General features: G+C 39.2%; 9 protein-coding genes and 1 long non-coding RNA gene across 16 annotated transcripts; 5 read left to right on the top strand and 5 right to left on the bottom strand.

Moving 5' to 3' along the window:
• Positions 1-3,977: 3,977 nt before the first annotated feature.
• LOC115751252 (calmodulin-binding protein 60 B-like) lies at positions 3,978-7,241 on the bottom strand. The gene is made up of 8 exons (XM_030689039.2): positions 6,891-7,241; positions 6,714-6,789; positions 6,489-6,541; positions 5,794-6,287; positions 5,529-5,689; positions 5,213-5,419; positions 4,966-5,137; positions 3,978-4,767 (listed from the first exon to the last, which is right to left on the bottom strand). Exons 1-8 carry the CDS (start codon positions 6,974-6,976, stop codon positions 4,334-4,336), a joined length of 1,683 nt encoding a protein of 560 aa, XP_030544899.1. The 5' UTR covers positions 6,977-7,241; the 3' UTR covers positions 3,978-4,333.
• Positions 7,242-13,994: 6,753 nt separating this feature from the next.
• LOC115751253 lies at positions 13,995-20,598 on the top strand. 3 transcript variants are annotated; one of them, XM_030689042.2, is made up of 11 exons: positions 13,995-14,020; positions 14,477-14,628; positions 15,113-15,791; positions 15,933-16,017; positions 16,595-16,682; positions 17,596-17,783; positions 18,689-18,821; positions 19,135-19,271; positions 19,450-19,524; positions 20,127-20,243; positions 20,360-20,598. In XM_030689042.2, the coding sequence occupies exons 1-11, from the start codon at positions 14,010-14,012 to the stop codon at positions 20,435-20,437; spliced, it is 1,743 nt and encodes a 580-aa protein (XP_030544902.1). In that variant the 5' UTR covers positions 13,995-14,009; the 3' UTR covers positions 20,438-20,598. The 3 variants fall into 3 exon arrangements, with proteins under 3 accessions (XP_030544902.1, XP_048136387.1, XP_048136388.1); XM_048280430.1 differs by having other exon boundaries at positions 15,891-16,017; XM_048280431.1 differs by lacking the exon at positions 13,995-14,020 and having other exon boundaries at positions 14,491-14,628; positions 15,113-15,247; positions 15,364-15,791; positions 15,891-16,017.
• An 18,474-nt stretch (positions 20,599-39,072) lies between these two features.
• LOC115751247 (disease resistance protein L6-like) lies at positions 39,073-45,519 on the bottom strand. Of its 2 annotated transcripts, XM_030689023.2 has the most exons (5): positions 44,017-45,519; positions 41,827-42,141; positions 40,002-41,731; positions 39,784-39,926; positions 39,073-39,451 (listed from the first exon to the last, which is right to left on the bottom strand). In XM_030689023.2, exons 1-3 carry the CDS (start codon positions 45,259-45,261, stop codon positions 40,067-40,069), a joined length of 3,225 nt encoding a protein of 1,074 aa, XP_030544883.2. In that variant the 5' UTR covers positions 45,262-45,519; the 3' UTR covers positions 39,073-39,451; positions 39,784-39,926; positions 40,002-40,066. The 2 variants fall into 2 exon arrangements, with proteins under 2 accessions (XP_030544883.2, XP_048136379.1); XM_048280422.1 differs by lacking the exon at positions 39,073-39,451 and having other exon boundaries at positions 39,827-39,929.
• LOC125315451 lies at positions 39,343-39,726 on the top strand. Its single transcript, XR_007198717.1, has 2 exons — positions 39,343-39,471; positions 39,584-39,726. It is a non-coding gene; the product is annotated as an uncharacterized LOC125315451 (long non-coding RNA).
• A 33-nt stretch (positions 45,520-45,552) lies between the features above and the next one.
• Positions 45,553-47,612, bottom strand: LOC115751234 (toll/interleukin-1 receptor-like protein). The gene is made up of 2 exons (XM_048280463.1): positions 47,287-47,612; positions 45,553-46,205 (listed from the first exon to the last, which is right to left on the bottom strand). Exons 1-2 carry the CDS (start codon positions 47,468-47,470, stop codon positions 45,652-45,654), a joined length of 738 nt encoding a protein of 245 aa, XP_048136420.1. The 5' UTR covers positions 47,471-47,612; the 3' UTR covers positions 45,553-45,651.
• A 16,937-nt stretch (positions 47,613-64,549) lies between these two features.
• LOC115751236 (disease resistance protein RPV1-like) lies at positions 64,550-68,823 on the bottom strand. Its single transcript, XM_048280957.1, has 4 exons — positions 68,247-68,823; positions 66,777-67,884; positions 66,375-66,656; positions 64,550-66,272 (listed from the first exon to the last, which is right to left on the bottom strand). The coding sequence occupies exons 1-4, from the start codon at positions 68,750-68,752 to the stop codon at positions 65,199-65,201; spliced, it is 2,970 nt and encodes a 989-aa protein (XP_048136914.1). The 5' UTR covers positions 68,753-68,823; the 3' UTR covers positions 64,550-65,198.
• LOC115732015 (disease resistance protein RPV1-like) lies at positions 64,550-81,061 on the bottom strand. Of its 2 annotated transcripts, XR_007198807.1 has the most exons (7): positions 80,507-81,061; positions 79,957-80,129; positions 79,022-79,878; positions 78,620-78,901; positions 77,926-78,517; positions 77,292-77,709; positions 64,550-65,047 (listed from the first exon to the last, which is right to left on the bottom strand). XR_007198807.1 is itself a non-coding variant. In XM_048280958.1 (6 exons), exons 1-6 carry the CDS (start codon positions 81,010-81,012, stop codon positions 77,444-77,446), a joined length of 2,676 nt encoding a protein of 891 aa, XP_048136915.1. In that variant the 5' UTR covers positions 81,013-81,061; the 3' UTR covers positions 77,269-77,443. The 2 variants fall into 2 exon arrangements, 1 of the variants encoding a protein (XP_048136915.1); XM_048280958.1 differs by lacking the exon at positions 64,550-65,047 and having other exon boundaries at positions 77,269-77,709.
• An 8,373-nt stretch (positions 81,062-89,434) lies between these two features.
• LOC115751248 (ATP-dependent DNA helicase Q-like 1) lies at positions 89,435-96,068 on the top strand. Its single transcript, XM_030689024.2, has 10 exons — positions 89,435-89,664; positions 90,177-90,568; positions 91,643-91,903; positions 92,803-92,966; positions 93,345-93,441; positions 93,520-93,563; positions 94,232-94,346; positions 94,423-94,776; positions 95,171-95,395; positions 95,666-96,068. Exons 1-10 carry the CDS (start codon positions 89,550-89,552, stop codon positions 95,774-95,776), a joined length of 1,878 nt encoding a protein of 625 aa, XP_030544884.1. The 5' UTR covers positions 89,435-89,549; the 3' UTR covers positions 95,777-96,068.
• A 5,610-nt stretch (positions 96,069-101,678) lies between these two features.
• Positions 101,679-106,857, top strand: LOC115751220. 2 transcript variants are annotated; one of them, XM_030688997.2, is made up of 6 exons: positions 101,679-101,870; positions 102,360-102,479; positions 102,609-102,667; positions 102,763-104,523; positions 105,384-105,537; positions 105,891-106,857. In XM_030688997.2, the coding sequence occupies exons 2-6, from the start codon at positions 102,377-102,379 to the stop codon at positions 106,550-106,552; spliced, it is 2,739 nt and encodes a 912-aa protein (XP_030544857.1). In that variant the 5' UTR covers positions 101,679-101,870; positions 102,360-102,376; the 3' UTR covers positions 106,553-106,857. The 2 variants fall into 2 exon arrangements, with proteins under 2 accessions (XP_030544857.1, XP_030544856.1); XM_030688996.2 differs by having other exon boundaries at positions 102,360-102,485.
• A 7,426-nt stretch (positions 106,858-114,283) lies between these two features.
• LOC115751270 lies at positions 114,284-116,277 on the top strand. 2 transcript variants are annotated; one of them, XM_048281381.1, is made up of 2 exons: positions 114,284-115,626; positions 116,052-116,277. In XM_048281381.1, the coding sequence occupies exons 1-2, from the start codon at positions 114,389-114,391 to the stop codon at positions 116,110-116,112; spliced, it is 1,299 nt and encodes a 432-aa protein (XP_048137338.1). In that variant the 5' UTR covers positions 114,284-114,388; the 3' UTR covers positions 116,113-116,277. The 2 variants fall into 2 exon arrangements, with proteins under 2 accessions (XP_048137338.1, XP_030544941.1); XM_030689081.2 differs by lacking the exon at positions 116,052-116,277 and adding an exon at positions 115,815-115,877 and having other exon boundaries at positions 114,285-115,626.
• Positions 116,278-118,026: the final 1,749 nt, after the last annotated feature.

The following is a 118,026-nucleotide window of genomic DNA, read 5'->3' as shown; positions in this document are numbered from 1 at the left end:
GTTTTCGGACATGAAGAGTTATGTTCAAATTTAACAGTTTCAGATATGAAAAGTTGCATTCTTTTCAGAGGTGAAAAGTTGTGATATTTTCGAAATAACATGTTTGTTCACAAAGGTTTTCGCTAATATCTATATTACAATTCTGCTTATTGTTCAGAACTTCAACTTCTAGAATTTCGTTTCCTTTCAAATGAGATATAGCCTTCTTTTCTAATTGTTTCCCTTGAGAATTCTTAGAGAAATATTATAATTGCTATCTAATATTCTCTGAGACTCTCATTGTATCCTAGAGGGTCTTTGTCGGTAATTATTAGCAATGTTGTGGGGACAAATAATTCCTTCAAAAGAATATTATCACGCCTTAAAGTCTGATTTCATTTGTTCCCATTGTTGCACATTAATTCCCAATTATTTCAAGTGTGGAATCTTGGTTGAAAGTTTTAAATTCTTGTTGCCATGCATATCACAGTTGGTTGTGTGGCGTCACTTCGAAAAAGTGACGGGACCGTCGTCTTAGCTTTTTTTCTAAGGCAAATACCGGGATCTTAGCATGTGTGCAACGACGAAGATCTATGAGCAATATGAGTAATCGACATAGATTTTCTGATTTTGAAGTGAACAAAATATAGCGGACGGAAACTTTGATTTGCAAATGGAAAAGCAAATAAGAAGAGAAAGGAAAAGGACTGAAAAGAAAGAAAAAGAAAGGAAAAGGATAGAGAGAGGTCGATCACTTGGCATCCATGGAGAAGCTACATTGAACTTATCTGTGTGTATTTACGTACGTATTTAGATGGCATGCATGCATGTATGTATGTATGTAAACTTGTATGTATATGTGTATATGTATGCATGTGTGTGTGTCCAATGTGCAGTTGGATACACGAACCCTAGTTTCAGAACAGAGTATTCTTAACACTGTTTGATCATGCTACAATCCGAGTAACATCACAAGGCCTGCGCTATTTCCCTGTTCGAATCATTAGCCAAAGACGATTTTCCGGGAAAATTCGAGGGTTGTGGAAGAACTTTCTGGGAAAATCTTCTTCAGCTTATTATCCACATGTTCCCTCGGTCTGCATCAGAACTTCAACCCTTTCGAATTTCATGTTCTTGGTGGACCGTGGGTTAATTTTGAATTGAAGGGAAGGACCCAATTTGCTTCGCTGTAGAGATGGAAGAATGCGAAATTTCAATGGAATTCAGACAGTTTCTGGGTTATTGCCTCTAAAGTTGGTTGACCTAGAATTATATTAATCTTGACCTTTGTTTTCTTGAAAAAAAAAAAAAGGCAGAAGGACACTAGAAGTGTCAAAATTTGTATACGGTGTTCACTTTGATGCCAATTTATGCCACGTAATAAGAAATTAAAACACTACAAAATAAGCTAAAACTTTTAAAAAAATCAAAAAAAGAAAGAAAAAGAAAATAAAAGAGTTGCAGCAAGGAGGACTTACATAGCTTGGTTGCCGCTGCCGCCCCACCATCGCCCACAATGGCTGAAAGGGGTTGCCGAGCTCCGGCCAGTGGCTGGCGACCCCGCCGACGACAGGTGAGGCCTCGCTTGCCTAGCCCCGGTCAGGCCTCGCCCTTGCCAGGGTCTGCGTGTTAGAATATATAAATATTAAACCACACCTTCTTCTATAAGCTTAAACTTTTAGAATAGTTGGCTGTGATTCTTAAAATCTTTATTGGTATCGAGCGGGGAGGTCCCGAGTTCAAACCTTTTTAGGCCCCTATTTGCCTCCCCAATGAATATGTTCACGCAGAATGCGAGTTGAACATTTGGAGATCTTTTTTCTAATTGTCTTCTTCTATCGGCTTAAACTTTTAGAAGTCCTATAAAATCTTTCTTTATTTTTTTACAAATCATGAAGATCATGAAGACAGCACATTAAGTAGAATATCCGCGAGTTGAATATTTGGAGATCTTTTTCTGATTTGCTATTTATTTATCATGTAGATCAAGTTGTTATCTTTTTCTGATTTGTTATTGTGTAAATCATATAATTATCTTTTATTTCCACCATAGTTATAGGTGACAATACCCCTATTTATATTGTACAATGTATCAATGAAAAATATGCTTCAGCGACTCAATTTCTTGTTTTCTTCATTGCGAGGCCTCACCGTCGCAGGTACACAATTTCTAGTATACATGCATCGTAACTTATCAGACAACATGGCATCATATAAATGATGTAATATGCACATGAGCGCCTTACTCATACTAAATAATCAAGAAAGTTTGGTCGCTGTTAAAAATACAAGCATCATTGAAAATTTCAAGTTGTCACGACATTGTTGGTTGGAAAATTTTTTGGACCCTTTTGGATTACCCTGCTAACCAACATGAACATTAAAACGTAGCAATGTCTCCCCTCAAAGACTTTGAAATCGTCGACCATTTTGCCGTCGGAGCTTCCGTCCACGTGCTTGTCACATGGCTAATTTGCTCTCTCGTGGAGAGCATATCTGTATAATCACAAATGGCAAATTATATTTCACCCCCTCGAGTTTCGTGTGGTAGGTCGGCCCCAAATTTTTTTCATTTTCTTTTTCGATGTCCTCCCCGGCGTATTGAAACGAGTTTCCAAAGTCACATTGTCTTTGACAAAATTTTCAATCTAATCTCCATCGGACATTGGCTTAGGCTACCTAAGCGAGGGTTGTTCTCGCTTTGCCCGGTACAAAAATTGTTGTTTGCATTGCTTATAGAAATGAACGAAAGAAATATATCTATTATCCACGAAGATATATAAAGGTAAATGATTGTATATCATAAAGATGTATCTGTTGACTAATCCTTTCAAACGTTATAAGCGGTCGTCTTTTGACGAATATTTCCTAAATTACTCATTTGCTGCAAAAAAACAAAGCCCCGGACCTCTAATTAGATCTGAGAAATACCAAAAAAAAAAAAAATCATGAGGTACTCAAATATGATTTGGTTTTCGGTTCGTATCTGATTTGACGTTTTCACTTGACTTGTCTGCGTAGAGAAGCAAGCAAGAAGCTTCAGGAGAGCAGAAAACAGGAGGAAATATCTGCAGAAATTTACTGGTTGACCTGAACTGTGCGTCGCATGGCGTCCCGACAAACGTGGAAATCTGAATCAACAATGCCTTTCGAGCCAATAAGCTATTCTAACCTCACAAGTCAAAGCTAAAAAAAAAAAGTTGTTTTGAGACCAAGTGGAGCTTTTCTTTTCATTCCCTTTTGATGCCATCCTGCCTGACCCTCTTTTAATATGTTTGGTGACATAACTATACGTGCCAAAATTTAAAAAAAAATATGCAAAACCCAATAATTGGACTGGTTTCGAGGAGAAGATAATAACATTGCGTGGTCTACGGACAATATAAGCTTATATCATATGATGTATCGATTATTATTGATTATAAATATTCATAACCCTAGCACCTTCCCATTTTGGACGGAATCCATTGCCTAACAAGGGTTGAGCCCTGGGATTTGACAATCGATCACGACCAAGTAAAGCTAAAGTTCCATTAAAGAGCGTTTTTCAAAGGGTAGAACCTCCTCGGTTTGCCAGATTGTCTCTTGCTCGCTCATGAATTTTGAAGCAATTCAAAAGGTTGATTTATTTGGAATTTTCGGGAGAATGATCAAGGTAGACCCAAACTATTCCTCATCACCTATGACTCGAAGGTCTAAAGTTAATGAGCCCATCACCAGTGTCCTATTAAAATGCTAGCAGTCAAAAAAAGTGTCTCCATATAAGGTATGATGCAAATAGGTATCTTAGCACGAGCAGTTCAGAAGTTTGCTCACGACGTGAATCAAACTCATAAACTCATGGAAGACAAATGATGCATTTTACCACGAGACCACTTACCTTGACGGTTGATTCACATTTCGTTAATCCGCCTGTAAAGCGAAGACAAGTCTGCTAAGTATATCAGGGCAATAAACTCACAAATCAAGAGACTGAAGGGTTGGGACAAGCAAAGTGCCAAGCAATTCTTGAACAACGCTTGTAGTGAGGTACTTCATAAGATCAGCTTGCATGATGTATACAAAGAAGACACATTCTATTAGCACTTGTCCTTAGATGCTTAGTCATAAAACGAAATCGATGCATCTAAGGCAGCTTATCCTCAAATGCTTTGAGAGAAATTTGGTGCTTCCTGAACATGATATTCTCATCCATCGAAACCAGTCATCGCCTGTCAAATACTATGAATTTCCTTTTCTTTTCCTGTAAAATGATCGTACTTTGCACGCGGTGATTGGATCGTGTGGACGAGAGCTTCGTGCTCCTGAAGCACCTAAAATTCTCTTGAGAGGTATGACTTTCCATGTGTACAGCTTAATAATGTGCACAACCGAACATTGCGGTTCTCTTTGCAGCCACGAGGCGCCGGACTGATCCCCACTTCACCACGGCACGGATCATGCACCATGCAGCCCTGGGCCTTGAAATCCTAGACTTGTGGACTCCGTAGCCCGAGCACGATGAACAGATCCCGAAATCTGCCCCGCTGCTCGATTCACTGACTATATTATGCTCCAGTGTCCACATCAAATCACCAGGGATCGGAGATGGCACTTTGAAAAGTTCCTCAGGAGATAGATGGATGTTTGGTGCATACCGTCCTCCTGAGTAACCGGCATGATGACTGCTTTCACCGGCTCTAAAACTGGACGAGAAGACCTGCCTTGCTGAGCTGTTTGCTATGGTCGGATTAAAGATTTTCTCAGTGATATGACTCTGTGCCCCCAGACAATCTAATTGTCTGCTCTCTGTGACATTGCAGCAGTGTGATGTTGAAGCCAATGGGTAATTAAATTCAGGAGTCACTTCTGGTCTATCTGAATAAAGATGCGGTTCGATTTCACCTACCACAGATGTGCCCATAAAGAAAGAGGAACCCTAAACTACGAAAGATGAAGAAGGTCAAGAAGGAAAAGATGGATAGAAGTGACGTAACATCATTATACCTTGGTTTAGGATTGTGTAATCTAGATGATGAAGAGGCGGGCTCAAACCGATTATCGGCTCTGTAGGCAAAGTTGTCAGGGCTCTCGGAGGAGTGATGCTGGGTAGGGCATCGAGCGCCACCCATTGATTCTTGTCATTGTAAGCTAGCCGTTTCAAGTTCTGCACCAAAATCTGTCGACGGAGCAGCAGATTCAATCAAGTCCAAAATCAAATGGATAGAAAAGTTTCAGGTTACGATTTATGTACCTTCTGAGAGTGGGTCAATTTGTCTGGCGACTGATAAGTTTGGCCGTCGAGCGTTGCTTGAGCAACTTTCATTACCGAATTGAACAGTATACTGGCCTTGTTCAAAGCTTGGTAGTAAGCATACATCTTGTTATCGTCGACCACACAGGTGCTGGCATGTCCGACAATCGTCTCCCATATCCGCTTGGGGATCCCAGTGCCAAGCATCTGAAATAAACCCGCACACAAAAAGAAGTAGCACGATTGGATTGTTAGCAACCCTTAGAATAACATGTACAGGAAAAGGGAACTTAGCGCGAAGAGAAATGGTCACTACGTTTCTTAGGGTAACCGCATCGGCTTCGTACAACTGTAGGAAATCTTGGACAGTGTTGATTCCTCTTGAAGTCATGCGCTTGTGTATAGCGCCGCCTTTGGATATTTTCTCTAAACGCCACACTTCATCACGCAGAGATGGAGGGTGGTGCTTCTTGTTCACTGCACATAACAGAGAAATCTTGTTTGAAGGTCCACAAATAGAATCAAGATTGATGGTTGAAAATTAAATTGGTATCGTCAAATGAAAGGCACTGCGAACTTACGCTCTCCTCGATGATCTTTAACGACGAAAGTTTCACTTCTCGCTTCTCTTATTCTTATTTCTGCAGAAACCTTTTGAACAGCTCGAGCTCCTAACCTGAATTTCCGACTTCTCGTCCAGCTCGAGTTGTCGGTGATGGTTAAATTACGGAGGCAACCGATTCCTCCTTGCAACACCACAGTCAGCTCCCCAGTTATCAATGGCCTTTTCCCTTCCCTTGCGCGAGTGATATTGCAATTGAATTCCTTCTCGGTCCAATCCTCCCCCTCGTCCGACCCGAAATCACCATCAAGGACAACGATTTCGATCTTAATCGAAGATAGGGGGCCACTTGTAACCCTCTCATTTGTCCTGCCATCGAATAGTTCGATCCTGAGAGGAGTACCGTCCTCGGCTCCTATCTGACTGCTGGTGAAGATGGTGGCCGGCAATTTGCTCACAAATTGCAGTCGCAGACTGCTTGCTTCAGAAGTTCCAACAGGATTAGATGGCGCTCTGCAACATAGACAAGAAAAACATAAATTCTCCTGCGCATAAGGTATGTTAAAGTGTCGATATGATGTCAGAAAACAACTTGTCTTGAAACCGGATTACTGTGTCTAGTGTGAAAGTACTAATACGAATGCAGATCAATATGGCTTCATCTGATTCGCAAACAACGTTGGAGGTTGATGGATGAACACAAGGAGCACTGACCTTAAGGACGGATCATATAACTGCGAGAATGCACGTTCCACTTCCTCACTAACCTGTTTGATGCAGAATTTAAATCGGATTCGAACATCCACGAGAAAACTTCTTAATAGAAATCCAAACTACATCCACGACATGCTGACCGAACTTTCACTAAGCCAGATGAAATAAATAGTGTAGTTGTCCTATAGAAAAAGACCAAAGAGTCACATACTAAACATAGCATACCACTTTCCGAAAGAGAGGCTCGAGAAGAGACGCAAATTCATCCGGGGAAAGCCCTCCCGTCACATTTCTCCGACAACTGCAAAGTAATCAAGAATCTGAATCAGGTCTGTTATTGTAATAAACAGTCACAAACACTAAAACTGGAATACAGATGGTCCCTAGGGAAGCAAACTCTACTTGATGTTAGGCCTCCTTCTTGATCCTTGAGCCGAAAACCCAGAACCACCTTCCTTATCCTCTTCCTGAAGCTGCCTCTTCAACATCACCAGAGGATCAAAAGCTGCTAAAATTCATGTAAAAAGTTTCTAAAACTTGCAGTGTGTATATATACAGCAGCCAGTACTCTGGTTGGCCCACCAGAATGGAAGGTACAAAGAAGCTTCGACTTAGAAACCATTGGCAAACTCCACGACATTCAGTAAAGTCAAACAAATAGATTCTGTTCGGGCTCCAAAAAGCAAGAAAACCAACCAGAAAACTGGTCAGATCTCTAACTACACTCTTGCGTGTGCCAAAATAATAATTGCATTTCGGACACATCCAAGCGCCAAGAACTCGTCCTTTGGACTCATCAACTGAACGTAGGACTGACACCCAAGAAGATTGGGCTAAAACTACCCAACAAAAACCAAGATCAATTAACTAACCAACCGCGTCAAATGATTGACAGCTACATTAATAGCACAATCTAGGGGATACCCAGATAAAAAAAAAAAAAATATACTTTTCTATGTTTTCTTGACGTGGGGTTTGAGAGAGAGAGCGTGAAAATCTACGGAGACCCACGGTGGCATCGATGTGTATCTGAGTAGATGGTGAACAATGTGATCAAGAAAGCTTGTGGAAGTTACAGGCAGAGTTTCAAAGCAACCGCGTTCAGCAGAACGGTGTTGTACTCCAGAGGAATGGGCGATCAAGATTTGAACTTGACTGTTGCCCATTCTCGGCAGTTGAATTCCTGTTGTCTTGCGTGATAAGCAATCAAGGGGCATTACCTATGTTTTCTTGGCTTGTCGGAATAGGGTTTCCACCAGGCAGAGTTTGTCACCAAAATAAACGAGAGATACTACCATGACAGTCTGACAATAACTTTAATTATTTCTGATCACATGATTTCTCATTAATGAGCTCTTCATGTAAAATATGCGGTTGTAGTGTGTGGATTTACGGTCGATATTGTACCGTCCCGACAGTCTTGTCAAGAACGCATTTTCCAAAATTAAGATATAGTTATGCATGAAGTGGGACTTCACTTTCCATGCTAGATTACGCAATCCCCACGGGAATAGGGATATTCCAAAGGAAAGAAAAAAAGGAGACAAGAATGACTGTGTCTTGAGCTGAGTGTTTGAACAGCAAAGTAAAAACCTTAAGCTACTGAGCCAAGCTCGGGGAGACCAATTTGACCCCATTAAAGAATGCAAGGGAGGATAGAATATGAGGAATAAACCCGATGTCTCTTGCTCCAAAAACGATTCTGACCTAACTTTGAAATCGTCTTCTTCGTCAATGGAAAACAATAGAAAAAAAAACCCCATCTTCACCAACAATGCTTGGGATGTCAACACGTGTTGAATGATGGAGAGTTATACATAATGGATAAAAAATTTCTGATTTTGAAGATACTCATCTCATAAGAACTATACATGATCATTAGAGCAAAATTTAAATGGATAGTAACGTACACATACGCGGATGTGTTTTTTTCTTTACCAAATACACATTTAGTGTAAACTCATACTGGTAGGGTTATCGAGAATTGAGTCATACCGTTGCCGTGGCGCGGTGCGATGCGACGCCACTTCCTTATGAAAATTGTCAAGTGCAAAAATCTAAGCTGTCTGTTTCGATTTACAAGATGCAAGCGGAATATGAGACAAAAGAAGAAAAAGGGCAAAGGAGTGAAAAGGGAAGGAAGGAGAGGGACAAGGTAAAAAAAAGGAAAGGAAGAGGAGGATGGCGAGAGGTCGTCACTTGGCATCCACGGAGAATCTACTTTGAACGTAGAGATTGACACTTGGCATCGAGGTTGACACCTGGTCCAATGATTAGCGAAGATGATTGTTTTTGTTTCCGGGAAAATCCGAGGGTTGTGGGAAGAACATTCTGGGAAAAAATCTTCTGCAGCTTCTCATTAACACGTTTTCCTCAAGACTGCACAAGAATTTCAACCCCTTTGAATTTCACGTTCTTTTGCTTGGATTTCGAGGTGGGGAGAGTGAAATTTCAATCGAATTGCGACCCAGTTTCTGTGTTATTGTCCCTAATGTACGCTGACCTAGAAGAATTCGATCAATCTTGACCTTTACTTTCTTGACCAAAAAAAAAAAACCAGGTCTCGTTTGTCCATTCAAAAAGGCTTGTTCATATACAGAACTTGAAAGACTCTATCAGTCAAGCTGAACATACTAGAAAAACATAGAAATCCAACTGACTTTGGACTACATCAAGTTTCACAAAACCCTAAATTTTTTCGTGGAAGTTGCCTTATTTATGTAATGTGTATACGTCCTCCATGTTCCTGCACTATAAAATGTCCAAGAACGGATTGAACCAAAGGGACAAAATGACTCGAGCGACAGGAGAAGGAAGGAATAGCCCAAAAAGAAGAAAAAAAAAACACTATAATTAACGAGGCGGAAGGCTTTTTCCGAAATTTGCGAATGTTTTCGCGTAATATAAGATGAATGGGAAGTTCAGTTAGCCGCTCGTCTTCCCGTGACATGGCTAGGACGTTAGCATTGCGAAATTGCCGAATATCTTGCTCTGTGTAGTAAGTTAGACCGGTCTGATTTCAAATTCAAAGTCTTGTTTCTTGAAAAATGGAATAGGACCTCCTACCTCTTAGAGATCTCAAATATTTTTCCTTACATTCTCGAATGCCCTCAAAGACTTACGTGATAATTATCCTACCCACGAGCAAATGTATTCATTAATGATCCGATGACAACCTTTGTACATTTCCCACATACACAATTTCTTTGGAATTGTCTTACCAATGATTTTCTTTCCACATTAACCAGTTTCTTAAATATTTCATCACAATATATTTTGCCAATCTTGATAATATCATTTTTTCACACGCACGCGACACGTGTGCACATTTGTCAGTAAATACGTATCATAACCTATAAGACCACATCAGGGTACATCACATCTTGTCTAGTTAGCGTAATTTATTAAGTTCAGCGAGTTACTATATAAGGCTTCATTCATCTTGGGAAAAATAAATAATTTAAAAAAATTCATAAAATTAATTGCTTGTATTGCTCGAAATTTTATGGATCAATAAAAATATTTTCATTACCGACAATAATTTATATCTACATAATTTTATAGATGATGAAAGTATTTTTCGTTCATTTATTTTTGAAGGGATAAAAGCGGTCATTCTTAGGAAAATGTTATTCTTTTTTTTTTAGTTGAATAAGAAAATATTATTCAACTCATTCATTTTTCGCGAAACAAATAAAACCTAAACCTCATCATAAGGTTGCAAGCACAAGAGAAGGAGATAAGTCATGACAAAGATCCCATAAAAAGAAAGAGATGCTCATTTAGGCACGTAAAAGTTGTGCACAATAGTATATAACCGAACCGATATAGTACACATATGAGAGCCTTACTCATAGTAATATAAGCTTGATATGAAGTTTTTGGGAAAATTATCAAAAAAAGCACAAACTTGTTGCACTTATGCCAATTCGGTCGTAAACCTTTTAATTTGGCTAAGTTAGTCTTAAATCTTTTGACAATTTACCAATATAATCTATTTGGCCAATTTTGGCTGGAATGATGACGTGGATGACAGCAATCCTCTATAGCACAGTCAACGCAGAAATGAAAATTTTTTTGAATTTTTTTTTTAAATTTCCTGAATTTGTTATTATTATTTTTTTGTTTTTTTATTGTTAAGGGCCATGTACGGTGCCACCAGCACCAGGTGAGGCCCGGTGAACTCCGCCAACCACTGGGTGAGGTCTCGCTACCCTCGCATGTAGTAGGGCATGGCCGCGAGCCCTCGCTTGTTGCCCGACGAGGGTCGTTGAGCCTCATCCGTTGGCCGACGGCCCGGGCCGCTGCTAACAATACAGAAAAAGAAAAGGAAAAAAAATAAAAAATTTCACGTCGGCATCGATGGTGCCGTGTAGGACAGTTGGCCCCGACATGACCAATTTCCCACCAAAATTGAGTTGATGAACTACATTGACAAATTGCCAAAAAGTTTAGAATTAAATTGTCTAGATTAAAAAGTTTAGAACTGCGCAATAAGCATAAGATTTCTTTCGGTAATTTTCCCAATGTCGTTTCAATACCACGTGCCCTCACTTTGAATAAAATTTCCTACTCCAATTAGTCCAACCAAAAACCCTCATCAAATAACTTTCTTTTTATCGGTTAGTGATCAAATTAACTTTAAGTCAAGATGAAACTTTACAACCATAAATAATTTTGTCAAATGCCCAGACTTATATATCACAACCAATGCGCATAAGAGCGCCCAAAAACCACACGCAACTCATATGTGATTTGGTTAGGGTTCGTTTCGACCTTCCAACTGAACTTTCTTTACTTAAGAGAAGCAAGCAAGAAGCTTCGGGAGGGCAGAAAACAGGAGGAAAGATCTGCAGAAATTTACTTATTGACCAAAAACAAAGTCAAGCTTAAAAAAAATGAAGAAAAAAAAATTGGTCTTTGAGATCAATTAAGCCAATCCTGCCTCACCCCTCGAAGCTCAAGCTTTGAATATATCCGCAGCGCGACCATACGTGTCAAGAAGCGGAAGATATAAGGGGAACCCCCGATCGACAGACGGGTCAAGAGGAGAAAGTCTCGACCATTAATTGTGCGGGTTCTCTCGTGCGGCCCACGTGATCAGCGGTTGAGATGGGCTTCGTCTGTCCGGGTGGGAAGCCATCGGGGCCTATGGAGATTCCGAGGCCCATGATCGAGGTAGGCCCAAATTCACATACGGCTTGGGCATCATTCTACTATTCATTGCATGATGCGGATAGCCCAGTCGGGTTGGGCCCTCTCATGTAGACCCCCCCTAAGCCCACACATATCAATTTTAGATGCGTTTGGCGTCCAAAAAATTTCACCTGGTCAAGTAATCCCCACATCACGCAGTCAGTGAAGATAACGGCTCGATTTCGCAAATCAAACACACGCGCGCGCGTATAAAAACATATATGCACACATACATACATTCTATACGTGCGTACATGTACATATATTCAATGCAAAAGGGCGACCAATACTAGCCACTCCTCTAGACGTTAATAGAATTGTTATACCCGTTACGGCGGAAAATTACCACAAAAGGTCATAAGCTTATTGGATTTGTGCTAATTCAATTCCAAGTATTTTGCTTTGACCAATTTGATCCTAAACATTTGAACGATTTGTCCATTTACTCTTTTCACCCCAAGTTTGGCATGGAATTGATGATGCGGAGGTCGGTCGTCCTACGTAACATAACCAACACTAATGTGAAAAAAAATTTAAATTTAATTATTTTTTAATTATGTTTTATTTTTTTTTATTATTGTTAAGGCCTTGCAGACCACTAGGCGAGGAACATGACCCTTGCTCAATGACCGGCGAGGGCTTGCTGCCCTCGTTAGCCATGTGGAAGGGCAAATAACCCTTGCTCACCGCCGGGCGGAGGATTGCGAATCTCGCTGCGGCTAATGAGGACCCACAGGCCTCGTCTAATGGCCCTCACTAAGATCCGGGCGAGGGCTCAATGGCGGGCAAACCCCGCCAACCTTAACAAGGAAAAAAGAAAAGAAAAGAAAAAAGTTATAAGCAATTTTTACTTTAGCATCTATCATGCCATCTAGAAAGACCAGCATTAATGCAATCAATTTTTCATAAAATAAATTGGCCGGATGGACTACATTGGCAAACTATCATAAGATTTTACGATAAAATTGGTTAGATCGAAAGGTTTATAACTGAATTGACATAGATATAATGGATTTAAAATCGATTTGGTAATTTTTTTCTCTCGTTACGAAATATTCGAATCGAGCCATAATTTTTTCGCATCGGCAGTGACACATGAAGGTCCATAATTAACAAGCCCTTCACCACAATCCTACCCAAATTGTTAACGGACAGAAAATCTCTCCATACAATTAAGTTGCGAATGAAACTCGTATTCCCGTAAAAGACAAATAATCTCTCGGTCATTACACTAATTACTTGTAAAATTTGAATTTCGAAGATATCCAAGGGGAAGGTGAGAAGTTCGATTCCCCACTTGAGGAGTTGGGAACGAGGAAGAGTGAGTGAGGGAGCAATATTTTATAATTTGCATGTTTGTATAATAGAATATGATAAGATAGAATAAAAAAAAAATTTGGATAAGGTTGCCACGTGTGCAGCAGTGGAGATAAAGAGGCGGCTGAAAAGGGTATATGCCATTTTGGGAAAGATCAAGTGAGGCCCCTCGAGTCCTTTGCTTTATCAAGTGCCCATTTGATTAGGGTTTCTTTTCGACTTAAGTACGCTACAAGTGTCAAAAATTGTGTACGGCACTCATTTTAGTGTCAAAACTTTCAAAACGATCACTTGAGTGCCAAAATTTTTGAAAAGGGATTACTACGATGCCAAAACTTTCAAAACGATCACTTAAGTGTCAATTTTTTTAAAAAAAATTATTTAAGTGTCAATTTTTTTAAAAAAATGATCACTTTAGTATCAACTCCACCGGGTCACGTCGGTTCAAATATTAATAAAAAAAGCACGTGTCGGATTTCTGATAAGCCACGTCAGCTAAAATTGGAGTTGGCAGTCAAGTACTCATTTTTAAAAGAAGTTGGTACTTAAATAAATATATTTTTTAAAAAAGTTAGTATTTAAATGACCGTTTTGAAAGTTTTGGCACTTAGCCGTTTCTTTTCTGTCTTCACTTTCCCCATCCAAAGTCGACTCGAAGCTCGCTGATCAGGAGCTCGCTCCATTTTCTGTTCTGGTGAGTCGTATTTCCGCCCGTAGCCACTTGCTTGTGCTCTTCCGGTTCGTCGTTCGCGTCTCTTTCGTCCTTCGGCTGCAGCGTCATTCTGCTCGTTTGTTCCTCTTTACTGCTACATTGGTCGAACTTGCAATCTGTTGCTTGATTGCGTTTTAGGTTGTGGAGTTGAATTTACCTAGATTGTAATGATGATTTGCAGTTTAGGTGCATTTTCCGTCGATGATCAAAAAGTTTCATTGGGTAGATAGGGGAAAACGAGGGTATGATCTGATTTGCCTGAATTGGTGAGTTGCAGGGAATTTTGAGATGGTGGAATGAGATTGAGGTGAGCTCACACACGGAGTGACTTTTTAAGTTGTGGTGCGAGAATAGGAGTGGCAATATTCAGATTGAGCAACTTAAAAAATGTGAAAGTCATTCTCGGCATGCCCTAAGCTTGGACAGGTTTTATGGCTTTTTCTCCTAGTTCTGCCTAATTTCCTCGAAGCCTGCTTGAACTTCCCCCCACCTTTGTTCGAATGTAGAGGACGTCCAATCCAATTGCTAAATTGGGTTCTTTGCTTTTCTCTCTGTTGAACTTGGTGCATAGAAATGAGCCTTCAGGATGAAGTCTCTTTTTTTTGAAGATTTGAGAGCAACCTTTTTTGGCGTATGGTTCTGAGAGTACTTGCAGCGTGTCATTTTTGCTTCTGGCTGCTTTGTCATTCTGTATGGATGATGAACAGGATTCTGTATGATGCTTGTCATCTCTAATGTAATGTTTTTATTCTTTGTGGGACAGTGCTGCTTCCATGGGATGGGACGATAAAATCGTCGAACGGCCGGAAGAGGAAACTCATGAATCGTGGACCCTATCTCTTCACTCTTTGTCTGATTTATCCCACATTTCGCCCATTGTGTTCTTGTACCTCATTAAAGAATGTTATACTTCTGGTATAATAATGCCTTTCCCTTTCAAAAGTCTCTTTCCACTTCTACTTTCCATTTTCCTTTAATGATTTTTCACATCATTCGCATTATATGCTAGCAAATAAGTTTTCTGGTGTTATTATATGAATCGATCTACTTGCCTGCATCTTCTGGTTATATGTCAACTTTTTCTTTAACTTCTCTTCGAAAGATGAGGCTCTTCTTTAGATGCTCTTTTATTCTAAGAACAAAATGAAGTTTTGAGCCATGTAAGACATTCGTCCTCAAATCTTAGCACCTAGAGGACACACGTGTAGTACATTGAGGATCTTAGTATTTACAGCTGCTGTCATGCTGCACAGAACATTACACCTTTTAATGAGGAATAATTGGTCATTTACTGGATGTTGCTATCCTTCAAGTCTTTCATAGATGCTTGGAATCCACTTGGTTTATGGCTATCTGGACTTCCTTTCTTATGCATATTTCCTTTTGTTCTCTTGCATAGGTACCTTGAAGGCAACTAGAAAGTTCGGCGTACTTCAACATCAAGTTCATCAAGTATTAAATAATGGGCCTCGACCTGGACCCGCTACTTTTGTCATACACTGTCTCTACGCACTACCCATATTTGACATTCACTGTGAGGGGTTCAGTCACTTGATAATATCTTCTCTCCGTCGATTTTTGAAAGCTAACCTTGCAGACTCCTTGCAAGCAAAGGACTTAGCTGCGCATTTATTTATTGACATGGTTCAGGGATATGTAAATTATGATGAGAGGATACTTGTGAAGGTAGTGGAAGTGTTTGACGTGAGACTGACAAACCTTGAGAATGTCATATGCCAACTTAAAGCCATAAACGTTAACTTTAGACCGGTCACTGCACTAACATTTCTTGAGCGATATATTTTCAAGTTGATAGAGTCCCAGTCCTATATGACAGCAGTCACTCTATTGGAACACTTTTCTATTCGTCAATCTGGGAAATCTTTCCTTCTTGCTATGATGGAAAAGAAAGAATTTAGGGCTGCAGAGAAGTGGGCCACATTCATGGGCAAGCCAATGTTATGTGTACTTGTCCATGAATACTTAGACAGAAAAATGCTGAAGTATGCTTATGTGACAATCAAGAAAAACAATCTCCGGCAAGAATTTGCTGATGTATATCATCAATGTAGAGAAAGGTACTTCTTTGCTATCAAAATTGTTTGGAAGTAACTTTTGCTAAAGATTTCTTTATTATTTTGCTGATAGTGCATGAAAATCCAAATTTCTTACTGCAGCCATCGTATCACGAACAGCAAGACTAATTTATTGTTTTGTAGTTCAATGAAGCAGCTAGCAGAAAAAGGATGCTGGGATGTTGCTGAGTCAAAGGCAAAGGGTGATAAACTGCTCATTGAATTCCTGGTATTAGTCTAAAATGCTTTGTTTCAACTGTGGCACCTTTCTTTAGATGAACTTGAATTTGAACGCTTTTAAGTTGCAACCTTAGTAGGTTTGTATCAATCTTTTGAGGTTGGCAGTTTGGCCTTCTACAGGGGTTCCTCAAATAGTTTTAGCAGTCCTGTTATTCTTAATGAGGGATATTGGCAGAACTTTTTCAGTAATTGCACGTTTTATCTCCTGCTATTGGACTTCGGTGCAATGTCTAATGGTTCTTGGTTCTTTCATAGAGAAATGTGATTAATTTTATAGGCATAAGAATGTCTTCTGATGTAACTAGATCATTTGAGCTGCATACGTAAATGACATACTGTGGCTTGAGCAAGAAATTCCTGTGGTGCCACCTCCTCCTTTGTGATGAACGTTTGTCCTTTTACTATTGTTTTTTCGTCCTCTCCTTTGCTTTTCCCCCGAAGGTGGTGTTTAAGCTTCAAAATAACAAATTACCAGCTTGTAGTTGTTGTGCTTCCAGACATGTAAAGAAGGGAGACTTTGCATGTTTTTGTTCGTTCTATTAAGATTTTACTCTTCCACTTTAAAGGTCTATTTGGCAATGGAAGCTGGTTACATGGAAAAAGTTGATGAATTGTGTGATCGATACTCTCTTCAAGGTTTTCCAAAAGCCAAAGGTGTGCCAACTTCTATTTTGTTCATTGATATATTAGGATAACATATTGCTGTAATTTCTCTTCTCCAACGTATTAGTTTAGAAAACTATGTTGTTGCACTAGTCTTGTTGAAACAGTTAACCTTTTGTCAGTCACTACTGTGATTGGAACCTCTATTGTGCTACTAAAAATCCAACTAGAAGCCTCAAGTAGGTTATGGGAACTTTAGACAAGGATTCTTCCTGCTTTGTTTGCATAAGGTACATGGACTATGCATAAGATACTATTGGCACAGTTAATGAGGTGTTGGCATTCTTGTCTAGTGAGTTAAGTGTGGGGCAATTGCATTGCTCAGCGTAGATGGCTATCTTCATTTGAGTATTCCTTCTCATTTGCATATCTTTTTCAGTATATTGCTTGGATTTTGTCAGAGAATGTGGCAAACTGATTGGGATTCTTATGGCCAGTATGTTGTTTTTCGGTTTACCGAATGGATGTTTTGCGGACGTTCTTTTGTTGCTATAACTTGTAAATCTTGGTTTGAGTTATATCTGGGGAAGAGCTTAAATCATTTTGTCTTGAAAATTGCTGAATTATTTGTGTCTTGAAACTGACAGTTGCATCTGCAATTAGGTCTCTACTTCTCTGTGATTGAGGAAAAGAATAGTTCTGCTCGTGCCTGATGATCTAGAATTAATTGCTTGTCATATTATGTGGACCTTAAAAAGTTTATTAGACCTTCATATGCGTTGGTATTGAACTTCTCTGATAAACCTGTATTCTGTTGCACTATCATCAGTATGGTGTGAGTACGCTACGCGTAGATATTTAGTCCTTGGTGATCTCATGTCGTGGAGTATAATAATAGGATCTTTGTACTAATATTGCTTTTTTTTTTTCTAAGAATACTAATTATAACTGTTGGCTTGTTTAGACATTGATGCAAGTCTTCTGCATCACAAGCACTATTTGTGCCTCAAAGAACTGGGCATTGAAGAAGTTTGTTGGGTTGATGGAGTGGATAGTTTGCATACGGCAACATGCTATATTGAAGAATCTAAAGTTGTTGGTGTGGACTGTGAATGGAAACCCAATTATGTAAAGGGCAGCAAGCCTAACAAGGTACTTGCTAGGTCCTGTTTGTCCTCATCTTCCAATGCATAATTTCTTGGAAGTTTTATGTAATCCCTGAAAATTGTTTTTGTGCCTTTTCGTTTCAAAATTCATTGTTGCCATAAAAGAAAGTAAATGGTTTGACAATCAAGAGTTATCATAAGCTTTTGGTGATCGCCACTGTCTTTCTTACATTTCAACGGCCATGAAAACAACAATGAAGCATGATTTTCAACAATGGCATGCTGAGAACAAAACTTTCAAGATGATTTCAGATGTGCTCTACTTGTCATATAGTATGCTTCCTTTCTGGAAATTTGATGAGGGATATGCTTGGCCAGAAGTAGGACCTGTTTGAAGGTTGCATTTGGAAGATCCATGTAAAATTCTGGAGAGTTTCTATATCCGATTTGAATATGGTGACCACTGTCAGATTGGATCAAATCAGATAAAGGCAGATGTAGATCATATAGGACTACAGAGAGGAGGTGGCAATCAAGAAGAAGATGGTTTTGTCACCGCTTCTCACCATCTTATATGTGGTTGCCATTGGCATGACTAGTCTCACCAATCAATGTCCAACTGTTGTCGACTTAGCTGTGTGTGTGTGATTGGACCAAGTGTGTAATTTGGCTCAAAGCAGTGACTTGGTCTTTTTAGCCAAATTACAGCAGCTGCTTGCTCTGCTGAGGTGATTCAGACATTTTGGTTGAGCAAGTTGTAGCTGCAATTTGGTGGAGAAGATCAAGGCACCTTCAAGCTCAGGTTGGCAACTTTGTGTCAATTGTCATGACTTATTGTCACCTTTGCGATTGGCTGGTGCCACTCTCACCTCTCTGTCAGCACGAACATCTTAAAAGGTCATCCACTAATCTCAGAAATCAATTAAGTTTGATGTTTATGTTGATTTTCAGGTATCCATCATGCAGCTTGCTTCCAGCAGAAGTGTTTTCATCTTTGATCTCATAAAATTGTCAGGGGATGTGCCACATATTCTGGATAACTGCCTGAGTCGTATTTTACAGTCTCCAAGTATTCTAAAGCTTGGTATGAGGAATTATTTAGCGTAATTGTATTCTCTACTTTGCTTCTTGGTCCAAGCATTAGCCTTAATCCGGTATCACCAATATGTGTCTACTAATTTAGGGAAAGGAAAATCATTGTACTGACATAAGAATGTGGAATTTCTGGTACCAGACATACATCGGGCATCACAAAGCAAGAGTTTAGATAAGGAATAATTGTTTGTGCATTTTTGGTACCAATATGGCTAAGACTGACCGGGATTGATTGTTTCAGTATGTTTGTTTTGCTGAAGCATGTTTCCCACAGAATTTCCTGATGTCCCTGCTCTATGCAGGCTATAATTTTCAATGCGATATGAAGCAACTCACGAGCTCCTACGAAACACTGAGGTGTTTTAACCATTTTGAAATGCTGTTGGACATTCAGAATGTATTTAAAGAATCCAGTGGTGGTCTCTCAGGGATTGCTGAGGTAAAATGGACTTCCGTCTCATATCTGGTATTGCTGTCTTGCTTTCTAATAGGGGGTGAAAAGGGGAACACGATTTCTTCTTGCTTAGAACTCATGTTGGGATTTATGATGCATGCCTTTGAGATCGCCTTTTGCTCTGAAGTAATTAGTTTTACCTTTATTTCTTGGCTCTATCTAGGAAATACTTGGTGCTGGTTTGAACAAGACAAGAAGGAATAGCGACTGGGAGCAACGACCTTTGAGTCAAAATCAGGTTATTATACATATTCTTTTCCGATTTATTCTTATATTAATGCCTCAGAGCGGAAATTGCAGGAAGAATCATACGATTTAACATTAAAACTGAAATGGTTCAGACGCCAATTCGATCAAATTCAGCAACGTGAGCGGTGGATGTGCTAAAGTATGATGTTAATATGCAGATGCCCAAATCAACATGTGTGAAGAGAATTAGACAACGTAGACAGCATCTAAGTATGATGTGGATAAAATTTAGTGCTTGTGGGCACCACATCGACAGAAAAATTCTATCCTTGTCATGACGTCAGCTGGACTTAATTGGATTTGATGTCGGTAGGATTTGATTCGCAAATTTGTGAAAGTAGGACTTAATTAGACAAATAAAAGTACAGGGCCTTGATTGGAAAAAGTGTGAAAGTACATGTAAGAAGAGTAGAATTTTCCTTTTTTTGTTTTTACAAACACCATCCCCTCTTTCAACCTCAAGATATAAACATATACTACAGAGCAAACAGAGTGTATAGAAGAAAGGAGAAGAGTAACCGTTGATGTTTCCAGAAATATGATTACAGCAGAAGTCCTTTGATTTAACCTGAGCAATTGCAATGTTTGCAGCTGGAATATGCCGCTCTTGATGCTGCTGTTCTTGTGCACATATTTCATCATATACGGGATCGATCTCTGCAGGCTACTGCGGATGGTAATGACAAAATCGAATGGAAGTCTTCTCTAGTAAGTGAATAGCACCTATTAGTTTCCTTAGGTCTCCAATAAGAAAAGCTGAAGCGAAACGTATGAAGTTCTTTTAAGTTTTGTGCAGCTTGTTTGACCATTTAGAGTTGTTGCAGATTTCGCACATGGATAATGCCAAGACGAGCAGAAAGAATGTTCGGAATAGAACGAAGTGCAGAGTGGAGACTGACTAGCTTGACGATCAATTTGTGAACCGCCGGAGCCATTTGTCGTCGGGCTTTTTTTTCTTCTGTATATATAGCTTTCGAAGAAATCACTACTTAGTGATCCAATTGACAATTGTGATGCGCATATGGGAAAAATTCATTGCCAATGAGAGCTTCAGTTCTGTCTTCTTGTGCTGGGTCGACATTTTCTTAAGAGAATTTCGGTGCTTCGGAAAGCTAGTTGGTCGGAACCCGACCATGGCCATACTCTATGCTTTTGAGTTCTGCTTTCCCACGGTTGCCCAACATGAAGTTACTCTTGAATTTCCTTGCTCTCCTAAAACCCTACCCATCGTAACTTGGGATTTAGCTAACATGCAAGATTCAATTCATGTAGGAGTGGTCACAAATCCTTTTTTGGTAGGTTGATGAGGCATACAAGTAGCTCGCTTTACTTTTGTGAACCATAGATTATAACACCCTTTCGGTACACACTCTTTCTATTTTAAAAAATATTTATGCAGGCAGCTTGGATTGATTTTAAATTATATCACTAAAATGCAAAGGTGACCATGCGAGCGCCCAATCAATGAAATTAACACATAACAAACAAAAACAATAAATTGCAAAAAAGGGAATATGACTGATCAAAAGCAATTATTTTTGTGGCTTTCGCTCTATTAATGAAATAATTATGCTATATGTGACGCATTTGATACAATCTAAAGTTCTAATTATGGTCTAATTCTAAGAGCATCCAAAAACAAAAATATCATCCTAACTTATCGTGGAAAATTATATCCTCTAAATGTTACCTAAATATGCAAGATATCATCTGAATATGAAAATATTATCAAAATTATCCTGACCTATTAAGGAAAGGTAAGCTATATCTAGAATCTATCATAATTTAACTTAGAATATATAATCTAATATAAATATGAGATGCTATCTAGAATAACCTATTATATCTACATGCAAATTTTTTGAAGTTTTTCGGATAAGGAAAGCAAATAAACAAGATAGACATTCAATAGATGTGTCAAATGGGTTGGTAGGTCGGTTTGGGTCAGATTGAATATGGTCCGATCTATATTGACCGATTTTAATACAAGATAAATTTAACGATTCATACTGAATCCAAATCTGACTCGGCTTATATTACTTTTTATTTTTCTGGATCTGTATTACTTAAATACTTCTATATTATACCAAATCATCAAATATATTTTATAAAAATAATTTTTAATTATTACGAGCCTCCTGCCGTTCGCTGCCCACCACCTCCACGCGCCGCCGCCGTAGGCCACCGGCGACCGTCGCCCCCACTACCCCCGCCTGCCTCCTGCCACCAATGGCATCTCCCAGTGGGACATCTTCAGGGTCGTCCTTGGCTGTGGTGGCTGTGGTGGACCAGATTCGAGCCGCGAGTCGGCGTGGCGGTCCTGGATGAGGAAGCAGAAGCACGTGGACGATCTGAGGGCACAGGTGGCTCAGATAAGCAAGGAGAAGCACCAGATCGGGACCAACATCAACATCACCACGCAGCATTACTCGGGCATTCAGGCTGAGAACTCGGTGCCGAGAGCCCTGGTGGGCGAGCTCGGCCACAGGCTGGAGTCGCTGAACGAGATCATCAATTTCTTGAACGCAAGCAACGGAGTCTTTGGATCTGGGGTTGCCCACAATTGCCCAATCGAGCCTGTTGAATGAGTTCTCGAACTTGAACCCACTTGGTCATGGCTTTAGCAATCAAGCTATCATGGCTTCTTCAGAGATGTTTCAGTGCTGATTTTGTCTGTGTGCAGGAAGGAAATGAGCGATTCTTGGGGGGTTATTTTTGGTTTTGGGCAGTAGCGGACGGAGGTGGGCGGAGGCGGCGGCAGTGGGCGGAGGTGGCGCGCGGAGATGCGGCGGTGGCTGGCAGTGACTGCGGTGGATGGTTATGAGCTGTTTTTATGTTTTTTAATTTTATTTTTTTTCTTTCTTTTACTTATGAAAAAATAAAAAATATAAATTAATATGATTGGCGACCCTTTACAAGTTATGCTTAGAAAGCTGCTGGGCACGAGTAAAAAATAGATTGAGTTAAAACTCATATCTGAATAGGTTTTATAAGTCTAAACTCATATTTGACCCATTTTTTAAATCTGTTGTATCCATATGTGATCCAAGTAAATAAAAGTAGGTTAAAAAATGACTCAAAGACCCATATTGACACCTCTAACTTTCAGTCACCAAAGATATCATCCATATCAAATCAAAGGAGAGCCTCAAGCCAGGCACGACGCTAGACTTGTCGCAGCTGGTCAGACTCTATTGAGTTCACGGATGCAAGGAGCGCTCGGATCAACGAGGGTGGACAGCGGCTGGCAGCGTCCCTCGGTCGGCAGGGCGCCCGGCGTCGTCCAAGGGGTTGACCGCATGAAGTCGGCGTCCACGGCTACTATAAAGACTGCAGCAAATCAGCAACCGCGGTGAAGGAATTGTCCGTACAGTAGCGACTTCAAGCACCTCCACCTTATTTGTGAGGCATCACAATGTGATATATATTTAGTGTTAACCGAGGTCCAATCCCGGGCTTAATTTAAGCGTATTACCAAGTGATGTACTCCAAGACCGACGGCCTAATTAATTCCAAATGCTGAATTATACTCAATTAGGCTCAATAAGGGACCCATCACCCCACCCCCCACGCAAACCACCCACCCCCCACAAAAAAAAAACCTCGCTGATCCATTCAATTAGGCTCAAAATCGCCCGCGGTCGGTTCGATCGAATGCAATTAATTGAAATATACTCCTAATGACTATACATGCTATTTTTGTTACGGTCCGGGGTTGGTCCCTAGTTTTCTACGCAATAAATTTCTTAATGAGATGCCAAAATTTAGATGTCAACGGATATACTACTCGATAAGAGTTAAATAGTCTTGGTGAGGCATTCACCTAAATGAGGGGCCATTCTACGCAGACATTGTAATGTTCTACCTTGCTCTGTAAGTTGCCTTCGTCATGCCTATCTTTCGCGCTGCACATCTTTTGGTGACTTTTAGGGAAGCAAAGCGTGCTATGGTTGCTTTTGGTTCGGCTTTGGAAATGAGTCTTGAGAAAATGCAAAGGCTAAGGGCCTAAAGGGACTTTGGAAAAAATGCAAATTGCATTTGGTATGGTAAAAAACCCATTGTAAAACAATTTTGAGTTAAGTGATGTTTGGCAAAAAAAAAAAAAAAATTGTTACAAAGAGCTTTGCCTACTATTTTTCCTTTTTTTATTGAAACATAAATCAAACCCTTCGCTGGATCCCGCAAAGGGCTTAGGCCGCTAGTGTCAAGGTCGCACAACGTCAGGTGACCCCCGACGAGGGTCGCAAGACCCAAGCGATGGTCGCAAGACCCGAGCTAGGGCCGCCTAGAGTAGGGGTGTGCAAACCGGACCGGACCGGCCCGGACCAACCCGGGACCGGCCCGGACCGGCCGGGTTGGTCCGGTCCTTGAGGTGGATGGTCCGGTCCCCGGTCCCAATAAATGGGACCGGTGGTCGGGCGGTCCGGTCCTCGGGTTTCTTGCATTGGGACCGGACCGGCCCGTCCCGGACCGGACCGCCAATAATATATAATTATTTATATATAAATATATACAATTGCAAAAAAAAAAATTGAAAACAAAACAGAATAATAAAAGTCCACTGCCCATTTTTTTCCCAACCTTGCACGGTCGCACTTTCTTCCTCAAGACTCTTTTTTTAGTCTTATTTTCCATCTTGTTTTTGGTCATCTTTTCTCCCCGCAGGCTTTTTTGAGTGCGGTTGGTGATGTTTTTATCATGTAATGGCTGGATTTGGTATTGAATTCGAACATTTTGGTCAAGTTCGTCGATCATAAAAGTCATAGCGAGTCGCTATATTTTTACCATGGCATAATTTATTAAGTTGACTAGATTTTCAATAGTTAGCGGTCCTACTGGGCCGGGACCGAGACCGGACCGGGACCGGCCCGGACCAGGACCGGCGGTCCCGGTCCGGTCCTTGGTCCCGAAAATATGGGGACCGGGACTACGGTCCGGTCCCCGGTTCCATGTCGGGACCGGACCGGCCCGGACCATGCACACCCCTAGCCTAGAGTCAATCGACCTCAAGCGGCCATTGCCTACGTCGCGCGCTAACAAGGGTCGCCAAAGTCACCCGACTTCAAGCGATGGTTGCTTGGGTCACATGACCTCACCAGGTTTGGCCTAGTCGGCCCTCACCGGCCGACCGCGCTCATGCAAAGAACAATAACAACAAGGGGCAAACAAAGTGTAGATCTAGGGTTCTACTTTTTAAAATGGGTAAAATTGGACTTTTAGTTAGACTTTGAGGGCAAAATAAGCAACTAACAACTATTTTCATTAATTGAGGCTTTCAGGTATTCGAAAATGCTAAAAGCTCAAGGCTAGTGGAGGCTTGCCTTGAGCTTTCAACTTTCCCAATACTACCTTTTGGCCTAAAGCCCCTTGGAAATGATTGTCAAACACCCTAAATTTTCCTCGAGAAGCTTTCAAAAAATGCTGAACCAAACCAACTCTATTAATTTGACAATGACAAGAACCCAAAAAAGGGCTACACGAAACATTAAAATAACTGCAATTTTAGTATGTGCATAATCACATTTATTTCCTTTTGGATTTGGTCTAGGTCTTGTATTATATAATGATTGATTTAAGATGAGGATTTAAGAAGCCTTCGTTGCATGTAACCTTTAACTTCACTTGACAAAAGAAAAGTGTTAGGATGCGGATGTGAGTTGTATTAGAGAAGTTTCATATCAAATAATTGATATGTTATGAAGCAGTTAATATATCTTAATTGGCCCATAACTAATTGACATAAGCTTTTGAGTGAATGTAGATCCAACTGGATGTGTTAACTGGCTCAGACTTGGGCTCCCTCTTGGCGATCTTCCTAGTGAAGTATCGGATGTCCGTTGCGCGCTCCTAACAAAAAGCATCATCATAATTTCGAAAGAAAGAGAAAAAATTCCATGTACTTACATCCCAATGTTAAAAATAGGAGGTCCAAATCCTGGTCGCCTCTCTCTCTCTCTTACATGAAAGTCTGTCCCCAACAGAAAAAACCACCTGTGTTTGTGGTCATCTCCATCTCATAACATTAGAAAGACTCCTTCTCTCTCTCTCTCTCTCTCTGAGAAAAGAATTCTTCCCATCCGAGAGAGGGGAGAGGCCACGAGGGCGGCCGGGAGAGAGAGATTGAGGACACGGATGGACCCGTGGTCACCAAGCTACCGATCCCATGGAGTTGGTCCGAAACTGGAGATCATGACGATCCAAACTCTTAGCCGGAACCAGATGTACGCACCCAAATCCCGGCCTTGCATGCTCGAACCTGCTTCGCCCCCGCATGAAGTGTACAAAGTGGAGAAGTCGATAAAACCGTCGTGGTGGAACGACCCGGAGAAGAAGAGGAAGAGGAGGGTGGCCAAATACAAGCTTTATTCCGTCGAAGGCAAGTTCAAGGCTTCTTTCAAGCAAGGGTTCCGATGGTTGAAGCGCAAATGCTCGAGCTTCGTGCGTCGGCTTTAACACGTAGGAATCACGGAACATCATGCTCATTGTCATCAAGAGAGAAAAGGGTGAGATCAGTCGAGAGGAAACGGAGAGTTTTGTTTTGTTTTTTGGGTTATCATCTTAATATGTGTCTAATGGTGATTAAGTATTCAGAAGAGCCCCACAATGTTCGATCTTTCCGGTGTAATGTTCGTTCAAATCGTCGTTTCATTCATCGTTCTCCGGCATTCAAAACAAAGGAAAATGAGACTACTCGTGTGTGATATTCATATATGTACTTACATTTGCCAAAGTTTTTTTTTTTTTGGGTTGAATTTCCTTAACTTTTGATTTATCTGCAACATGATTCTGCATGGATCCATGCATTCCAATGCAAACTAAAAATTGTCCGACCTGCTAATTGCTCTACTTTTCAGTAAGCTCTTACCTCAAGAACATGATGCAGATTGCAAAATAAGAAGACTGCTTTCATTTGGAGGATCTGACGTTTAGATCTGCTTCGCCGTCGATTTCGTTATTTAGACCTTTTTGTTTTTTTGCCAAATGTTCGTTACGAGTCCGTTTTGGGGTTCTTTTGGTCCTGATAATTTCCTCAATTTGTCTATTTTTTATTCCTCTTCGTCATATGATTCATCATGTGGCAAACTACCGAAGCTATTTATTCTAGCATGAAGTTCGCAGGTGTTAAATAAAAACCGAAAGGCCTTTCGTAGTTCCATTCCGATTTTAGGACAGTTTTCATATTTCTAGTACCGTCCTGTCGAGCTTGGACTTACAAAAAATGAGGAAAACCGAAGAGCCCCAAGCAAACCTTCTCTCTGTCCTTTCGAAACCTGCGTAGTTATGGTTCGAATGGCTGTCAATTTATAGGATCTTGAAGTCAAATGTGATAGAACTTCCAGAAACAGGCTCGAAGGAGATCGGTAGCATGAAACCAAAGTAGAAGATTAAAGGGGGAAAACCCATGAACAGAACCCAACCGGTTCAATCGGTTTAACACGTTCACACCACTATCAGGTCGATTCACGTTCCAACTTCAAATCAATTTGGTCGATAAGGTTGGGACTACTGTCGTATAAGCAGCTGAACACACAGTCATTTGCCTTTGGATTGAATGCCTAGGCACTGGTTGAGAAATTAAGTAACAAATTATGCAGTCCATACATCGACTTTACTTGCCACTTTTCTTGTGTTATGTTAAAATGATATACTAAAGATGAGATTATTTCATGTTAAGTATGTTTAATTAGTGTTTTGACCAGTTAACGTGGCCCGCATTATATATGATTTAGTACACTAAATGAGTATAAATTGTGGGAGGGGGCTATTTTTCACCTTCCAAAAATTATTCTGAGCTGTTAGTTTTTGGGGAAGCGTAAATTGATATTTGGTGAGGGTGTATTATTTTGGCTATTTGCGGCAAGGAGGCAAGATCAGTAGACAAGGAAACATTTTTTATTGAGTGGAAAATAATTACAAAGCTATTGGGTGTTTGACTAGTTTTTTTTCTCTTCATATATTCTTACAAGAGCACCATCAAACCTATTTATAGGCAGATTTCACCGACATGCCCCACGTGTCTTTATTGCTAACCATGAACACTTTGACTTGTCAACCAAGATTTTTCTACATACTCTAGATAATTCTATACTATTCCTCTGCCGTATGAGGGCTAGATATTTTAGGATTATTCTGGATTTTTCTGGTAAATGGATCAATTCTTAACACTCTACCTCGATCCATTTACTTGATACTCCAAGCATACTTCACGGGGCCTCGAACCTTGCTGGCGGCAGTGCTTTAGTAAATATGTCCGCAACTTGATCTTCGGTCCTACAATATTTGATCTTGATTTCTTCGTTATTCTGCACTTCTCGTATGAAGTAACATTTGACGTCAATATGTTTGGTTCTTCCATGGAAGACAGGATTCTTGGACATAGCAATCGTGGACTTGTTGTCACACAATATTGGAGTTGATTCCGTCTGTTTTTCTCCAATATCTTCTAGAATTCTTCAAATCCATATTGCTTGACCGGCGGTTGTAGTATCGGCGACGTATTCGGCTTCTACGGTAGATCGCGCTACCGACTCTTGTTTTTTGGATGCCCATGAGAATATTCCAAAGCCCAATGTGAATGCATAGCCGGTAGTGCTTTTCCTATCATCAGCTGATCCCGCCCAATCGCCGTCGGTGTACCCTATGAGCTTAGTTATTGGACTTGGCTAATACCAAATGCCATAATCTGCAGTTCCTTGTAAGTGTCTTAGAATTCTTTTGGCAGCTCTAAAGTGATTCTGACTTGGACCCCGCATGAACCGTGATAGTAGACTCGTCGCGTACATGATGTCCGGTCGTGTGGCGGTGAGATACAATATACTGCCAATTAGACTTCTATAGAGTGAGGCATCAACCTTTTTTGATCCGTCTTCCTTTAGTAGTTTTTCATTTGTCACGAGCGGTGTTGTAACCGCTTTGCAATAATCCATCTTAAATTTCTTCAAGAGGTTCTCGGCATGTTTCTTTTGTGAAATGAAAATCCCTTTATTTTGATCAACTTCGATGCTGAGGAAGTACTGCATCAAGCCCAAGTCCATCATCTCGAAAGTCTTCATCATTTCTTCTTTGAATTCTTGAATCATTTTTTCATTATTTCCTGTGTATATGAGATCATCCACATACACAGAGATGATGAGAGTGTCGGACTTACCTTGGGTCTTGATGTAGAGCATCAGCTCGCTCATGCTCCTCCCGAATCCTTGCTTGATGAAGTGTTCGTCAATTCTACTATACCATGCTCGTGGTGCTTGCTTTAACCCATAAAGTGCCTTTTTGAGCTTCAAAACTTTTTCTTCTTGGTCTTTAATGACAAAGCCTTGTGGTTGTTCCTCATAAATTTCTTCTTGAAGATATCCATTTAGGAATGCTGATTTCACATCTAATTGATGGATCTTCCATTCTTTTTGTGCTGCTAGTGTTATAAGAGCACGAACAGTATCAAGACGAGCAACGGGAGCGAAAGTTTCAGTATAGTTGATACCTGGTTGTTGCAAAAATCATTTCACTACAAGCCTCGCCTTATGCTTCTGGATTGATCCATCTACATTGAGCTTCGTCTTGTAGACCCACTTGACGCCAATGATTTCTTTGTCTTCGGGGCGATCGACGTGCTCCCAAGTTTCATTTTTCTCGATCATTTTGATCTCTTCCTCCATGGCTTTTATCCAAACTTCTTCTTTGGATGCCTCTTCATAGTTTTCTGGTTCTAAGGTAGCAAAGTTGCATTTGTCATAGATTTTTCTAAGGGCTTTTACCCTTAGTATTGGAGACTCTGGAGTAGATTCTCCTTCTATTGCTCTCGGAGAGGATGGGGGTGTTACGTCATGAGTAGTGGAGTCTGATGCTTCACCTTCTTCTTGTGTTATTGATTCCTCACGAACAGGTGGTATGTCGGGCAAAGTGACATACTTCTTTTTGATTTTCTCGTTACGCCAATTCCAAGCAGCATTCTCGTCAAACTTGACGTCTCGACCGATCATGAGTTTCTTAGTTCTTAGGTTGTAGACGCAATACCCTTTTGATTGGTCGCTGCAGCCAAGGAATATTCCCTTTTCTGTCTTTTCATCTAGCTTCCTTCTTTTCCGAGCGGGGATGTGGATGTAGCGTATGTAGCCAAACACTTTAAAATGTTTAGCTGAAGGCTTCCGTCCGCTCCATGCTTCAACTGGAGTTTTGTTTTGAATAGCTCTAGTTGGACATCCGTTTAAGATGTATACCGCCATATAGACTGCTTCGCCCGAGAATGAGTTTGGAAGGCCTTTTTCCTTTAGCATAGACCTTGCCATCTCCATGACAGTTCTATTCTTTATTTCGCTTACTCCATTTTGCTCCGGTGCATAGCCAACAGTTAGTTGATGATGAACTCCTTCATCTACATAGAACTTGTTGAACTCCCTTGAGTTATATTCCGTGCCTCTGTCGCTCCTTAAGACTTTGATCTTGCGGCTACTTTGATTTTCGACGTGGTTCTTGAATTTCCTAAAAATAGAGAAAACCTCGGATCTTTCTCGAAGAAAGTAAACCTACGTCATTCTTGTGTAGTCGTCAATGAATAGGATAAAATATTTATTTTGACTGGAGTAGGAGTTTTCATTGGACCACAAACGTCCGTATGGACTAGTTCCAATGGCATTTTAGCTCTCCACGCGCCTCTAAATGAGAATGACTGCCTTTGTTGTTTTCCAATGAGACAGCCTTCACAAATATCTGAAATTTCCAATATGGCTGGAAAATCTCTCGTCATATTTTTCTGATGGAGAATTTTCAACCCAGCAAAGTTGAAGTGGCCAAATCTTCGATGCCATAGCCGTGATTCATCAAGTTGAGTTTTCATGGCCATATCTCTAACATAGTTGCATCGAATAGGAAAATTTCTATTTTCCATCTTAACAGAGGCAATAATATTGTTTTCTTTGTCGTAGATAATGCAGGCATCTCCATTAAAGTATAGAGAATACCCACATTGTATCATTTGACCCACGCTAAGCAAATTTTGTGCAAGACTAGGCACCAGATATACATCATGAATATATTTTGGGCCTTTATTTGTTTCAACGGCGATAGTGCCTTTTCCTTTCGCATCGACTAATACGCCGTTGCCCAATTTTATTTGGTTTTTCACCGATCTATCAATATTGGTGAATATAGATTCATCCCCCGTCATACGATTGCTACACGCACTATCAATATACCACGTATCATTTTTCTTATCATTTGTCGCTTGGCCAGCATAACATGTGTTGTCTTCTTTTTTTTTTCCTTTTCTTCAACATAATTGGCACGAGAATTTATTTTCAAGCGACAATCTTTTTCTACGTGGCCATATCTTTTACAAAATTGGCATTGTTGTTTATTTTTAAACCAACTATCTTTCTCCAAATGATTATTTTTCTTGCAAATACCACATGGTGGATATTTCTCCTTTTGTGAAATTTCTCCCCGTCTTTTATTTTTCCACAAGCTCTTTCCACCATTTTTAAATTGATGAGACCGTATGTTTATTTTAGACTGAAAGGCACTTTCAACTGAATCTTCATCTTGTGCCATTAGTCTTTTCTCATGTGCCTCTAGAGAGCCAATCAATTCACTTATTGAAAAGGTCGATAAGTCCTTAGTTGCTTCTATCGTTGAGACAATCAGATTGTATTTTTGGGTAAGTGAAACTAATATTTTCTCTACGACCCTCCGATCAGTAATTCCATCTCCATAAGCTCTCATTTGATTAACTAGTTCCTTTAGTTTTCCACAGTATTCTTGAACGGTCTCATTTACTTTCATTTTAGAATTCTCAAAATCTCTCCTAAGAGTCCGAAGCCGAATAATGCGTACTTTATATGATCCTTGAAATTCTTCTCATAGTATCTCCCAAGCTTTCTTTGCCATATTTGCTCCAATTATTCTCGGAAAAACTGTTTCCGAGAGCGTTTGTCGGATAATGCATAACGCCCTTGCATCCTTTTGTAGTTGATCCTTCGGAACTATTGCACCTTCTTGCGGAACCTCATAGCCTTTCTCCACGATGTCCCATAAATCTTGGGCCATCAGAAACGTAGTCATTTTGATGCTCTAGTAGTGGTAGTTGTTCCCATCAAAAATGGGAATTGGAAATGAGGATGACGCAACGTTGGCCATGGGGTGGTTTTAGAAGAGGGTGATTTGGACAAATGTCCAAAATCAACCGAACGTGGCTCTGATACCACTGTTAGTTTTTGGGGAAGCGTAACTTGATATTTGGTGAGGGTGTATTATTTTGGCTATTTATGGCAAGGAGGCCAGATCAATAGACAAGGAAACACTTTTTATTGAGTGGAAAATAATTATAAGGCTATTGGGTGTTTGACTAGTTTTTTTCTCTTCATCTATTCTTACAAGAGCACTATCAAGCCTATTTATAGGCAGATTTCACCAACATTGCCATCTACATACGGTGAATACATGCCCCACGTGTCTTTATTGCTAACCATGTACACTTTGACTTGTCAACCAAGATTTTTCTTCATACTGTAGATAATTCTATACTATTCCTCTGCCGAATGAGGACTAGATATTTTAGGATTATTCTGGATATTTCTGGTAAATGGATCAATTCTTAACATAAACACTTTTTTATCAGTCTTTAACTGTAGCCAATGTCAAAGAAAATTTGGTTTCAGGTATGAAAATGAATGGCAGTGTTTCCTCTGCTTCATAGATTCATGCGTAAAGGAATCAAGTTTGAGATTATGCGATTGAAGTGATGGCAGAATGCCAATTTATGGACTTTCCAAGGTCCGCGAGATGATTATACACTCACGAACACTTTTGTCTTTGTGCTCAAATCTTGGGTTTATAGAGAGGGAAACAGGAAATCACCAGGTCATTCTTGTTTGCCTATGTTAATATTCTCATTGGTTGCCTCACAAGCTGCTAATCTGTTTGCAGCCAGCAAAAGCTGCCGATGGAAGGATGAATCTAAAAAACATGGCTCTAATGCAGTCAGCAGCAAGTATAAGTAGGCAAATCCAGAGTATCTACAATCAATCAAATAGATACACAGTGCAAAAGCAAATCATTTTTCAAAAACATAGCTTCCAGAAAATTATTACTCTATTCGCTCTTGCTGGCCACTAAAGGATGTAGAATCTTACTAGATGACCAATGCCTTCTATCGACATTTAGGTCTACATTTTTGTCTTGGCGGAAGCATCGGGTCGGCTTCCATGATCAACTCCCCCACTCCTTCAATTGTGTAAGACCAGGAATTTACGAAAGTACTGAGCTCTGTCATGGGAAACCTTCTTGTCAACAGAAGATAGTGATGAAAAGTAGGTCTGAATCTCAGAAGAAGAATGATACTTTACTGCTTATTTACCTCTGTTGAGGAAACATGACTCATCTCAATGTTGTATTATCATTATAAGATCCATCACATCAGTATCACTGCATTGCGATATTTCGGTAGTTAGATTCATTTAGCTCAATGTCATCACTAAGAACCCTTGTTCTAGGTAATTTCAGTAACGTTTCTAATGAGCCGCACCCATGAATATCCAAGCACGTTAAATCCAACTCTTCAAGTTCCCGAAGTTGTGTCAGTTTCTTGCAGTCTCGTACCATCACGGATTGTAACTTCTTTCAGTAACGATTCGTGCCCTGAGATATTAATATGAGTTAGGGATATGTCTATGCTTCGGTAAGACAAGAATTTCTCAAGGATCTCAACGCCATGTAGATTGCGACAGCTGCTGATGTGCAGCCGTTTCCGGGTCACCAAGCATGATAGGTGAGGAAATCTTTCAATGGACGCACAATGAGGCAAATCCAACTCCTCTAAAAACTTTTCCCTATCAAGACCTTGAATTTCGACAAGATTCTGGCAAGAGCTAGCTTGTAATTTCTTCAAACACTGTAACTCTGGAAGGATCAACCTTTCAATGTACCGGCAGACTTTTATAACTACCTGAACCAGGAACTCCAAAGTACCATGGCCCTGAATTTCAACTAGGTTATCACAATTCCCAACGTGTAATTGTTTCAGACGATTCAATTGGGAAAGGTGCGATCCTTCAATGGAACTGCAATACTTTATTGAAACTCTTCGAAGTACTTGAATCGGTCAAGCTTAGGCTATATCACCTTATTACAGTCCTCAACACCAAGATGCAAAAGTCTTGAGGGAAGCTCGGGGATGTATTCAAGTAGATTGCGTTTAGAAAGACCAAGTACTTCTAGGTGGATTAGGCTAGAAAGCCATGGCAACCTGGGACTGGGACAAGAGACCTTCAGATGTGTTAAGCCGGAAGGAAGCTCCAATAGTGATCGAAGTTTGCGACAGCAATCTAGGTTAAGGGGTTGGAGAGAAGAAAGATTCCACAGTCTTTCTGCAAGTCAGATATCCATGCGAAAGTGATTTTGAGAATCTCGAGTAGACAAGTCACCAATTTTCGCTTGGAATTTCCCCTTTCAGATTCTTGCAGAATTTGATAATTAGCATCCGCAGTTTTTTCAACCTTCCAATAGCATTGGGTAACTTTTCAATGGCAAAGTCACTCTTGTCCATCTGCAAATCCCTAATTGAGGTAGGGATTTTGCTCAATTCTTTACAACCTTCTAGGTCAAGGTTTTGGAGAGAAGAAAGATTTCCAATTGAGCCAGAAATTTTGCTCAACACTTTACAACCTTCTAGGTCAAGGTGTTGGAGAAAAGAAAGAGTCCCAATTGAGCTAGGGATTTCTCTCAAAACCGATGGACGAAGGAATCTCGCTAACACCAGCGAAATCTAAAATAAGTTCTTTGAGTTCTTCTAATTCGCCCACTTCTCCTGGTAGGTCCTTGAGTCTGCCACAATCGATCAAGTCCAAGGAAATGTGGCTCTTGAGTTTGCCAATGGAAAGATGGACCGGCTCTAATCTGTGACAATATGTCGAGATGAGAATCTCCAGCTCTGCGAAACCCAAGAGATTAGGACGTATATCTTAGAGACGTGTCACGGACTGAAGTGACATAGAAGTTCTCACGTATCCTTTTGAGTGGAGCTTGTGGTGTGGGGTGAAGAGTGGGTGATGCAGAAGGGAAGATACAATTGGTTTGTAGAAGAGGAGTCAAGGTGGTTTGTCTTGGGAGTCTTAGGTTAGAATGATTATTCCTTTAGGAGCTCTAAAGGTGAGGTTGGCCTCCTGTGCATAAATTGGTTGAGAACCGATGCCGCTCTCTTAATGAGGCCATGGCAGGCTGAAACTAGTAATTATGTCTAGAGTGTTCTGCGTGTCTCACTCAATCCGATACGATGATGCTATTCTCTGTCTTGTTCTTAAAAATAACTATAAAAGGAAGGCTGTCATGATGTTCTCGGCTCGACAGGCACCGCACGGGCTAATTCCGTGGCAAAATCTGTTGGGCCATGACAATGGTATTAGAGTATGATCCCTCCATAAGGTAGGTGTTCGGGGAAGCCTGTGGTCAACTAGGTCCTATGAGAGCAAAGAGTGATCGCCGATGCTTAGAGGGCTCGGACAAGGTACGACTCTTGTCTAAGCTTATGGGATGGAAATGAGGGGGGCATGAAGGAATTGAATTGCTCATTGAATAGGAATAATGTTTCTGGATCAATAGGCAAATCTCAAGAGCAATCTACTGTCACGTTTTCAACAAGGGGAAAAAAATCTCCATTGGTCTATTGAGATCGGGAGAAGCCTAAGAGGCGAAAGAAGGTGCTGCTAAGGAAGCGCAATTGGCTAGGGATGCCACACTTGCTAGGGTGAGTACAAGTGACTGGAGATTCGCAAAGAGCTTTGATCGGGGGAGACTACTAATGGAGTGGAGTTGTTTTGTTGGGTTGTACGACCGTTGCCATTCATGTAAGTCCTAGGGAGCGGCTTTAATGGTTGAGAAAAGCAGGGAAGAGACAAAGCAGCCTACCACAAGGGTGTTGCGGTATTGAGTGGTGGAGAATGTCATGAACCGAAGTGATCGTTGACGCCTAAATTTTGACTAATTTATTTTTTGCATAAAAATTATAAAAATCATCTCACATATTTATTTTTAGCGTACATTGCATTGGCATATAATAGGGCAAGCAGAGCACTTAATTTAGCATGCGTCTAGACTTGGCACGGGATGGAAAAATACACCGAGAAGATTTGAAACTTTAGGGACTGTATTGCAAATACTTAAAATTTCGTGGACTGTATTGCAAATACTTGAAACTTCAGGGACTGCATTGCAAATACCAAAAGAAGATGGAGAAAGGAAGATGGTGAAGAGAAGATAATGAAATGAAGATGGTGAAGAGAAGATAAAGAAGAGAAGATAATGAAAGGAAGATGGTGAAGGGAAGATGAAGAAGAGAAGATGAATATGAAGAAGGGAAGATGAAAATGGAAGGTGAAGAAATGAAGATGAAGAAGAGAAGATGAAAATGGAAGGTGAAGAAGTGAAGATGAAGAATGAAGGATGGAGAACTTTGCCTATAAAAGAGGAGGAGAATTGAGAGAGTTTTAGGGGGGGAGTGGAAGAGAATTGAGAGAGTTTTGAGAGAGTTTTTGAGAGGAATTTTTAGAGAGGAAAAAGAGAGTTCTTGAGAAAAATTAGAAGAGAAAATTCGAGAGTGAAGAAAAGAGTTTTAGTCGAGCATCATCTTCGACGAGTCCCGACACATATTTCGCCTCTCGCCACCCAACAACGCCATTGCTTGCCATTTTCGACGACAGCCGCGTTCTTCCAGCTCCGAGATCTTGAAGGGAACTATAACCGTATGTGAGTAAGATTTTGTGTAATAGAAGGTAATCATTTCCATCTCGATCTACAAAAATGTAATCGTTTGGTTTGAACGTTTGTTTGTTTATTTTAGACATGCCACGTGTTCCAAATTTTAGCATTATTACATGTTAATTTATTTTTATAAATACTCGTGGATCGGCTGCGTTTTCTTTCTTTCTAAATCACCCATGGTGTATATCGTACAAAGTTCAATGTTTTACATCCCCATAAAAAAGAAGAAAAAACCAAAAAAATTGCATCTTTGAATTTCAAGTAAAATCCATCAAAATTGCCAAATCAAATATTTTTCATGAAAATGGTACCGAAAGGGCGTTAGAGTAATCTAGCGTAACCAAATCCCCGAATTCAAAATCTCCGGTTCGCGGAAATAAGATAGTTTTCTCCCGCTATTTTATTTAGGTTTCTAATCAACCTACCGAAAATGATTAGTGGCGACTCCAAATTCAAAACACGTTGCATGTTAATTATTTGAAGCTTAAGTTGCGATTTGGTATGGACTCGGGAGAGTCCGAGTTAGGTTAGTTAATTAATTAACCCGATAATCCATTAGCCCGAAAATTAACTCGTTTATTTTTTGAAGGTCGCGACAATGACATAGGAGCTCTTTTGTACTCGTATACTCTTGTGAGTGGAGCTTATGGCATCAGGGTGAAGAGCGAGTGATGCATAAGGGAAGATACAACCAGCTCGTAGGAATGGCATCAGGGTGATTTGTATCTTCTTCAAAAGCTCGCTCTCTCTCTCTCTCTCTCTCTCTCTCTCTCAAGTCTCTTCACCACCCTTGCCAGCCGATCGCGGACCCTATTCCGACGGTCCACCACCACGCCAACCATCCTTAGGCTACTCTCGAGTCCTTCGCAACCGATGCCTCATCGGATCACCGCTGGTCATGGACAAAACCGATCAGTTCTCTCTCATGGTTCCAAGCCAATCTCCACGCTGGTAATTCTTCCAGCAACTTCCGACGCTAATTCCGGCCATCTCGCGACGTTCCATGGTGATCTGATCATTTTGACGACAAACCTCAGCCTGTCCTTGAAGTCCTCGTGGCCGGAGTTTTCTCAACCGCTGGACCTCTATCGTTTGATTGACTTCCATTGATTGTTTCAGTTGAGTTCATTAAATCGATCATCACTTTGATTTTTACTTCGTCAATTAAGATTGTGGCGAGCTTTTGTCGGCCAATCCGTGAAGTTCATTAAGGTTGTACGGTGGCCAATTAGCTCGATTGAGCATTGAGAAGTTCATCAACAAGTTTAGTACCTCTTGAACCTCGTTAGGATGAACTTCACGTGGCCAATCTCATGTAGGGAATTGATAATGGCTAATTGAGATGCCGAGTTGTTGAATGTAGGCTTAGAATGATGTATGTTCAACAAATCATCCGCGGAAATTGATAGGCGATTGATTTGATGATTGTTTGTTGCATGTTAATATGTTCTGGAAATTCGGAGGAGGATGAGTCAGTAACCTTAATTTGATGAATCGACCTAGTAAACACCGAAATTAGGAAAAGCAATTAATCATAGAAATAATTTCGATGTCCTAAGCTTCAATTTGATAGGTCATGAGTTGAAATTAAAGTTTATTTGCTAGGTCAATGTCACCTTGAAATCTAACATCAGAATCTGGAAATCTAGATTTGTATTCTGAAATCCTCTGTTCTGACCTAACCTTATTCTGTTCTCAAACTTTCATTATCTCGCGTTCAAAATTTGAAAATGCGTTTTTCATAAAAGTTGTAGCCAACATTTTAGGATTCACAATCATATAAATTTTTCAACTGAAAAAAACCATATTAATATCCTAATATTTGGACGTCATTTGATTGGTACAATGGACGCTCAATTAAGACGGTCGGATTCTACATCTGACTCGTTTTTTCTGATCAGTTTTATCTGCAAATTTCACAAAGTCAGTCTCCCTTTTTACAAAAACTAAAAAATGGTAAACTTCAGAGTTTGAGGGCCTGCGATAATCTTGTTGACAAATTTGCTGTTATGCTTAACTTCACATACAGAGCCACCTGCACGCGCGGTCTCCCCGCAAGCATTTTGCGATTCGGCCTTTCCTAATGGATAGCATGATGTCAAAGCTTGCAATAAAAGACTGCTGCCCCACATGAGAAGAGGTCCACTTTATATCAAGAATCCAATGAAAACGCCAACAGTGAAGAACTTTGAAACGCCTTTCCATAATTCCTCATGACATAGTTTGTTCCTGCCCACATCGCCATCCCGTGGTGTTTGGGGACTTCCTCCAAATCTAGTGCATGCAGCTTGAGTCTAAACAACAAGAAGGATAGGATTCACTAATTATCAATAAAAGAATATTTCTGAGACCGTAGCATCACAATTTACGAGGTACAAAATGCATGACAAATAATTAAAAAATTATTATGGGGTCTACTCCTTCAAGAATTTGTGACCCCCGACATGTTGTTATTCTCAGTCACCCGAATACTCTCTTATGCTAGCAAAGTCCAAAAGAAAACCATAGGCTTGGGAGAAGATAGCAATTAGCATCACTTTATGGTGAAACATGAATCCTAGTATTACAGATTTTCAGGTGAAGTTCCACAGGCCATATAGTATAAATACACAAGTTAGTCTTTCATAGTTATGATACTGGCAATGCATACCTCCCTCTGCAGATCCTCATCGATTTCATTAGAACGCGACGGCGATAGACAATTCTGCATCAGGGTAACATACGAAAAAATCAGTTGGCACGTAGTGGATTAACAGAGGTAGAACCTAATGAGGATACAGAAAGCATTTAGGTTTGTACTGTTGAGACCAGATCAAGTCTTTGGATCTTCACAGGCATCAAAAACTTCCTCAGGACAGTCCAATTGGCCCGCAAGCCTCTTCAAGGTTGGCATGCAACATGTTCCTCAGCTGTTGCTGATGCTACCTCTGCTAAAATCCCTCTTCTTCATTTTGATCGGTCTCCGATATGGCAATTTGAAGTTCCTCAGCCGGTTAGGCAAGCCCATATCAATCATGTGATAAATTGATCCCATGACAGCAATAGGATCAAACGGGATCCATTGAGCTCCTTGCCCCAGCTTGTTTCAAGAACGGTAAAAGGCCATCGATACAGCTCACTGAACCGAAGTCCAAAAGTAAGCCTCAGATAATTACATAGACCAACCAGACCTGTAAGAAAAGCAGCACCGGTTTACCTCACTACATAATCTTTCAAAATGACAGCCTGACTACTTGTTATGGAAAGCTGGACTACAATCATGCATGACAGAGTAGCCAAAACTACTTGTTATGGAAAGCAAGTGAACTAATTTGTCTGCAAAAGCTGCCAATGGAAGGATGACCGAGAAAAACATTGCCATAATGCAATCAACAACAAGGATATTTAGGCAATCCATATCAAGTAGATACGCAGTGTGAGCAAATGCTAAAAAAAACCATAGCTTCGAAAAGAGTATTACTCTATTCCCTCAGTTTTGTCATTAAATGATGAAGAATCTTACCAGATGACCAACACCTTCAATTGACATTCGGGTCTACATTTTTATCTTGGCTGAAGCATCAGGTCAGCTTCTACGACCAACTCCCCCACTCCTTCGATTATGTAGGAATAGCAAGCTTAGGAAAGTACCCTGTCAAGTACAACCTTCTCGTCAAAAGATGATAGTGATAAAAAGTCGGTTACGAATCTAAGAAGAAAAATGGTAGTTTACTTGCTCGCCTCTGTTAAGGAAACATGACTCATTTCATTGCTGTTACAAGGGTATAAGAGTTCTGACATCATCGTTACCGCAAGATAATCTTTTCGTGGAGACTTATCTTGTCATGGAAAAGCCCATATGCCCGTCCTTGATAATGTCTAAAGACGCTTGCTCCAGGTAATTTTGGTATCCGTTCCAATGAGTCGCACCCAGATATATCCAAATAAATTAAACCCAACTTTTCAAGTCCCAGAAGCTGAGTAAGTTTCTTGCAGTCTCGTACCACTAGAGATTGTAACTTCTCACATCCCGACAAATCTGGTAATGTCTCGATTGATTCGCATCCTGTGATATCTATGTGGGTTAGGGATCTTGATTCCTCAACCCCAAGAATCTCTGTAACACGAAGCGAATACCTCATTGTGAAACTCTCTAAATTTTCAAATTTCGACAGGTTTGGTAGCTTTTCTAGGGATGTGCATCCGGTTATGTATATGCTTCGGCAACTCAAGAAACTCTCTAGGCTCTCAACACCATGCATATTGCGACAGTCATTGATGCTCAACTCTTTCAGGGTCGTGAACAATGACAAGTCAGGCAATCCTTTAATGGACCCACAATCAGAGATATCCAATGCCTCCAAGAACATCGCCCTATCCAAACCTTGAATTTCGACTAGATTGTGACAGTAGTTAGCCTTTAGTCGCTTCAAAGATGGTAATTCTGGAAGGATCAGCCTTTGAATGGACTTGCAGCAATCTATAACTATCTCCTCCAACAACTCCAAATTATCAAGGCCCCGAATTTCAACTAGATCATAGCAATACTCAACGTGTAATCGTTTCAGAGAATTTAATTGTGAAAGGTGCAATATTTCAATGGAATTGCAGTACATTATTGACAAATCTGCCAAGTACTTGAATCCAACAAGCTTCGGCATTATCAGCTTATGACAGGAGGCAACACAAAGTTTCAAGGGTGTTGGGGGAAGCTCTGGGATGTCTTCAAGTAGATCGCATCCATAAAGACCCAGTTCTTCTAGGCCGATTAGGTAAGAAAGACTTGACACCCAACGACTTTGACAAGAGACCGTCAGATGTGTTAAGCCGGAAGGAAGCTGCTCTGGCAATGATTGGAGCTCATCACAGCCTTTAAGGCTAAGGTGTTGGAGAGAACAAAGACACCGAATGCTTTCTGGCAGATTAGATATTGGTGCTCTAGTGATTTGAAGGATCTCAAGAGAAGACAAGCAACAGATTTCAATTGGAATTTCCCCTTGTAGATTCCGGCAAGATTCGAGACATAGCGTCCGCAGCATTTTCAACATTCCAATAGTACTAGGTAACTTTTCAATCGCAGATTCACTAAAGTCCAGATGTCGCAATTCCCATAAATACCCAATTGTGTTAGGGATTTCTCTCAAAGACCGACAACCTTTGGCACTCAATTTCTCTAGATGCATTAGAGAACCGATTGACGTAGGAATCTCTGTAATACTGGTAGAATCTAAAATAAGCTCTTTCAGGTGTCTTAATTTTCCCACTTCCTGTGGTAGCTCCTTGAGACTGCCACAGTTACTTAAGTCCAAGGAAACGAGGCGCTTGACTTTGCCAATGGAAGGATCAACTTCCTCTAGTCCGTCACAGTGTTTCAAGATGAGAATCTCCAACTTTGTGAAAGCTGAGAGATCAGGAGTACGCCTTAAATAATTGCAAAAGGAAAGGTCAAGAACAGTGAGGCACTCCGATGCCTATGCAAAGGAGAATAAGCTTTGTCACTAAATGAATTGACCGACAAGACAAAACAAACAAAAAGTCACGGGGAATAAACATTTTTCCATCTTACCTTAATTGAACTCCATCCACTCCAATGCTCTGTGATTTGGTTGTATGACAGTTCCAGCACCAATAATTTCGGTAGATGCAAATTGGTTGCCGAAAAAGATAGATTGGGATCAATGTCAGACCATTGAAGCCATCTTAATTCAGAAAACAGTTCTTTGAAGTCTCCACTTAAAGCTGCCCTCCTCAACTGAAGGAACCTTAAGTCCTGTAAACCTCTAAACTGTTCACTTGTGTATGTCCGGAGATGGCCAGCGGGCCTCCATGGGTGGTGGTCATAGTATTTGTCGAGACAAATTGCCCGGATCATATTAGTTCCCTGCATATCAGATAAATCAACTTGAGTGTTCGGATTGGCCTTTAATTTTTTAATTTTTTTTTAATATAGTGTTTGCACAGTTTGCTGTCTTTGTACCCTTGCCGTAACACCTAAATGTACATTTTTTTTTTTGGGTATGATCTATTTGGAATTTGAATATTATTTTAAATCTTAACGTGAAAATAAAGAGAAACATACTTCTTGCTTTAACGAAATCTAAGACGAAAGCACCTTTGTCCTTTGCTTTCTTCAAATTTTGTTGTGCATGAAATTTAACTTTTATTTAAGGCAGAATACATGAAACCTCCCAAAACATACAAATTGTTGACTTGTGCATTTTTATATAAATTTTTCATGATATTTTAAAGGAATCTGTTAAATAGTGCCCATGAATCACTTCATAAATAGTTGAGGGAGCACCCAGTTTTCAATTCATTGACTAACTGTTTTGTGAAGTATTTAATCACTGCTATGAAAACTGACAATATTCTTGTCAAGTATGTTTAAAAAGTGACGTGGTGACATTCATTAGCAATACACTCTTTAATTTCTGAATATCATTTTAGATTTTGGCGGATTGGAAAACAGTTGCTTTCAGAACAACTAAAAAAGAATAAATTAACTTCCTTTCATGGTGCTTTGGTTAGATTGAGGTTCTAATATATGAAAGTTCCTTTCATGGTGTTTTGGTTGTCGATGCCGGGCAATATCTCTCAAGCAAACTCTGCCATATGAAAGTTTCGGGCGATACATACATATTTGTAGTTGCCCAAAAGAATAAAATAAAATTGAAGATACATTTGTTCGTTTGCATAAGATTGGCACCGTTTCTTTTTGCGTCTTATAAGTCAAAACATACTGTTTACTTCCTGCTAAATCAGATCACGTCATTAGTAGAAGCTGGCGAAAAAAGAAAAAAACCATATGGCTTTTAGCATCGATACAAATATTTTCTACCAAAAGGTTTGTTGATTAGGGACACGACTTGAGTGAGGTCGATGGAGTAAACTTTATTAAGAAAAAACAGAGACAAAGCAAGAGAAATAAGAGAATTCGCTCTTTATCATACATCTAACCTAACCCAAGAGATGAGCAAGGTCAACCTGATAAAACTTTAAAAGAAATAAACATTAATATTTTCGTAATTTCTCAAGGGAATATTGCTATCGCATCTAGTAAGACGAAAGAAGAATCAATAAAGATAGATATAACTAGTAGAGGGACGGACAAGTATCTTCAAAATCGAAATGAAGAAAGAACACATCAGACGTTGGTTTCGTAGATAGCAGAAGCACCGCAATAAATTCGGACATACTAGAAAGCAAGCACACGTGAAAGGGTGAATTTGACACCTTGTTTTCAATGTCGATGTTTTGTTTGACTATTAGTTGTTATAATTGGCACCCACTATTTATCATTATTATGGACCAAGCTATATTTATTCTTATGATCCGCGATGTTCATACTTCATCTCCATTTCTAAATGCAGTCTCTCAGATTATCAATAGTTTCAACTCATCATGAAAATATACTTTTAAGTAGATGAGATGTTCAGTGTAGAATCATAGTTAAGTGATTATAAATTTGCTGCACATGAAACTTGTGCAAATAAGATTACATCAACAAACTTGAAATTTTGAATATTTGGAATTATTCTATCAGGTAACTATCACGAGAAAATATAATTTTCTTTAATCCTTGGAATGTTTATGTTTCCATTAGCTGTCACAATTACTCTACGATGTATATGGATCATAAATGGGATATTTTCCTTGGAAATAGGAGCATATGTGCATACTACATAAAAAAAAAAAAAAGATTACGTGTATGAAAATATGAGGGAGAGGAAAAGGAAGAAGGAGTCCCATAGGTTACCTTTTTTTCCAGTAGCACTCTGGAGGCTTCCTCATAATCCCATAATCTAGTACGCGTCTCGGGCAGTCTTTCTTGGTCAACAATGGTCCTTCCAAGATCTCTTAATTGATCATGCATCCTTAATTCACCATTATGTCCGGTTTTTATTAAGCACCTCAGCTTCAACTCTTCAATTTCTTCACTTGCATTAAACCCACTGTCCTTCCAGATGTACATGGCAAATTTGCTCTTTTTGCCAATAAAAGAACAAGCAATATCGAGAAAAATCTCTCGTTGTTTGCGTTCTAATACATCATAGCTTAACTTCAATACCTTTTGGACATCTATATGTGGTTCTATTTTTAATTTCCTCAGCATAACTCGCCATACTTCTTGATCTGTTTTTCCATATAAGTACGAACCTACAACCTCGAGGGCCAAGGGAAGTCCACCCATACGTGCTACGATATCACGAGAGATGCTCTCAAAGCCCATCGAAGAATGGTCCGTTCTAAATGCATGCCTGTTAAATAAAAGCAAAGACTGCACCTTATTCAGTTCACCGAGTCCACATTTGTGGTCTACCCAAAATTCAGGTTCATCAAGAAGAGCTTCATTTCTAGTTGTAACAATGATGATACTTCCGGAAGTAAACCAATCACGTTCTCTAGCCAAAGCATTTAGTTGATCCTTGTGATCTATATCATCCAGAAGAATGAGAACCTTCTTTCTTTTCAATCTAGATTTGATCAAATTGATTCCATCATCAACATTGCAAACTTGATTTTCTATTTTCTGCATTGCCTTAATTAGTTGATTTTGTACATAAAGAATACCATTGCAGCGAGCCGTTTCTCGAATATCCGAAAGGAAGCAACGATGCCCAAACTCATTCAGTAGTTCGTTGTAGATGACCTTGGCAAAAGTAGTTTTACCGATCCCACCCATGCCATAGATGCCAATCATTCGAGCATGAGTGGCGGGAGTGTCTGCCCACTTCCTAATTTCTTTCACACGATCACCAGCTTCGACGAAGTGCTTAGTGACAGGAAGCTGAGAATCGAGTCCCAACCTGCTCAGAACAGCTCTGGTAACGTGATCTACTAAATCTGCGTCATCCCCGTCAAACAAGAAAACTCGCTTCTTGGTTATACTGATTCTCATCAAAAGACACCAACGTATATCTGAAGGATTGACGGGGCCAATTAACATGGAAGATGGTTTGGTTTTACAAATAACAATGGAGGATGATGGTGTAGCAGTCATTTCATTTTTTTCCCCCTTCCTTTAGAGTATTTAGAAGTAATAATGTTTGTCTTAAGGCTTAAGGTTATTGCTAGTTGAAGGATAGGAGGTCGGGGAGGTTACCCCACTCCAAGGCCAGGGTATCTCGTAGGCCTACATTGAGGACTTATAGTTGACTTACAGATCTCGCCTATCAATTGGTGGGTTAATTAATGGCAGCAAGAATCGAACCTAGACATGGTAAATGTGACGTCTCTGATCCTATTGACTGAGCCAAACCTCATTATGGCAATAGGAGGTCAATTTTGTTTGGGGATGTTTCGCGAGCTTGTACTGGGGTTAGTTCATCCACATTTCATCGGTTTTGCGTCAGTAAGAGAACTCATCAGGAGAAAAAACAAAATAAAAAGTTCAGGTGGAAAAGAAGTACCCGTCAGCCCTAGCTTCCCATCCGTTTAAGTCAGTCACATCTCTAAGTGCTTGTTCCCCTTCCTGGATAAGCTCGTCATGAAGACGGTGCTTACGCGAATTGAAGGCCTGCCCAAAATTTCCTCGTAGATTCCGCACATCTGATGGTTTCACACGGTAAAAAATGGGCAACACTATGCGTGACATGCTTCCCTTGCAGTCCATGATACGAATGAGCTCGAGGAGGCACCATGTGCTCCAAGCGTAATTTTCAGAGATGATGGGGATCAAAATCTTGGACCGTGTGATCGCATCGAAAATCCGTGGACCAATTTCTTCTCCAGCAGTAATGCTCTTAGTGCCCATAAACACGGAAATCCCAACATTGATCAGACTGGTGTAGAGGTAATCGGCGAATCCGAAGCGGGTGTCCGAGCCTCTGCAGCTCAAGAATACGTCGTATTGATCGCTGCCACCTCCTGTGGCAGTGGGTATGGGAGATATGAGCGAAGGAGCAGAAGATGGTCCATCAGTGCACTCTTTTTCTGCACTCCTTTTCTTCTTAGTGACAGGAAGCTGAGAATCGAGTCCCAACCTGCTCAGAACAGCCCGGGTAACGTGATCTACTAATTCTGGGTCATCCCTGTCAAACAAGAAAACTCGCTTCTTGGTTATACTGATTCTCATCAAAAGACACCAACGTATATCTGAAGGATTGACGGGGCCAATTAACATGGAAGATGGTTTGGTTTTACAAATAACAATGGAGGATGATGGTGTAGCAGTCATTTCATTTTTTTTCCCCCTTCCTTTAGAGTATTTAGAAGTAATAATGTTTGTCTTAAGGCTTAAGGTTATTGCTAGTTGAAGGATAGGAGGTCGGGGAGGTTACCCCACTCCAAGGCCAGGGTATCTCGTAGGCCTACATTGAGGACTTATAGTTGACTTACAGATCTCGCCTATCAATTGGTGGGTTAATTAATGGCAGCAAGAATCGAACCTAGACATGGTAAATGTGACGTCTCTGATCCTATTGACTGAGCCAAACCTCGTTATGGCAATAGGAGGTCAATTTTGTTTGGGGATGTTTCGCGAGCTTGTACTGGGGTTAGTTCATCCACATTTCATCGGTTTTGCGTCGGTAAGAGAACTCATCAGGAGAAAAAATAAAATAAAAAGTTCAGGTGGAAAAGAAGTACCCGTCAGCCCTAGCTTCCCATCCGTTTAAGTCAGTCACATCTCTAAGTGCTTGTTCCCCTTCCTGGATAAGCTCGTCATGAAGACGGTGCTTACGCGAATTGAAGGCCTGCCCAAAATTTCCTCGTAGATTCCGCACATCTGATGGTTTCACACGGTAAAAAATGGGAAACACTATGCCTGACATGCTTTTCTTGTGTTTTATGATATGAATGAGCTCACGGAGGCACCTTTCGCTCGAAGCATAATTTTCGGAGAAGATGACGATCGAAATCTTGGACCGTGTGATCACATCGAGAATCTGTGGACCAAGTTCTTCGCCAGCAGTAATGCTCTCCATAAACGCGGAAATCCCAGCATTAATCAGACTGTGGTAGAGGTGATCCACGAACGGATGGCGGGTGTCCGAGCCTCTGAAGTTCAAGAATACGTCGTATTGATCGTTACCACCTCCTGTGGCTGTGGGTATGGGAGAGATGAGCGAAGGAGCAGACGATGGTCCCTCGGTGCTCTCTTTTTCTGCACTCTTTCCCTTCTTCTTCTTGAGACGATAGAATACAAGCACAGATAGAAGGATCGGCGCTATAAGCACCGCAAGGGACCGACCTGAAACCAAACGGTGCATCGTTTTCTTTTCTTTCCTCTGAATCTGCCCTTTGTCCCAGGCAATCTGAGGGGGAAGAGTTGAAGGGAAAGATGTTTTTTTTTTTTTTTTCCTGCTGCACAAAAGGATCGAGAGCAAGTAACGAAAGATGCTTTGCTGCAGATGCTTGTAGTTTTAGTCCTCCTCGCCTCGTCTTCTTCCCTACCTCACCCTCTGGTCAAAAGTCAAACTTGTCGGCTCGTTTCACTCACCGATACGTTCATATCTTAATAGGCTATAAGAAAATCAGAATCTGCATACAAGAATATCGAACACGGTTAAAAATATAAGCATAGATTCCGTTTCTTCTTTATTTGTAATTTGATAAATCATTTGAAAGATGATAACTGAGTTGACATGGAATTGGAAATAAAGGGAAGACATGAAAAAAAAGGACCATAGCTAGTGATTACGAACCTGCCTTTTGTATTTTAATTTCGTTCATTTATAAGTGTTGTATTTTTAATGAAGCTTGGCAATGTGAGGTCGAGATGAATAAATGGTTCGTTGTTATTTCTTTTTTATCTATTCCGCACTAACTCCATGTGCTAACAATTCCATGTAAAATGAATTTATTTTAAACTGGTACGATTTCACCAAGTTTCAAATCTAAAAATTTGATTGATATACTCTCCGGAAATGGAGTTATGATTTGTTATAGGGTTAATACCATAATAAATTCCATGATGGTGTATATATGATAAATTTACTCTAAATTATTTTTTTCACAATAAAAAATTTCAAACTAGTACACATGTAACAAATTTACGCCGAACTAATTTTTTAACTACTAAAAATCCAAAACTTGTACGTCTATAACAAATTTACCCTCCATTAGTTTTCATTAAATTTTATCATCAAATTGTTAAAGTAGATGACACGTAGTCGTTGACGGAGCGTACCAATTCAAGTTTTTCACCCTCTATTTATCACACGTGTATCGATTTGGATTTTTTCGTAGTATTAACTCAGTTTAACATATATTAATATAGGGTAAATTTATCGCAGTTGTATCTATTTAAGATTTTGAGCAGTCAAAAAATTAATTTGAAATAAATTTATCATTAGTGTATCAGTCTGGTGGTCATAGATGTGCGAGTGCGAATTTTTATAGTAACAAAAAATAATTTAAAGCAAATTCATCATAAATATATTAATTTAAGATTTTCCTCGAGACTATGTACTTATTACATGACCCCAAAAGAAGGAGCGGATGCTCGCGGAGTGCTCTGCTCTCTCTTTTTTTTTTTCTGCCCCTCTTTTTCTTCTCGAGAGATGAATCGGCGCAAACCCTGCTCCTTCGAAGGAACGATGAGCCCATGCTTTCTGAACGACTCCAGATCCACAATATTTTTAATAAATGATTGCAGCGAAGATGCCCTCCAGCCGCACAAAAAGGTCTAAACATAAACAAAATGCAAAAGCTGGACGGAGAGCATATGTGTTTTGGCTGCACAACATTAAGAATTTATCAGCATGGAGCAGTGCGATGCACTTCTTTACTTTGCAATGGACCTCGCCCCCGGATGGAGCATGATTTCAGGATAAAATGAAAAATTTGTAATCTAAATCTATGGAAACTAATCCGATTGCAGGTTTTAAGATATGTATCTCAAGTTTAAGATTTTAAAAATTAAGGAATCGGTTCTAACCGGTAGGTTTTAAGTTCTACTATCTAGAACTTGGAACCCGAACTCCGGATCTTGAAATAAATTTTTATATCTTTTTTGGTATATGCCTTCGCGTGATCCTACAATATTCTATGATATCTTATGATGAGTGTATATTCTAGAGCCAAATAAATTTTTAGATTTCAGATTCTAAAAAATGAGGATCTTATTCCAATTGATTGGTTTCAAGTTCCGAATATAATATGTACGGAATCTGAAATCGCTCATCTTTACTTTCCCTTAGCGGCTATAGTGTTCACTCTCATTTTGCTTAACTAAAAATGAAAAAGAAAAGAAAATAAATTGGCAAGGTCTCGGCTATCCCGGAATCGATCTTAGAACCTGTGACAAAGTAGGTTCTAGGTACCAAGATATGACGGGTAGGTTCCAGGTTCCAAAAAATAAGGAACATTTTCAAACAGATAAATTTCAGGTAGAACCTATAAGGAATTAGAAATCACACACCCTATTTCTTATGTGTTCAATTCCCCAATTGGCAGAAATTCTCGTCAACCTTGTCCTTGATTGGTGAGCTACGAATTATTAAAAAAAAAATCGCTAAGATGTGAAATTGATTGAAGTTACAACCGGCGATGGCTATGTTTTGTGACACATTCTTGGGTGCATATGAGCTACATACATCGCAATCTTTAGATCGTGCGAATTTCACATTGACCCATCAGTACTAATGGTTCAGATTAATTATCCTTACTCATACGTATACAAATCATCATAAAAAAATTCCACATTTTTGTTCCAACCGTGCCTTTGGGTCCGACTCTGCCCTTTCTCCCCAGCAACCGGAGGAGGAAAGTTGAAACGAAATAAGCTTTTCTGCTTCGTAAAAGGATTGGAGATAAATACACCGTGAGTGTTATAATTTATGTACGGTATTCACTTGAGAGTCATAACTTTCAAAATGTTCACTTAAGTGCCATAACTTTCAAAAATCGTTCATTTGAGTGCCATGTCGGAACAAAATCGTTCACTTGAGTGCTACATTAACTTTTTCGGGATGCCACGTCAGCTTTCCGGCGAGTCACGTCAGCTTTCCGGCTATCACGTCAGGTTTTTCGATATCCACGTCAACATGACATTCAAATGAACGATTTTTAAAAGTTATGGCACTTAAATGAACGTTTGGAAAGTTATGCCACTCAAATAAACGTTGTACAAAAGTTATACCACTTTTAACGTAATTTTCCCAAAATGATTGATAACTGGTCTCCATGAACAAGTATCAACATGAAATATGTTACCTAGCAAGAAAAAATTAATAAGGAATCTCCAATTAATTAGTAATTGATTGACCAGGAGCAGTTGCAGATGCATTAAAGTCCTTGTCTTATTCGACCAAACAAAAACAGCCTTATCTTCTTCTCGACCTCGCTCTCTAGTCAATTCACATTCGTCAGCTTGGTCATTCATGAATAACGGGTACGTCTATTTCTTGATTTCTTAATTGATTAATAGGACATGCACATTGCATCCATCCTAAATTGTCATATTCTTAATCAAGTTGGAAATGCAAGACAGTGATAAGCAAATGGTTGTTGTCATTGCTCTTTTATTTATTCCACGCTGGTCCCACAAGCCAATAATTTCATGTTCAATAAACCTACTCTGTTTTGTTGTGTATCTTATCTTTAACTCTCCTCCCTCTGACTTTCGTGCAAGAAAGTCCAACCCCGCACCTACGACACTGTCGTCCCTACCTTGTAGTGCCTTTACCAACAGGGTCGTATATAACGAATGTACTTTGAAGAGAGATATAGTTTGTCAGATGGCACCAAATGAGAATAACTCATTGTTACCCAATTATCAGTGGTATATGAAATACCTGTGTACCCTCCTTTGATACACAAGATATTCTCAACAGATGAAAATTAAATAAGTTTCGGATGTTGTCCATAACACATATTTGACAAGTCGTAACATTATTTGACATTCATATTTCTAATCCGATGTTACGATTAGAATATCATAGTGCAAAGGATATTAAACAGATTTTGGGTAGTCGTTTTTTTTTTTAGATCAAATTTGAGCATTAGTTGTTTTTCTTTTTGGTCGGAAATTTGGGTTTTTTTTTTTGGTCGAAATATGCTTTATTAGATTCAAAAGTACTTAAACATGAGAGCCCATTGTTGGAGCATAAAGACGAAGTAAATCTCAAAGGGGTTGAGGGGGATGGGTGACCCAATTTAAAGAAAGAGTATTTAATCTATGGGTCTTACAAAGGGTGTTAGTTTGAAAGGAGGTTTTCCGTTTGTAATTTTGTTAGATAAATGATGTCCCATGTAATTTCTACCTTTAAGCTAAGAAACTTTTTAGAGTTCGAAATCAGGCTTTGCTTTGATGTCAAACCTCTCAAATTTTTAAAACTATGAGAGGAAAATTCAAGGGTGGCGTTTCAGTTTGATTTAAGCAAGAAAAATTGATTTGAGAAATCTGAGATTGTTGTACGAGGGAAAACGAGACAACATGGTCTTCCTCCTATGCAGCACTGCCGGATTATTTGATTTGGTGGTTGAATGTGGAAAAAAGGTAATGATCTTCATAAATAAAGAAGGAAGATTTGAATTGATGAAGATGATGGCACGCGGTTACGAAATTGTTTAGGAAATTGCGGTCCATTGTTAAAAGATGTGCCAAAAAGTAGAACGCGGTTCATGAGATTTTTTAATAATTCCAAAAGATTAATTTTCTAATTCAGGAAACGACAAGTAGATGTTAATCCCCCAAAAAGTCAAACGATTCTCGTCCGTCTTCTTCTAAGTTGTATTAAAAATTTCATCGAATATGCGAATATTCTTTAGACTTGCTTTTTTTTTTTTTTTTTGGTGGTTGAAATTCTTTACACTTGTTGAAAAACGAGTTTATTGCAATCAATCGGAAGCCCCGATAAGACACATCTCCATGTAGACCCACCTACTCATTGGGGATATCGCCAGACGTCGCATCAAGTATATTATTAAGGAGCACGGAGCAGGAGCGCGATACTTTTTCATCAAGAGAAAGATCAAGTTCGAACCTTTTAAGATATTCATATAGACATATTTTCACTTAAAAGTCTAAGCTAATGAGTTATAAGCCGAATAAGATAATTAATTGCTATACACCACACTAATTCATCGATATGAGATTTAGCTAACACATCTCACACGTGCATCATAAAAATCCCCTCCTCTCGTGTAGGCTCAATGTTATGTCTGCTTTCCTTAATCCAAGTACCTTTCCGCATCAATATATGAAGACTACCACCAAGCCTGCATTGTTACACCACATTAACCCTTGCCCAAAAATTATGCCTAACTTCATCCACCAAATATAAAAAATATGAAAGTTCTTCATTGAGCTTGCATTGTTACACCACAATACCCATTGCCCGAAAATTACACACAACTTCATTCACCAAACACCGAAACAAAGTTAAAGCAATTCCAACAAAACAACTTTTCAATTATGTTCGGAGTAACAATTTCAAGGTAAAAGAAGGAGAGTCTTTTTCATCTTCAATTCTTGCATTTAATTGAGAAACGTTACAAATTGAGTTAAACAACTTTTCAATTATGTTCGAAGTAACAATTTCATGGTAAAAGAAAGAGTCTTTTTCATCATCAATTATTGCATTAAATTGAGAAAAGTTACAATTGATTGTGTGCAAAACCGCTACAAAACGGTCATAAGAGCGTTACAAAACTAATATAGATTAATGGCGAGCAAACACCATTTCAAATTGGCGACGGTAAAAAATCATTACAAAAGTAATATTTTTGAATATTTGAAAACTTATTGAAATATACACAATTTTCCTTTAGATGATCGCAAATGCAAAATAAATGGTTCTTCACTCTAGTTACAAAAGTAATTCACTTCAAAATAGTGCTAAATTTTTCATTTTGAATCGTACAAGTATTTGTCCATGGGTTTGCGGATTTTATTTTGGCATTTTCATGTGAAAAGCATTCTGCGCTTTGAATTGAAATGATGGAGACATTAGATGGGAAAAGTACCAAAAAAGTCCTGAACTTCTTGTATTGATACCAATGTAAAAATATTTAGTACTAAATTGGTCTAATTAAAAAGTTTAGGACTGAATTGATACCAATATAATATGCTTAAGACTTTTTTATTACTTTTTCCGGAAATTATATTGTAGGGAGTAACATTTGAGTAAACCAAAGCGTAAGGAGATGTTAGGTTCAAGGACATGTAGATGCTGGCAAGTAAATTAAACAAACTAAATGAAATTGCATGAAACGTAGAGTGTCAATAGACCCTCAAATGAAAACACTAAACAAAACAAGAAATTCATAATCAGAAGACACATAGTGAACCGATTGTTTGTACGTGTGAAAATGAGACAACATAGTCTTCCTCTTATGTAGCACTACCGGGTAATTTGATTTGGTGGTTGAATGTGGAAAAAAAGTAATGATCTTCATGAATAAAGAAAGAAGATTTGAATTGATGATGGCACGCGATTACGAAGTTGTTTAGGAAATTGTGGTTCATTATTAAAAGATGTACAAAAAAGTAGAACGCGGTTCACAAGATTTTTTAATAATTCCAAAAATTAATTTTCTAATTCAGGAAACGACAAATAGATGCTAATCCCCCAAAAGATCAAATGATTCTCGTCTGTCTTCTTCTAAGTTGTATTGAAAAATTCATCGAATATGCAAATATTCTTTAGACTTGTTTTTTTTTTTTTTTTTTTGGGTCGAAATTCTTTAGACTTGTTGAAAAGTGAGTTTATTGCAATCAAATGAAAGTCCGATAAGACACATCTCTAGACCCACCTTGAGGCCTAATTTCAAGTTTTAAGGTATGTAGAGTAAGTTTCAGGTTTCAAAAATCGAGGAATCAATTCTAAGGGGTAGGTTTTAAGTTCTACTATCTGTAATTTGGAACCTAAACTCCGGATCTTGAAAGAAATTTTCATATCTTTCTTGATATATGCCTTCGTGTGATCCTACAATACTCTATGGTATCTAATGATAAGTGTATATTCTAGAGCCAAATAAATTTTTAGATTTCATATTCCAAAAAATAAGGATTTTGTTCTAATGGATTGGTTTCAAGTTCCGAATATAATCTGTACGGAATCTGAAATCGCTCATCTCTACTTCCCCTTAGTGGATATAGTGTTCACTCTTATTTTGCTTAACGAAAAATTAAAAAAGAAAAGAGAATAAATTGGCAAGGTCTCGGCTATCCCGAAATTGACCTTAGAACCTGTGACAGAGTAGGTTTTAGGTACCAAAATATGACGAGTAGGTTCCAGGTTCCAAAAAATAAAGAACATTTTCAAACGGATAGGTTCCAGGTAGAACCTGTAAGAAATTAGGAATCACACACCCTATTTCTGATGTGTTCAATTCCCCAATTGGCAGAAATTCTCATCAACTTTGTCCTTGATTGGTGAGCTATGAATTAATAATAAAAAAAATCGCTAAGATGTGAAATTGATTGAAGTTACAACCGGCCATGGCTATGTTTTGTGACACATTCTTAGGTGCATATGAGCTACATACATCGCAAATCATTAGATCGTGTGAATTTCACATTGACCCATCAATACTAAAGGTTCAGATTAATTATGCTCACTCACACGTATACAAATCATCAGAAAAAAATTCCACATTTTTGCTCCAACCGTGCCTTTGGGTCCGACTCTGGCCTTTATCCCCGGCAACCGGAGGAGGAAAGTTGAAACGAAATAAGCTTTTCTGCTTCGTAAAAGGATTGATAACGGGTCTCCATGAACAATTATCAACATGAAATATGTTACCTAGCAAGAAAAAACTAATAAGGAATCTCCAATTAATTAGTAATTGATTGACTAGGAGCAGTTGCAGATGCATTATAAAGTCCTTGTCTTATTCGACCGAACAAAAACGGCCTTATCTTCTTCTCGACCTCGCTCACTAGTCAATTCAAATTCGTCAGCTTGGTCATTAATGAATAACGTGTACGTTTATTTCTTGATTTCTTAATTGATTAATAGGACATGCACATTGCATCCATCCTAAATTGTCATATTCTTAATCAAGTTGGAAATGCAAGGCCGTGATGACCAAATGGTTGTTGTTATTGCTGTTTTATTTATTCCACGTTGGTCCCACAAGTCAATAATTTCATGCGATAAACCTACTCTGTTTTGTTATGTATCTTATCTTTAACTCTCATCCCTCCGACTTTCGTGCGAGGGAGTCCAACCCCGCACCTGCGACACTATCGTCCCTACCCTTTAGTGCCTTTACCAGCATGGTTGCATACAACGAACGTACTTTGAAGGGATATCATATCACCAAATTATTCTCTTCAAAATTTTAAATATGAAAATTGATTTGACATGTTAGCTGTACAATAGAGATATAGTTTGTCGGATGGCACCAAATGAGAATAACTCGCTGTTACCCAATTATCAATGGTATATGAAAAACCTGTGTACCTTCCTGTGATATCTTTCTGCATCGAAATTTTATCACAACTTTGTTGGCATGTCGTTCGACTCTTGAAAACTTAGTAACCCAATTGAAAAAAAAAAAGTTTCGACAAAGTTTTTTATGTCTCGTCGTCAATAATTTTCGAATGCCGTCTATAACATATATTTGACAAGTCGTAACATTATTTGACATTCATGTTTCTAATCCGATGTTATGATTAGAATATCATAGTGCAAAAGATATTAAACAGGTTTTGGGCATTCGTTTTTTTTTTTTTAGATCAAATTCGAGCGTTACTTTTTTTCTTTTTGGTCAGAAATTTGGGTTTAGTTTTTTTTTTTTTTTTTTGGTTGAAATATGCTTTATTAGATTCAAAAGTACTTAAACATGAGAGCCCAATGTCGGAGCATCAAGACGAAGTAAATTTCAAAGGGGTTGAGGGAGATGGGTGACCCATTTCAAAGAAAGAGTATTTAATCTATGGATCTTACAAAGGGCGTTAGTTTGAAAGGAGGTTTTCAGTTTGTAATTTTGTTAGATAAATGATGTCCCATGCAATTTTTACCTTTAAGCTAAGAAATGTTTTAGAGTCCGAAATCAGGCTTTGCTTTGATGTCAAACCTCTCAAATTTTTAAAGCTACGAGAGGAAAATTCAAGGGTGGCGTTTCAATTTGATTTATAGCAAGAAAAATTGACTTGACAAATCTGCTATTGTTGTACGTGTGAAAACGAGACCACGTGGTCTTCCTCTTATGCAGCACGGCTGGGTCATTTTGATTTGGTGGCTGAACGTGGAAAAAAGGTAATGATCTTCATAAATAAAGAAGGAAGATTTGAATTGATGAAGATGATGGCACGCGGTTACGAAATTGTTTAGGAAATTGCGGTCCATTATTAAAAGATGTGCCAAAAAGTAGAACGCGGCTTATGAGATTTTTTAATAATTCCAAAAATTTAATTTTCTAATTCAGGAAACGACAAATTGATGCTAATCCCCCAAAAGGTCAATCGATTCTCGTCCGTCTTCTTCTAAGTTGTATTAAAAATTTCATCGACTATGCGAATATTCTTTAGACTTGCTTTTTTTTTTTTTTTTTTGTGGTTGAAATTCTTTAGACTTGTTGAAAAGTGAGTTTATTGCAATCAATCGAAAGCCACGATAAGACACATCTCTATGTAGACCCACCTGCTCATTGGGGAGATCGCCAGACGTCACATCAAGTATATTATTAAGGAGCACGGAACAGGAGCGCGATACTTTTTATCAAGAGAAAGATCAAGTTCGAACCTGTTAAGATATCCATATAGGCACATTTTCACTCAAAAATCTAAGCTAATGAGTTATGAGCCAAATAAGATAATTAATTGCTCCACACCACACTAATTCATCGATATGAGATTTAATTAACACATCTTACACGTGCATCATAACAATCCCCTCCTCTCATGTAGGCTCAATGTTATGTCCGCTTCCCTTAATCCAAGTACCCTTCCGCATCAATATATGAAGACTACCACCAGGTCTGCATTGTTATTCCACATTAACCCTTGCCCGAAAATTATGCCTAACTTCATCCACCAAATATAAAAAATATGAAAGTATGTCATTGAGCCTGCATTGTTACACCACAATGCCCACTACCCGAAAATTACACCCAACTTCATTCACCAAACACTGAAACAGAGTTAAAGCAATTCCAAGAAAACAACTTTTCAATTATGTTCGGAGTAACAATTTCAAGGTAAAAGGAGGAGAGTCTTTTTCATCATCAATTCTTGCATTTAATTGAGAAACGTTGCAAATTGAGTTAAACAACTTTTCAATTATGTTCGAAGTAACAATTTCATGGTAAAAGAAAGAGAGTCTTTTTCGTCATCAATTATTGCATTAAATTGAGAAAAGTTACAAATTGATTGTGTGCAAGACCACTACAAAACGGTCATAAGAACGTTACAAAACTGATATGGATTAATGGCAAACAAACACCATTTTAAATTGGTGACGGTAAAAAATCGTTACAAAAGTAATATTTTTGAATATTTGAAAACTTATTGAAACATACACAATTTTCCTTTAGACGATCGCAAATGCAAAATAAATGGTTCTTCACTCTGGTTACAAAAGTAATTCACTTCAAAATAGTGCTAAACTTTACATTTTGAATCGTACAAGTATTTGTCCATGGGTTTGTGGATTTTATTTTGGCATTTTCATGTGAAAAGCATTCTACGCTTTGAATTGAAATGATGGAGAAATTAGATGGGAAAGTACCAAAAAGGTCCCGAACTTCTTGTATTGATACTGATGCAAAAAGATTTAGTACTAAATTGGTCTAATTAAAAATTTTAGGATTGAATCGGTACCAATACAATAGACTTAAGCCTTTTTTATTACTTTTTTCCGAAATTATACTATAGGGAGTAACATTTGAGTAAACCAAAGCGTAAGGAGATGTTAGGTTCAAGGACATGTAGATGCTGGAAAGTAAATTAAACGAACTTAATGAAATTGCATGAAACGTAGAGTGTTTATAGACCCCAAAATGAAAACACTAAACAAAACAAGAAATTCATAATCAGAAGACACATAGTGAACCGATTGTATGTACGTGTGAAAATGAGACAACATAGTCTTCCTCTTATGTAGCACTACCGGGTAATTTGATTTGGTGGTTGAATGTGGAAAAAAAGTAATGATCTTCATGAATAAAGAAAGAAGATTTGAATTGATGATGGCACGCGATTACGAAGTTGTTTAGGAAATTGTGGTTCATTATTAAAAGATGTGCCAAAAAGTAGAACGCGGTTCACAGGATTTTTTAATAATTCCAAAAAATTAATTTTCTAATTCAGGAAACGACAAATAGATGCTAATCCCCCAAAGGATCAAATGATTCTCGTCTTTCTTCTAAGTTGTATTGAAAATTTCATCGAATATGTGAATATTCTTTAGACTTGTTTTTTTTTTTTTGGGTCGAAATTCTTTAGACTTGTTGAAAAGTGAGTTTATTGCAATCAAATGAAAGTCCGATAAGACACATCTCAAGACCCACCTTGAGGCCCAATTTCAAGTTTTAAGGTATGTAGAGTAAGTTTCAGGTTTCAAAAATCGAGGAATCAATTCTAACGGGTAGGTTTTAAGTTTTACTATCTGTAACTAGGGGTGATCGGTTTCCAGTCCGGTCCGGTTCCCCTCAAGAACCGAGAACCGTAACCACTCACCGGTGGTTCCGGTTCTCAATTTTCCGAAATCGGGAACCGGACCACTAGTCCGGTCCGGTTCCCGGGCGGTTCCATTGGATTGAACACATGCCAAAAAAAAAAATTGTACCATTCCCGGACGGTCCGGATCTAGAAAATATAGAGACTGGACATTAAAAAATTTCAAGTTCATTTCCTAAAACGGGTCTTTCAAGGCAAAGTTGAGAACTTTTGCAAGATTGTTTCCAAAATGCATATGAGATTCTAGCAAAAACGATCTTCCTTTGGGTCAAAAACGACCCAGGAACCAACCGAGGCAATATCGAGATGAGGATTTTGTTTGGGGACTAAAAAGGCAAGATCGAAAAAACTCCATGCGCATGGAGTTTTCTTGATAAAAAAAAAAATTCGATCGGTTCGGTCCGGGCGGTCCGGTCCTGGCGGACACTAGAACCGGGAACCGGACCGCTCCCTCTAAAACTGGGAATCGGACCACCGGTCCCGGTCCGGTCCGAGCGGTCCCGGTTCGGGCGGTCCGATTTGCTCACCCCTATATGTAACTTAGAACCTAAACTTTGGATCTTGAAAGAAATTTTTATATCTTTCTTGGTATATGCCTTCGTGTGATCCTACAATACTCTATGGTATCTAATGATAATTGTATATTCTAGAGCCAAATAAATTTTTAGATTTCAGATTCCAAAAAATGAGGATTTTTTTCTAATGGATTGGTTTCAAGTTCCGAATATAATCCGTACGGAATCTGAAATCACTCATCTCTACTTCCCCTTAGTGGATATAGTGTTCACTCTTATTTTGCTTAACGAAAAATTAAAAAAGAAAAGAAAATAAATTGGCAAGGTCTCGGCTATCTCGGAATTGACCTTAGCACTTGTGACAGAGCAGGTTCTAGGTACCAAGATATGACGGGTAGGTTCTAGGTTCCAAAAAATAAGGAACATTTTCAAACGGATAGGTTTCAGGTAGAACCCGTAAGAAATTAGGAATCACACACCCTATTTCCGAAGTGTTCAATTCCCCAATTGGCAGAAATTCTCATCAACTTTGTCCTTGATTGGTGAGCTATGAATTAATAAAAAAAAATTCGCTAAGATGAGCAATTGATTGAAGTTACAACCGGCCATGGCTATGTTTTGTGACACATTCTTGGGTGCATATGAGCTACATACATCGCAATCTTTAGATCGTGTGAATTTCACATTGACCCATCAATACTAAAGGTTCAGATTAATTATGCTCACTCACACGTATACAAATCATCAGAAAAAAAATTCCACATTTTTGCTCCTACCGTGCCTTTGGGTCCGACTCCGCCCTTTATCCCCGGCAACCGGAGGGGGAAAGTTGAAACGAAATAAGCTTTTCTGCTTCGTAGAAGGATTGATAACTGGTCTCCATGAACAAGCATCGACATGAAATATGTTACCAAGCAAGAAAAAATTAGTAAGGAATCTCCAATTAATTAGTAATTGATTGACTAGGAGCAGTTGCAGATGCATTAAAGTCCTTGTCTTATTCGACCAAACAAAAACAGCCTTATCTTCTTCTCGAACTCACTCTCTAGTCAATTCAAATTCGTCGGCTTGGTCTTTCACGAATAACGTGTACGTTTATTTCTTGATTTCTTAATTGATTAATAGGACATGCACATTGAATCCATCCTTAATTATCGTATTCTTAATCAAGTTGGAAATGCAAGGCAGTGATGAGCAAATGGTTGTTGTTATTGCTCTTTTATTTATTCCACGTTGGTCCCCCCAAGCCAATGATTTCATGTTCGATAAACCTACTCTGTTTTGTTGTGTATCTTATCATTAACTCTCATCCCTCTAACTTTCGTGTGCGGGAGTCCAACTCCGCACCTGCGACACTGTCGTCCCCACCCTTTAGTGCATTTACCAGTAAGATCGCATATAACGAATGTACTTTGAAGGGATATCATATCACCAAATTATTCTCTTCAAAATTTTAAATTTGAAAATTGATTTGACATGTTAGCTGTAGAATAAAGATATAGTTTGTCAGATGGCACCAAATGAGAATAACTCATTATTACCAAATTATCAACGGTATATGAAATACCTGTGTACCCTCCTCTAATATCTTTCTGCATCAAAATTTTATCACAACTTTGTTGGCATATCATTCGACTCTTGAAACCTTAGTAACCCAATTGAAAAAAAAAAAAAGTTTCGACAAAGTGTTTTATGTCTCGTCGTCAATAATTTTCAGATGCTATCCATAACATATATTTGACAAGTCGTAACATTATTTGACATTCATTTTCTAATCCGATGTTACAATTAGAATATCATAGTGCAAAGGATATTAAATAGATTTTGGGCATTCGTTTTTTTTTTTTTTAGATCAAATTTGAGCGTTAGTTTTTTTCTTTTTGGTCGGAAATTTGGGGTTTTTTTTTTGGGGGTCGAAATATGCTTTATTAGATTCAAAAGTACTTAAACATGAGAGCCCATTGTCGGAGCATCAAGACGAAGTAAATCTCAAAGGGATTGAGGGGGATGGGTAACCCAATTCAAAGAAAGAGTATTTAATCTATGGATCTTACAAAGGGTGTTAGTTTGAAAGGAGTTTTTCAGTTTGTAATTTTGTTAGATAAATGATGGTCCCATGCAATTTTTACCTTTAAGCTAAGAAACTTTTTAGAGTTTGAAATCAGGCTTTGCTTTGATGTCAAACCTCTCAAATTTTTAAAACTATGAAGAGGAAAATTCAAGGGTGGCGTTTCAGTTTGATTTATAGCAAGAAAAATTGATTTGAGAAATCTGCGATTGTTGTACGTGTGAAAACGAGACAACATGGGCTTCCTCTTATGCAGCACTGCCGGGTTATTTGATTCGGTGGTTGAATGTGGAAAAAAGGTAATGATCTTCATAAATAAAGGAAGGTTTGAATTGATGAAGATGATGGCACGCGATTACGAAATTGTTTAGGAAATTGCGGTCCATTATTAAAAGATGTGCCAAAAAGTAGAACGAGGTTCACGAGATTTTTTAATAACTTCAAAAAATTAATTTTCTAATTCAGGAAACGACAAACAGATGCTAATCCCCCAAAAGTCAAATGATTCTCGTCCGTCTTCTTCTAAGTTGTATTAAAAATTTCATCGAATATGCGAATATTCTTTAGACTTATTTTCTTTTCTTTTTTTGTCGAAATTCTTTAGACTTGTTGAAAAGTGAGTTTATTGCAATCAATCGAAAGCCCAATAAGACACATCTCCATGTAAACCCACCATTTCATTGGGGAGATCGCCGAGCGTCGCATCAAGTATATTATTAAGGAGCACGGAAGAGAAGTGAGATACCTTTTTATCAAGAGGAAGATCAAGTTCGAGCCTGTGAAGATATCCACATAGATCCACCTTCTCTAAAAAACTTAGGTCAATGAGTTATAGACTAATTAAGATATATTAATTGCTCTACACCACATTAATTCATCGATATGGAATTTAACTAACACAGCTCATGAGTGCATCATAACAATTCCATCCTCTCGTGTGGGTTCAATGTTATGTCTGCTTCCCTTAATCCAAGTATACTTCTGCATCAAGATATGAAGACTACCACCAGGCCTGAATTGTTACACCACATTGACCCTTGCCCGAAAATTATGCCCAACTTCATCCACCAAATACTAGAAATACGAAAGTTCACCATTGAGCTTGCATTATTACACCACATTGCCCACCACCTGAAAATTACACCCAACTTCATTCACCAAACACCGAAACAGAGTTAGAGCAATTCCAACAAAACAACTTTTCCATTATGTTTGGAGTAACAATTTCTAGGTAAAAGAAAGAGAGTCTTTTTCATCATCAATTCTTGCATTTAATTGAGAAACGTTACAAATTGAGCTAAACAACTTTTCAATTATGTTCGAAGTAACAATTTCATGGTAAAAGAAAGAGAGTCTTTTTCATCATCAATTATTGCATTAAATTGAGAAAAGTTACAAATTGATTGTGTGCAAGACCGATACAAAACGGTCATAAGAACGTTACAAAATTGGTATAGATTAATGGCAAACAAACACCATTTTAAATTGGTGACGGTAAAAAATCGTTCCAAATTAACAATTTTGAATATTTGAAAACTTATCCAAACATATACAATTGTTCGAGCCTGTTAAGATATCCATGTAGATCCACCTTCATTCAAAAGCCTAAGCTAATGAGTTATGGGCCAACTAAGATATATTAATTGTTTTACACCACACTAATTCATCAATATGGGATTTAGCTAACACATCTCACACGTGCATTATAACAATCCTCTCCTCTCGTGTGGGCTCAATGTTATGTATGCTTCCCTTAATCCAAGCATTTGTTTGCATCAAGATATGAAGACTACCACCAGGCCTGCATTATTACAACACATTGACCCTTGCCCGAAAATTATGCTCAACTTCATCCACCAAATACCAGAAATATGAAAGTTCGCTATTGAGCCTGCATTGTTACACCACAACGCCCTTGGCCCAAAAATTACACCCAACTTCATTCACCAAGCATTGAAACAGATTTAGAGCAATCCAGCGAAACAACTTTTCAATTATGTTCAGAGTAACAATTTTAAGGTAAAAGAAAGAGAGTCCTTTTCATCATCAATTCTTGCATTTGATTGAGAAACGTTACAAATTGATTGTGTGCAAGACCGCTACAAAACGGCCATAAGAACATTACAAAACCAGTGTAGATTAATGGCAAACAAACACCGTTATAAATTGATGACGATAAAAAATTGTTACAATAGGAATAGTTTTGAATATTTGAAAACTTATTGAAACATACACAATTTTCCTTTAGATAATCCCAAATGCAAAATAAATGGTTCTTCACTTTGGTTATAAAAGTAATTCAACTCCAAAATAGTGCTAAACTTTTCAATATGAATTGTACTTGTATTTATCCATGGGTTTGCGGATTTTGTTTGGGCATTTTCATGTGAAAAGCATTTTGGGCTTTGAATTGAAATGATGGAGAAATTAGACAGGCAAATTACCAAAAAAGCCATTGCATTGGTACCAATTCAGTCTTAAACCCTTCCAATTAGATCAAATTAGTCCTAAACCTTATTATATCGGTACCAATTTAATCAATCTTGCTAATTTTGGTTGAAAATTGCTGACGTCGATGCCAGCGGCGCCACGTAGGCTAGCCGGTGATAATGTTGACATTTTTTAATAGGATTTATTATTATTTTTCCTATTTTTTAGACTTGGCTTTGGACGACAACCCTCGTCGGCCTTGGCGAGGACCGTAACCCTCGTTGGCGGCCATCGAGGGCTAGCTAGCCCTTGCTAGGGGCCAGCGACCAAGTCTAAGGGAAAAAAAAGAAAAAATAATCAAAAATATTTTTTAAAAAAAATATCCACGTCATTGCCGGCCATCTACATGGCATTGTTGACGTCCATATTATTTTAACGATTTCTGGTCAAAATTGACGGGATTGACCAAATTGGTACCAATGTAAAAAGGTTTAGGACTAAATGGTCCAACTAAAAGGTTTAGGAATGAATTGGGACCAATGCAATATGTTTAAGACTTTTTCATTACTTTTTCCCGAAATTAGACTATAAGGAGTAACATTCGAGTAAACCAAAGCGTAAGGAGATGATAGGTTCATGGACATGTAGATGCTGGAAAGTAAATTAAACAAACTTAACGAAATTGCATGAAATGTGGAGTGTCTACAGACCCTCAAATTGAAACACTAAACAAAACAAGAAATTCATAATCAGAAGACACATAGTGAACCGAACTCTTAAACTTGAGACAAATACCGAAGTTGAAAGACATTGAAATTGAAAGACCTTCATTGTCAGAAACTAGGTGCAAAAGCTGATCAAAGTTCGACAAAGCTTTGGCATTATTTGAGCGGTTGCCTCCTCCTTCTTCCGCCATCAATATTTTCATAGCCTAATCCGCAGCAGAAGACAATTAATTGCTCCTAGGTTGGCTCCACGTGCTTGCACTGCTCCTCAGTCCTCACGTCTCTTTTCCCCTTCGACATTTCTAAGATGTTGCTTATCTCCCTTCTCCATGGCTCCCGTCTCCGTGAAACTCGCACTGCTCTGTGACCGTTTCTGAGCTTGAGCTTCATGGGCGAATCAAATTTCCAGGACGAAGTCATTCTCGGTCAAGGTCATGTGCTGAGCTTTTCCACATACTACTCTTTATCAGGAGGACCTCAAACTCCGTATCAAATGTATCAGAGAAATCCGACGCCAAACCATTATAGAATCGCAAGATTAACAAGGTTTTCAAATTGGAAAAATCAGGTGATTGCGCACTTTTGCAGGACAATATAAGTGCTTTCAGCTAAGATAGGGCACCGATGCTAGTGGGAAGAGCAGTGATACTCTCCAGCACATATGCCATGTCTATTAGTGGCACCTCTCAGACAAGTCAAATTTCGGGGAAGCTCTGGCAACTTTTCAAGCTCAAGACATAGTTCCAAATTAAGTGTTTGGAGATTAGAGAGGCCACTCACAGTGGTGGGTAATCCAGATATACGAGTGTCTGACAAGTCTAGGATCCTCAAATAGGATAATTTACCAATTTCTTCAGGGATTTCGCCAGTCAAGTTGCGACATCCTCTAGCATCTAACTCTTCAAGCTTCTCCGCTAGCCCGATTGCCTTTGGTAACCTTGTTATCCCCCTCATGTGGCTTATCCTAAGTACTTTCAGTTGCTTTAGGCTGCCGATTGAATTAGGTAATCCAGATATACGTGTATCCGACAAGTTTAGGATCCTCAAATAGGATAGGCTTCCAATTTCTTCAGGGACTTCACCGATCAAATTCCAACAATTGCTAGCATCTAACTCTTCAAGCTTCTCCACCTTCCCAATCACACTTGGTAATTTTGTCATCCCAGATATGTGGCTCATCCGAAGTACTTTCAATTGCTTTAGATTGCCGATGGAATCAGGTAGGTGGAAAATACTTGTCCATGACAAATCCAACTCGACTAGCGATTTTAGTTTTCCAACCGATTCTGGAAGTTCCTTTATCTTTGTACATTGATATAAACTCAACCGTCTAAGTTCATCCAGCCCTCCAATTGAGTATGGCAATTTGCTGATCTGCCTATGTGATACATCCAAGGTCAACAATGACTTCAAATTACCAAACGTCTCCGGAAGTCTAAATTTATCCGGCGTATCGGGCATGACAATCTCTGTCAAAGCTTTTAGACATCCTATTACTTCAGGCAACTCTTGAAGAGATTGACATCCATTCAAGTTCAAAGCAGTTAGGCACTGTAATTTACCAATGGATGGGTCAATTTCAATTAAGTTGTGACAGCCTTCAAGATTCAATCTCTCCAAGGACTCCAACGTAGATAAATCAGGCATTCTCGTCAAGTATTTGCACTTGCTGAGATCTAGTGCTTTCAGTTTACTTGCCGCCTGCAAAACAATTTGACAAAATATATATTGGTAAACGACCTATGCAAAAAGAATGACAAAGGAAATGATATACGTATACATGGAGTTGGACTCCTATCATACTTTGATTTGGCTCCAGCCAACCCATTCATCTGTAATATCGCTGCATGAAAGGTCAAGAACGAGTAACTCAGTCCAAGGAAAGTTTGCCACAAACTCCTCAGACTTGCAAGGGCAATTTTGCCAGGAAAGCCATCTTAAACTGGGGAGAAGATTATTGAAATCTCCAACAAGGAACACCCCATCACCTTGAAAGAACCTCAGGTCTGGGTAATTATCAAATTCATCACGTGTTAGTTTGTCTTCATGATGTCCCAGTGACAATGCTTTCATTGTACTACTCCCCTGACAACGAAAACACCAAGAAGTCCACATGTGAAGGTCATAAGCAAACAATTACAAGCGCTAATAGCGATTAGTCTATAATGATTCACAGGAAAATAAATTGTTCTTCACTTTGTATACCTCTTTCCGCTTCAGGATTCTTATGGCTTCCTCGTGTTTCCACACTCTGCTACGCTTGTAGGGATGTTCGGTATCCTCTCGACGGACGATTCCCCTTCCGAGGTCCCGCACTTGATCGTGCATCCAAAAAGTATTGTCATCTTTGACTTTTACAAAGGACATGAGAAAGAGGACTTCAATGGCATTATGTGGGTAGTATTCACAGTCATCCCACATGTAGAGTGGGTATGTTTTATCCATGTTAACAAAAAAACAAGCTATATCCAGAAATACATGCCTTTGTTCAGTATCTAACATTTCATAAGTTATCATCAATGTATCTTGAACTTCCTTGGGAGGAGCAATTTGTAGCTTCTTCAATGTGTCTCCCCATATTTTTTGTGATTTACCATTAAGGGACGAACCAGTTACCTCAAGAGCTAAAGGAAGCATTCCCAAAATATGGACAATTGTTTCTGACCAGGAGACACGATGACTCGGCGGAAAGTCACTTCTAAAGGCATGCCTACTGAAAAGCTTGAGAGCATGATCAAATTTCATCTCCCGTACTTCGTATGTCGAAAATTCTGTTGCTTCTTCCTCAATCTTTAGGAGACTTTGGTCCCTAATAGTTATGATAATCCTACTACCGGAACCAAACCAATCACCTTTCTCTGCTAGATTTCTTAGTTGCTTTTTCTCATCCACGTTATCGAGAACTATGAGAAATTTTTTATTTCTGAGTACTCCTCTCTCCATCATGTTGATTGCATCATTTTCGCCAAGAATTTGGCTGACAGAACGAGAACCAAGGAGCTTGGATAACAATTGCTTTTGCAAATGTACCACACCATTGCGTCGTGATGATTCACCAACGTCTGCGAGGAAACAACATCCGTGAAAGCTAGAAAGTAGTCGGTTGAAAACAACCTTGGCAAGTGTTGTTTTCCCGACACCTCCTATTCCGTGGATTCCCAGAAACCGTACTTTATCAGATTTCAGATCCAACTCTTGGATTATAGCTTCTACACGATCTTCAACTCCAACTAGATCTTTGGTCACTTTTTCATACAAGACCTTGAGCTCAACCAAAACAGTGTGAAAAACTGATCGTATCAGAACTCCTTGGCTGCCATGACGTAACCAAAGTGTTAGGGGTAACTTTTATATAGTAAAATTACTCCGTAAGTGACTCAATTGCCCTCACGTGCTGAGGAAATTACGCAAGAAAAAAAAAAGGAAGAAGAAGAAGACCAGACACCAAAACAGTCCTCATTCCCCATCTGCCTCCGCTACCGCCAGTGAGAATTCCATTCTCGCCACAATAGTAACCAATAGCAGCGGCGGCGGTGGCCGTGAGCAACCGCTAGTTGAACTATATAGAAGCCACCGGATGAATAAACTATACTCTCACCAACAATACAGCAATTAAACTGAATCAAGAGGAAAAGTAAATCTACATATGACTGTTGAAAAGTTTCAGAAATTTACCCTTCATGCTCCTGCCAGTTCCATCCCCTTATCTTGCCCACCTCAATGAGAGCCTTTTCCCATGACTCTACTTCAGTGCTGAACTTCTCCTGCTTCTGGTGCTCCAAAAGTGCTTGGATGTATAAGTTTGGTTTGAGTTCGTTTGGCCTGAGCTTGACGTCATCAGGTTCCACATCCAAGAAAATGGGTAGAATCTTCTTGTTCTCATTCGATTTCAAGGTGCAGTCGACCATGTGTGCGAGCTCCCGGAGGCACCAGGGACTTGAAGCATAAGTTGTGGAGAATATGGGAATGTAGATCTTGGAATTCTCAATTGCTGGTAGAAGCGCGCTAATTTTTTCACCCACAGGGAGGGATTCAGTGTCCCTATAGACGAGGATCCCGGCCTCCGTCATATCGTGGTAAAGACAATCAGTGAATTTGTGACGAGTGTCTGGCCCTCGAAAACTTAGGAAAACATCGTATGAATGTCCGGAGGATGCCCGTGAATTCGCCCCTTTCTCCATTGTAGGATCTCTCTAAACACCAGAGATGTCAAATCCTCTCTTTCTCTCAGGAGAGTTTGCTTTGGGTGTGCTTGCATCTGAGGGAGGGCTCTCAATATAGTAAACTCTCTCGGTCTCTGCTGTCACGTGGGTAGGGAACAAGGCACGTGACTTCGAATATTCCTCGAGTCAATCCAATAATGATTTTCTTTTTCTTTTTTTTTCCTTTCGATGCACTATCGTCTTTTAATTAATTTGTTTGGTCTTCCTGTATAGTTTGTCTAGTTCCATAGGGTTGGCCACCAAAAAAGGAGAAAAAAAAAGAAATAAAAAATAAGAAAGAGATTTTCGGTTCGATTTGGTTAACCGAAAAAAAAAGAATGTTTATTTTTCAATTAACCAAACTGAAAATTGAACTAAACAAAATGCACAAAATTTTTGTTTGGTCAAGTTCAGTCGGTGGTTCAATTCAATTTTTCAGTTCAATTTTGACACCCCTACTTTTGACTATAAGAAATAACAGTGTTTTCAAGATTAGAAAGAAAAAAAATGCATAAAGAGACGATCAATGAGATCACCAACATAATCAACATTAGAGAAGACATTCACTAATCTAATCCTAAACTTTTTAATTTTGTTAATTCAGTCCTAAATCTTTTCAGTTTTGCTAATTGAGTCAATTCGGCCAATATTATATTGAAATCGCTGAAGTGGACATCGGTCGTCCTCGTGGCACGACCGATGCTAACATAGACAATTCTAATAATATTTTTTACTATTTTTATTTTTTTTTTTTTTTATTTTTCTTTGTTTCTTTTCTTCTCTTTTCCTTTTCTCATCTTTTCTTTTCTCTTTTTCCCATTCTCCGTCCATCAACCGTCGTCAGGCCTCATTGGCTAGCAAAGGTTGCCAGCCTCAGACGAACACCCAGGCCATCACCGGCCCTTACCGGAGGCCAATTTTGCCGATCCTCGCCTGAGGCTAGTGGATAAAAAAATGGAAAGGGAAAAAGGAAAAAAAATGAGAAAAGGAAAAAAAATGAGAAAAGGAAAAAAGGAAAAATAAATAAATAAATAATATAAAAATATATATTATAATATTATTAAAAATTTCATGTCAAGATCGGCCGTCCCGTGCGATTAGTAATATCCGGTCAAAATTGGCCAGATGGACTCAATTGACGAAATTAAAAGGTTTAGGATTAAATTGGCAAAAGTTCAAGCAGAGCGTTGCATGTAAGGTTGAAATTTAGGAAGTAATAATTTCAGATTTAAAAAACTTCGTGATTCTTCTCGGTCGGAGTAAAAAATTTTGGACCAGTTGATAAGTGAGATTCCTCTAAAGATGAATCAATGGGCTGTCATCCTAGAAGTTTTCTTGTCCCGCTCATTTAGTAACAAAATTTTAAAATATGAAGCCTAGTAAAAGCTACAAAAGTGACGGCACAAAATCATAAATGCGTAGCTTTGAAGTTAGAGGATATAGAGTGAAATCAAAATGACTTTGATATCATAATGGTTTTATGGTGATTATGAGAATAACAGTATATTGTGAGTTACAAATTCTTAAAAGTGTGGACCTCACAATAATTTTTAGTTAATTGTTATTTATTTTTTGGGACCCAAAACACGCTGTTAACATAAAAGTCACTCAAAAACTATCATAAAATCAATTTCCAAATCGAATGGAACATGAGGATGTTTCTTGAGCTTTTCCTAATTCTAATCATATGAGAGAAAATTTCCTAACTTTCTATCTATATCAAATGCACTTCTTACTTTTTGAAATTTGCAGCAATGTTCATTTTTAAATAAAGATCATCAACTAAAAGATTAAGTAGCCCCTCTACTACGTAGGTGTATTTTATGGGAAAAAGTACCCAAAAAAAAAAACTTAAACGTATTGCATTAGTACTAATTCAGTCATAAACCTTTCGATTGGATTAAATTTAGTTCTACATATTTTCACATTAGTACCAATTCAATCCATTCAGCCAATATAAGTCGAACACTTCTAAGGTAGACGCCGGACATCTTACATGGCATGGCTCACGGCGACGTGAATGTTTAATAATTTTTAAATACTTTTTTCTTTTCTTCTCTTTTCCTTTTTTACTTTCCTTTCTATCTTTTTTCTTTTCTCCTTATTCCCTTTGCCAATCGCCATGGCTGGCGGAGGTCGCTGGCCGTCGGCGAGGGCCGGGCAAGGGTCCCCTTGCCGGATCTGGCGAGGGTGGCCACATCCAGCCCTCACCTATGGCCAGCGAGGGCGGCCGACAACCTTTGGCATGTTTGATTACATTTATGGGAATTGGATTAGTGCTCATGGTTGAATTAAGTCTTGAGATATGATATATGTTCACAAGCCTATTTCCTTTTGGGCTTAATAACGTCCGATGTGATTTTCGAGCTTAACGATAGCCGATGTAGTTTTCAAACCTTATCACTTGGTAAAGCGTAACTAGGACTGTGCACCGGGGCATGCCCGGGCCGGCATGACCTAGGCATAGTTGGCGTGGTTAATTGATGCTAACATTATCTTCCTAAGAACGATGCAAGGTCGTACAATGACAAATTTACCCTCTGTTAGTTTTTATTAAATTTTGCCATCAAATTGATAAGTTGAATGACACATGATAGTTGTCAGGTGTATCGGTTCGGAATTTTTACCCTCGGTTTATCACACATGTATCAGCTCTAAGGGTTTTCGTGGTATTAACCCAATTTAACGTAAACTAAATGATGATAAATTTGTTGCGGATGTATTAGTTTTTTAATTTTCGGTGGTATTAACCCTTTCATAAATCATTATTTTTTATCCGATGTTACAATTGAACAGATTTGGGGTGTTAATTTGAAGGCGGCTTTTCGGCTTGTAGTTTTGTCGGATAAACGAGTGCCTCGTATGATTTTTACTCTTAAAGTTAGGTTTTTCTATTTATTTATTTTTTAAAATTTTTAGATTTTGAAATCGGGTTTTGATGTAATGATAAACATCTCAAATTTTTAAAACTTGGATACAGAAATTCTAAGCTGGCGTTTTAATTCGGTTCAATGCAAGAAAAGTTTCTTGTTAAATATCTATGGGTTGTTGTAAGCATGAAAATGAGAAGATATGGTCTTCGTCTTCTGTAGTATGGCTTGGTAATTGGATTTGGTTGTTGAATGTGGAAACAAAGAAATTATGTTCATCCTCAATAGCAGAAGAAGAAGACGATGATGATGACGACGACGACGATGATGATTTTGCTGGCCAATCATAATCAAATTTCGTCGCACTTTCATTTTTTTATCTATCTAGGCCGAGGACAGCTAATAAGTCTGATTAGACCGAAAAAAAAAAAAAGTAAGTCTGCCTCACTAGTCACTAATTATTTGTCTTGGTCTTCTATTATAGTGTGAGTCTTGGTCTTTGTTTTTTTTTTTCTCAGCTAGTACGAGTCTTGGTCTTTGTTATATCTTCCAGCTAGGCAACATGGATGGAACCTTAGATAATTAGAATCTCCCTAAGGTTAAGTATCAATAATTGCCTTTTAAAATTTGGTTGTGGGTAATGATAGAGAAATATACTATTATTAAATTAATTAATGTATGGTAAAAGCACAACAACTATAATATTATCTCAAATTTAAAAATCAGAATTAGGTGGGAAGACTACTTTTGTTTATGGATGTACTTACACAATACCATCATTAGATTATTGTTGTTATTGATTGTAACATGATTCAATATTTCCTGACCTTTCATGTGTATCTTTACGAATGCAGCCAACACTCGAAAGACTCTGGAAATTTCTTGGGATTGTATAAGGAAATAATTAAATGTTTGAATCTTGGAAATGTCGTATTGTTTGACAAACGTTACTCCTCAACTTGGTTGCGGGAAGAGAACGATAAGTAGATGCTAATCCCAAATTTGTTAAGTGATTCTTGTCTATCTTCTTCTAAGTTATAAACGTCATCGGGCATGCAAGTATATTTCAGACCAGTTTAAGGTATAATTACAAACAATGAAGAGTTCAAAAATGCAGCCATATATAATTATAAATAATAAAAAGTTTAAACACGCGACATAAATCATAAATTATAAAACTACGTTCCCAATTCATCAACATAAATTTTTAAACTCCATTCTCCATTCATCCATAAAAATAATGCTCCAAAAAATAGAGAGAGAGGCAACAAAGAGTGGACAAGAAACAAATGAGGCGAGACAAAGTTAGGCTCAACTTAGAGAAATTATGTTATTTTTACCATAGGTAAGAACCAATTCCAAAATTGATCCGGTTCTCCAGTGGGTCTTAACTTGGAACGAGGAATTGGACCTGTTCAAACCGGTTCCAAAAATTTGGAATTAGAACAGGGAGCCGAACTTGTTCTCGTTGGAACCGGGAACTGAACTTGTTTTTCGGGCGGTCCAGTCTGATTTTCGGTTCTACCTGTCCGTTGTACACCCTTATTCACGTCGGCAATTTCCAGCCATAATTTACTGGATTGACTCTATTAGTACAAATTCATAAGATTTAGGACTAAATTGGCACTAATGTAAAAAGGTTTAAGAATTTTTAGACACTTTTCTTTACCACAAGGTGTAGAGCTTTTTACCTGATCTTTTTTTGGTTTTTGTGTTCTGCATCTACCGACTCCTTTATATAGCCATTAATTTCCGAAATTCCTTACCTATTTTTCCTATTATTTGCAATTAATTGTATCATATCATAAGGTTGCACGTACTTTAGTCTTTAGCTTAACATGGACATTTAGATTTCCCCGCTATCTGTAAAACATAGAAGGACTAACAAAAATATTGTACAAACACTCCATTGCAAAAGTTATTCGGTGACTGGAGCTCTTCCTGAAATTCTGAAAACTTTAGGATGACCTGGTTAGAGAGATTGAGGTAATCGCTCTGAGTTTTTGGCCTTTGTGATAAACAAATGCAAAAGCGGGGGATTGCGAGAAGGGCGACGATGCTTTATTATACCTGTAGAGGATGATTAGGATTTTGGATGAACCCTTTGCGCCACCGTCGTTGACACGATCGATCCGATGAATTCGAAGGGAATGACTCCCGACGTTTCTAGCCTCAACATTTTGATGAATTGCCTCTGCCAATTGAAAAGATCCAATCTTGGACTTGAACACGCAACCGTGACCTTTAACACTTTGATCAATGGGCTTGTTGGAGAAGATGAAATTGCTGAAGCCATGGCTGAGAGCTAGATGTTGTCATATAGACCTAGGGGTAATTGATTTCCGGTCTGGTCCGGTCCGGTCCGGTCCGATCCTACTTAGGAACCGAGAACCGGATCGATATGACTAGTTCCCGATTTCTAAGACTGGGTACCGGACCGATCCTCAAAATTGGTATACATGTGGCAAATTTACCCTACATTAGTTTTGATTAAATTTTATCGTAAAATAGCTAATTTAGATAATATTTAATGATTAATAGGTGTACTAGTTTGAGTTTTTTTTCCTTTATTTATCATAGGTGTAATAGTTTGAGATTTTTCATGGTCAAAAAATTAGTTTGGAATAACTTTGGAATCAGTTTACCAGTATAGGATTTATTGTGATTGAAAAATAGTTTGAAATAAGTTTATTAGGTGTTTAAATTAATTTGAAATTTTTCTGGATATTAATTACTTATTACATGACACCAAAACGAGGAGCGGATGCTCCCGAAGTGCGCTGTTTTTTTTTTTTTTTTTTTTGCCATCTTTGTATTCTTCTTGAGATGATAGAATACACACGAGTATCGAGAGACGAATCCGGGCAACCTGCTCCTTTGAATGAACGATGAGCACATGCTTTCTGAACGATTCTAGATCCACGACATTTTTAATAAATGAGTGCGGAGAAGATGCCTTCCAGCTGCACAATGTTAAGAATTTATCGGCATGGAGCAGTGCGATGCACTTCTTTACTTTGCAGAGGACCGAATGAGCATGATTTGAAGATAAAATCGAAAATCTAAAGTCCAAAATTAATAAAAACTAATTCTATTCAGATCTCACGATATGTAGAGTATATTCCAAATTTTAAAAATTAAGAAGTTTATTCTAACGAGTAGGTTTCAAGTTCTATTATCTAGAACTTGAAACCGGGATCATGAAATAAATTTTTATATCTTTCTTGGTATATGTCTTCGCATGATCTATGGTGTCCAATGATGATTACAAATTCTGAAGCCAAACAAAACTTTTAGGTTTCAGATTTCAAAAAATGAAGAACCTGTTCAGTAGCGTTGACTTTATATTCTAAATGCATCATGTATGGGACTTGAAAATACTCATCTCTACCTCCGATTAGTGGTCGTAGCATTTACTCTTATTTTGCTTAACTAAAAATGAAAAAAAGAAAAGAAAAGAAAAGAAATTGGCATGATTCCCCCGAAACCGACCTCTAAAACCCGTGGCGGGGTAAGTTTCAAGTTTCAAGATATGACAGATAGATTTTAGGTTTTAAAAAATGAGGAACATGTTTCAACGGGTAAGTTATAGGTGAAATCCGTAAGAAATCAGGATCCGCTCACCCCTATTCCTGATGTGTACAATTCTCCAATTGGCAAAAATTCTCATCAACCCTGTCCTTGATTGGTGAGCTACAAATTATTACAAAAAAAATCGCTCAAATGTGAAATTAATTGAAGTTATAACGGGCGATGCCTATGTTTTGTGACAAATTCTTGGGTGCATATGACCTACATACATCGCAAATCTGTAGGTCGTGTGAATTTCTCATTGACCCGTCAATACTGTTGGTTCAGATTGATTATGCTCGCTCACATGTCTACAAATCATCGAAAAGGAATTCCACATTTTTGCTCCAACCATGCCTTTGGGTCCGACTCTGCCCTTCATCCCGGCAATCGGAGGAGGGATGTCGAAACGAAATGTGATGGCGCGTAGGCGCATGACTCGCCAAATTTATTTACTTTTCCAGGAATTCTTTAAGTCCTTAAGTTGTGTTAACGTTATCTTCCTAGGATGGATTAACATCGGATAACGGCAGAAGCTCGCACAAATAAAAAGGGGTCAATAAGATAAATTTAATTTAAATTATTTTTTTATCACAAAAAAAAATTTTAAACTGATATATCTGTGATAAATTTGCCACAAACTTATTTTTTTAATGATCAAAATTCTTAAACTGATATATATGTGATAATTTTACCGACTGTTAATTTTCGTCAAATTGAAATTAATATTACGAAAATCGATGAACTTGACGTAATCATGACAAATAGAGGGTAAAAATATCAAACCGGCATACCCGTCAATCGCCACGTGTCATCCAACTCAGCGATTTGACGAAAAAATTTAATGAAAATTAACAGCGGATAAATTTGTTACAGCCATATCGGATTGGGATTAATTAGTTTATGATAAAGTTATTGTAGATGCATCGGTTTGGAGTTTTATCGACACAATAAAAAAAGATTGGGGGCACATGAACTAGGTCAAGTTCATGGTCTTGACCGACATGCTACATCTGGTAGCGGTTTGAGTCGTGAAGTCCAGTGTTCGACACGCGGAGGACAATTACTTGTCTAATGGGTGGTTCGTTAAGAAATAAGGGCCAAAGGGAGGTGTGCTACGAAGGCACATATTTGGATGAGTTTGTGTTGCTTAGACCTCTCAAATGGGTGAGTCAGATCACTATTGCAATACAAATGTACGTACTCATGCCCTACTTATATTTATAAAATAATTCGATATTTAATCAAATCAAGAAAAAACCTTACCCAAATTTAGGTGAGAGTGCGGAGTGAGTGAGCACAAAGAGGGAGTCAATCTTTTTAAAAATATTCACGTCATTGCCAGCCATCTACATAGCACCGCCAGCGTCCGTGTTATTTTAACAATTTCTGGCTAAAATTGGCTGGATTGACTAAATTGGTACTAATGCAAAAAGGATTAGGACTAAATGATTCAACTAAAAGGTTTAGAAATGAATTGGGACCAATGTAATAAGTTTAAGACCTTTTCGTTACTTTTTCCCAAAATTAGACAATAAGGAGTAAACCAAAGCGTAAGGAGATGTTAGGTTCAAGAACATGTGGATGTTGGAAAGCAAATTAAACAAACTTAACGAAATTGCATGAAATGTAGAGTGTTTATAGACCCTCAAATTGAAACACTAAACAAAACAAGAAATTCATAATCAGAAGACACATAGTGAACCGAACTCTTAAACTTGAGACAAATACCGAAGTTGAAAGACATCGAAATTGAAAGACCTGACAGAAACTAGGTGCAAAAGCTGATCAAAGTTCGACAAAGCTTTGGCATTATCTGAGCGGTTGCCTCCTTCTTCTTCCGCCATCAATATTTTCATAGCCTAATCCGCAGCAGAAGACAATTAATTGCTCTTCGTTTGGCTCCACGTGCTTGCATTACTCCTCACGTCTCTTTTCCCCTTCGACATGTCTGAGATGTTGCTAAACTCCCTTCTCCATGGCTCACGTCTCCGAGAAACTCGCACTGCTCTGTGACCGTTTCTGAGCTTGAGCTTCACGGCTGAGCTTTTCCACATACTACTCTTTATCATGACGACCTCCAACTCCGCATCAAATATATCAAAGAATTCAGACATCGAACCATTATAGAATGGCAATACTAACAAGGTTTTGAAATTGGAAAAATCAGGTGATTCCACATTTTTGCAGGACAATATAAGTGCTTTCAGCTCAGATAGGGGCACCGATGCTAGTGGGAAGAGCAGTGATACTCTCCAGCGCATATGCCATGTCTATTAGTGGCGCCTCTCGAACAAGTCAAACTTGGGGGAAGCTCCGGCAACTTTTTAAGCTCAAGACATAGTTCCAGATTAAGCGTTTGGAGATTAGAGAGGCGACTCACAGTGGTGGGTAATCCGGATATACGTGTGTCTGACAAGTCTAGGATCCTCAAACAGGATAATCCACCAATTTCTTCAGGGATTTCGCCAGTCAAGTTGCGACATCCTCTAGCATGTAACTCTTCAAGATTCTCCGCTAGCCCGATTGTCTCAGGTAATCTTGTTATCCCTCTCATGTGGCTTATCCTAAGTTCTTTCAGTTGCTTTAGGTTGCCAATTGAATTAGGTAATCCAGATATACGTGTATCCGACAAGTTTAGGATCCTCAAATAGGATAGCATTCCAATTTCTTTAGGGACTTCACCGATCAAATTCCGACAATTGCTAGCATCTAACTCTTCAAGCTTCTCCACCTTCCCGATCACACTTGGTAATTTTGTCATCCCCGATATGTGGCTCATCCGAAGTACTTTCAATTGCTTTAGATCGCCGATGGAATCAGGTAGGTGGAAAACACTTGTCCATGATAAATCCAACTCAACTAGCGATTGTAGTTTTCCAACCGATTCTGGAAGTTCCTTTATCTTTGTACACTGATATAAACTCAACCGTGTAAGTTCCACCAGTCCTCCAATTGAGTATGGCAGTTTGCTGATCTGCCTATGTGATACATCCAAGGTCAACAATGACTTCAAATTACCAAACGTCTCCGGAAGTCTAAATTTATCTGGCGTATCGGGCATGACAATCTCTGTCAAAGCTTTTAGACATCCTATTACTTCAGGCAACTCTTGAAGAGACTGACATCCATTCAAGTTCAAAGCAGCTAGGCACTGTAATTTACCAATCGATGGGTCAATTTCAATTAAGTTGTGACAGCCTTCAAGATTCAATCTCTCCAAGGACTTGAACGTAGATAAATCAGGCGTTCTCGTCAAGTTTTTGCACTTGCTGAGATCTAGTGCTTTCAGTTTACTTGCCGCCTGCAAAACAATTTGACAAAATATATATTGGTAAACGACCTATGCAAAAAGAATGACAAAAGAAATGATATACGTATACATGGAGTTGGGCTCCTATCATACTTTGATTTGGCTCCAGCCAACCCATTCATCTGTAATATCGCTGCATGAAAGGTCAAGAACGAGTAATTCAGTCCAAGGAAAGTTTGCCACAAACTCCTCAGACTTGCAAGGGCAATTTTGCCAGGAAAGCCATCTTAAACTGGGGAGAAGATTATTGAAATCTCCAACAAGGAACACCCCATCACCTTGAAAGAACCTCAGGTCTGGGTAATTGTCAAATTCATCACGTGTTAGTTTGTCTTCATGATGTCCCAGTGACAATGCTTTCATTGTACTACTCCCCTGACAACGAAAACACCAAGAAGTCCACATGTGAAGGTCATAAGCAAACAATTACAAGCGCTAATAGCGATTAGTCTATAATGATTCACAGGAAAATAAATTGTTCTTCACTTTGTATACCTCTTTCCGCTTCAGGATTCTTATGGCTTCCTCGTGTTTCCACACTCTGCTACGCTTGTAGGGATGTTCGGTATCCTCTCGACGGACGATTCCCCTTCCGAGGTCCCGCACTTGATCGTGCATCCAAAAAGTATTGTCGTCTTTGACTTTTACAAAGGACATGAGAAAGAGGACTTCAATGGCATTATGTGGGGAGTATTCACAGTCATCCCACATGTAGAGTGGGTATGTTTTATCCATGTTAACAAAAAAACAAGCTATATCCAAAAATACATGCCTTTGTTCAGTATCTAACATTTCATAAGTTATCATCAATGTATCTTGAACTTCCTTGGGAGGAGAAATTTGTAGCTTCTTCAATGTGTCTCCCCATATTTTTTGTGATTTACCGTTAAGGGACGAACCAGTTACCTCGAGAGCTAAAGGAAGCATTCCCAAAATATGAACAATTGTTTCTGACCAGGAGACACGATGATTCGGTGGAAAGTCACTTCTAAAGGCATGCCTACTGAAAAGCTTGAGAGCATGATCAAATTTCATCTCCCGTACTTCGTATGTCAAAAATTCTGTTGCTTCTTCCTCAATCTTTAGGAGACTTTGGTCCCTAATAGTTATGATAATCCTACTACCGGAACCAAACCAATCACCTTTCTCTGCTAGATTTCTTAGTTGCTTTTTCTCATCCACGTTATCGAGAACTATGAGAAATTTTTTATTTCTGAGTACTCCTCTCTCCATCATGTTGATTGCATCATTTTTGCCATAAATTTGGCTGACAGAACGAGAACCAAGGAGCTTGGATAACAATTGCTTTTGCAAATGTACCACACCATTGCGTCGTGATGATTCACCAACGTCTGCGAGGAAACAGCATCCGTGAAAGCTAGAAAGTAGTCGGTTGAAAACAACCTTGGCAAGTGTTGTTTTCCCGACACCTCCTATTCCGTGGATTCCCAAAAACCGTACTTTATCAGATTTCAGATCCAACTCTTGGATTATAGCTTCTACACGATCTTCAACTCCAACTAGATCTTTGGTCACTTTTTCATACAAGACCTTGAGCTCAACCAAAACAGTGTGAAAAACTGATCGTATCAGAACTCCTTGGCTGCCATGACGTAACCAAAGTGTTAGGGGTAACGTTTATATAGTAAAATTACTCCGTAAGTGACTCAATTGCCCTCACGTGCTGAGGAAATTACGCAGGAAAAAAAAGGAAGAAGAAGAAGAAGAAGAAAAGAAGAAGACCAGACACCAAAACAGTCCTCATTCCCCATCTGCCTCCGCTACCGCCAGTGAGAATTCCATTCTCGCCACAATAGTAACCAATAGCAGCGGCGGCGGTGGCCTTGAGCAACTGCTATTTGAACTATATAGAAGCCACCGGATGAATAAACTATACTCTCACCAACAATACAGAAATTAAACTGAATCGAGAAGAAAAGTAAATCTACATATGACTGTTGAAAAGTTTCAGAAATTTACCCTTCATGCTCCTGCCAGTTCCATCCCCTTATCTTGCCCACCTCAATGAGAGCCTTTTCCCATGACTCTACTTCAGTGCTGAACTTCTCCTGCTTCTGGTGCTCCAAAAGTGCTTGGATGTATAAGTTTGGTTTGAGTTCGTTCGGCCTGAGCTTGACGTCATCAGGTTCCACATCCAAGAAAATGGGTAGAATCTTCTTGTTCCCATTCGATTTCAAGGTGCAGTCGACCATGTGTGCGAGCTCCCGGAGGCACCAGGGACTTGAAGCATAAGTTGTGGAGAATATGGGAATGCAGATCTTGGAGTTCTCAATCGCTGGTAGAAGTGCACTAATTTTTTCACCCACAGGGAGGGATTCAGTGTCCCTATAGACGAGGATCCCGGCCTCCGTCATATCGTGATAAAGACAATCGGTGAAATTGTGACGAGTGTCTGGCCCTCGAAAACTTAGGAAAACATCGTACGAATGTCCGGAGGATGCCCGTGAATTCGCCCCTTTCTCCATTGTAGGATCTCTCTAAACACCAGAGATGTCAAATCCTCTCTTTCTCTCAGGAGAGTTGGCTTTGAGTGTGCTTGCGTCTGGGCGAGGGCCCTCAATATAGTAAACTCTCTCGGTCTCTGCTGTCACGTGGGTAGGGAACAAGGCACGTGACTTCGAATATTCCTCGAGTCAATCCAATAATGATCTTCTTGTTTTTTTTCCTTTGGATGCAAAATAAGAGTGTTTTCAAGATTAGAAAAACAAAATCCATAAAGAGAAGATCAATGAGATCACTGGCACAGTCAACATTAGAGAAGACATTAACTATTCCAGTCCTAAAATTTTAATTTTTTTTAATTCAATCATAAATCTTTTTACATTTTGCTAATTAAGTCCATTCGATCAATATTATATTGAAATCCCCGACATGGACATCAATTGTCCTACGTAGCGCGGCCTGTGCTAACATGGTCAATTCTAATAATATTTTTACGATTTTATTTTTATTTTTCTTTGTTCCTCTTCTTCTCTTTTCCTTGTCTCATCTTTTCTTTTCTCTTTTTTTGCGTTTTCCCTCCATTAGTTTTTATTAAATTTTGCCATCAAATTGATGAGTTCAATGACCCGTGGTAGTTCTCGGGTATATCAATTCTAAATTTTTACTCTCGGTTTGTCACACGTATATCGCTTACGTGAGTTTTCGTGGTATTAACCCAATTTAATGTAAACTAAATGATGATCAATTTGTTGCAGATGTATTAGTTTAAAATTTTTGGTGGTATTAACCCTTTCATAAATCATTATTTTTTATCCGATGTTACAATTGAACAGATTCTGGGTGTTAATTTGAAGGCGGCTTTTCGGCTCGTAGTTTTGTTGGATAAATGAGTGCCTCGTACTATTTTTACTCTTAAAGTTGGGTTTTTCTAATTATTTACTTATTAAAATTTTTAGAGTTTGAAATCGGGTTTTGATGTAATGACAAACATCTCAAATTTTTAAAACTTGGATACAGAAATTCCAAGCTGGCGTTTTAATTCGGTTCAATGCAAGAAAAGTTTCTTGTTAAATATCTATGGGTTGTTGTAAGCATGAAAATGAGAAGATATGGTCTTCGTCTTCTGTAGTATGGCTTGGTAATTGGATTTGGTTGTTGAATGTGGAAACAAAGAAATTATGTTCATCCTCAATAGCAGAAGAAGAAGATGATGACGACGACGATGATGATGATTTTGCTGGCCGATCATAATCAAATTTGGTCGCACTTTCATTTTTTTATCTATCTAGGCCGAGGACAGCTAATAAGTCTTATTAGACCGAAAAAAAAAAAATAAGTCTGCCTCACTAGTCACTAATTGTTTGTCTTGGTCTTCTATTATAGTGTGAGTCTTGGTCTTTGTTTTTTTTTTCCCAGCTAGTTCGAGTCTTGGTCCTCGTTATATCTTCGAGCTAGGTAACATGGATGGAACCTTAGACAGTTAGAATCTCCCTAAGGTTAAGTATCAATAATTGCCTTTTAAAATTTGGTTGTCGGTAATGTTGACACTCAACATAATCCAAGAAGGACTCGTGACGAGCACGTGAGGAAGCGATAATCAGCTACAGGAAGGGACATTGAAGCAAAGAAAGTATCAATCAGAAAGGTGCCACGTGTCGGGGTAAAATCTGGCGCCACTTCCTTCTAGAGCAAGAAAAGCGCGCGGAAGGAGGCCACGATCGAAGCGGTTGACAGTAATCCCCACGAGGTAAAAAGAAAAGGCGCGAAGACCGGGAAACCGTCATCCACGTGGCTTATGGAAAATAGCAAAGCGTGGGGCCAAAGGAAGAAACCGCTCGCCGGTTACCAAAGAGCTTGCCTATAAATACCTCGCAATAGCAAGATACACAGACACACAATAAATCCAAAACACTTGCATTTTCAAACTAGCTCTTAGCTCTTAACCTTTAGCCTTTAGCCTAGCCTAGCTATAGTTTTCAGATCCCCGTCGTCGATTCAATTCCGGCGAGTATCATATCCAGAGTTAGGTGTCGTCGATTAGATTCCGGCGTCTACTCGTTAGGTTCAGCACCGTTGATTAAATTCCGGTGTTGCACCCTTCACCCATCTTGTCCAAGACCGTCGATTCAATTCCGGTATTGTGTCCTATAATCCCCCGTCCAGTGCTGTTGATTGAATTCCAGCATTGTGTCCTACATCATCTCCCGATCCTGTCGATTCAATTCCGGGGTCACGTCGAAGTTTGTCACATACTGTTATTGTCGTACATTGGGCCGTCGAAGTTGTCGAAAGCCTGTTTGTAACGCGCCCTTTTGTGTAAATCTATTGCATTTGACACTCTCTGTCCAAAACCGACCCAGAACTCCTTTTCGGAAAACGAACGGATTAAGTTCGATAAAAGATTCTCGCATAAGCAACCTTCTTTGGACCATAGTCAATTTGGGCCTAGAACCCATAACCAGCAAAGTCCCGTTGAGGGATTTCAACGCGCAACAGGTAATGATGGAGAAATATACTATTATTAAATTAATTAATGTATGGTCAAAGCACAACAACTATCATATTATCTCAAATTTAAAAATCAGAATTAGGTAGGAAGACTACTTTTGTTTATGGATAATACCGTCATTAGATTACTTTTCTTATGGATTGTAACATGATTCAATATTTCCCGACCTTTCATGTGTATCTTTACGAATGCAGCCAACACTCGAAAGACTCTGGAAATTTCTTGGGATTGTGACAAAAAGGGCAAATAAGGAAATAATAAATGTTTGAATCTTGGAAATGTCGTATTGTTTGACAAACGTTACTCTTCAACTTGGTTGCGGGAAGAGAACGATAAGTAGATGCTAATCCCAAATTTGTGAAGTGATTCTTGTCCATCTTCTTCTAAGTTATAAACTTCATCGAGCATACGAGTATATTTCAAACCAATTTAAGGTATAACTATAAACAATGAAAAGTTAAAAAATGTAGCCACGTATAATTGTAAACAATAAAAAGTTCAAACACGTGACATAAATCATAAATTATAAAACTACGTTCCCAATTCATCAACATAAATTTTTAAACTCCATTCTCCATTCACCTATAAAAATATTGCTCCAAAGAATAGGGAGAGAGGCAACAAATAGTGGACAAGAAACAAGTGAGGAGAGACAAAGTTACGCTTAACTTATAGAAATTATGTTATTTTGACCATAGCTAAGAACCGGTTTCAAAACCAATCCGGTTCCCGAGTGGGTCTTCACTTGGAACGAGGAACCAGACATGTTCAAACAAGTTCCAAAAATTTGGAATTAGAACCGGGAGCCAAACCTGTTCATGTTGGAATTGGGAACTGGACTTGTTTTTCAGGCGGTCCGGTCCGATTTTCGGTTCTACCCGTCCATTGCACACCCTTATCCACATTGGCGATTTCCAGCCAGAATTTACTGGATTGACTCAATTAGTACCAATTCATAAGGTTTATGACTAAATCTACCACTGGGTATAGAGCGCTGTACCTAATCTTTTTTTGTTTTTGTGCTCTGCATCTACCGACTCCTTTATATAGCCATTAATTTCCGAAATTCCTTACCTATTTTTCCTATTATTTGCAATTAATTGTATCATATCATAAGGTTGCACGTACTTTCCGACCAAAAAAAAAAAATTAAGGTTGCACGTACTTTAGTCTTTAGCTTAACATGAACATTTAGATTTCCCCGCTATCTGTAAAACGTAGAAGGACTTAAAAAAATATTGTACAAACACCCCATTGCAAAAGTTATTCGGTGACTGGAGCTCTTCCTGAAATTCTGAAAACTTTAGGATGACCTGGTTAGAGAGATTGAGGTAATCGCTCTGAGTTTTTGGCCTTTGTGATAAACAAATGCAAAAGCGGGGGATTGCGGGAAGGGCGACGATGCTTTATTATACCTGAAGAGGATGATTAGGATTTGGGATGAGCCCTTTGCCTTCACCTTCCTTTTTCACCCAAACTCTTCGGGGTTGTGGTCCTTGTGGAGAAGATGAAGCAGCATTGCGCCACCTTCGTTGATCCGATGAATTCGAAGGGAATGACTTCCGACGTTTCTAGCCTCAGCATTTTGATGAATTGCCTCTGCCAATTGAAAAGATCCAATCTTGGACTTGAACCCGCAACGGGGACCTCTAGCACTTTGATCAATGGGCTTGTTGGAGAAGATGAAATTGCTGAAGCCATGGCTGGGAGCTAGATGTTATCATATACACCTAGGGGTAATCGATTTCCGGTCCGATCCGGTCCAATCCCACTCAGGAACCGAGAATCGGATCGATATGACTAGTTCCCGATTTCTAAGACTCGGTACCGGACCGGTCCGGTTTCCGGGTAGTCCTATGAAACCGAAGGATTATTAGTTGGGGTGAGTAACACAGACTTTAATTCTAATATATTAATTTAAATTAGGTTTACATTTAAGAAATAAAAACTAACCATGAGATTATTAGGTTTACATTTAAGAAATAAAATAAATAAATAAAAAATAATTGGTCTGGTTCTCTCTAGAATCGGGAATCGGATTGCACCGGCCGATTCGACCCGGTCCGAGCGGTTCTCAATTCGGTTGGTCCGTCTTATTCATCCCTAGTTATCGCACGGCAAGACCGGTGGCAGAGGCTTTGAAGTTCTTTAACATTAAAACTAGCCTGGGAAGTCGCCCTAACGTTATCCTTATAATTCCCTGATACATGGCTTATGTTGCATAGGCAAATGGAAATAAAGCAATTGTTTTGGTCCTTAGAAAGATCCAATTAGGTCTGCATCACTATCCACGAATTACTTGTCATGGTCAGTTATTGTTAGAGGGGGCCGGTTCGACGGAACCGCCGGTTCCGGTTCAGGAACCGGCGGTTCCGGTTCCAAAAAAAGGTGGAACCGGAACCGGCTCTTGAAGAGCCGGTTCGGTTACGGGTTTGGAACCTCTCGGTTCCGGGCCGGTTCCGGTTCCGGTGGTTCCAAAGCCCAATTACTCTTTTTATCAAACCTATTCCCTTTTTTTTTTTTTAAAAAAAAAAAACCGGGTTGGAACCGTGGGCCCGGTCAACGGGCCAGTTCCGGGCCGGTTCCGGGCCCACGGGTCCATTTGGCATTGTCTAGTTACTGTGGTGTAAGTCTTGGTCCTTGTTACATCTTCCGGCTAAATAACATGGATGGAACCTTATGATAGTGACATTCTCCCTAAGGTTAAGAATCAACTATTTCCCTTTTACATAGGTCGTGGGTAATGATAGGGAGATTGGCTATTAATTAAATCCATTAACGTATCGTGGAAGCGCAACAACTATAATGTTATTTCAATTGCAAAAAAAAAAAATTAGGTAGGAAGACAACTTTTGTTTATGAATGTAATTATCCAACACCCTCATTAGATTATTATTATTACTATTAGTCAGAACCTTGCTAAGCCGATTCAATGTTTCCTGATGTTTTGCACTGGAATGCAGCCAAGCCAACACTCGAAAGACCATGGAAAGTTCTTGCAATTGTGACAAAAAGGGCAAATAAGAAGAATAATAAAGTAACTGGTTCTCAGAACTGTTTTATCGGTCGACACTCGTTAACTGTCCACTTGCTGGCTGCGGAAGAAAAGGGCGAGTAGATGCTAATCCCCATTCCGTCCATGACATAGGATTCTCCGTTCGGTAAATCACGTCTTTCCTAGAGCCGTCAATATGGGTCAATGACTCATTTTTAATCCATATTTTATACAAATGGGTTATATATGAGTTCTAAGTTTTCAAAGGATTGAATGAAAATGAATCCAAAAATATTTAAGTTGAATCAAATGGGTAAAAAATGGGTTACACACTTAAATCCATTTTCGACCCATGAGACAACTTTCACAAGTTGCAAATGGGCCCAAGGCTTCAAAGGCTCAACTTAGTTATTTTTTTTTTAAATTTTCTATTTTTATAAGTGAATGAAAGAAATCAGAAAAGAAAGACTCTTTCCTCAGCCCAGGCACTTTGAGAATTAAGGGAAAAACCTAATCATTTTATGACAAAATCCTACTTTTCAAAGTTGAATCTTGAATAGATTTTTCACCGCAAAAGAACATCTGGAGTGCCAATATTTATGTACGACGCTCACTTTGATGCCAATATTTTCTTTTTGGATCACTTAAGTGCCAAATTGGAGAAAAAAATCGGAGAAAAACGATGACCTAAGTGACGATTCCTGCAAAAAAATGATCATTTAAGTGTCAATTCCAATTAAACAAGACGCGTGACATTTTTTATTAATTTTTAATATTACGTGTCAATTTTTAAAACAAATCAACCCCCACATGGCATCCAACTTTAAAATAGCTAAACTTTTTTAAAAATTAAAATTAAACAGAAAAATACACTAAAAATTTAAAAAAAAATCCAAAAAGAAAATAAGGAAGCAAAAGTTGTAGTGGCAAGGGCTCGCAACCCTCGCCGCCGCCGCCCCACTATCATTGACAATGGCCAGCAAGGGGTGGGGGATGACCAAGGGGCGTCGCTAAGCCTCGGTGACCCCCACCAAGACCTCGCCAAGGTGGCTGAGGCCTAGTCGTGGGTTTGCGAGGGACCTCGCCTTGGGTTTGCAAGTTCGGCCATAGCCGAGCCTCGTTGACCCTGGCGAGGCCTCAACGGGGGACTGTGGTGAGGGTTTCGAAGCCCTAGCCGTTGCAACAAAGGCTTTTTTTTTATAGTTTATTTAGCTTATTTTTTAGTTTTTTAATGTTTTTAACTTTTGGCATTTTTTTATTGCTGACTTAAAAGCTCCGGCAAGCCACGTAAATGTCACATCATATTTCCAATGAAGCTCATTGGAGTTGGCACTGAAATAGCAATTTTTTTTTAAAAAATTGACAATTAAGTGGTTAAAAAAAATATTAGTACTAAAGTGAGTGCCGTATACAAATATTAACACTCATAGTGTTCTTTTGCTAATTTTTCATTGAAGACTATATTTTGGACATGCGTCCAAACTATTTAGACGGGTGAACTATTCCTAAAATATCTTATATGTTTACCGGATCGGTTCTATTTTGGAGTATAATCACAAAAGACAATAATAGCCTTGATCGAGTCCTTTTTTGAAACAATGAGGGCACGTCAGGCCCTTATTTAAAATAATGTCCACTTCCGTCCCTTATTTGAGAAAATGAGGACACTTCAAGCTTTTATTTGAAATTTTCCCATGATATGGATAGATACGTGATTAAAGCAAATAATATCAAGCACGTGACCCATTGATGATGATAAGTCGATACCAACATTGGTGCATATGGGTGATTAGTGTTGATCAGTCGTCGATGTACCACGGTACCGTATGGTTAGCGATGGTCGACAAATGTATTTATTAATGAGATTCGTAAATTGCCAAGGCGTCGGGAGAAAGTTTAACGCATGAAGAGCATCAACATGCAGTTACAAGTCTGAAGTTGCCGAAGAACAAAGTGATTGAGATATTGGAGCAACAAGCACGCGTTATTAAAGGAAGAACTGTTCGGATCGTGAGGTTTGTGTTTGTACAACAGTATGTTTTTCTAGCTATGGTATTCAGATCAGCGTTGTCGATTAAATTTCGACTTGTGTATCTATCCTGGTGTTACGTTGTCGATTGATTTCCAACATAGCATCTGTACGTTATCATCAAGTTTTGTCGTCAGTTAAATTCCAACGAGGTTTTGTCAACTTTTGGTTCAGTTGTATTTACTGTAGTTTCCAAAACTTTTCTGTTTATTAATTGCTGGCATGGTTTGTGTTTGCACAACCGCGCGCTTTTTTAGCTATAGCATTCAGATCAGTTTGTTGTCGATTAAATTTCTACGTGTGTACTATTCTGGTGTTACGTCGTCGATTAATTTCCGGCATAACATCTTTACGTTATTAAGTTTTGTTGTCAATTAAATTCCGACAAGATTTGTTGACTTTTGGTTCAGTTGTAGTTACTATATTTTCCAAAACTTTGTGGTTTATTAATTGCTGGCATGGTTTGTGTCTGTACATTTCCTTATTTAGCTATGTAATATTTCATGTTCAGAATATCCACAGTACTTGTCTCTTTTAATTAAAAATCGAAGAACAATGCGTTGCATTCCATTGCAGAATGGAATATAAAAATATTTCGTCATGGGTTTATATCCGACGAAATATATTCGATTGCTATATTTACATTAACACAGATAAAGGAGAAAATGTAGATTGGAAACAGGATTACTTTGTCAATATTTTCTGTTTGCAAAGGAGCCTCCAGACAGATCCAAGGGAGTCAAATGAAACCACAAAAACTTATATGGGGCAAAAATAGAAATTCAACAAATTTCGGGTCCGAAAACGAAATTCTCAAAAAAAAATTTAAAAAATTTGGCTCGAATCTCTCCTTTCTCCAGCATATAAAAGTTGAGAGGGAAATATCAATACCGCGACCGCCATCGCTGGCCAGGTTTTTCGAAAAGAGCACTTCGAGCGCGCGCGTCTCGAGATAGACTACGGCTCAATTCGATTCCGACTCGTGCATCCTCAATCGATCGAATCCCTCGAACAGGTTGAAAATTCCATGGAGGATCGGGGCTTGGAGGTAGAGAAAGCTCGGTTACTGAGCTTGGCTCTTGAATTCGGCTTCGATGAGCAGTCCGCCAGCAAGTGCTTGGTCCGTCTCGTTTCGCTCTACGGTAACTCGAATCGTTGCTTCGTCGCGCATTTCTCTATGCGTGTTAGCGTTGTAAGGATTTATGTAGGTATTTCTCGTACCCAAGATGAGGATGGGTGTAGAATAGTCTGCTCTAGGTTTGAATAGGTCGGAGCTGTTTTCGCGAAGTTGTCTTACTGACGAGCAAAATGTCTGGCGCGGTTCCTGTTTGATGTTTTGAGGTTACTTTGATGTTGGCTTTTCTTGGTTATTGGCCAAATTGGGTGATATCTGGTGATGAGGGAATGGCGTAATTGCTTGTGTTGCGTGGAAAATTATGGAATTGATTGATTGTGCATTCCTATAAAGAGATTTATTGCGGTTAATCAGTGTTCTGATGATGGCTGTGAAATGGTCTATTTTGGATTTAAATGAACCGGAGCTGGTTAAATTTTGTTCATTGAGCGTTAATGTCATTTTCATTTCTTTGTGGTTTTGGTGGAGAAATTTTATTGACTTGCAAAATCATATTTTTCTTCATTTGGTTTTCTTAAGGTGACGAAGGTCGAGACTTTATCACTGTGGAGCACTGTGGCGATGAATTTCTTGCAGAACTTGCTGAGACTATGCAAGATACTGAGGATTGGGATGATTTGCAAACTGCGGAATCAGAAGCTTGTGGAGTTTTGGCTGACATGTTTGGCCAAGGTATCCCTAATGACGGTGAATGCAATGTCGTGCACGATGTTAACATCATAGAAGATTCTCCACAACCTGAGAAAAATCGAACTTTCCTTGAGGTGGATTCCTCTACTGACAGTGAAGACGAAGATGATATAGTTGGCACTAAAATGGGCAGGAAATCCACATGCTATATTCCTGATCAAAGCGGTACTATGAGCAATTCATCCACTCAGCTTCTGGCGAGACGATCTTTAGAGTCCATGGTATGCTTCTGAAAACTGTGAAGTTGTCTCACTCCTTTCTGCCCCCACCACTTTGAAGGGATTAAGAAAAAGAAAGAAAAGCCGGGAGGCTTGGCATGTTTTTTTCGATGCCCCAAACTAATTTGGTTGATAGTTGTTAAGTTTGTGGCTCGAGTTTTTGATACATGGACCTGGATTAGGCTTGGGATTGGCCCATGTAATTGCATGGACCGAATACGCAGCTTGAAGAATGTCTGAGTATTGCATAGGGTTGGCCGTTAGGTGAAGCAACTGTGGACACCTGAAGAAGCCACAATAGTTAACGGGCAAATCCCGGGAGTCTGGCCATGGTCCAGTTGTATAGGAGGTTCACAAAAAGTTGGCAGATCTCGGCACGACTTTTTATTCTTTTAACAACGATTCTGCAACCCATATTTTGATATATTTTTGTTGCTGAGGTATGTTGGGGCCAACAAGGAAATTGACAAGAATTGAGAACAGATTGTCTTGGTTTTTGATCGGGAGAGATTAGAGCGTCCTTTTCAGAAAACTCTTGGGAAATGTTTTCCACTCGTCTCATTCGTTTTTTAGTGACATTTGCAATTGGGGTTTTGGTTAGTGAGAAATTGATTTATTTCTTATTGTAATTCCCTGTTGGCCATTGTGAACAATCCCCGTCGACGTAGATGAAACTGCCCAACCCCTTAAATTAGTGTGTAATGGTTCTTTGCTCTTAAATTATGTCTTTCCTTTATCATTTCCAGTTTGCTTGTAATTCTGCTTACAGCAAGGGACCTCATGCAGGGTACCTGTACAAAAGCATTTAGTAAATTGCTCATGAGGGCTCTCATCCGATCAACTGTATAATAGACACTCCTAACTTTTGCTAGTTACTTCCAGTCTTTAAGATGTAAAATGACTTATATTAGAACTGTTTGGGCAATGAGATTATAGTACATCATCCAAGTGTGAATTAGCATCCAGCGTCTTTCTTGGGAATGTTTTGCAAAATATTTCTTTGTGCACAAATTTCATTTTCCATCGCTCCATGTCAGAAACTATTTACGGTGCTGAAGAGGCTTATTTGTGTTGAAGGACTGTAAGAGCACTGTCACTCAAGGTTCGATAAAATCAGTTTCAAATAAAAGACATTGCTCTCGGATTCCAACATGCAAACAAGGAACTCTGAGTTTTGAGGAATTGCAAGGCTTGGATGACATAGAATTGGCAAATGTAGTAATATTCGGAAACAAGGCATTTCGACCAAATCAGCATCAGGCTTGTAAAGCTTCTGTAGCCAATCAAGATTGCTTCGTTCTCATGCCCACTGGAGGTGGTAAAAGTTTATGTTACCAGGTTTGTGAATGTTAACAATTATATCACATGTGTAATGTCATGATGTATGGAGACAATGTTTAGAGCACAAGCCCTGCGCACTTTGCTCAATGGTTCCACAAATTAAATACTAGACGAGTAGACCTGTATGTCGAAATTTAAGCTTTAAAATGGTCTCGTTATCTGCTTTGTTAGCACTGTTGAGAAGTTTGTGCTTAAACTTAAGGAAGAAAATGTTTTCCAAATGCAAAGTAAGCGATACGAAGTGATTCAGGTATTTAACCATGGGTTCCAATGAACTGGATCGGACTAAGTTGGAAATGAAGGAAATACAGGACAATCTCGTTCTGCCTTTGCACATTTCTTTCTATTCCGTAATTTCTAGAATTTTAAGGTTTTTGCTATGCTTCTAGGACCTTTAATTACTTACAGGGAAATTTATCTTGTTTTTGCATGTAGTGTTGTTGTCAGTCATAGTTCAGGTCCAATTCAAAAGGGTTATTGAGTCAAAGAGGAATAAGTTTTCAAATTACTTGCACCAAATACAGATTGTAGATGTCTGTATTTCCTAAGTAGTGTTGTTTTTGCTATGTCATGATCTCAAGTCGGGGTGATTATCTCCAATAATTGGTTTGAAATTGATGTACTTTAATATAAGATGGATCTTGGTAGCATGCAAAACATTTGATCTACTGAATCACGAAGAAAGATATTAATCTGATTTTATTATGTTGAATTATCCTGAAGTGTTTCTGTTCAGTCTTGAAGTAGTTGGTTGATATATGGTTCTAGCTGAAGTAATTGTAAGACATACAGTGACAACAGGTGCTTTCTGCTTAGCTGAAGGTGAATAGAAAAATAATTCCCTCATCCCTTCCTTTCTTCATGTGCTCTTCTGATGTTTTTACCCTTCGTTTCAGCTGCCAGCAACTCTTAAACCAGGTGTCACAGTTGTTATATCACCCCTGCTATCTCTCATCCAGGATCAAATAATTACCCTAACCCTCAAGTACGGAATACCATCAACTTTCTTGAACTCTCAGCAAACTGCTGCCCAAGCAGCGGCTGTCCTCCAAGAACTAAGGCAAGGTTTAACGCTCTGTCTCTGTCTCTGTCTCTCTCTCTGTCTCTCTCTCTCTCTGTTCCTATAGAAGTATATCATACCATACAATCTTTATCCCGCCATAAAATGGCTCTCTCTTCATATGTTGCCGTGGATGCACATTTTTTATGTAGTTAATGAAAAGATTCATGCCTGAGGTGTTTGCCTTAAAAATAAATGTTGGGATCTTAGTGTTCCTGGAGAATTATATCATACCATACAATCTTTATCCGGCCATAAAATGTTGGGCTATTCTCCATATGCTGCAATGGGGTTTCTATTGGACTTCTAAAACCTTTTTTTTGCTGAGTGTTGTGATTGTCAGGTCATTAATCTCCACTGCTTTTCCTGCCTTTTCAGGAAAGATAAACCATCATGCAAGCTATTGTATGTAACTCCTGAAAGGATTGTGGGAAACCCATCATTTCTCGAGATATTAAAATGCTTGCATAGAAAGGTACTATTTCTGATACACCGTAACTTTTTCTGAGAGTTTCTTTTTAACTTTTTGATACATGACCATCACGCATTGCAGGCACAACTAGCAGGTTTTGTTGTTGATGAGGCACATTGTGTGAGGTATGCTCTTTGGTGGCATCCTTGTATCTGAAGCAAAGATCATGCTAGAGTTACTTCAAAAGGAATAAGTATTTATGTTGTTGCCACTGCAAAACTACTCCTCGTTCCAGATAAAGAAAAGCAAGTTAACGTTATATATGCTCACTCAAACTCTTTTCCCGCATGTTTTTGCATTTTCTGTGTCTCTAGCCTAATTACATTTTCGGTGTTACGCTGAACCTTCTGTGAAGTTCTAGTATAACAGAATGCAACGTTGAGATAACTAATTCTGGAAATGATCTAGTTCCTTCCTTTGGGAAAAGTCAGTGGCACATCATTAATAATATTAAGCAAAATGCACACAACTAAAATAAGCTCCAATGGAAATTAATTTTGGAAGTAATTGGAAGTGTCCATGTTTGGCATGATAGTCAGGTCTCAAGCTGGTTCTTGTGTCCCTATTTTATTCTTTTAACCTCTATACTATATATTGACAACTTAAGATATAAGGCAAAAGTTTGCCCGTGTGATCATTGATTGTGTTTCTTATGAGGTTTTTACTGGATTTTCACTGCCAGTGCCATCTCATGAAAGGAACGTACTGCTGGTTTGAGCTTTCTCGTATATTTGAATGATTGTAAATGAGTAAAGCTTGTTGATCGTTACTTTCTTTGTTGTCATTATTGCAGTCAATGGGGACATGATTTTCGTCCAGATTATAGGGGACTGGGATGTCTCAAGCAAAACTTTCCATACGTCCCAGTGATGGCCTTAACTGCAACTGCCACTCGGCCAGTTCGTGAGGTATGAAACTTGCACATTAACCACCAGATTATGTTGAAATAATCATGGGATTGATTGAAATGTGCATCCATTGCAGGATATCCTAAAGGCTCTCAAGATCCCTCGTGCTCTTGTTCTTGAGACAAGCTTTGACAGACCAAACCTAAAGTATGAGGTCATAGCTAAGACCAAGGGACCACTGAAGCAGCTTGGAGAGCTGCTAAAGAATCGTTTTGCTAATTTTTGTGGCATATTATATTGCCTCTCGAAGAGTGAATGTGTTGATGTTGCAAAATACTTGAATGATAAGTGCGGTATAAAGACGGTGTACTATCATGCTGGATTAGCAGCCCGTCAAAGAATAGCTGTTCAAAAGAAATGGCATACTGGAGAGGTCCAGGTTGTATGTGCTACCATTGCTTTTGGGATGGGAATAGACAAACCTGATGTTGTAAGTTGAAATGGACTTTGGTCCTTTGCCTATTTTAAGTTTTAGAATCAAGCTGACATGCTGGCAAATACTTGACTAATCCACTTTTCTTTTAATGTTTTAGTTTCACTAATTGGTTTCTTAGTGTGCTTGGAAGTAAATTTTTCTGGTTCCATGGTCCAGTGGCCTGCTAAATTGTCATTTTGGCTATTTATTGCAGGAACTAGTGAATTATGTACTTTTTCAAGTCAAATTCTTTCTTCCGTGGTTGGAATCTTGGTGTGCTGAAATTAAGTTAAACTAGCAGAAAGTTCTTTTCTTTTCTGTAAAAGTGGCGAATGAATGATCAAAGTTGACCTTCAGTTATAATGTTTTTGTCATGTTCAGTAATTATTTTGTTGTTGCCTGTGGTCAGCGTTTTGTCATCCACAACACAATGTCCAAGTCAATCGAAAGCTATTACCAAGAATCAGGGAGGGCAGGAAGAGATAATCTACCAGCAGCATGCATTGTTCTATATGCCAAGAAGGATTTCAGCCGGGTCGTGTGCATGTTAAGGAGTGGTCAAGGATGTAAAACCAATATCTTTAAAGCTGCAATGGCTCAAGCTAGGAAAATGCAGCAATACTGTGAACTCAAGGTAATCCAATTTGTGTTTTCAACTACTCTCTAATGATCTCAACTAAGTGATGCTTCTATTTTTTGTTTCGCGTTTCCACTTTGTTCTATTGATTGTTGTTAGTGTTAGTCTGGCATTGACCAGTCTGGGTGCTGGATCATTTGATGGGTCTGTTGGCAACATATTCAAATCATAATGGAACCTTTGGGCAAAACTCATATTCCATGTACCTGAATGGAGCAAAGTCTATTCATAGACATGTGTTTCCTCTCTAATGTGTGAAATTTTCAGGACGAGTGTCGGCGGCAAACCTTACTTGCACACTTTGACGAGTCTTTGGATCGGAAACACTGCAAATACGGTTCTAATCCTTGTGACAATTGTCTCAAAGCCTCTTTGTAAAGGTAATCCTTTCAAGTGTCAATTCTCTCGATGGGCGACAGGGTACCGACCTACGCATGATCTTGAGCCGCACATTTCTTCTGGTTCCATCATCCGCAATTATTGGAAGACCACATGGGAATGGAGGGGTGAAGGCCCTTAACTAAGGACACAGAATACTTCAGTTGTGATGGTCTTGTCATCTCATGTTTGTCTTTCCCTTTCATCTGTAGTCATGATCCTTGTCTGGAATTAGTTATTTTCGTGAGGGGAAAGAAAATTTGGCTCGATACATAAGCCAGAGAGACATATGGGAAGAAAAAGTCACTTGTTTCACTTCGGCTAAAGATTAACAGTGAAATCCAATCATACAAGCACATGTCGTCTTTCTTCTTTTTACCCGTTTCTGAATTACTGATGAATGCATATCATGAGTGTATCTGAAGTTGGTTTACTTGGAGGTTCAATTTTTCAAGTAGTATATCTTGAGATTAGATTTATTGGTTGAGAAACTTTCATTGGGGCATTGATCATCAGTTATCCAAGTATTGGCACTGCCGGCTTTCTGGTCGGCAAACATTGCATCGGTGGATCGGATTATTCAAACCATGGATTGAGATCTTAGTTCCAGACTGTGCAATAGTTTTTCACACAGAGCACATGGCAATGCATATATAATTCGACAGTTAGGGATTTAACATGGTGTTATTATATATCTGGGTCAGGCACAAGCTTGGATTCATTTCGACTTGGACGTGTCAACTGCCCAATAATGCTCTCACGTGGCGCTTAACAGCTGCTTCTTTGTTGTATTTGCATTACACGACTCCGGGTGATGGTTACATAAACAAATTCATGAGAATTGCAGTCAATGCTTGGGGAAAGTAACAAAAAAAAAAGGTTTTAAGTTGATTGTATTTGTATCAATTTCGTTTTACACTTTTTTACATTTTGTCAATTAAGTTTATCCGGTCAATTATAACCGTGGATGATTGATGTAAATGCCGGCCGTTTTACATTACACGATTGGCATTGACATGAACATTTTTAATAATATTTTTCCATTTTTTTTTGCATTTCTACAATTTCGTTTCATTTTTATCCTTTTTTGTTACTTTTCTTTTATTGAGGGTCGACAAGGGTCACTAGCCAGCTCTCTTCGGATCCGGGTGTCATTGCCCTCGCCCCGACTCGGCGAGGGGTTGCATGCCCTCGCTTTGGCTAATGAATGGGGTGAGAGGGGCCTTCGTATATAACTGGTGACTCTTGCCGGTCCTTTGTAAAAAAAAAAAGAGCAAAGACAATAAAAGAAAAAAAGCCAAAAGAATAATAAAATATTCAAAAGAATTATTGAAATATTATTTAAAAATATTCACATCAGTGCTGGTCGTGTCACGTAGGATGTTTGGCATCCGCGTCAACGATTTCCCATCAAAATTGATTAAATGGACTCAATTGAGAGAATGTGAAAATATTTTGAGGCTGAATTAACAGAAATGTAATATGATTGAACTTTTTTTTTTTTTTTGGCAATTGTCCTGTCAATGCGTTGTACTCGAAAGGGTGGTTGAAATCAGCTACGGCTTTGATGACAGCCCCAGCATCGCAGTAGGTGAGGGAAGTTTAACCCTGCTGGCCCAGAGGAAGGTAATTCACGTATTGCCTTTTCGAATCGAGGACCAAAATTTGTTCCTCTGAATGTTTAGAATGTGCACGACGACTCAATCGAATGTGATTCGTTTCAGAAGTATCTATATTGGATTGGAGGATTCTCTTCGGCCAAAAAGAAGAAAGAAGAAAAGCGTGGGGTATGCTCATTATTCTCTGGGGGACCTCCCAGAACAGAGCCTGTGCTGTGAAAAAGATGTCCATGTGGAGGCAAATATAAAATTTTGGAAGCTTGTAAGATAGCAGTAACTGCAGCTCAGATTGAATGGGATTTTGGAGAAAGAACTGCTGCTACATGGATCGAAATAGATGAAATAAATAAATAAATAAATAATCCTGAAGATACCTCAATTCAACCGACAAAAATATCTAGGTTTGCACAAATTCCAACTTGTTGATTATCACCAGGTGGGTTTGCCATCATTGAAATTTAAGTTATGGGTGATAGTTGATAGTGGTAAATGGTTTCACAATCGGTTCTTTCATACTAGAATCATTGATGATCCTATCGGAAACGATTCTTTAATTTTCGAAACTTAGAATTTACCATGTTACAGATTTCAAGGTCGATTTCTGAATCTACTCGGGATATTAGTATTTTTTTAATTGAATGGTTGCGATGAAACATCACTTCTAATGGCTACCATTTGAAATTATAATCCAATGACCACAACTCATATTTATATATATCAAGAATATGAAAAATGAGCAAAGTAAAAAGTCCCAATCATGGTATATCGCGTGAAATGAAAGCTCGGATTAGTAGTTTCATATTACACACTCGTCAACAAATTTTATGAAATACCGCAGGATCGCGCGAACATATAGAACAAGATAAAAAAAAACAAGAACTTGTTCCGGATTCCAGAACATGTAATCTCTTCGTTGGAACCGGTTTCTCAATTTTTGAAACCTAGAACCAACTATGCATGCTACAAAATCTGAAATTTTCGATTACGTTCTGAAATCATGCTCACCTCTAATATTTGATGGCTATATCTCAATCAGAACATTTCCTAGCGGACGTAGAAATTCTATAGCGACTTCAAGGGATGATCAATGCTAATCGACCATCTCCACCCCTTTCATACTTGCTAAAGAACTCGAACTTAGTTGTTCTTGTTCAGGAATCTCTAAGATGGTCCCCTTATCCTTCTAAAGAGGACCCTGGTGGCTAGGACACATCACCTGGTTTTTTTGTAAAGATTCTTGAGTCCTGGACCATGGCCACATGCAACAAGAGTACGTGGTTCGTTGCGCATGATGTAAGCGAGATCAAATTGGAGATGAGGTGACTCAGGTCCCCCAAGGACAAGAAGACAAGTTTAATGATGACTTTGATGCAACGAGAAACGCCCGGTTCTAATTAGACTTGCCTGTCGTGGGGGCATTCCTGGTTTGGACATTTTCCTAGGCTCGTAGCATATCTGTTCATGCATTCTTCGTCCCGAAATCTTGCCGAGGGTTGTGCTCATTTGGTGAATGACATGACAAATGATTGCCCCCATGAAATTTCCACGAACCTTGAAAATTGGGTCCCCCAATAAAAGGTAGTATATATAGACAATGCAAAATCAATTGAAAAATTCGCAAAAATCTCAAGGTCAATTACAATTATGTCAATTCGGTCCCAGTTTTTTTTTTTATCAATTGAATCCTAAACCTTTTGTATTTGTGTCAATTCAGTCCACTCGATCAATTTTAACATGGACATCGATTGTCCTACATGGTACAACCGGCGCTCACGTAAATAATTTTTAATAATCTTTTAAACTAATTTTTATGTTTTTTTTTATAGCTTTGGTCGGTGAGGGCTGTTGGCACCGATGAGGGCATCGCAGTGCCCGGTGAGGCCATTATGACACCCTAGATTAACTAACCGAGGTATATTTCACATGCGGTCACCCATCTTGGGAGTGCTCACGCCTAAGCATGATTAACCTGGAGTTCTAAAGTTAAGCATTGCCGTTACGTCAAAAGACTCCTCCTTGGCTTAATTCCAATTTTTTACTTATATATTCCAAAATCGTGCTCCCTTATACAATGCACGGTTCGATTCATTCCTGCCCCTTTCGTCAAACTAAAAGTCCGCCAAAAGCGGCTCCTTCTCGATATCCTCTAGCCCCGGCGACCACTCCCCGCACTCGTCATATCAAGTCATCATAGCTAGCCTTGCCCTCTACCGCGATGGCCTTGTCCGGAGCCGAGTGAGGGCCGGCGGCCGGAAAAGGGCAACCCGGCCTTCGCTCGCGATCGGCAAGGGCTCGGTGACCCTCGGCAATCACTTTAAAGGAAAAAAGAAAAGAAAAAAAAAAGATAAATAAATTTCAAAAAAATCTAAATTATTATTAAAAATTATTCACGTCAATACTGGCCATACCCTATAAGACGCCCAACACGACGTCCACGTTACCGATTTTTGGCTAGCAAATTTCGTACGATAAATTGGTAAAAAAAAAAATTTAAAATTAAATTGACATAATTATAATAGGTTTAGGACTTTTTTTTTTGTAATTTTCATGAAATCAATCGAGGCATCGTGTTACCAAACTAATCCGCGAGCAAATTTCGTACGATAACTCCGTATTCAAAATGAGCATGGCACACGAAATCATTTGGAATTGAATATGGCATTCAGAAAAGTACATGGCCTAAAGCAGATAGATAGGCACCTAGCAATCCTATGGTCCGAGTTCGGTTAGTGCGAGTCTAATGTTTGCTGATTCACGTTTAACTGCCAAAGACTCGATTAGGCTTTCAATTTCTGGTCAACAAAAGGGGGCTCGTCTACGTTGTATGCATGTCCTGCGGCGGCGTTCGATCCTACACTTAAAAAGTCAACGCAGGTTGAAATGAAATAGGTAAGAGAAAAGGAAAATAAAAAATAAAAAAAAGGAAACACGTGAATTATGCTTGACGTCTTCAATTCCCATTTCTATAACTCCTTTTTCGCAGGTGCGCCCTAAAGTCAAACATTTTGCCTTTCTTGTTTCATTCACCAGCGGAGAAAAGGTTGTTTAAGATATGAAAAAGTGCGATCCAAAAGCTTACGCTGACATGCGCAAGAACGTCTTGTGAATATAAAGAGTAAGAGCATGCTGCAATGTGCGATAATATTTCAATACATTCTCTCACGTGCAAGTCGGATTATGATTTGCGGCACACGTAATTTTGACCATGCACATTCATGAAAGGATAGTCCGGTTCCGACACTGCGTTACAAAAAAAAGCTTAAACCAATAGGTGGAAGAGAGAAATGAATAGTTATGATCCGTTATCAAGCAATGTGTGATAATTCTTCAACAAAATAAGAAAAAATGAAAGTAATGCTCCGTTTCTAGGAAAATGTTATCCGAATCATTCATTTTTCGTGAAACAAAAGAAGTTTAATAACTCTTAGATTTTAGCATGTTGGCCTTTCAAGACGGTCCCTAAACTATTTCTAAATATTTAGTATAAACTTTTTTTTATCTTAAAAAGAAGGAAGTCGCCGCAAGTCCCTAAACTATTATGAAATGTGCAATCAAGTCCATAATTTTTTCTTTCTTTTTTGTGATTGACGACGACTATCAATCGGACCGTATCTTCTCAAATCTTTATCGTGATGAGGTATGTAAGTTTTATGGACTCAAATCTTTTTCTTAATGTCCGAAAGAAATCTTTCTGTCTACCCTATTCTACGAAACAATATATCGCCTTCAATCGTGATGTTCTGACAAATTGTTAGCCGGAAATTAACATACTTTTTGTCCTAATTTCCAACCTACCAAATATACAAAGCCAAATTATAATAATAATTAAATTCCATTAGAAATTTTTTTTTTTTTGGCCAGACTTGTCCATCAGATTTAGAAAGCAGAAACTTTTTCTTGACACTTTCTAACAGGACAACAACGGACGCCAACAACAGGCAAAAAGGAGATGGCAACCTTTTCTCCGATTCAAACTGATCTTAACCCAAAAAAAAAAAAGGCTTAACCTAATTAACCCAAAAAAAAAAAAAAACTGGCTTAACCCACAAGACTGACACGTGGCGGTCGGACATGGCTCTCTGACTCTCCTTAAAAAAAAAAAAAAAAAAAAAACTTTTTAGCAGCAAGCAAGCCCGCTGTCTCTTCCTCTCAGGTTTTAATGCTCCAAACCAGTCAATCTCTCCTCCGTCCTTTGGACATAAATTCCATTTATTTTTATTTTTTATTTTTTTCCACCATTTTTAAGGACTCGAGCTCCTCACATTCTCTCTCCTTTCTTCTTCTTCTCCTTCTTCATATCGCCAGATCTCTCTCTGTCATTGGCGTCAAGTTCGCCGGACACATTCATGGTCTGAGATGGCGACTCTCGGCGTTTTCTCGCATCTCGCCGGCAATGCCGGCTCAGATCTAGCGTCGACGACTTGACGGGTGACTCGGTGGCGCTCATTGTGATCCTTCGCCCCGTTCAGCGGAAGGTCAGTGTGAATCTTGAGTTTCTTGTGCCAAATTTGTGATTTTGTTTTTTCTTGGGTGCGCTACTGTTCTGTTTTACCCTCAAAAGTTCAGTTGGAGTTTGGACTTGGCGGGCGAGGTAGTGAGGTCGTGTTTTACAAGCAATGGAGCTTTAGGATTTTGGGGGATGCTTTAAGAATAAATCGTGTTTCCCAGAGTTAAAAAAGTATGATGCTTGGTGTTGGTTTGGATAATGCGCAGATGTGGTTGTTGGGTCGATTCTTGGCAAATGTGAGATTACAATTATCCGAGCAGCGAGTCCTTAAATGCTTGCAGATAGGAAAGTTGGGTTATTGAAATTAGGATAGTACAAACTGGGTCTCGCACTTATTATGTCTGGCAAGTTGTAAAATGCACTAGTCTAGCGTTTTCATCATCCACTCTGGATGTGGTTGCTCTGGGTCTTCCTATCCTCCTCCTTATGTATGTAATTTTCTTTCTGTTCTTTTTAGCTACCTGTAATATAGAGATGGAGGTGGAGAAAAGACGGCCAAAGGGAGGCTTCCTACAGTTTTTTGACTGGAACAGCAAGTCCAGGAAGAAGCTCTTCTCAAACAGTCCTGATATACGTGGTCCTGGTACGACCCGCATTGTCTTTTTATTAATTTTATTAGTCACGCCCCCGCAGTGCTGGCATATGAATGTTTTCTGGTGGAGATGGCTCATATGGTGCTATTAACGTGCTCCGTTTCTTGTGATAGATGGAGTTAAGCAAGGAACAGATGATGCAGCGTTCTTGGCAGAGTCAAGGCTTCAGATGGTGGGAGTTCTTTTGACCCTACTGTTGTCAAAATCTCTTTTAGATGTGTCTGATTTCCATGTATTTGACTTGCACCATTTCTTGCCTTATCGTAGAATGTTAATGATGAAAATGGGGTCAGTTCAAGTAAAAGCGGAAGTAGTGAGTGGAATTGTGCTGGTTCAGAGACCAGCAATGAAGGATGTGAAAACAGAGCCCCTGGAGTAGTGGCTCGACTTATGGGTTTGGATTCATTGCCAAATTCAAATGGTCCTGAGTCCTCCACCTTGTGTTCTGAATTTCATCAAGTCAAAGCTTCTCCTTACAGTGATGGCACCCATGATTTGCAAAGTAGACGTGATCCGATTGACTACCTCAGCAGTTCTAGGAGACTGGGTAGGTTCTCCTCACATCCTGCAGAGGCGAAGCTCTTAAAGGCGCAGAACCGACCGATAGAGAGATTTCAGATCGAAATATTACCTCCAAAATCAGCTAAACCTATTTCCATTACCCATCATAGGCTGTTATCTCCAATTAAAGGTCCCAGATTCATTCCGGCCAAGAATGCTGCCTATGTTATGGAGGCAGCCGCAAAGATTATTGAATCTAGTCCCCGGGTTGTCAGAGGCAAAGCATCATCGACTGTGTCAGCATCAGCTCCTTTAAGAATACAGGATCTAAAAGCGAAGTTAGAATCTGCCTATGAGGCATCAAGGCAGCATAAAGCCAGTAGTTCTGGCAGTGTCAAGAATGTGAAAGGAAAGTTCAATGAGAAAAGCTCCAGAATACCGCAAGATACACAGCCGTCCAGGACTGCCGTAGTATCAGGGAAGGTTAGTCCTGGAAATGGGAGATTGAAGGGAAAATCATCTTCCCTTGCTGAGCAAGGGAAAGTCAATGTTCAAACAAGACAGGCAAAGAATCAGCTCAACAAGAAAAATCTTGCAGTTGAGAAAGAGCATTGTGGGGAAAACTCAAGCCAAATTTCCAATGGCCTGCCACGGTTGCAGAAGAGTTCACAAAGAAAAACTTCTACGAGCCGGACAAGCATTGCGCTCAAGCAAAATAACCAGAAGCAGAATTCCCTGAGTGACAGACAGGGTTCAGTTTTGAGGTCTTCACGCTCCAAACAACCAGCCAGAAGAACTCAGCCTGTCAATGGTTCGATCGGACCATCTAATACTGCAAGCAAGATTGCTGTGAAGGCCGAAACTTGTTCCATGACAAAATTGGCGACAAATATTTCCAAGGAGCTCAAATCATCTAGATTCAAGACTCCCGCCCACAAAATAAATTCTACAGATTCAGATGTCAATTCAAATCGAAGTGTCACCACCAATGTTGTCATCAACAGTGATGGTATGTCTGTCAAGCGAAATACTGTCATTGATGGACGCATGAATCGGGGCGTGGATAGCAACAAAAACAGCATGGATGTTATTTCATTTACATTCTCTTCTCCGATAAAGAGATGCTCTCAAGAACCTCGTGCCTACACCGGAATGCACGAGAATGGTAACTTTGGTCGTTCTTTTAGTGACGATAATGGACCATTAGATTGTAAAGATTCCAGTTCATCATCTCCAATTGGAAGTATATCTGATGGAAATTTTTTGAGTGTTCTCTTGGAACAGAAGCTTAGAGAACTAACTGACCGAATAGACTTGTCCAATTGTGACATTTCCAGGGAAAAGAGTTTATCTATGCCTAAAATTAGCAATCAAGAATCAGTTGGCATACTCAACAGTACAAGCTCTGTGATAACAGAAAATGAGGAAAGCTTTCAACTAGGGTTAGATGAGGTTGTGAGCAGTCCAGTTGTTTCTGCCTGTACTTCATCTGATGGTCCCGCAATCAACTCAAAGCAAGAGTGCCAGGTATGTTCCTTTTGCTGAAGTACTTACTAGGTTCAGTTGTGTTCTGTGCTTTTCTTTAGCCTCTCGATTCTTTAAGTGACTTTCACTTGAGAAAAGGATGAAATATTCTGGCGCTTTAAATCTAGACACATGTTCAATGCTTTGAGGATTGCGACAGTAACTATATCTAGGCATTAAACAAATAGAGTCTTGGTGACTTCGGTGCAATGCTGGAATTTAATGACCTTGAGTATGTAGTTCAAGTGAGTTTTCTTTCACTTCATTTCCAGATTCTTTCTACATATATATTGAAACTTCGATATGCTGCTCGTCATCAATGTGGCGTGAACCAAATGCAAATAAACATATCATTCAGGATTGTATGTGTTTAAATATGATCAATTCTTTCAAAGGTGGAAACGGTTGGAAATGGACACTGTTCCCTCTGCCATTTCTTGAGAACTCTTAGATGCATTCTCAGATTCATCTTCTGTGTATGTTAGCCGGCCATGTCAAACCAAATAGCAATTAGAAACGTTGACTGTCTCATTTGGAATCCTTGGTGACTTTTGACTAAATCTTAATGTTTTTGGGGTTCATCTGCAAAACTAGCTTGTGCCTAGTTCTTGGTCTTTTGTTCTGTTAAATACAATGTATTGGTCTTCAATCTACAAAGAAGGATAGATTTCGTCCATTGCTTGTTAATCTAAAACTACAATCTGTTATTTTGGATATGCCCTTATCACAGTTTGAAAGAAGCAATATCATGGATGAGTCTAAATAAGAAATGCAATAGTTTTATTGTAATTCTTGTACTTCCAATAGATAGTTATTGTTGGGAACACTTATTGCCATGCTTAAATTATCTTGATATCATAAAGGGCGCGGATTCAGAAGAAATAGAAGAGTGCAGCAGTAGTGCTACCAGCTATGCTGCTGGAAAAGAAACTGACTATGAACATCCAAGCCCGGTTTCAACTCTTGAATCCTCATTTGTGAGTGAAAGTTGCACAGACAGCGTGATCACTTACAGTGGTAAGAATACTTCCTTTTTTTGCATGAACACTGGCATTTCATCATTTAGACAGCTGTTTAGACACATGCTTCAGAAATTAATTGAGAGTATTGTTTGACTTGAACATGTGAGTTGCCCAGTGCAGAAAAAGAACTGGAACAGGTTGCAAAATAACGTGGTACATGGAAACTAGTCCCGATACAGTAGAATTTTGGTTGTTCTATGGACAAAGTTGATGAGAGGGTAAAATGCAGTTTGGCCGTTGCTATGAGACTAGAGCATATGTAATTATAAGCAATTTGCCATGCCTTCCTTTCATGAATGAATATTTTTAGTAAGAGTGACAGCCTAAACATCTTTTTCTAAATCTCAGGCAAAAAATATTACTCATCCAGTCAAGCCCCTGAGGTGTTGGACTGGCTTTCCCAAAGAGAATTTCCAACTGTGGAATGCGAGGATGAACTATCCTGCTCGACCTCTTCTTCTATGACAGCAGATGCCGGGACAAAGTGGGCAACAAGTAAAGAATCCCATTCATTGTATGCGGGTGGTTTGAGAAGTTGGGAACTTAAATATGTGGAAGAAATAATTGGGAATGTAAAGCTGAGATTGGAAGATTTTGGGGAGAGTGAGCCCAAGTTCATGTGCAATGGTCTCTTCAATAAGTTGGAGAACGGAGCAGATAGAATGGATAGATATGAGGAGCACTCGAGCCTGAGGCGCAAACTTCTGTTTGATTGTGCATGCGAATGTCTGGAGTTACGATGTCGCGATATTGTCAACGGAACATGTGAAGCATGGGCTAAGTGGCGTGCATTGTTCCAAAGAAAGCGCTGGTTAGCTGAGGATGTCTACAAGGAAATCTTGGGGCGGAAAACCATTGGAGATATGATGGTGGATGAGCTTGTGAGCCAGGACATGAGCACTCGGCTGGGGAGGTGGGTTGAGTTCAACGTAGAAGTGTTTGAGGAAGGCGTCGAGATTGGAAATAGGATACTAACCACATTGATCGATGAATTGTTCGCCGAATTTTGATGCAACCAACCAGAGATATTAAGTTATACCAAGCATCAATTGCCTCATCCCCTGGTTCTATACTTAAAACCTGTGTAGGTGGGAAGGGGAAATCCAGGAGGGAAGATTCTACAGAAATAATTTCATTATGACAAGGGCGAAGCTTCCTGAGTTTAATGATGTTCCGGGTTTATATCATGTGAAGATGTCTTGTCTCATTCAAAGTTCACAAACAGGCAAAAGCTTCTTATTTTATTGCAAGCTTCTTGTATGCACGGCCCATTCTTATGTTGTGAGTGAAAATACTGTGTAGTCTAGTCTTGTACCCTTGGCATCTCGTCTCAGTTTTCTTGCTGGACTTCAATTCACTTTCCCCCCGATGCTTTCACATGGTACAGCCTGGCCCAAATTGGATGATATTTGTTAGATTTTGTTTGGAGGGCTCCTGATGCATCTCCTTCATTGGTCAGATTCATCGTAGTGTTACGCATCAAGTCCTTTTCACTCGATCCGGTGCGCAGGATTTGTTCATCGGTAATGCTCTTGAAGCATGCGACTTTCACGGGCCGACACTTGAGATCGTGACCATGCGGCACTTAGGCTCCGATCAGAATGACTCGTTCGGCCTTTATTTGACTCACCTAAGCTCGGCCTTCAGACTTGAATTATTGTTCGACTCCTCACTTGGCCCACCCCTTATAATTTTGCTGGACGGGTGCGAGTAGTCCCTCTCATGAGCCCCAGCTCATGAGAGAGCACAGGCTCTCCGAGGTCGTGCTGCTCGCAACTAGGGTTCTTGCTTAATTATGCAATTTATTCGATCGATCATGCAGAGCGTGATTTGATGGTGATTATCTTCACTTTGAAGCTGCATTTCGCGATAAGGACCTGGGCAAATCAACACAAGGCACAAAAGCACATAGGCGAGTCGACACAGATAAAATGCAAGTCATGGAAACGATACATAATGCAATTTTGGAGGTGTATAGTACAACTTTCACGACAATGTATCACTCGCCATCCTTTCCTGAGAGGTTCGGTAAAGCCCATTTCTTGCTCCATTTTGTGTGACATACCTTAGAAGCCATCGGCTAATCTTCGGCCGGATGGGCTCATCCTGATCAATTTGGTCTTTCATCTGCTCGGCGCAACCGGTCACTGAAAGCTCTATTTCCATGGAAGAAAAATTGGGTTTGCAATGGTTGCTTTGTGATGGTGCAGAGACAGGCATTCAAACAAGGTAGGAGAAAAGCAAGAACACTGTGCAGAGATCAAGCTGAGAGTGGATTGTGCCCGGGTTTACCTGCACCAGTGGAGCAAGTCACTGCTGTTGGAACTTCCACTACCCGGATATCTCGTTTGCCGTTTAACGTGTGTTTCATCCGGTGAGAAATGAACGACTTGAAAAACATCTTCTTGAAAATAATTAGTTTCATCGCTTACAAAAATAAACAAACGAAACAAAAATTCTTCGAAATTTTTTTTCAAATCATTTATCTTTCACGAATTGATCTATGTCGTGGCTACCTCTACTTTGTGCCATTGACATCAGCCAAACATGTTTCTTTCTTTACCATATCCATTTGAAAAAGTTATAAACATTCAAGTACCATATCGAAAAGAGTTATTACCCCATTTTTTTGACATTGACATGTTCATAATCATCCAATAGTATCCACGTTTTATTTTAGGCCCCAGGAGATCGTAGGGTTGGACCAAAATGGATTTTCATAGCTAGTAAAGGCTGACCACTCTGTATAATCTAATCTAATACATGCCGATCCTAAAGGGATTCTACACGCATAGGTAGGATCAAAAGCTGCCTCCCATTCTTGTTGCTGCTTATTGGTCGATTGTAGTTTTTTGTTAGAAGGGTCCCATTAGGTTTGCTTTAATTAAAAACGATTTAGTTGTTAAAATTTTGATGATAGATACATGTCTATTGTCTTGAAAAATTATAGAAATGAGTTGTTCGGGATACTTACTTGTTAACAAAAAATTTTATTAGAATTTGGCATTTCGTTAGAAGAGCATTGCTCTTCGGAGAGACCAATCTCTCATGTAGCAATCATGATAAAAAATTCATCTTTGTTCTAGCATAACTCTTTGTGTACAGCTTCGTGTTATGATGTTTCGAGTAGAAGTGTGACGGCAAAAACGAATCGGACTGTGTTGGATAGGATTTGAGAGGAGATAAATCAATGAGCAATAGCGGAAGGCCGGAACTTATGACAAATAGGACCAGAAGCGTTCTTTGACAGGTAGTAGGGGTGAGCAAAAAAATCAGGATCCACCTAAACCGGACCGGACCGTGCCCAACCAGCTAATTTTGGATGATAACCGATGGATACCTATTCAGTTCATGATTTCAGGTGGGAACCATCCAACCGGTTCAATCGGACCAGACCAATTTTCTAGAGTCATATTTTCCTACATGAATGACATACACCACCTCCGTTCAATAAATGGATTCTTGTTTGCTGGTCTTCACAACGTTAATGGAAGAATGAATCGAGTCACCCGCTAAAATGCACAATCCTATTTCTTTCTGGAAGGACAGATGGTACTGAACTTGGTAAGGATTTTTTTTAGTGTAGGAGCATATCATGAAGCAAGTGAGCAGAGGAGATTAACATCCATTGTTTAGTCCTTGCTTATAATAGGGTGTTGAGAGCGATACCATTTCTGGTTTCCGGCTACGAATTATTTTGACTCAAAAGAATTCCTTGTCCAATTTCGAGAAGTTGTCAACCTTCAGTTGCCCTTCCGAACGATCGCATCCTTTGTCATCAACAGATTCTCTCCTTTACCAGTGCTCTTTTCCCTCGTAATGAAAACCGCCTTACCAAACACACAAGTATCGTCCATGAGATACCCGTGGATTTAGTCCCTCTTCAAACTATGATTTTCATGGATGTCTTTTTTAATTGATGTTGGTGCTCGGTAGGATCGGTTTCATGGTTCCAACCGAGAATCGGACGGGGCCGGTGGTTCTATTCTCGGGTAGATCCATAGAACGAACGGGTAGTTCATAGTTCACACTTTGTGAAACCGGTTCTTAGTGGGTGATTCTCGATTTTATGATGGGAACCACACGTCCTGGAACCGATCACCCCTAAGAGGTAGTGATTCATGAAGAGATTTAATATTACGACTCCAATATTTTTCCTTTATTAAAAAAAAACTAGTCACACGGGTATTGCCATCCTCTCCTCATGTCACCGGTAAAACAATGACTGTCTCATGAGTTCTAGTTTGCGTTCTATGAAGAAGGTAAAACGCAATCTATCACTCATGTCGCATGTTAAAAAAAAAAGATCACCCCTGCTTCCTCCTTGGACTCCTCAAGACTATGTCTCGATATTTTCTTCAAAGGTCATAGTGAAAACTTATAGTCAAGCCCGGTAAATTAATTAGGCCTTCAAACAAATCTCGTGCAACCGCCATTGCAATGAAAAAAAAAAACGAGGGTGCAGATCAAATATACAGTGCAAGACGTTGAAGGATCAGCACTCCGATCCCACCGTCGAGCAAAAGCGGCATACCCGTCAATCAGCCCGTCGAAATCCTCGCCTTATAACCTCGCCGGCGGCGACTCAAACCTAACAAACCCGTTCATCCTATCAAGTAACCTCTCCCTTCCATCCAAACATTGGGGGAGGGACAAACACTCTCATCATGAAAAGCCAAAAAAAAAGGAAAAGAAAAGAAAGAGCATTCAATCTACTTTTCCAATCCCGATTGAAATCCAAAATTGCGCATGTAGCAGAACTTTTCGTAGCCCCTTTTGATTAAGACAATAGGAACAAACTAATGCAATTACATTGACCGGAAAACAAATGGGTCCCATGCGTCGAGCATCATATGGAGACATCCTGATTAATTGCTACACAAGCATACAAATCGACATGTGAATGTTTTTAGGTGAAGAGCAGGAGCGGCCGAGAAGACTTTGTGACCCAATTAGTCAAACCGCCCAATTTCATTCTCAGTCACATACCTGACATTGCATGTGAGTGACCACTCCTCTCATTTCATTGGGCTCGACATCCGGGTCGGGTCCATGCCCCTGTCCTATTTCTCTAGCGCTTTCACATGTCTTGCATGGACCCGATCCCAAGTCCAGACGACCAAACGGAACACACATGATCGACAGTAACCATGAACCCGACATTGCATAGGAGTGACTACTCCCCCCCCCTATCCGGGTTCAATCAATGCCCCCGTCCTATGTCTTTGGCCCTCCACCTGTCTTGCAAGGACCCAATTCCAAGTCCAAATGACCAAACGGAGCGCACATGATTGACGGCAACCATGAACCCGATCCCGAGTCCAGATAAGGACTCGCACAGCCTCGTATCACACGCCTCGCACGCATAGATAGACCAATTTGAAGCCCATACAAAAATAGACCCGATCTATGGATGATAAGAGATAATAGTGCAAATTAATATAACAAAACTAACTCGAGATTTATGTTTTTGGAGGGAGATTTACGATAAATCCCATTATCTCTTGATACATGGTCAAGTAACTTATTACTCGAACATGTTATTGACATCGCTATGAAATTACACGCTTAAGATCTCATCAAATCCGCAACAATTCCATCCTTTTTTGAGTTGACCGTAGACTACCAAATAAAAAAACGAAGAAAAGGTTAGAAAAATAATGAAGCCGCTAGCCTAACAGTACCGTTAGTTGTTTCAATTTGATTATACAATCTCTCAATTAATGAGTACTTTGTGCAAAATACGCAGTGCTAATATGTAGATTTATGGTTAAGATTGTATTGCAAACGAAAATATTTAAAAAAAAAGGTCAAAAGCGCGCATTGAGTCCAATAAAAGGTCATCACGTGTCTGGATCCGATTGGTGGAGTGGAAGTTTCTCCCGTGGCAAGCAAAGTAGGGTTGCGCTCTAACATGCGGCTTTATTGGAATCAGAGAAGCTGGAAAAAAGAAATGAATACAATTTTTTTTAAATAATGATTAATCAGAGGTTATGTACGAGATTAGCAGTTAACTGACGCAAAGATTAATTAATTATAAAATTACAGTAAAACGAGTTTCTAAGATCGCCGATTAAATATATTCAGCTGGCTTTTTTGTTTTGTTTTTGAACGTGAGATAATTTGTAATTACTGTCGTAGCACTCTTGCTAATAAAATGAATTAATTATTCGATTAATCAAATGGAGGTTGCAGAACCCCACGTCATCGTGGCAGCTGCCCAAAAGCAAAGGATCCTAGGAAGGGTGGGGGCTGTGATTGGGTACATCCAGCTCTAGGTGATCCCCATGCCCTAAAAATCAGCGGCCCTTAATTAATTAGTTGATTACAGCACTTCATTAAAAAAAACAAAAAGAAAAGAAAGATAAAGGTACTACGCTAAGAAAATTATTTTCAGTAGGACATAATTTTTTCTCCCATTATATAAAAGTGAAAAGGAAAATCAACCCATACAAAACATGGGCACAAATTTAATATTTTATAGTTGGGAAAGCTAAATAGTTACATCTAAATCTATTATTCGTAAAATTCGACACCTTCGTAAAATAAATCACATCAAAGTAAGACAATATTTTGGTTTATATCTGAATATAAGCTTACGACATAGCTAATATGCATTGGTTTTGATCGATATTGACATTAGATTGTATGACGTAAAAGAGAATTTTTATCTCGTCAAATATAACGTGACCTACTTGTTGACCGACTGTTTGGCTACGACAGAGTGAATGGTCGAATGAGGTCATTCTCCTTAAGATGCATCAGAACGACCATCCTAAACCTTATCGACAGTGGCCATGTCGTCGGGTCGTGTAACTTTAGATTCTGTTATTTTGAATGAGAGTTGGTGTATGCACTCGGTTGATATTGCTGGACCGTAAAAATTCCTGTACGATCTCATCGTAATCTGGTAATTCCCGACACAATCTTGAGAAAAAAATCAATGGGATGGAATGCGATAAATGATATTATTTACGAGACATTATTCCTGCTTACCATCTATGTTATATACATATAATCATAGAAGTTATACGGGGACGACGAAATGGAAATTTGAAATTTATTAACATTCTTCAAAAAAAGAGGCATCGTTAATAATTCCGCAGGTACCGAAACCATTAAAATAATATCCAATAACTTATTAGGTACCGTACGATGTATTTGAAATATGAAAAAGAAATATGCAAATGGATCCGCGAGTTCACTAATCATGGATGGTTTTAGCACCGCCAAGCACACGTTACGGTTCTTTATCATTACGAGAACATCAGGGAATATCCTCCCGGATAACTTTTTATTTTCCTCTTCGGAACCGGGACACGTGGGAGCGACCGAGTGGGGCGGTGCAGGGAAGTACAGTGGGGCGACGTAACATAGGAGCACAGCCCAGGAACGTGCATCCTCCTCCTCACTGTCTGTGCCGGTTTGTATGTCTCTGCGTCCGTCGGCCCCTTTCCCGTTTTCCCACCTTCTCTCTCTCTCTCTCTCTCTCTCCTCGCTCTCCTCTCCATGCTGCCTTTTTCTTTTTCTTTTCTCTCTTTTTTTTCTTCCCTCTAAAAAAGAATACATTTTTTTTTTCGGAATTATATTCGTGGCACGAAACCCTTTTTATGTATTGTAATGATTTCTAAATTATGTTAATCAATAAGAAAAATTACAATTTCTAATACTCCGAATGCCCTCGTATTACTCTCCATTCTAGCATATCGAAACGCGAATGATTGAAAACAAAGCATACCGAACAGATGTCCCGAAAGCACTCGTCGACAACCATTTTGTTACGGGCACGACTCAAACTCGCCTGTGTTTCTCGAAAATGCCCTCCGCGATGGAGTTGCGGGGTGGCATTCGGACTTCAGCTACTTTTGTCATTTTGTTGACTAACCAAGTTACCTAAATAAGTGTCGCTTAAAAGACCCTCGGCAAAAAAAAAAAATGACCCGGGCAAGGCCGAGGGTCTTTTCGTAAATGCAAGTGGGCAGCAGCCGTGAGTAATTAATTAGAAATTACCCACAAGCTGAAGGACCATTCCATGCAAATCCAATGGAAGACTGATGAAGTCGATGCACACGTCACTTTTCTTGGAGGAGAGGCAATGGGATGCGATATGGATTTTGGAAAAGTCAAACGATTATAAATTCGTGCATTGAATGGAAGGGCGTTATTGTTTATGCCCACCGAAAGAGGGCGTCGTGGGGGGTGAATTTGATTAATTTATTGAGGAGGGTGATTCCGAAACTTACCCATATAAATGTACATTAGCGATTAATCTCGTTAAAGAACATTTTCAGTCGATCAGGGATGTCCCGAATAAAATTGCGAAATTATCGATCATGCGCATGCATTTTATCACAAAATGAACTTGGGAACCTTCCCAACCGATACAATGTATGAGCGCATCGGAAAATCCAGATCATGGATGAAATTATTTTGTATAATTTATTCCTTTTTTTTTTTCTTCCTTACACGATGAAAGTCAAACCCCGAATATTCATTTCTGGCTGCAATGAATATTTGCCAAACTATGGAGGGGCCCAAAAGGAAGAAAGAGAAAAAAAACACCACCAAGTGGCGCGAGGGGCATTCTGGGAATTCCACCAATAAACAAATGGGAGGCATCTCGCACGGACACTGAACTCGAGAGGAGGGAGTGGCATACGGCCGTAATAAAGGCTCGATCTGGAGGTCATTGTGTTACGCCTCCCCAGCTTCACTCTTATTTTTTCGCTTTCCCCCACGCAAACGCTCTGCACCATTTTCAGAAACCTCCCATCGTCGTCGTCATAACCATCAGTTAGAGAGACAGAGAGCGAAGAGAGAGAGACAGAGAGACAGAGAGACAGAGGATGAAACTGGAAACCGAAGCCCGCAAAGACCCGGGCCGGAACCCGGATCCGAAGCCGCAACCTGAGCTCGACAATGTCGACGACGACCGCCGCGAAGAAGCCCAGCAGCTCTTCTTCTTCGACGACGGCGACGATAGCAACTGCTCGACCCCTTTCGTCAGCGCCCCGTCCAGCCCCGGCCGGAGCTCCGGGCCCGTCGCCGGCTACTTCTACAGCGCGCCGGCGAGCCCCATGCACTTCGTGCTATCTGCGTCGGCGATGCTGGCGCAGCCCCGCGCCTCCGAGAGCTCCGTGTCGTTCGAGTTCGAGTTCTCGTCCCGGTTCGGGTCGTCCGGGTCGAGCCATCCCAGGCCGATGAGCTCGGCGGACGAGCTGTTCCTGAACGGCCAGATCCGGCCCATGAAGCTCTCGACCCACCTGGAGAGGCCTCAGGTCCTCGCCCCATTGCTGGATCTGGACGACGAAGAGCAAGAACGAGAAGAGAGTCAAAATGGCGGGGATTTCAGAGGCAGAGATCTGAGGCTGAGGGACAAGTCGGTCCGCAGGCGGACGAGGTCCATGTCGCCTCTCAGGAACATTCCATTCGAGTGGAACGAGGAAGAGGAAGACAGCAGTGGCAGAGGAAGTAAGTTTGGCGGCAAATCAGGGGAGAAAGCGGGAAATCTCGACGAAGAGCGAGGTGATGCTTCAAAGGTGGAGTCTTTGTCGTCCGAAACGACACCGTCAGTCTCAGCTTCGTCTTCGAGGTCGTCTTCGGCTGGTCGGAGCTCGAAGAGGTGGGTGTTCCTGAAAGATTTTCTGAGAAGCAAAAGCGAAGGGAGTAGCAACAACAAGTTCTGGAACACGCTCTCGTTCTCACCAGTCAAAGAGAAGCGAGACAAAGAGAGACCCGCCAACTCTGCCTCATCTTCAACCTCGAAACAGAGCAAAGTTCCAAGCTTGTCTTCAGCATTTGGGGTTGCTGGAAATTTTCTCGACACCGAGAAAATCAAGAAAGGTGGTTCCGGGAAAAAATCAGGTGGGAAGAGGCCGGTGAACGGGTCGTCAGCTGGGAAGAGGAGGGTCCCACCATCGCCACACGAGCTGCATTACACAGCCAACAGGGCCCAGAGTGAAGAGATGAGGAAGAAGACATTCTTGCCCTACAGGCAAGGCCTGCTTGGTTGCTTAGGGTTTAGCTCAAAGGGTTATGGTGCCATGAATGGATTTGCTAGAGCTCTGAACCCTGTTTCTTCCAGGTAAAAAAAGAGGAACAAAAAAGAGATTCTGCTGTTAGGTTTCTAATAATAAACTGTATAGATCTGGGCTTTTGCCTTTTTACCTTGGCTCCTTTTGTTTAGCTTCTTTTGGATCATAGATTTGATGGGTCATTAGTGTACTTATGGTGACCATCTCTGTTGATGAGCCTTCTCTTCCTGTTTACTAGAGAAGAAGATATGCGTCAGATTATTATTTGAGGTTTATATTCTATATAATGATGAGTTCTGTACCCAGTTTACATTGCATTAACTGGTGAATCGAGGGTAAAATTCCTCTCTGTACTTCCTCATGGATCCACAACTTTTTTCACTGTTCTTTTTCATGGTTTTCAGTTCATTTTTCATGCTGATCCATAATGGTCTGAGTGAAACAGTCTCTGTTTTATGTGCAAATCATTAAAAAGATCACATGGACATGATCACATGGCTTTTCAGTGCCCAAGGGGAAGGCACATGAATATCTGATGTTAGGTGTTAGGAGGGGAGGTCCCATGGGGCATGGAGGACCCCAGAATTTGCACAAGGATGCTGCTGCACACCAACCTGCAATTCGCAAAAGGAGGACTTTTATGGAGATTTTTGGTTTTATTCACATGGCCCCATGTTCATGATGCTGGTGCTGGCGTTAAATAAATGGTTGTTGAACGTAGCCTCCAGAAAAGATGTTTCTATTTTCAAATATTCTCGAAACACTTTGAAGAAAGGAATGCTTATGGTAAAAAAATATTTCCAAAGTATTTCGAGAATGCTTTTGAGAAATAGAAATTCGGACCAAAAAAAAAAAAGAAACAGAAATATTTTTAGAGCAAAAATAAAAAATAAAAAAAAAGTTCTGTATTCTTGAAATATTTTTTAGAAATGAATTTGGAACATTTTTTAAAAACAATTGGGAATAATTTTGTTTTTGAACACACTTTCTTCTTTTTTGTTTTTGCACGATGTTGATACTTAAATTTTGATTATTTTATTTTAAAAAATTAATTAAAAATATCAAAATAATTCATAAAATTATAAAATTAACTTTGAAAGTTTTGGTCTAGCCTTAAAATCTAATTTTGAATAAAAAAATATTTTTTATAATTTTGGACATTTTTTAGATTTATTTTAATTATAAAAATAGCCGAAAATCAGGAAAAATAGTAATCATGGTAAGAAGAATGCACAAAAATAATTCATATTTTTATTTTAATTTCCTTTTCATTTCGACCTCTTAAAATTTTAAAAATTCAGTTTGGGATGACATGTTTTTTTATTGAACACAATCCCAAATTGATTAAAAAGTTTTATTTTAAATCATTTTAGCCAAAATTTTTTACTTTTAAAGCCATGACATGAGACTTTGATATTCTGCATCTCATTTCAGTCATCATGTTTTGAAAAATTGCATAGTTTGACTAAAATGACCTAAATGCATAAATATTTTTCATTTTAGTCATTAGTTTCACTCAAAGTGTAATTAATGATTTTTTAAGAGTTTCTATTTAAAGGTGATCATATTTTTAACTATTTGAGAACATTTACGTGTAACTCATAAATGTAATTTTTCCTATCTATATAAAACATATTTGATATTCTCGTCATCCAATTTCAATTCGTCTTCTCTTTCATTTTTTTTTTAATAGTCGACCTCATTCATGTTGTAATTTGATAAATTGTGCATAAATTACTTATACATATATTGGTCTAATTTGATTTAGTAAATTAAAAAAAATGAGATTTAACTTGATTTAGTAAGTTAAAAAGATAAAGACGTCTTAATTTTAATAAACATAATTTCCTTATTTAATGAAAAAATGAGGAATAAATTTTTTACAGTTACTAAATGCGTTTCTTTTTATTTATTTATTTCGAGAATAGAAACTTTATGCAATTACCAAATGCGTTTTTGTTCTTTTTTTAATTTCAGGAACAGAATTTTTTTGTAGCTACTAAATGAGTTTCTATTTCAAAAAATTATTGTTAGAAATAGAAATAAAAAATAATATTTTTATTTTAAAAATTGTTTCGAAAATAGAAACGTTACGTAACCTAAAAATCTTGTTATGGAAGGACAAAAAGAAGGAAGATGATGAAATGACTGATAGGTCCACACATCACCAGCTGGCTTTTTTGAAAGGTAACGAAGGTGTTTTGGGGGGTTATTTTAGGGCAGATACTTGGATTTTTTTTTTTAGAAGGAAGAGAATCCACGATCTAAATAGAGTTGGTTTAGCCATACATCTTTGATCTTTAATCTAAGTCTTGGGTCACGATCTGTCCCCTGGACATGACGTTGACAGAGAGAGAAGTTGATAGTACACGTGAGATAAAGAAGTTGAAAATGAGACCTTTGTAGGTTCCATCGTTTGTTTTGAGCTCTTTTTGGCTGTTTCTCTCTTT

Source organism: Rhodamnia argentea, chromosome 6 (assembly GCF_020921035.1).
Source record: "Rhodamnia argentea isolate NSW1041297 chromosome 6, ASM2092103v1, whole genome shotgun sequence".
Classification (NCBI taxonomy): Eukaryota; Viridiplantae; Streptophyta; class Magnoliopsida; order Myrtales; family Myrtaceae; genus Rhodamnia; species Rhodamnia argentea.
This window is presented reverse-complemented; position numbering and strand designations above follow the sequence as displayed.

Excerpts from the sequence above, each read along its gene's own strand:
- LOC115732015 (XM_048280958.1), bottom strand. The coding sequence starts at position 81,012 with ATGGAGAAAGGGGCGAATTCACGGGCATCCTCCGGACATTCGTACGAT. Across the intron at positions 80,130-80,506 it reads AACTGGCAGGAGCATGAAGG|CCAAGGAGTTCTGATACGAT; the intron begins GTAAATTTCTGA and ends ACGTCATGGCAG. Across the intron at positions 78,902-79,021 it reads GAATCCTGAAGCGGAAAGAG|GGGAGTAGTACAATGAAAGC; the intron begins GTATACAAAGTG and ends TTTCGTTGTCAG.
- LOC115751236 (XM_048280957.1), bottom strand. The coding sequence starts at position 68,752 with ATGGAGAAAGGGGCGAATTCACGGGCATCCTCCGGACATTCATACGAT. Across the intron at positions 67,885-68,246 it reads AACTGGCAGGAGCATGAAGG|CCAAGGAGTTCTGATACGAT; the intron begins GTAAATTTCTGA and ends ACGTCATGGCAG. Across the intron at positions 66,273-66,374 it reads TTGGCTGGAGCCAAATCAAA|GCGGCAAGTAAACTGAAAGC; the intron begins GTATGATAGGAG and ends ATTGTTTTGCAG.
- LOC115751252 (XM_030689039.2), bottom strand. The coding sequence starts at position 6,976 with ATGTTGAAGAGGCAGCTTCAGGAAGAGGATAAGGAAGGTGGTTCTGGG. Across the intron at positions 5,690-5,793 it reads TAAAGATCATCGAGGAGAGC|TGAACAAGAAGCACCACCCT; the intron begins GTAAGTTCGCAG and ends TGTTATGTGCAG. Across the intron at positions 4,768-4,965 it reads TTACACAATCCTAAACCAAG|AGAGCAGACAATTAGATTGT; the intron begins GTATAATGATGT and ends GCAATGTCACAG.
- LOC115751220 (XM_030688996.2), top strand. The coding sequence starts at position 102,377 with ATGGAGGTGGAGAAAAGACGGCCAAAGGGAGGCTTCCTACAGTTTTTT. Across the intron at positions 102,486-102,608 it reads TCCTGATATACGTGGTCCTG|ATGGAGTTAAGCAAGGAACA; the intron begins GTACGACCCGCA and ends TTCTTGTGATAG. Across the intron at positions 105,538-105,890 it reads CAGCGTGATCACTTACAGTG|GCAAAAAATATTACTCATCC; the intron begins GTAAGAATACTT and ends TCTAAATCTCAG.
- LOC115751234 (XM_048280463.1), bottom strand. The coding sequence starts at position 47,470 with ATGCACCGTTTGGTTTCAGGTCGGTCCCTTGCGGTGCTTATAGCGCCG. Across the intron at positions 46,206-47,286 it reads AGCCACAGGAGGTGGTAACG|AAAGGAGTGCAGAAAAAGAG; the intron begins ATCAATACGACG and ends TCACTAAGAAGA.
- LOC115751248 (XM_030689024.2), top strand. The coding sequence starts at position 89,550 with ATGGAGGATCGGGGCTTGGAGGTAGAGAAAGCTCGGTTACTGAGCTTG. Across the intron at positions 89,665-90,176 it reads CCGTCTCGTTTCGCTCTACG|GTGACGAAGGTCGAGACTTT; the intron begins GTAACTCGAATC and ends GGTTTTCTTAAG. Across the intron at positions 90,569-91,642 it reads GACGATCTTTAGAGTCCATG|GACTGTAAGAGCACTGTCAC; the intron begins GTATGCTTCTGA and ends TTTGTGTTGAAG.
- LOC115751247 (XM_030689023.2), bottom strand. The coding sequence starts at position 45,261 with ATGACTGCTACACCATCATCCTCCATTGTTATTTGTAAAACCAAACCA. Across the intron at positions 42,142-44,016 it reads GAGTGCTACTGGAAAAAAAG|GGAACTAATATGATCCGGGC; the intron begins GTAACCTATGGG and ends TCTGATATGCAG. Across the intron at positions 41,732-41,826 it reads GTGGATGGAGTTCAATTAAG|GCATCGGAGTGCCTCACTGT; the intron begins GTAAGATGGAAA and ends TCCTTTGCATAG.
- LOC115751270 (XM_048281381.1), top strand. The coding sequence starts at position 114,389 with ATGAAACTGGAAACCGAAGCCCGCAAAGACCCGGGCCGGAACCCGGAT. Across the intron at positions 115,627-116,051 it reads CTGAACCCTGTTTCTTCCAG|ATCACATGGACATGATCACA; the intron begins GTAAAAAAAGAG and ends ATCATTAAAAAG.
- LOC115751253 (XM_048280430.1), top strand. Across the intron at positions 17,784-18,688 it reads AGGGCAGCAAGCCTAACAAG|GTATCCATCATGCAGCTTGC; the intron begins GTACTTGCTAGG and ends GTTGATTTTCAG. Across the intron at positions 18,822-19,134 it reads TCCAAGTATTCTAAAGCTTG|GCTATAATTTTCAATGCGAT; the intron begins GTATGAGGAATT and ends TGCTCTATGCAG.